Raw genomic sequence first — 142,148 nt, 5'->3', positions numbered from 1 at the left:
ACCTGGATGAGGCCAGAAAGCACTCTCTTTTGGTAGTGGGGGTCCTGCAAGGGAGTGATGTGGTGTGAATGAGGTACGTTTGCATTCTGTGGGCCTGCAAGGGTTGGAAGTGGCCTACGCCAGCTGAACATTTCTCTACCAGGGGAGAGGATCTGAGGGTCTCGACTTATCTCGCTCAGCCCAAACCTGCCCATTTCCCAATCTCACTCCAGAGTCACCCCTTGCAGCATCCCTTTTCCCCTCCTCTTACCCACCAGTCGGTGCCAACCAGGATTTAGGTGCCAACCAGGCTGGGTGTGGTGGTTCACACCTGTAATCCCAGCACTTTGGAGGCTGAGGCGGGTGGATCACTTGAGGCCAGGAGTTCGAGACCAGCCTGGGCAACAGAGTGAAACCAAGTCTCCTCAAATAATACAAAAATCAGCCAGGTGTGGTGGTGCGTGCCTGTAGTCCTAGTCCGCTATTCAGGGAGAAGTTCTGGCTGGAGCTGTGTGATAAAAGTTGGGGCATTAAGAAACTAAAGGGGTCGAGGGGGCTGGTGGCCGACTCCTCTGCCTTCCTGAGCCTCCAGGCCCACCCTCTGATGGCCCCCAGTTTCTCACCATGGTTCCAACCCTGACCTCAGGGAGTCTCCCGACCCCCACTCAGAACCTGACTCATTGATCTCCTTACCCCATGTCAAGCCAGTCCAGCCTCTCTCTAACACTTTATTCATTCACTCATTCACTTAATCATGTTTTTCAGAAATGCTTTATTAAGCCTCTCTTGTGGTTCTCTCCCAGGGGTGGGCTGCCCCCTTTGGGGGTGTCCGGATATGTGAAAGGGCATTTGGTTGTCACATGACTGGGCAGGGAGCAGAGGTGTTCAGGTTCCTCACAAAACAAACTGCCTCCCAGGATGCCAGGAGCACCTCATAGAGAACCTTGTTCCACAGCCACCTACAGCTGGTTTAGGAGGGTGCACGGTGAGCCAACACAGTACTGTCTGAACATTGAGAGTAAAAAGATGAGGGAAGGGCGTTTCTACCTGGGAAAGCAGAGAGGTTTCCTGGAGGAGGTGACTTTGAGCTATGCCTTGAAGGATGAGTAGGGTTTACAGATACAGGATGAGGCAGGAATTCCAGGCAGAGGGAAGCAGGTGTGGGAAGGCAGAGAAGTGTGGGCAGGCTCAGAGTTTTGGGGGCTCTCTAAAGGGGACACCCCTGGACTGTGCAGGAAAGGGGTGCTGAAGCCCCCAGAATGAGCTGGACAGGTGGGGAAGGGGAGGTCTGTGGCAGGCCTCCCCTCCCTTTTCCAGCCCTAGAAATGACTTAGGATGTTGGTAATGGTGTCTACTTGACTTTCTCATATAGGTCCCTGACCACAGGCGGTAGCTTGGTGTTCTCAGCTCGTGAGGAGGGCATGGCTGCCTCAGAGGACCCGCAACTCACTGGAGGCACCTGCAGAAGCCACGCTGAATAGTCACCACCATCGCCGTCACTGACCGACCCGTCCCTCAAGGCCTGGGTGAGGGGGATGAGGCACGGCAGGCAGGGCTCAAGGATGGGACTAGAGGCAGCCCCTGGCTGAATCCCCTTCCCCAGAGCCCAGAGGACCCAGACTCTGAGACTTGTTTCCGTCCTCGCAGTTCTTCTCAATTGCCAGGAGGCTCCACTTCTGCCTCCAGTTTTCCCAAATGTGAGATTAGGGGGAGGGTGGGTTTCCAAGGAATCTCTCGGGGCCAGAGCCCAGGGTCCAGAGCACAGCCAGGGCCCTGAGAGCACCGGGCGCCCTCAGCGAGCCCAGACCCCGGGCCCCTCCTCCTCGTCTCCTGCCAAGGACTAGCAATCACCCTCGCATTCCCTACACACTACAGGCCTCTCCCTTCCCAACAGCTTGCGTTGAGAAGTGCTGGATCTGCCCCACTTTCCAGATGAGGAAACTGAGGCACCACGCTCTAAATTGCTGGCCCAGGCGGCGGCACCCCAGTGGTCAGGAGGTAACCAAGCTAAAGCCGCCGGAAGGGGTTCGCGGCAGAGTTTCAGGAAGGCGCGTCTGCGGGTGAGAGGAGGGACCCAGGGGGACCGCACCAGGGTGGGCTCACATCTGGCTTGCGCTGGGATCTTTGTTGCAACCGAGGGTCAGGAACCCCCACGTGCAGATTGGCTTCTTCTGCAGGGGACAGGGCAGGGGGTGGAAGGTCCGGGCCAACCAACCCGAGAGTAGCGGGACTGCCCAAACCCAGGACCCCAGCCGTCCAGGGAGGCCGGAGCTTGGCGGGCCGTGTAGACCCATGGGAATCCCATGCCCCACCGTGGGATTTTCCCCTAAGTCGTCCTCAAACCATAGATGCAAGCCAGAGCCAGGAGCGAAAGACAATCGCTGGGAAGAACCCCAGGGAACTACATGTGCATCCATTAAAATAAAGGATGGCCGTGTGTGTGTGTGTGTGTGTGTGTGTGTGTGGGGTGTGTGTATGTATGTATTTAGATACAGGGGGTCACTCTGTTGCCCAGGCTGGAGTGCAGTGGTGAGATCTCAGCTCACTGCAGCCTCGACTTCCTGGGCTGCAGTGATCCTCCCACCTCAGCCTCCCCAGTAGCTGCTACCACAGCCCCGCACCGCTATACTCGACTAGTTTTTGTATTTTTGGTAGAGAAAGGGTTTCCCCATGTTGCCCAGGCTGGACTCAAACTCCTGAGTTCAAGCAATCCAGCCGCATCAGCCTCCCAAAGTGCTGAGATACAGGCTTGAGCCACCCTGCCAGGTGTGTTCTTTTTATGTTTAGTAATTTTTAAAGTATGTATTACTTTTATAAATAAGGATTTGCAATAATTTATAGCAAGAAAAAACAATTAGAAAAAACAATTAGAAAAAATCTGATTTTTTCCACATTCGAACCTCAGGTGAAGTGGTCAAGTGAGGTGGATGGAGGCAGACACACATCTTCTTTCAAGCAAGAGAGGAGGTGACCTTTTGCTTACAGGGGCTGGGAGCTGGAGGGATGAGAGACTCAGTTGCCCTCCCTGAAGGCACATTTTTGGAGCTATCTCCCAGCTGGAAATGCATACTATCTCTTTAATCCTAAAAATCATAAAGCTGAGTTCTAAAGAAGCAACAGAAAAGTCATGAACATCTCCCTTTTACAGGTGCGGGAACAAAGGCACAGAGAGGTTAAGTTTACACATCTGGAAGGGTCTTACCCCAGGTCCGCACTTTTCGCCAAAGCCAGGGGGCTTGTTAAGTGGTCTCAGCAGAGGTTTAAGGTGCTTCAGCTTTTGGAAAGTGGCCAAAGGATACCACTTGTACAACTGTACAACCCTAAGGGGTCATGATATAGTTTGAGTGTATCTCGCTGCCAAATCTCATGTTGAATTGTAATCCCCAATGTTGGAGGTAGGATCTGGTGGGAGGTGTTTGGATCATGGGGACAAATCCCTCATAAATGGCTTGGGCCATGCTCGGTGATAAGTGAACTCTCACTCTGAGTTCACACAAGATCTGGTCATTTAAAACTGTGTGGCACGTCCCCCTCCATTCCCTCTCTTGTTCCTGCTTTCACCATGTGCCTGTTCCCACTTCACCTTCCACCATGACTGCAAGCTTCCTGAGGCCTCCCTGGAAGCCAAGCAGATGCCAGCAGCATGCTTCCTATAAAGCCTGCAGAACTGTGAGCCAGTTCAACTTCTTCTCTTTATAAATTACCTAGTCTCAGGTATTTTTTTTTTTTTAATATAACAATGCAAGAACAGCCTAATACAGAAAATTGATAGTGAGGATTGGGGCATTGCTATAAAGGTACCTGAAAGTGTAGAAGTGACTTTGGAACTGGGTAACAGATAGAGTTTGGAAGAGTTTGGAGGGCTCAGGCTGGACATGGTGGCTCACACCTGTAATCCCAGCACTTTCAGAGGCTGAGGTGAGCAGATCACCTGAGGTTGGGAGTTCAAGACCAGCTTGGCCAACATGGTGAAACCCTGTCTCTACTAAAAATACAAAAATTAGCCAGTCATGGTGGTGCGCACCTCTAATCCCAGCTAATCGGGAGGCTGAAGCAGGAGAATCACTTGAACATGGAAGGTGGAGGTTGTAGTGAGCTGACATCATGCCACTGCACTTCAGCCTGGCAACAGAGTGGTACTCCATTTCAAAAAAAAAGAGTTTGAAGAACTGGGAAGAAGATAGAAAAATGAGGGAAAGTTTGGAACTTCTTAGAGACTGGTTAAATGGCTGCGACCAAAATGCTGATAGTGATATGGACAATGAAGTCCATGCTGCCAAGGTTTCAGATGGAAATGAGGAACTTATTGGTAACTGCAGCAAAAGTAACGCATGTTATGCCTTAGCAAAGAGCTTGGCTGCATTGTGTTCATGCCACAGGGATCCGGGGAAGTTTGATGTAGGGTATCGCAGAAGAAATTACTAAGCAGCAAAGCATTGAAAATATGGCCTTGCTGCTGCTTTTTTTTTTTTTTTTTTTTTTTGAGACGGAGTCTCGCTCTGTCGCCCAGGCTGGAGTGCAGTGGCCAGATCTCAGCTCACTGCAAGCTCTGCCTCCCGGGTTTACGCCATTCTCCTGCCTCAGCCTCCCAAGTAGCTGGGACTATAGGCGCCCGCCACCTCGCCCAGCTAATTTTTTTTTTATTTGTATTTTTTAGTAGATACAGGGTTTCACCGTGTTAGCCAGGATGGTCTCGATCTCCTGACCTCGTGATCCGCCCATCTCGGCCTCCCAAAGTGCTGGGATTACAGGCTTGAGCCACCGCGCCTGGCCGGCCTTGCTGCTTCTAACAACCTACACTCAGATGTGGGAGCAAAGAAATGACTTAAAGTTGGTGTGTGTGTGTGTGTGTATATATGTGTGTGTGTGTGTATATGTATGTATATATACATATATATATATAGTTTGTTTGTTTTTCAGATGCAGTTTCACTCTTGTTGCCCAGGTTGGAGTGCAAGGTTGCAGTCTTGCTCACTGCAATGTCCGCCTCCCAGGTTCAAGCAGTTCTGCCTCAGCCTCCCAAGTAGTTGGGATTGCAGGCATGCACCACTACACCCGGCTAATTTTTTTGTATTTTTAGTAGAGTCAGAGTTTAACCATGTTGGTCTGGCTGGTCTCGAACTCCTGACCTCAGACAATTCACCTGTCTTGGCTTCCCAAAGTGCTGGGATTACAGGCATGAGCCACCATGCCTGGCCAGAACTTATATTTAAAAGGGAAGCAGAATGTATAAGTTTGGAAATTTTACAACCTGGCCATGTGGTAGAAAAGCAAAGCCCATTTTCAGTGAGAGAATTCAATCAGGCTGTGGCACAACCACTTGCTAGAGATATTTGCATAGCTGAAAGGGAGCCAAGTGCTAATAACTAAGACAATGGGGAAAAGGTCTTGAAGGCATTTCAGAGACCTTTGTGGCAGCCCCTCCCATCACAGGCCCTGAGGCCTAATGGGGAGAATGATTTCATGGGCGAGGCCTAGGGCCCTGCTCCCCTGCACAGTCTCAGGACACGGCTTCCCACATCCCCGACCACTCTAGCTCCAGCCAGGGCTCAAAGGGGCCCAAGTATAGCTCAAGCTGCTGCCACTTTGCAGTCTCACTTTGGAGAATGCAAGCAGTAAGCCTTGGCAGCTTCCCTATGGTGTTAATCCTGTGGGTGCAGAGTCCAAAAGCGAAGGCGTGGCAGCCTCCACCTAAATTTCAGAGGATGTATGAGGAAAGCCTGGATGTCTAGGCAGAAGCCTGCTGCAGGGGCAGTGCCCTCACAGAGAATCTCTACTAGGGCAGTGCCAAGGGGAAATGTGGAGTTAGACCCCACACACAGAGTCCCCAGTGGGGCACTACCTGGTGGAGCTGTTAGAAGGAGACTGCCATCCTCCAGACCCAGGAATGTTAGAGCCACCAATGGCTTGCAACTTCAGTGTGGAAAAGTCACAGGGGCAGAGTTGCCCAAGGCCTTGGGAACCCACCCCTCCCACCAGTGTGCCTTGAATGCAGGATATGGAGTCAAAGATTATTTTGGAGCATTAAGATTTAATGAATGGGCCAGGCACAGTGGCTCATGCCTGTAATCCCAGTGTTATAAATAAATTTTTGGTGCAGCAAAAGCAATAGCACTTGAATAAAAAATTTTCTTTTTTTCATCTCAGCAAGGCAATTTAATTCCATAGAAGGGTGTGCCCTCACAGATGGAGCAATGGTGAGCACACACCTGGGCAAGGGAGGGGAAGAATTTCTTATTCCTGATGCACATGGCCCTTGTTGCTGTGTCATCCCCCTATTGGCTAGGGTTAGACCACACAGGCTAAACTAATTCTAATTGGTTAATTTAAAGAGAGTGATGGGGTGAGTGGTTTGGCAGGAAAAATGGTTATGGAATGAGTCAGGGTGGAGAATGAGTCAGGGTGGAGCAGGTAATCGAAAAAGGTTGCTTTATGAGGAAGTTAAGTTTAAAAGTAGAAGGCAAAGAATTGAACATACTGACATATTGATTCTTTGAAGATAAATTTAGGACTTATATCTAACACCAGGACTTTGGGAGGCCGAGGCGGGCAGATCACCTGAGGTCAGGAGTTCAAGACCAGCCTGGCCAACATGGTGAAACCCCCTCTCTACTAAAAACACAAAAATTAGGCAAGGTGCAGTGGCTTATGCCTGTAATCCCAGCACTTTGGGAGGCTGAGGTGGGTGGATCACCTGAGGTCAGGAGTTTGAGACCAGCCTAACCAACATGGTGAAACACTGTCTCTACTAAAAACGCACAAAAAATTAGCCGGGCATGGTGGTGGGCACCTGTAATCCCAGTTACTCAGGAGGGTGAGGCAGGAGAATTGCTTGAACCCAGGAGGAGGAGGTTGCAGTGACCCGAGATCCCACCATTGCACTCCAGCCTGGTGACAAAAGCGAAACGCCATCTCAAAAAAAAAAAATGTAGCCAGGCATGGTGTCACATGCCTGTAGTCCCAGCTACCTGGGAGGCTGAGGCAGAAGAATGGTTTGAACCTGGGAGGTACAGGTTACAGTGAGCCAAGATCTCGCCACTGCACTCCAGCCTGGGTGACAGAGTGAGACTCCATCTCAAAAAAAAAAAAAAAAAAAAAAAAATTTAATGAATGGCTGCTGGATTTTGGACTTGGATGAGGCCTGTAGCCCCTTTCTTTTGACCAAATTCTCCCTTTTGGAATGATAATGTTTACTCACTGCCTATACCCACCCCTCCACTATATCTTGGGAGTAAATAACTTCTTTTTTATTTTACAGGCTCATAGGTGGAAGGGACTCATCTTTTTTTTTTTTTTTTTTTTTGAGACGGAGTCTGGCTCTGTCACCCAGGCTGGAGTGCAGTGGCCGGATCTCAGCTCACTGCAAGCTCCGCCTCCCGGGTTTACGCCATTCTCCTGCCTCAGCCTCCGGAGTAGCTGGGACTACAGGCGCCCGCCACCTCGCCCGGCTAGTTTTTTGTATTTTTAGTAGAGACGGGGTTTCACCGTGTTCGCCAGGATGGTCTCGATCTCCTGACCTCGTGATCCACCCGTCTCGGCCTCCCAAAGTGCTGGGATTACAGGCTTGAGCCACCGCGCCCGGCCGGGACTCATCTTTAGATGAGACTTTGGACTTAAGACTTTTTTTTTTTTTTGAGTGAGAGTCTTTCTCTGTCACCCAGGCTGGAGTGCAGTGGTTCGATCTTGGCTCACCGCAACCTCCAGCTCCCGGGTTCAAGCGATTCTCCTGCCTCAGCCTCCTAAGTAGCTGGAATTACAGGTGGGCACCACCACGCCTGGCTAGTTTTTGTATTTTTAGTAGAGACGTGTTTTTACCATGTTAGGCTGGGAGACTTCTGAATTAATGCTGGAATGAGTTAAGACTTTGGAGTCTAAGCGCTTGGGAGTTGATAAAACAATTTTTTAAATAAATAAATAAGTAGGCCAGGAGCAGCAGCTCATACCTGTAATCCCAGCACTTTGGGAGGCTAAGGTGGGAGGATCACTTGAGTCCAGGAGTTCAAGACCAGCGTGGGCAACATGGTGAAACCCCATCTCTACAAAAAAAAAAAAAAAATTAGCCAGGCGGCCGGGCGCGGTGACTCAAGCCTGTAATTCCAGCACTTTGGGAGGCCGAGACGGGCGGATCACGAGGTCAGGAGATCGAGACCATCCTCGCTAACACAGTGAAATCCCGTCTCTACTGAAAAATACAAAAAACTAGCCGGACGAGGTGGCGGGCGCCTGTAGCCCCAGCTACTCGGGAGGCTGAGGCAGGAGAATGGCGTGAACCCGGGAGGCAGAGCTTGCAGTGAGCTGAGATCCGGCCACTGCACTCCAGCCTGGGCGACAGAGCGAGACTCCGTCTCAAAAAAAAAAAAAAAAAATTAGGCAGGTATGATGGCATGTGCCTGTGGTCCCAGCTACACGGGAGGCTAAGATGGCAGGAGTGCTTGAGCCTAGGAGTTAGAGGCTCAAGTGTGATAACAGACACTCATAGCTCATGGCATGAGCTATGATCATGCAACTGTATGTATTTTTTAAAAGATTAAATGTTAAGGGGGTGGAAAATGGGATGGGGTAGGAAATGGGGTGGGAAAAATAAAAATAAAAGCAGAGAGGGGGATTGCACAGACCAAGGAAGATAGCATGTCAACCCAACCCCCGATTTAGTCATAACTCCTTGTATATAAAATTGAGCACCAATTAACATCCTAACAAAGTCATTAGTAGGACATCTGAAAGGAGGTTCACTAAAGTTAACAATGATTATCTCTATGTTTCTTCTTTAGCTTTTTATTATTTGAAAACTTTTAAAATAATAAACAGCTTTCAGTTTTACAAAAATAACAAAAGTATTTTTAAAATGCCCATGCGGAGTCTGCATTTTATTCCACAACACGTCTGCAACTTTTTTTTTCTTTTTTTGAGATGGGTCCTGCTCTGTTGCTCTGTAGCTGGGTGCTCTGCAGCTGTAGCTACAGGCATGTGCCACCACACCTGACTAATTTTTTGAGGAGACAAGGGTCTGACTATGTTGCCCAGTCTGGTCTCAAACTCCTGGGCTCAAGCGATCTTCCGCCTTGGCCTCCCAAAGTGCTGGGATTGCAGGCATGAGCCACCACGCCTAGCCAGCTTTTTATTTATTTATTTTTATTTATTTATTTTTTTGAGACAGAGTCTTGCTCTATCGCCCAGGCTGGAGTGCAGTGGTGCCATCTCAGCTCACTGCAACCTCCACCTCCTGGGTTCACGTGATTCTCGTACCTCAGCCTCCCAAGTAGCTGGGACTACAGGTGCCTGCCACCACACTTGGCTAATTTTTGTATTTTTAGTAGAGACACAGGGTTTCACCATGTTGGCCAGGCTGGTCTCAAACCCCTGACCTCAAGTGATCCACCCACCTTGGCCTCCCAAAGTGCTGGGATTATAGGAGTGAACCACTGTGCCTGGCCAAATTATTATATTTTTTATGTTGAGTTGTCCATAAATGTTTTGACATTGAAATATTTTGGCCGGGCGCGGTGGCTCAAGCCTGTAATCCCAGCACTTTGGGAGGCCGAGACGGGCGGATCACGAGGTCAGGAGATCGAGACCATTCTGGCTAACCCGGTGAAACCCCGTCTCTACTAAAAAATACAAAAAACTAGCCAGGCGAGGTGGCGGGCGCCTGTAGTCCCAGCTACTCGGGAGGCTGAGGCAGGAGAATGGCGTAAACCCGGGAGGCGGAGCTTGCAGTGAGCCGAGTTCGTGCCACTGCACTCCAGCCTGGGCGACAGAGCAAAGACTCTGTCTCAAAAAAAAAAAAAAAAAAAATTGAAATATTTTGTATTAATATTTCCATGGTGGAGCAGAAACTCCAGTAAAATCAAGCCTTTAGATGCTGTGGTGTGTTTGCTCAGGGACACTGTACTCCGAATACGTGACTCCCCATCAGTTTGAGAAGCTTAGATTGCCCCCAGCATTGACAGATGAGGAAAATGAGGCCCTTAACCAGCTTTTTAAAAAGTTCAATGGAACTCTTTTTATTGAGACAAGGTTTATGTACCATAAAATTCTCCCTTTTAAAGTGTACAGTTCAGAACATTGTCATCAGCCCCAAAAAGAAACTTTGTACCATTAGCAGTCATTCTCCTATGTTCCTCTCTTCTCAATCCCCAGCAACCAATTCACTGTGCCTTTATGGACTTGCCTATTTAAGACATTTCATGTAAATGGAATCATGTTAATCTGTGGCATTTGGTGTCTGGCTTCTTTCACTTAGTGTGGTATTTTCAAGGCTCGTCTATGTTCTGGCGTGTGTTAGCACATCATTCCTTTTTATGGCTGAACTGTATTCTGTGGTATGAATAGTCCACATTTTATTTATTCATTCATCAGTTGATAGCCATGTGGGTTGTTTCCATGTTTTGGCTATTATGAATAATGCTGCTATGAATATTCACATATGAGATTTGTATTGGGATATGTTTTCAATTATCTAGAAATGTATAGCTAGGAGTAGAATTTCTGGGTTATATGGTAACTCTATGTTTAACTTTTTGAGGAACTGCCAAACTGTTTCCCACAGAGGCTGTGCCATTTTACATTTCCGCCAGCAATCCGTGAGGGTTCCAGTATTCCCACACCCTTGCCAATATTTGTCTCTCTCGATCTTTTTTTTTCTGAGACAGACTCTTACTCTGTTGCCCAGGCTGGAGTGCAGTGGCACGATCATGACTCATTGCAGCCTTGAACTCCCAGGTTCAGGCGATCCTCCATCTTAGCCTCTCAAGTAGATGGGACTACAGATGCATGTCATGACACCTAATAAATTTTTTTCTAATTAAAATTTTTTGTAGAGATGTTATCTCACTATGTTGCCCAGGCTGGTCTTGAACTCCTGGGCTCACACGATCCTCCCGTCTTGGCCCCCAAACTGCTAGGATTATAGCCGTGAGCCACCATGCCCAGTCTATTTCTCTCTTTTTTTTTTTTTTTTTTTTTTTTTGAGACGGAGTCTCGCTCTGTCGCCCAGGCTGGAGTGCAGTGGCCAGATCTCAGCTCACTGCAAGTTCCGCCTCCTGGGTTTACGCCATTCTCCTGCCTCAGCCTCCTGAGTAGCTGGGACTATAGGCGCCCACCACCTCGCCCGGCTAGTTTTTTGTAGTTTTTAGTAGAGACGGGGTTTCACTGTGTTAGCCAGGATGGTCTCGATCTCCTGACCTCGTGATCCGCCCATCTTGGCCTCCCAAAGTGCTGGGATTACAGGCTTGAGCCATTGCGCCCGGCCTCTTTCTCTTTTTTTATTACAGCCATCTAGTGTGTATGAAATGATATTTCACTGTGGTTTTGATTTGCATTTTCCTAACAGCTAATGATGTCAAATATCTTTTCTTATTGTCCAATCTTTGCTTATTGTCCATTTACATATCTTCTTTGAGAAATGCCTAGTCTCAAAGGACTTGTTTGAGAAATTCAAGTCCTTTGCAAATTTTAAAATTATTATTATTACTATTATTATTTAGAGACTGGATTTCACCATGTTAGTCAGGCTAGTCTCAAACTCCTGACCTCAAGTGATCCGCCTGTCTCAGCCTCCCAAAGTGCTGGGATTATAGGTGTAAGCCATTGCGCTCGGCCAAAATATTATATTTTTTATTGTTGAGTTGTCCATAACTGTTTTAACTTTGAAATATTTTGTATTAATATTTCCACGGTGGAGCAGAAACTCCAGTAAAATCAAGCCTTCAGATGCTGTAGTGTGTTTGTTCAGGGACTCTTCTCTCCCAATATGTGACTCTGCATCAGTTTGAGAAGCTTAGATTGCCCCCAGCATTGACAGATGAGGAAAATGAGGCCTGTACAAGTTAGGAAACTGGATGGGTGTGGTGGCTTATGCCTGCAATCCCAACACTTTGGGAAGCTGAGGTGGATTGCTTGAGCCCAGGAGTTCAAGACCAGCGTGAGCAACATAGCAAGACCCCATCTCTATAAAAAATAAAAAATTAGCCAGGTATGGTGGCATGCCCACCCAGTTACTGAGTAATCCAGTTACTCAGGATGCTGAGGTGGGAGGATTCTTTGAGCCCAGGAGTTCAAGGCTCCAGTGAACTATGATTGCACCACTGTACTCTAGCCTGGGTGACAGAGGAAGATCTTGTCTCTTAAAAAAAAAAAAAAGTTGGGCAGGCATGGTGGCTCATGCCTCTAATCCTAGCACTTTGGGAGTCCAAGGCGGGCAGGTCACCTAAGATCAGGAGTTCGAGACTAGCCTGGTCAACATGGTGAAACCCCATCTCTACTACGAATACAAAAATTAGCTGGGCATGGTGGTGTGTGCCTGTAATCCCAGCTGCTTAGCAGGCTGAGGCATGAGAATCGCTTGAAGCTGGGAGGCGGAGGTTGTAGTGAGCTGAGATCACGCCACTGCACTCCAACCTGGATGACAGAGTGAGACTCTGTCTCAACAACAACAACAAAAGTTAGGAAACTTGTCCAAATGACACAGCCAAGTCTTATGTAGAATAATGGGAAACTGGGAAGATTTATCTGGAGGAGAGGAGCAACAAGGAGATTTCAGTTCCCTGCTCTGCCTTTGAAAGGCTGTGACAAACAAGACAACCAGAATGTTTTTGTGGCCTCAGAGCCAGAATCAGAGTTTGGATTCTCAGAGGGAGACATGTCAATGGGAAAGGCCTCCTTACAACAGCTGGAGCCTAGCATGACAGAGGTGGCTTGGGAGACACTGACCTATGTCTGGATAATTCATTGGCAGGAAAACCGTAGGAAACTGCAGGGGCCATCTGATGCTTGGCCTCTTCAGCATCTATTTCCCCTACCTTTTTTCCCGTCGAATCAGGCCCCAGTTTCCTTTTGAGGCTCTGCATGGTTCTAGGAGTGGAACTTAGACTAACTAGACTTAGTCGAAGTCTACCAGTGCCTCCCATCGCTCCATTAATGTGGTTCGGGGTATGCGTGTGATTAGCTGGTCCAATTAGAATACATCTCAAAACCTTTGGTGAGGACACCGAACACTTTCTCTTTCTTTCTTCCCTCCCTCCCTCCCTCCCTCTCTTCTTCTTCTTTTTTTTTTCCAAGATGGAGGAGTTGGCCGGGCGCGGTGGCTCAAGCCTGTAATCCCAGCACTTTGGGAGGCCGAGACGGGCGGATCACGAGGTCAGGAGATCGAGACCATCCTGGCTAACACGGTGAAACCCCGTCTCTACTAAAAATACAAAAGAAAAAAACTAGCCGGGCGAGGTGGCGGGCGCCTGTAGTCCCAGCTACTCCGGAGGCTGAGGCAGGAGAATGGCATAAACCTGGGAGGCGGAGCTTGCAGTGAGCTGAGATCCAGCCACTGCAGTCCAGCCCGGGCTACAGAGCAAGACTCCGTCTCAAAAAAAAAAAAAAAAAAAAAAAAAAGATGGAGGAGTTTTGCTCTGGTTGCCCAGGCTGGAGTGCAGTGGTGCGATCTCGGCTCACTGCAACCTCCGCCTCCTGGGTTCAAGTGATTCTCCTGCCTCAGCCTCCCGAGTAGCTGGGATTACAGGTGCCCGTCACGACGCCTGGCTAGTTTTTTGTATTTTTAGTAGAGACAGGGTTTTGCTATGTTGGGCAGCCTGGTCTTGAACTCGTGACCTCTGGTGATCTGCCCACCTCGGCCTCCCAAAGTGCTGGGATTACAGGCATGAGGCACCACGTCTGGCCAACCTACCTTCTTCCTTCCTTCCTTCCTTCCTTCCTTCCTTCCTTCCTCTTTCTTTCCTCCTCCTCCTCCTTCTTCTTCTTTGTCCTATTCTTCCTCTTCTTCACTCTCTTTATTTCCTTTCTTCTCTCTCTTTCTTTCTTTTGAGACAGACACTCTGTTACCAAGGCTGGAGTACAGTAGCACAATACTAGCTCACTGTAGCCTCAACCTCCCAGGCTCAAGCAATCCTTCTGCTCAGCTTCCTGAGTGGCTGGGACTACAGGCATGCACCACCACACCCAGCTAATCTTTTTAATTTTTTGGTAGAAACAAGGTCTCACTATGTTGCTCAGGCTGATCTCAAACTCCTGGGCTCCAGCGATCGTCCCACCTTGGCCTCACAGACTGCTGGAGTTACCAGTGTGTGCCACTGCACTATACCAAGATATTTCCTTCTCCTTGGAAATAACGAGGGAGCCTGACTAGATGTGACAAAGAAGACATCTTGGTTATGAGGTGGGCTGCCCTTAAAATGAGATCAGCAGCACAGAAGGCACAGAGGAGAGCGAGAAAGAAACAAATCCTTTCTGATGTCACTGAGCTGCTGGGTCACACTTTGCCTGAAGGTGGAGGGGGCCTCTGGAGTTTACTGTTAAAGCTAGTTTGAGTGGGCTTTTCTGTTATTGGCAAAATGAATGCAATAAATATAGGACTCAGGCATCCTTTATGATCCTGTCAAACCCTAAGCCTCTATAACATGTCCAAAGATTTGAGGTTGGAAGGCAGTAGAGTCAGTCTTGGGAACTCAGGTGGGAGACTTTCAACTGGAAGAAAGGTGTTTTTGATAGGTAGATAGGATATGAGTTCAAATGATCAAACTCCGTTATAGCTACATGAAAACCCTTCAGTAACTTGTGCTTGATAATCAACTCAGAGCAGTGTCAGGGCACAGCTTTATAAGCCCCTCCTCTGCTCCAGGGTCCCATAGATCTGAGTTCAAATCCCACCTCTGCCACTTCCCCACTGCTTCTTAGTCAATCTCTCTGGGATTCAGTTTCTTCATCTATAAAGCAGACAGAAAGCTAATATGGGCAACCTGGGCCAGTGTGGGAGATAGGAGAAGCTTCAGGTATGGTGGCTTTTGCTGCAGTGATGGCGCAGAGATGCACTGGAGACCCTTATCAAGCACGGAGCTCCTACCCCTGCCAGGCATAGACAAGGGGACTACCATTAACTCGCTTTTGCAGATGAGGAAACAAAGACACTGGGAGGTTAAGAACGGGACCCAGTCTGGGCACAGTGGCTCACGCCTGTAATCTCAGCACTTTGGGGGGCCAAGGCAGGTAGATCACCTGGAGGTCAGGAGTTCGAGACCAGCCTAGCCAACATGATGAAACCCTGTCTCTACTAACAACAACAAAAACATTAGCCGGGCATGGTGGCAAGCACCTGTAATCCCAGCTACTCAAGAGGCTGAGGCAGGAGAATCACTTGAACCCAGGAGGTGGAGGTTGCAGTGATCCGAGATCACACCACTGCACTCCAGCCTGGGTAACAAGAGTGAAACCCCATCTCAAAAAAAAAAAAAAAAGGGCCGGGCGCGGTGGCTCAAGCCTGTAATCCCAGCACTTTGGGAGGCCGAGACGGGCGGATCACGAGGTCAAGAGATCGAGACCATCCTGGTTAATACGGTGAAACCCCGTCTCTACTAAAAAATACAAAAAAAAAACTAGCCGGGCGAGGTGGCGGGCACCTGTAGTCCCAGCTACTTGGGAGGCTGAGGCCGGAGAATGGCGTGAACCCGGGAGGTGGAGCTTGCAGTGAGCTGAGATCCGGCCACTGCACTCCAGCCTGGGCGACAGAACTACACTCCGCCTCAAAAAAAAAAAAAAAAAAAAAAAGAACAGGACCTGGGCACAGAGCTGGTAAGTGGAGGTGCTGCGGATCCACCCCAGGGTAGTGTCACCCCCCAGGCTGCTCAGCCCTCAGAGGAGGAGTGGCAGTCTGGTGTTGGTTTGGCTGTTGGGACCTGAACTGCAGAAGGTGAGGGCAGGATTCCAGACCCCCAGCAAGAGCTTTCTCCAAGACCCACCCCACATGTGACTTGACCCTGGGGCCTGAGGTTGGGTGGCAGCTGGAAGGTGCAGAGAGCCAGAAGTGGACTCCCCCACTTCACCCTGGGAAAAGTCTTCACCTGCAGGAAATGAAAGTTTCCATTCAAGTGAGCAGTTCCACTCCCCAGTTATTATTCCCATCTTCTCTGCGTAGAGCCAGCACTACAGGCAGCCGAGACCTGTGACTCCTTCTGGATGTCCCCAAAGCCTCTACACCTCCCTTGAGAAGATGGCTGGAGCAAAAAGCTTTCACAAGGACTGAAGAACTGTGATGAAAGAACCCCGGTGGGCCTGTGTAAGCCCGGGACCTCAGTGGCAGCTTCTTTTTGCTGTAATGAAGTAGCCAGGAGGTGGGCACAGATTCTAGGATCCCTTGCCTAAGTGGCCTGCACAAGTCGAATGGGGTGAAGAAAGCTGCTGTGGCCACAGTGGGGCCACATGGGGCACCACCTGATGTTCCAAAACCCAAATGGTGGATACAAGTCACTCTACTACCCATGGACACAGAGACCTTGGCTAGGAAGGCTTTGCATCTGAGAGTCCCACAGGTGATCCCAGTCCTGACCCAGTGGTTTTGGCACCCTCAAGGGGTTGCTGCCCAGCTAGTCTGCAGGGTCTCACTGCAAAGGCGAGGATGTCTCAAAGTTCCACCACGTTCCGCTGTGCTGCAGCTCACTGCCTGGCACTAGACAACCTTGGAGGGTGTACTTGGGCAATCCCAAAGACCCCATCTGCCCCAGAGGCCCTTCCTTCCTATCAATGAATGGCCTGAACTTGGGAGTTTGTACCAGCCAGGAGAGGAATAAATTCTCCATTTCTACCTTTCCTTTCACAGACACTGGTACCAAAGGGCCCCTTGCATAAGAATTAAATCTGGTTCTGAGCAAAAAAACCACTGATTTTAAATATTTTGGAGTGTTTTTGTGCAGCCAAAGGCCTCCCAGGATTGTGGCTGTGTTGTGGCAACACTGTGGCCTTGGCGCCATCTGCTGGTTGAGTGACGCCCTCCCCGCCCCCATCCCCACCCCTAGGCTGGGAGCTGGGGAGGGGTTGCGATTTTGTAAATGAATTCAGAGGCTTCCAGCCTTCCTGAATATTTGCAAATCCAAGATATTGGATCCTTTCCTAGGTAGAAAGTGCCCAGTGCTCCGAGAGTTCTTGGAGGGTCTGGGACCCTCTCGGGGGAAGAGGAATACTGCACCACTGAGCAACCTCTTTTCTGCTCTGGTGGGAAGGTCCCCACTGCTCTCTAGGCCAGCAGAAGAGGGCTGCCTCAGAGGCCCCTCCCTGAGCTCTAGGAACCTGGCTGGTGGCTGGGAGGGAAGGAATAAGATGGGGATGCTTCCTACTCTGGCCTCCACTCTGCCAAGTGTGAGACCAAGAGAGCTCCCCGCTTTCCCCCTTTCTCCCTGTCCCTTTCAAAGTCTTATCCTCCTCCCCACTTCTCCTGCCACAGCAGACCTCTCCTGTGGCCCTCCCTCAGAGCCCACGTGGTGTTTTGGACAGTCCCTTTCCCATGGCACACCTCAGCTTCCCCACCTGTAATGCAGTAGTTCTGGATTCTCATCCATGGGAGATGGCAGCAGGGGAGGACTCCATGTTTCCTGTTTGGGTGGCTATGACTATTCTTTCCTGACACAGCTCCTGGTGCTGTGCGCAGGAGTCTTTCAAGGGTATACAGGCACCCAGCAGGTCACAGCGGCTGATAGTGTCAACTTGACTAGATAAGGCCAGTTTTCCAAAATGGTGGCACCAATTCACAGCCCTATCTACAGCCCCATCTCACCAACACTTATTATTGACAGATGTATACTCATCAGAATGATGAGTGGCATTTCAGTGTATGTCAAGTGGCATTTCAGTGTAGTTGGGGTTTGCATTTTCCTGGTTACTGATGAGGTTGGACATCTTTCCATGTGGTTTTTGCTGTTCTGTTCCTGTTAAGTTCCCATCCAAGTCGTGTGCCCATTTTTCCATTGGATTGTTTGTGTCTCTTGAGAACTCATGAGACTTTTTTACATATCCTTAATGGTAATCCTTTTTTGATTATGTCTCACAAATATCTTCTCCCAATTTGGTCTTGTCTGTTCGTTTTCTTTATGATGTCCTGTTTTTCTTTTTAACTTTCTATTTTGACATAATCTCAGATTTACATCAAAAAGTTGCATGAATAGTGCAAAGAATGTCTTCATACCCTTTACCCCAGTTCCCCAAATGTTAACATTTGACATTTGTGTCCCTCTCTCTCTCTTTCAGTGCCCCCATATTTACACACATATCTCCCCTCCCCTTCCCTGAGCTCCAAGTCACTTGGGAGTAAAGGGCAGAATGCTGCCTTTTTACTCCTAAATACTTCAGTGTATATTTCTTTTCTTTTTTTTTAAGACGGAGTTTCACTCTTGTTGCTCAGGCTGGAATGCAGTGGTGCAATATCTACTCACTGCAATCTCCCAGGTTCGAGTGATTCTCCTGCCTCAGCCTCCTGAGTAGCTGGGATTACAGGTGCACGCCTGGCTAACTTTTGTATTTTTATTAGAGACAGGGTTTCACCATGTCGGCCAGGCTGATCTCGAACTCCTGACCTCAGGTGATCCGCCCACCTTGGCCTCCCAAAGTGCTGGGATTACAGGTGTGAGACACCACTCCCAGCCCGGTGTATATTTCTTAAAAACAAGAACATTCTCGGCCGGGCGTGGTGGCCCACGCCTGTAATCCCAGCACTTTGGGAGGCCGAGATGGGCAGATCACGAGGTCAGGAGATCGAGACCATCCTGGCTAACACGGTGAAACACCGTGTCTACTAAAAATACAAAAAATTAGTTGGGTGTGGTGGCGGGCACCTGTAGTCCCAGCTACTTGGGAGGGTGAGGCAGGAGAATGGCATGAACCCAGGAGGCAGAGCTTGCAGCTAGCTGAGATCAAGCCACTGTACTCCAGCCGGGGTGACAGAGTGAGACTCAGTTAAAAAAAAAAAAAAAAAAAAAAAAGAACATTCTCCTACATGTAAACATTACTACTGAACAACTGTCAAAATCAGGAAATTAACACTGAAACACTACCAGTATCTAATCTATAGACTTTATTCAGATTTCATCAATCATACTAGTAATGTCCCTTGGAGCGGAGGTCCCCAACCCCTGGTATCAGTCCATGGCCTGTTAGGAACCTCACAGCAGGAGGTGAGCCGTGGGTGGCGAGCATTATCACCTGAGCTCCACCTCCTGTCAGATCAGCTGCATTAGATTCTCACAGGAGCGCGAATCCTATTGTGAACTGCGCAGGTGAGGGATCTAGGTTGTGTGCTTCTTATGAGAATCTAATGCCTGATGATCTGAGGTGGAATAGTTTCATCCTGAAACCATCCCCCACCCGTCATCCATGGAAAAATCATCTTCCATGAAACCAGTCCCTGGTCCCAAAAAGGTTGGGGACCACTTCCTTAGAGCAAAAAGAACATCCCATATCATGTGTTCTACTTCTTTAGCATACTAAAGAGGTTATGTCTATGTCTTTCTATACTTTAATCTAGAACAGTATTTCTTTGTGTTTCATGAGACTGACTTTTTGGAGATGATAGACCAGTTATTTTATAGAATGTCCTTCAGTTTGGGATTGTCTAATGTTTCTTCATGACTAGATTAAGGCAATGCATTTTGGACACTCTGTCCTCAGAGCATCATAGCAGAAGGCACATGATCTAGATTTCTCTCATTCCTGGTGATATTAAACTGCATCACCTGGTTAAGGTGAGGTCTACTAAGTTTCTCCATATAAAGTTACTGTTTTTCCCTTTCTGATTACTAAGTATCTAGGAGAGATACCATGGACTGTGTAATTGCCCTATTACTTTATTTCTCAAGTCTACTAGTTTTTATGTCCATTGATGATTTTCATCGAATTATTAATATGGCTGCCAAATAGTGATTTTCTAATATCCTTCCTCATACTTCATACATCTATTAGTTGGCTTTTGGTTTTTTGTTTGTTTGTTTGTTTTGAGACAGAGTCTCACTGTAGCCTAGGCTGGCGTGCAGTAGCACAATCTCAGCTCAATACAACCTCTGCCTCCCGGGTTCAAGCGATTCTCCTGCCTCAGCCTCCTGAGTAGCTGGGATTACAGGTGCCTGCCACCATGCCCACTAGTTTTGTATTTTTAGTAGAGACAGGGTTTCACCATCTTGGCCAGGCTGGTCTTGAACTCCTGACCTTGTGATCCACCGACCTTGGCCTCCCAAAGTGCTGGGATTACAGGCATGAGCCCCACCATGCTTGGCCTGATTAGAACCTATCTTAATCCAGTATGACCTCACCTTAATTTGGTTATGTCTACAAAGACCTTATTTCCAAATAAGGTCATATTCAGATACTGGTGGGGGGTGCTAAGGCTTCAATATATCTTTTGAGGGGAAAAATTCAACTTGTCACAGACTCCAATTTGTTTTGTTTTGTTTTGTTTTTCATATGGATGACCAGTTAGCCTGCGTCATTTATTCAGTAGCCATCCTTCCTCACTGGCCTGCAATACTACCTCTGAGTCCATTAAGTAGATGTGGATGCCTTGGGTCTATTTCTGGGTTTTCTATTCAGTTCTGAGGGTCTAATGTTGCATTCCTGAACAAACACCCACACTGTCCCAATTACTCAGCAGGCCTAGACATCTGGTAAAACAGGTCTGCTCATTTTGTTTCTCTTCAAGACTGTCTAGTGGCTGGGCACAGTGGCTCACGTCTATAATCCCAGTACTTTGGGAAGCTGAGGCAGGAGGATTACTGGAGGCCAGAGTTTGAGACCAGCCTGGGCAACATAGCAATACCTCTCTCCACAAAAAATTAAAAACTTAGCCAGGCATGGTGGCACACACCTGTAGTCCTAGCTACTTAGAAGGCTGAGACCGGTAGAGTACTCGAGCCTAGGAGTTTCAGGCTGCAGTGAGCTAGGATGATGCCACTACACTCCAGCCTGGGCAATAGACCAAGACCTTGTCTCTTTTTTAAAAAAAAGAGAGAGTGAGAGAGAGAGAGACTGTCTAGGCTCTTCTATGGTCTTTGCTTTTCCATATAAATTTGACAAACAGTATGCCAACTTTCTCACAAAAAACTTGGGAGTTTGGCAGGAATTGCACTGAGCCTATGGATCACATCTCTTCTTCCAGGAAACCTTCCCTCTTCACTAGCCCCATTAGGCTCTCTGTCCCCTCTGGGTTCACACTATCCCGGCCCCATTCTGTAGGGGTGATCTGGCCCACTTGACTGGCCTGAATACCGCAAACCACAAGGTTATGTTCCTTTCAAAAGTCTCCTTCATGTCTCTTGCGTGTGTCCATACCAAGATCTGACTATGAAGACCCTGAAAGCTAGATCTGAGTGACACAGTTATCCTGTCTCCATGCTCCCCTATACAGAGCCCAGAGCATTGTCTTAGGAATCCTTGGTAGGGCTTGTCTCACACGTCCTTGTGAAGAGACCACCAAACAGGCTTCGTGTGAGCAACATGGCTGTTTATTTCACCTGGGTGCAGGCAGGCTGAGTCCAAAAAATGAGTCAGCAAAGGGTGGTGGGATTATCATTAGTTCTTATAGGTTTTGGGATAGGTGGTGGAGTTAAGAGCAATGTTTTGGGGGCAGGGGGTGGATCTCACAAAGTACATTCTCAAGGGTGGGGGGAATTACAAAGAACCTTCTTAAAGGTGGGGAGAATTATAAAGAACTTTCTAAAGGGTGGGGGAGATTACAAAGTACATCTATCAGTTAGGGTGGGGCAGAAACAAATCACAATGGTGGAATGTCATCAGTTAAGGCTATTTTCACTTTCGTGGATCTTCAGTTGCTTCAGGCCATCTGGATGTGTATGTGCAGGTCACAGGAAATATGATGGCTTAGCTTGGGCTCAGAGGCCTGACATTCCTGTCTTCTTGTATTAATAAGAAAAGCAAAACAAAATAGTGGTAAAGTGTTGGGGTGGTGAAAATTTTGGGGGTGGTATGGAGAGATGATGGGCGATGTTTCTCAGGGCTGCTTCAAGCGGGATTAGGGGCAGCGTGGGAACCTAGAGTGGGAGAGATTCACCTGAAGAAAGATTTTGGGGTGAGGGGTGATGTTGTGGGGCTGTTAGAAGGAGCGTTTGTCGTATAGAATGATTGGTGACGGCCTGGATGTGGTTTTGTATGAATTTGAGAAACTAAATGAAAGACACAAGGTCTGAATAAGAGAAGGAGAAAAACAGGTATTAAAGGACTAAGAATTGGGAGGACCCAGAACATCCAATTAGAGAGTGTCCAAGGGGGTTCAGTGTAATTATTTGCTTGGTTGGCAAGTTTTTGGGCTCTATCCTTGAGTTTTTTTATGTTGTCATATACCAGGCCAGATTGATTTAGGTAAAAACAACATTCTTTGTTTAAAGATATAGAGTCCCCCCCGCTCTTTTTTTTTAAGTGGTGAGTAAATTGGGCCTCGTAATTTGAGGAAAGAGAAATGCAAAGCCAGCAATTGTTTGTTAAAGGAGGATTAGAAACAGCTAGGAGAGAGTGACTGAGATTGATAGTGTGGTGGAGAAAGCTGGGGAGAGGTAGAGGGTGGCATAAGAACAGAACGACAATAAGAGTAAAGTAAAGAATAGGACTTCATCAGGGTGAAAGTATTGGAGTGTACTTTGTCACTGAAGATCTTCTATCCACTTCAAGAGAGACTTAAGGGTGGCAGTTTGAGGTAAAACCAGGAGCCACTAAATACCAAGAGCCTGAGAAACTGCTTGGGTGATTTTGTTTCACGCGTCCGTGTGAAGAGACCACCAATCAGGCTTTGTGTGAGCAACATAGCTGTTTATTTCACCTGGGTGCAGGCGGGCTGAGTACGAAAAAGGAGTCAGCAAAGGGCGGTGGATTATCATTAGTTCTTATAGGTTTTGGGATAGGTGGTGGAGTTAAGAGCAATGTTTTGGGGGCAGGGGGTGGATCTCACAAAGTATATTCTCAAGGATGGGGAGAATTATAAAGAACTTTCTTAAGGGTGGGAGAGATTACAAAGTACATTGATCAGTTAGGGTGGGGCAGAAACAAATCACAATGGTGGAATGTCATCAGTTAAGCCTATTTTCACTTCTGTGGATCTTCAGTTGCTTCTGGCCATCTGGATGTATATGTGCAGGTCACTGGGGATATGATGGCTTAGCTTGGACTCAGAGGCCTGACAGATTTGACTAATAAAGGCCAGTCCATTATTGGACTGTATAGAGGTGGGAAGGCCAAACCGAGGAATTATGTCTGACAGAAGGGAAGAAATGACCATTGTGGCCTTCTCAGACCCTGTGGGAAAGGCCTCTACCCATCCAGTGAAAGTGTCTACAGAGACCAAGAGGTATTTTAGTTTCCTGACTCGGGGCATGTAAGTAAAGTCATTTTGCCAGTCCTGGGTGGGGGCAAATCCCCGAGCTTGATGTGTAAGGAAGGGAGGGGGCCTGAACAATCCCTGAGGAGTAGTAGAATAGCAGATGGAACACTGAGAAGTGATTTCCTTAAGGATAGATTTCCACGATGGAAAGGAAATGAGAGGTTTTAAGAGGCGGGCTAGCGGCTTGTAACCTACATGGAAGAGATTATGAAATGACGACAGAATAGAATGGTCCTGTGAGGCTGGAAGGATATATTTTCCTTGGTACAAGAACCATTTGCCTTGTGTGGGAAGAGACTGATAGGTGGAAGTTTCAGTGGGGGAGTAGGTGGGAGTGACCAGATGAGAAGGAGAAAAACTGCCAAGGGATAGAAGTTGGAACGCTAGCTGGTTTTTTAGCAACCTTATCAGCATAAGCGTTGTCCTGAGCGATGGGATCTGATGCCTTTCGATGGCCCTTGCAGTGAATGACTCCAGCTTCCTTTGGAAGTGAAGTGGCCTTGAGAAGAGTTTTTATTAAAGAGGCGTTAATGATGGAGGACCCTTGCATAGTGAGGAAACGTTTCAGCTCATAAAACAGCACAGTGGTGCAGGATATGGGGTCAGTATAACTATTGACAAGTAGTCCCTTTACAAGAGTGAGTGCCCGAATTAAGGCAATGAGTTCGGCTTGCTGAGAGGTTGTGGAGGGGGGCAGAGCAGTAGCCTCGATGATCGATGTGGAAGATACTATAGCATAGCCTGCCTTTGCTGGTGTGTGGCAATTAGGCCTGGTAGAACTGCCGTCAATAAACCAAATGTGACAAGGGTGAGGAACAGGAAAGAAGGAAATATGGGGAAGTGGAGTGAATGTCAGGTAGATCAGAGAGATACAGTCCTGGGGATCAGGTGTGGTATCAGGAATAATGTGGGAGGCCGGATTGAAGTCCGGGCCAGGAACAATGGTAATTGTAGGAGACTCAACAAAGAGTGAGTACAGCTAGCTGAAGGAGCTGGGGAGCAGAAAGTATGTGTCAGGTGTGAGTAAGAAAACAGATTTTGGAAGTTATGAGAGCTGTAGAGAGTGAGTTGAGCATAGTTTGTGATTTTGAGGGCCTCTAAAAGTAATAGCTGCTGCACTGAGACATGATGGCCAGCCTAAAACAGTAAGGTCAAGTTGATTGAACAAAAAGGCTACAGGGCATGGTCCCAGCTGTTGTGTAAGAATTTTGACCACACAGCCCTGTACTTTGGCTGTGTGTAATGAAAAGGGTTGGGATGAGTTAGGGAGAGCCAGTATCTAGGGCTGTTTTTAAGGAATGGAAAGAGGAGTGGCAAAAGGATTTAGGATCTATGGGGTCAGCTAGGTTTGCTTTTGTGAGTTTACATAATGGTTTAGTCAGGATGGTAAAACTAGGTATCCAAAGGCAAAAGTACCTAATCATACCTAGGAAGGAAAGGAGTTGTTTTGTAGAAGGGGTTTGGGTTTGGGAGATTAGCCAGACACGATCAGCAGGGAGAGCACGTGCGTTTTCATGAAGAATTATGCCGAGATAGGTAACAGATGAGGAAGAAATTTGGGCGTGACTGAAATAACGGCGGCAGTACAGCCCAGCTAATTTGCTGAGCCTGATGGGTGTCTGGGTCAGTCCAAGTGAAAGCGAAGAGAGGCTGGGATGAAGGGTGCAAGGAATAGTAAAGAAAGCATGTTTGAGATCCAGAACAGAATAATGGGTTATGGAGGGGTTGTGGAGAGAGGTATTGAGGATAGGAGAGTATATGGCTTTGGCACCACAGGATGGACAGGCTAGACAATTTGGTTGATAAGGCACAGATCCTGAACTAACCTGTAAGGCTTGGCTGGTTTTTGGACAGGTAAAATGGGGGAATTGTAGGAGAGTTTTAGGCTTTAAAAGGCCATGCTGTAACAGGTGAGTGATAACAGGCTTTAATCCTTTTAAAGGGTGCTACAGGATGGGATACTGGCGTTGAGCAGGGTAAGGGTGATTAGGTTTTAATGGGATGGAAAAGGGTGCATGATCGGTCACCAAGGAGGGAGTAGAGGCGTCCTATACTTGTGCTTTAAGGTGGGGAGATACAAGGGGAGGATGCGAAGGGGGCTTTGAACTGGGGGAAAAGGCGGCAATGAGGTTTGGCTGTAGCCCAGGAATAGTCAGGGAAGCAGATAATTTAGTTAAAATGTCTCTACCTAATAAGGGAGTTAGGCAGGTGGAGATAACTAAAAAGGAGTGCATAAAAGAATGTTGTCCAAGTTGGCACCAGAGTTAGGGAGTTTTAAGAGGTTTAGCAGCCTGGCCGTCAATGCCCACAAGTTATGGAGGCAAGGGAAACAGGCCCTTGAAAAGAAGATAATATGGAGTGAGTAGCCTCCGTATTGATTAAGAAGGGGACAGACTTATCCCTCCACTGTAAGAGTTACCCAAAGTGTGATGGTCCAGGAGGCTTCCGAGGTGATCGGGCAGTGTCAGTCTTCAGCTGCTAAGCTGAGAAGATCTGGGAAGGAGCCAGAGAGCCTTGGGCCAGAGTTCCAGGGTCTCTGGGAGTGGCTGCCGGGCAAGTTGGACAGTCCAATTTCCAGTGGGGTCCCACACAGATGGGACATGGCTTAGGAGGAATCCCGGGCTGTGGACATTCCTTGGCCCAGTGGCCAGATTTCGGGCACTTGTAGCAAGCTCCTGGGGGAGGTTCTGGAGGAATCCCTGGCAGCTGCGGCTCAGGCGTTTGGAGTTCTTGTGTGCTGGAGATGTGGCTGGGGTTTGTCTCACAGTGGAGGCAAGTAATTGCAACTCAGAAATACGTTGCCTGTACTCTATTATTGTACACCTTGAAGGCAAGGTTAATTGAGTCCTGTTGTGGGGTTTGAGGGCCAGAATCTAATTTTTGGAGGTTTTTCTAATGCCAGGAGGGGATTGGGTAATAAAATGCATATTGAGAATAAGACGGCCGGCCGGGCGCGGTGGCTCAAGCCTGTAATCCCAGCACATTGGTAGGCCGAGACGGGTGGATCACGAGGTCAGGAGATCGAGACCATCCTGGCTAAAACGGCAAAACCCCGTCTCTACTAAAAATACAAAAAACTAGCCGGGCGAGGTGGCGGGCGCCTGTAGTCCCAGCTACTCGGGAGGCTGAGGCAGGAGAATGGCGTAAACCCGGGAGGCGGAGCTTGCAGTGAGCTGAGATCCGGCCACTGCACTCCAGCCTGGGCGACAGAGCGAGACTCCGTCTCAAAAAAAAAAAAAAAAAAAAAAAAAAAATAGAATAAGACGGCCTTGTGGCCCCTCTGGGTCTAGGGCCACAGGCGTCTTTGAGTTGCTGCTAAGTGGGCCATGAACTGGGCTGGGTTTTCGTCTTTACCTTGGGTAGTTTATTTAAGTTTGTCATAATTAACAGCTTTGTAAGCTGCCTTTTTAAGCCTTTCAACTAGGCAAGAAACCATGTAATCTCACCTAGCTATACCTGGGGAATTGGCCTGATAGTTCCATTGGGGATCTTCTCGGGGAACTGCTCTAATACCTTCCTGGAGAGTTCTGGCTCATGAAGCCAGTGGTTATCAGTGTGAGATTGGGCTAGAGAAAAAACTTTCCCGTTCATCTGGAGAGAGGGTAGAAGTTAGGATGACATTTAAATTACTCCAGGTTAAATTGTAGGACAGAGTTAGAATATCAGAATTCCTGTATATATTGAGTGGGGTCTGATGAGAAAGAGCCTAAACGCTGGCTGATTTGGGAAAGGTCAGATAAAGAAAAAGGCACATGTACCCTGACTATGCCTTCAGGTCCAGTCACCTCTCTAAGAGGAAATTGTTGGGCAGGTGGGGGAGGGCTAGTTGGCTAGTTGTGGAACAAAACTGTAAGCCAGACCGGGTGTGAGGAGAGGAGGTGATAGAAGGATTATAGGGTGGGGGAGCAGAGACTGAGGAAGAACTGGGACCTGGCTTGGCCTTGCGAGGAGCAACCTGGGGAGGAGGGGAGAGGTCAGATGAGTCCGTAGAAAAGAAGGATTCAAAGGACTCAGAGCTTGGGGTGGAGACTGAAGGAACAGACAGGAGACAGAGAAGAAAGATTTGGGATGAGTCGCATTGGGAGCAGTGACTAGGGAGGGACCGATGTGTAAAAGAATGCCTGGACATCAGGCACTTCAGACCATTTGCCCATATTTCGACAAAAATTATCTAGATCTTGTAGGATAGACAAATCAAAAGTCCCATTCTCTGGCGACTTGGAACTACTGTCGAGTTTGTATAGGGGCCAAGCGCTATTGTAGAAGAAAATAAGACGCTTAGATTTTAGGCCAGGTGAGAGTTGAAGAGGTTTTAAGTTCCTGAGAACACAGGCTAAGGGAGAAGAAGGAGGAATGGAGGGTGAAGCGTTGCCCATAGTGAAGGAGGCAATTTTAAAGAGAAGGGTAAAGACATGGAGAAGTGGGATGGGGAGCAGCCCTGGGCTGCAACGTGGGTGAGCAGCCAAAGCAGGCATCCCCGCAACTGACTTGCCACCAAGGGAACGTGGGTTAATGATCAAGGCAGGTGTCCCCGTGGAGATCAGCCACCAATGGAACGTGAGTGAATAATCAGAGGGGCATCCCCGCAATGATTAAATACCAAGAGACGGCTGCCTCTGTAACCGGTGCCGGAGTTTTGGGTCCACGGATAAAATGTGTCTCCTTTGTCTCCATCAGAAAATGAAAGGAATTGAAATGAAGAGAAGTGAAAGATTGAAGAGTGGCGCCAAGATTGAAAGGAGAAAGTGGTTGAGGGATAGTGAGAGAGGTTGGAGAAGAGAGTAAAAAGAAGCCGCTTACCCGATTTAAAATCGGTGAGATGTTCCTTGGGCTGGTTGGTCTGAGGACCCGAGGTTGTAGGTGGATCTCTTCAAGGAGTGAGGATGAGGAGAGCAGACTGGTCTCCCGAAGGAGTCCCGGATTTCGGCACCAAATGTCTCATGCGTCCATGTGAAGAGACCAGCAATCAGGCTCTGTGTGAGCAACATGGCTGTTTATTTCACCTGGGTGCAGACAGGCTGAATCTGAAAAAGGAGTCAGCAAAGGGTGGTGGGATTATCATTAGTTCTTACAGGTTTTGGGATAGGCGGTGGAGTTAAGAGCAATGTTTTGGGGGCAAGGGGTGGATCTCACAAAGTACATTCTCAAGGGTGGGGGGAATTAGAACCTTCTTAAGGGTGGGGAGAATTACAAAGAAACTTCTTAAGGGTGGGAGAGATTACAAAGTACATTGATCAGCTAGAGTGGGGCAGAAACAGATCACAATGGTGGAATGTCATCAGTTAAGGCTATTTTCACTTCTGTGGATCTTCAGTTGCTTCAGGCCATCTGGATGTATATGTGCAGGTCACTGGGGATATGATGACTTAGCTTGGGCTCAGAGGCCTGACAGGGCCCTTTCTCTAATCCCCTACTCAGTCTATGTAACCCTTAAAGAAACTTAGGCCAGATCATATCCCTGGGTCTATTCAAACCCTCCCCATGGATCCCCAGCTTGTCCAAAGAAAACCCACATCCTCATCATGGTCTTCGAGACCTGACTCCATCTGCAACACCTGACTCCATCTGTAACCCCTCACCTCACCCCTCCTTGTTGCCTCTGTGACCCCATCTCCTCTATTCTACACACTCACTCAACCTCAGACACTCTGGCCTCCCTGCTGTTCTTCAGGCATGCCAGATACAGTCCTAGTTCAAGACCTTTGCATTTGCTGTTCCCCCTTTCTGAAACACTCTTCCCCTAGTTATGCCCTGTCTTGCTCCCTCACTTCATTCAGATCTCGGCTCAAATAGTATCTTCTCCGTGAATCCTCCCCTGACCACCCAATATAAAATTGCATTGTCCTCTACCTATACTCCCACCTTCCTCTCCCTGTTTGATTTTCTTCCTACCACAGCAGTTGTTGCCATCTAACATACTGTCTACTCTTTATTGTGTTAATGTCTATGTCCCTCCCTAAAATGGGACCTCATGCAGGCAGAGCTCTTTACCTGTTTTGTTCAACAGCACCTAGAACAATGTCTAGGACACTGTGGGTGTTGAATAAATATCTGTTGAATAAAAGAACTGAGAGAGATGAGACTCATGTCCAGCCCAGACTTTTTTTTTTTGAGACAGAGTCTCGCTTTGTCCCCAGTCTGGAGTGCAGTGACATGATCTCGGCTCACTGCAACCTCTGCCTCCCAGGTACAAGCGATTCCCCTGCCTCAGCCTCACAAGTAGCTGGGATTACAGGTGCCTGCCACCATGCCCAGCTAATTTTTGTATTTTTTAGTAGAGAAGGAGTTTCACCATGTTGGCAAAGCTGATCTTGAGCTCCTGACCTCAGGTTATCTGTCCGCCTCTGCCTCCCAAAGTGCAGCCCAGACTCATTTATATTCACTTGTTGAGAGACTTTGTGTGGTTTCCTCCTGAGTCCAGGCCTGGGTTTCTACATTGGTAAAATGGGGAAGGGTGTGTGTGTTTTTAAGGGCCCATCTGACTCTGTTGGGTGGGATGGAGAGGCTATCATGAGAAAACAGTGTGCTGCCCCCTCGTGACAAGGCGGACTCTTCCCCAGTACCATCAAGTCTTAGACTTCTAACTTCCAACTCTGCTGGGAAATACATGTTAGGAGGGCATCCCCTGCCCCGGAGTCATTCTTTCTGCTGTCTCACCTCCACCAACCCATCCCCACCCTCAGCATTCGAGGCCTGTGAAGGTCCTCTTGGTCTTTGATGCCTTTCACACCAATCGCCTTTCATGTCACTGTGACCCTGTGTTATGGGCTAAATGTGCCCCCTCCATTACTCCCCATTTCATGTTTGAAGTCCTAACCTCCAGTACCTCAGAATGTGACTGAATTTAAAGGCAGGGTCACCAGGCTCAGGGATAAGATGGCCATTAACAAGCCAAGGAGAGAGGCCTCAGAAGAAACCAACTCTGCTAATACCTTATCTCAGACCTCTAGCCTCTAGAACTGTGAGAAAACACATTTCTGCTTAACCCACTCAGTATGTGGTACTTTCCTATGGCCATTCTAGCAAATGAATACACCCTTGAACTCACAGAATAATTTATTTTTTTAAAATTTATTTATTTTTTTTGTTGAGACGGAGTCTCGCTCTGTCGCCCAGGCTGGAGTGCAGTGGCCAGATCTCAGCTCACTGCAAGCTCCGCCTTCCGGGTTTACGCCATTCTCCTGCCTCAGTCTCGAGAGTAGCTGGGAGTACAGGCGCCCACCACTTCGCCCGGCTAGTTTTTTGTATTTTTTAGTAGAGACGGGGTTTCACCGGGTTAGCCAGGATGGTCTCGATCTCCTGACCTTGTGATCCGCCCGTCTTGGCCTCCCAAAGTGCTGGGATTACAGGCTTGAGCCACCACGCCCGGCCAGAATAATTTATTTCATTTGTTGTAGTTCAACTCCAGAAGCACCATGTGGGGACAAGTTGTTCCCATTCCACCTTGGGAGTGGAGGCCAGGCGAAGGAAAGACAGTAGGGCCAAAGCTATCACTCTAGGAAGCTCATGAGGAAGGAACCCATCTGCCCAGCTCTCCTGAATCCTGGAGCCTAGCCAGAGCTCCCTCTTGCCTCTGCAATTCCACCTACCTGGAATGCCCATCTCTATAGGTCTTCTCCATCTTGCAAGGCCCAATTTAGGGCTTCCTACTTCTCCCCTTCCTCTCTCACTTCCTGTTCCAGCCCATAATGAACTGCAACAGCTTAATCCTGACCCCTTGCTGGCCTCAAGTTTGGGTCCCGGGCTGCCTGTGTCCTGTGGCCAAGCGGCCGCCTCCTTCTTTGCTCAGTAATGCTATGATGTAGTCTCCCAATTCCCAGCCTGCTCTGGACTCAGCTGTTGTGCCTAGGTCTTGCAGCTCCCTTATGGCTGACCAGTGCCTCACCATCAGAAAGCCCCAAGGTAGGCTGCTTCATATTTTTGTATTTCACTTACTACAAATTGTGTTTGGGCAGTTTTGCAGGGTGTGGGCCTTCCCGTAATTTCTTTCTTGTGTTTGTTTTGAGACAGTCTTGCTCTGTCGCCCAGGCTGGAGTGCAGTGGTGCAATCTTGGCTCACTGCAACCTCCACCTCCCAAGTTCAAGTGATTGTCTTGCCTCAGCCTCCCTAGTAGCTGGGACTACAGCCACACGCCACCATACTGAGCTAATTTTTGTATTTTTAGTAGAGATGGGGTTTCACTATATTAACCAGGTTGGTCTTGAACTCCTGACCTCAAGTGATCTGCCCACCTTGGCCTCCAAAAGTGCTGGGATTACAGGTGTGAGCCACCATGCCCGGCTTTGCCCGAAATTTCTCTACCTCTGACCAGGTGACCTCAAGATGGTCTTCCAGGCTGGGCGCAGTGGCTCATGTCTGTAATCCCAGGACTTTGGGAGGTTGAGGCAGGCAGATTGCTTGAGCCTAGGAGTTCAAGACTAGCCTGGGCAACATGGCAAAAACCCATCTCTACAAAAAATACAAGAAAAAATTAGCCAGGCCTGGTGGCACACACCTGTACTCCAGCTACTAGGGAGGCTGAGGTTGGAGAACTGAGTGAGCTCAGGAGGCCAAGGCTGCAGTGAGCTGACATCACACCATTAGCACTCTGGTCTGGGCAAACAGAGCGAGACTCTATGTCTCAAAAAAAAATATATATATATATCTTCCAGAAACAAACCCTTCTAGGATGCTAGAAGAACTGGAAAATTTTTCTTTCTCTTTAAATAAATTATTTGCAAGGTCATATATATATATATATATATATATATATATATATATATATATTTAAATTGTGGTAAAATACACCTAACAAAGTTTACAATTTTTTTTTTTTTTTTTGAGATGGAGTTTCACTCTTGTTGCCCAGGCTGGAGTGCAATGGCGCAAATCTTGGCTCACCATAACCTCTGCTTCCCAGGTTCAAGCGATTCTCCTGACTCAGCCTGCCGAGTAGCTGGCATTATAGGCATGGGCCACCATGCCCGGCTAATTTTGCATTTTTAGTAGAGACAGGGTTTCTCCATGTTGGTCAGGCTGGTCTTGAACTCCCAAATCAGGCGATCCACTCACCTCGGCTTCCCAAATTGCTGGAATTACAGGTGTGAGCTACTGTGCCTGGCCACAAAGTTTACAATTTCAAGCGTACAGTTCAGTGGCATTAATATGTTCAGATTGTTGTACAGCCATTAAAGAGTAACTCTCCATTCTCCCCTCCCCCAGCCCGACAAACACCATTCTACTTTCTTTCTCCATAAATCTGACTAACTAGGTATCTCAAATAAGCCTAATACAGTATTTGTCCTTTTGCAACTGGCTTATTTCACTTAGCATAATGTCTTCAGGGTTCATTCATGCTGCAGCATGTAACAGAATTTCTTTTTTTTTTTTTTTATGTTCATGTTTTTGTCTTTTTTTTCATTCTTTCTTTAAGGCTGAATAATATTCCATTGTATGTACATACAACATCTTTATTCATGCATCCATCCATCAATGCATGGGTTGCTTCTCCCTTTTGGCTACTGTGAAATGATACTGCTATGAACATTCATGTAATTTCATTTTCTTCTGCTCTAACTCCAACTGGAATAAAGCTAGGCCCTTGACTAAGTCCTGAAAGGGTTTAAGGTCTCATAACAAAGGGACCTGGGCTCTACCTTGTGGGTGAGGCCTGTCTTAGAATCCCAGATCCCACATCCCACGGTCTCCACAATTTTTTTTTTTTTACACATGGTTTCACTTTTGTCGCCCAGGCTGGAGTGCAATGGCACAATCATGGCTCACTGCAACCTCTGCCTCCCGGGCTCAAGTGATCCTCCCGCCTCGGCCTCCTGAGTAGCTGGGACTACAGGTGTACATGAGCCACCACGTCCTGCTAATTTTTGTATTTTTTGTAGAGACGGGGTTTGGCCATGTGGGCCAGGCTGGTCTTGAACTCCTGGGCTTAAGCGATCCGCCCACCTCGGCCTCCCAAAGTGATGGGATTACAAGTGTGAGCCACCGCGCCAAACATGGTGGTCTCCACATTTCATCCAGAACCAGTCAAAGGCCTTGACCTCGAGCTTAACACAGACCTGAACCTTTGCTCTTCCCGTTTTCCCTTATCAGTAAACAGTCCCACAGCCACCCAGCAGCACAAGTCAGAAGCTTGGAAATAATATTCGACGTCCTCATTCCCTTACATCCATCCATTCCAAGTTCTGATACTTCTGTCTCCAAAATATTCCTCAAATATTTCTCAAAGTGGGCAAAATATTTCTTTGCCCACTTTTTATTTCCCTCTGCTTTGCTACAATCACCTGTCTCCTGGAAAAAAAAAGACTCACTGGTCTCCCAGCTCCCACTTTTGCACTCACTATCTCCAGGCCATTCTCTGTTACTTATTTCTATTGTTACTATTATTTTGAGACGGAGTCTCGCTCTGTCGCCGAGACTGGAGAGCAGTGGCGCGATCTAGGATCACCGCAACCTCCGCCTCCCGGGTTCAAGCGATTGAACCTCCAGCCTCAGCCTCCCGAGTAGCCTATTATTTATTTCTAAAAGTAGGTGATACAGCCATACGATTTAACAATTCCTGCTCTACAGGTCCTCTCTACAGAGGCAACAGGTGCTCTCCATTCCGTGGTCTTCTTCCAGATATTGTGGGCCTCCCTGGGAGCTCACCTGGCCGGATACCTTCCCCCACCCACTTTCCTACAGGGCCAGGGGCCTCCTCGCTCCGCTTGAGACGCTCCATCCAGGCGCTCCCTCCCTATCGTCCGTCTCCCTTGGGCACTGCCCGGCCTCCCAGGCTGGGCTAAGTAGGCCAGTCTCTGGTCAGTCTTCTGTTCCAAAGCTCGAAAGCCTTCGCAGCCCTGCGAATGAAACCCCCTGCTCTCAGCACCGACTCCTTCAGGCCAGGTGCCCCCTCCGCACCCTCTCTTAAGCCAGTTTTCGCGTCATCTCTTCCCAGCGGCCCGCCCGCCACGTCATCTCTACCACAGCACCAGTCCTCCACGGCCCTTGACAATACTTGGGAGGGCAAGTTCATAGGTGAGTTCTCACGCTCTTCCTAGGAGGGAGGAGCGCGGCGGGAGGGGCCGGCATGCGGGCTTGGCCCGGGAGCGGGTAATAAGGTCGCTCCGCGCCTCTCAGTTTAGCAGAGGAAGACTATTAACCCAGAAACCCTTTCGCCTCGGGGTGGTGCGCTCCTCCCCGCCCTACTCCCTCCGCGCGAAGAAGACTGAGCATGCGCAACAGGGACTGCGCCTGCGCAAAAGACCACGCGGGCGGGGATGGAAACTGCAACTCCCGGCAGGCAGGTGGTATTTTTCATTCCCTCCCGTGACCAGTGACTTCCGGCGCGAAGGGGCGGGGCTGGGCTCGCGGCTGAGCCAGCAGCTGCAGCAGCTACGGGAGTGGCCGGGTGGCCGTCGGGCGCCAGCCGCCATGGAGGCCGTGCCCCGCATGCCTATGATCTGGCTGGATCTGAAGGAGGCTGGTGACTTCCACTTCCAGCCAGCTGTTAAGAAGGTGAGCTTGCCTTCCGTCTTCCCCCCCATCCGCCGCGTATCTCCGTCGTCTGCCAGCGCGTGACGCCCCCTGCGCGCCCATCACCTCAGGCCCCGTCGCAGGGTCCGGTGAGGCCAGGAGGGGCTTCCGCCGGTGTTCCTCAACCTGTCCCACACCCAGGGGCTCGCAGGCCATTCTTCTCCCCGATAGCCCGGTGCTAGCACCTGCATCCTTATCTGAACCCGCTTCCCGACTTCTGCCCCGAGTCATCCGCAGTTCCCACTGAGGTACCACACTTCCTCCTTCTGACGTTCGGGACCCAGTTCTGCCCCGCCCCTCCTCCATGGCTGGACCGCCCCGCGCGGGAGCGGTGGGCGGCCCTGACCGTGCGGATTCTTCTGCTGCGCCCGGCCCTCCTAGGACAGACGCTGGGGATGGCTCAGGGCGTGTGTTTAAGACGTGAGCCCCGCTGACCCAGAGAGATGCCCGACCCCTGCGGTGAGGGTTTGTCTTAAAATTGCTGCGATGCTGTATGGTCTCTCATTCGGGAGTCTCTTTGGACCAAACGATACAGTCCCATGACATTTTTAGGAGGGTTACTGCTTTTCGTAACCGACTGGAGGGCATAAACAGTGTTGTAGAGCTTAGAGAAATCTTACTGTGTTGGAAGAACAGACGGGCAGGTTTGGCGTTGACTAAGGCAAGGAACTTCTGTGGAGAGGTCCAGGTATGGTGATTGAACACGGGTGCCCTCCGAGACATCCGCGGTGTTGGTAGCACTGAGGGCTAGATAGAGCAGAAGTGAAAAGGAACAACCAGGAGGCTGTCGCAGGTGGGGGGGCCTTGTGGGCATAGCACAGCAGATGCCAGAGTAAGCCCCAGTCTAGATGGTGCACCACTTAGCGAGATGCTTGGGAAAACAAATAGGAAAAAGAAAATGGGTTTTGAAGTAGTTTCCCAAGAAGCTATCTCCCCTCTTCTCTTCATACACCATTGCCTTAGTTCAGACAGTGTTTGAGTCCATCATTTAGCCTCTTGGGCCCAGGAAATGAGGCTAATTGATCCAAACTTCTAGAATTTTGTTAACTGTTATCCATACGTTACTCTCTTCATCTGCTGCTGCCGTTTTTTTTTTTTTGTTTTTGTTTTTTTGTTTTTTTTTGAGACGGAGTTTCGCTCTTGTTGCCCAGGCTGGAGTGCAGTGGTGCGATCTTGGCTCACCGCAACCCCGGCCTCCCGGGTTCAAGCGATTCTCCTGCCTCATCCTCCCGAGTAGCTGGGATTACAGGCATGCGCCACCATGCCTGACTAATTTTGTATTTTTAGTAGAGGCGGGGTTTCGCCATGTTGGTCAGACTGGTCTTGAACTCCCGACCTCAGGTGATCCGCCTGCCTCGGCCTCCCAAAGTGCTGGGATTATAGGCCTTCTTCTGCTGTTTCATAAAAATACAATTGGATGAATTTTTCTAAGACACAACAAAACTCCTGTTTTCTTTCTTTCTTTTTTTTTTTTTTTGAGACAGAGTCTCACTCTGTCACCCAGGCTGGAGTGCAGTGGCGCCATCTCGGCTCACTGCAAGCTCCACCTCCTGGGTTCACACCATTCTCCTGCCTCAGCCTCCCAAGTAGCTGGGACTGCAGGCACCCGCCAGCACGCCCGGCTAATTTTTTGTATTTTTAGTAGAGACGGAGTTTCATCGTGTTAGCCAGGATGGTCTCCTGACCTCGTGATCTACCGGCTTCGGCCTCCTAAAGTGCTGGGATTATAGGCGTGAGCCACTGCGCCAGGCCAAAACTCCTGTTTTCTATTTTAAAGAATGGAGCCAGTATCCTTTTTTTTTTTTTTTTGAGATGGAGTCTTGGAATAGAGCCAGTATCTTTATTTTTCCATTAGAGTTCTTCCAGAGTTATCCCAGTTCTTTCAGCATTTATTGAGTCCCCACTGTGTGCTTCATGTACTGTATGCATCTGATAGAGGTACCCTAGATTCTGTTCTCAGTCACTTGTTTCCTTACCATACTGTTTCCTCTTCTGTGCCTTTGGCCGTGGAATTCCTCCTGTCTAGAAGTGGTCTCATTTTGCCCTGTGGGGTGGTAAGGTGCCCTTCTTCAATCTCTGAATTCATTTTCTTGTCTCCCATCCAACTTTCAAGGTCCAGCTTAAGCTCTCCTTTCTGCAGAGCCTTTCTTAATCTTCCTACCTGGATTAATCTTTCTTTTCTCTTAATTCCTTAACTCTTTTCATCCTTTCCTTGGTGACAGTTATGTATGCCGTGTTTTAACCCCGCTGTTCAAGTGTGCATTACCTGAGAAGTATCCCTGTGTTCCCCAGAGCCTAACAGTGTACCCTCTACATAGTTGGCAGTGAGAAAAATCTTTCTCAAATGATTGAATGACAGCTGAGAGGAAATTTAGAGACGGTGACCATAAATATATGGGAATGCAGTGGATAAGATCTTGGTCCACAAACTCCTAGGACGTATTTTTGTTTGAGTTTAGCCTTTGCTACTCTGACCACTCACACGGAGCGGAAAGGGTACTGTGTGACCAGTGACTTCCCTCGAAGCACCTGGGCCTCCAGGAGAGGAGTTGCTCATTAGCCCTTTAGCCCGAGATGGTATCAGATATGAAACAATTCCTTCCATAGACATTGGAGGAGACTGTGCAGACACCACTGCAGCCTGGGGACTCTTCCCAACCTGCACCCCCTTCCCCAACTGCAGAGCCCCTTCTCTGCCTTCTGCCACTGGTACCTTTGTCCTTCTTTATCCTTGCTCTGAGCTGTGGGAACCTCTGCCAGTGAATTGGAGCCGAGGGTTAGAATTTAATGTAGGATAGAAGGGTGAAAATTGGTTCTGTTTACATCAACTGGTTAAGTACTATGCTGAACCCTGATAAGCAGACAAATAAGAGACAGGCTTTTTTTTCCCAAGGAATTCATAAAGGAAATTTAAAAATTAGAGTGATGACAGTAATGTAAGAGTAGAAGTATTTGTAGACCAGGCGCGGTGGCTCATGCCTGTAATCCCAGCACTTTGGGAGGCTGAGGTGAGCGGATCACGAGGTCAGGAGATCAAGACCATCCTGGCTAACACATGAAACCCCATCTCTACTAAAACTACAAAATATTAGCTGGGCGTAGTGGCAGGTGCCTGTAGTCCCAGCTACTTGGGAGGCTGAGGCAGGAGAACCCGGGAGGCGGAGCTTGCAGTGAGCCAAGATGGCACCACTGCACTCCAGCCTGGGCGACAGAGCAAGACTATGTCTCAAAAAAAAAAAAAAAAAAAAAAAAAAGAGAGAAGTATTTGCAGTGTATAGAAATACCAGCCTAAGGAGGGGCCATCAGAGAAGGCTTGCCAGAGATGGGTTTTAAAGGATGAATAGGAGTTTTCCAAACAGGTAAAGGGGTTCGTTGTTTGAGAGGACTGGGCTTTTGACACATCTTTCATGGTGGCCAGGGGACATGCCTTCCATTAAGGCATAATGTGAAATAGAAGCTAAAAAAGCAGGATGGTTTTGAACTGCAGTGGCTAACTTTAGGTTAGGATATTGGACCCACGTAACTTGTTTTTTTGTTTTTTTTTTGAGACAGAGTTTTGCTTTCGTTGCCCAGGCTGGAGTGCAATGGCACCATCTCGGCTCACCACAACCTTTGCCTCCCAGGTTCAAGTGATTCTCCTGCCTCAGCCTCTCAAGTAGCTGTGATTACAGACATGCACCACCATGCCCGGCTAATTGTGTATTTTTAGTAGAGATGGGGTTTCTCCATGTTGGTCAGGCTGGTCTTGAACTCCTGACTTCAGGTGATTTGCCTGCCTCAGCCTCCCAAAGTGCTGGGATTACAGGCATAAGCCACCACACCCAGCCAGACCTACGTAATTTTTTTAGTGGGGAAATGCTGCTGGCCCTTCATCTTCTTAACTTGTACTTTGGAGGAAACTGATGATGGATGACTCTTGTCCTCTTTATCAGTGAGTGATCTGGCCTCAGGTATTACTGTTTAAAGTTCTTTCTTCTTTGTGACCCAAACACTTGCCCTTAACCAGCTCTACTTGAGCTCAAGTCCAGCTCACTTGGACTGAGCTGTTAGACATTCATCCCTGATTCATTCATTGAACAAATAATTATTGAGTGCCTGTCATGTGCCAGCCCTGGGTACAGTGGTGACAAAAACCTGTGTCTTGGCTGGGAGCAGTGGTTCTCACCTGTAATCCCAAACCTTTGGGAGGCTGAGGCAGGTGGATCGCTTGAGTCTAGGAGTTTGAGACCAGCCTGGCCAACATGGTGAAACCCCATCTCTACTGAAAATACAAAAATTAGCTGGGCATGGTGGTGAGCGCCTTGTAGTCCTAGCTACTTAGGAGACTGAGGTGGGAGGATTACTTGAGCCCAGGAGGTGGATGTTACATTGAGCCAAGCTCACACCACTGTACTCTAGTCAGGGCAACAGAGTGAGACCCTGTCTCCAAAAAAACCCCACAAAACCCTGTCTTCATGAAACTTACCTTCTAGAAATCTACACAGTAACCCTCATCCTCAAGTGCAGGTGTACGTCTGGCTGGTAGCCACCCTGCCTGTCACTTGGCTTCTCTTCATCTCCCTTCCTCCCACTCTGGCTAAGTTGATCTTTCAATCTCTGCTTTCCCATCAGGCTGCTCATGGCCTGTCCCCAGCTCACTTCAGCCTGCCTCTCTAACTTCATTCCCCAATCCTCTCCTATGAGAACTTTCAGCTTCTCTTCTTCCACATCTGGTCACTGCCCTTGCTCAGGCCCTTACTCGAATTCCCTTCCTCCTGTTTATCACATGGGTTGAACCGTACTTCATTAGGGTCCTCTTAGCCGCCAACAAGTGTTTGGGCCAGAAATAAGAAAGAACTTTACCCTCCTCTGAATTCAGACTGTCTTGCTCGCACCACTGGGCTAGACTGCACCCCACACAGTGCACACTGTTTTTTTTTCTTTTTTTCTTTTTTTTTTTGAGACAGTCTCGCTCTGTCACCTAGGCTGGGGTATAATGGTGTAGTCTCACTGCAACCTTTGCCTCTGGGTTCAAGCAGTTTTTGTGCCTCAGCCTCCCGAGTAGCTGGGATTACAGGCATGTACCACCACGCCCAACTAATGTTTGTATTTTTAATAGAGATGGGGTTTCGCCATGTTGGCTAGGCTAGTCTCAAACTCCTGGCCTCAGGTGATCCGCCTGCCTTGGCCTCCCAAAGTGTTGGGATTACAGGCATGAGCCACTGTGCCTGGCCCACAGTGCACACTCTTGTTGCCTTTTTTTACTGTTCATTTTATTCACATCCAGGTAGAAGCCTGGTTTTTCAGGTTTATGGAATTTTTTCCCCTTCCAGATTTTCCATGGGATGGCTGGCTCTTGAAAAACTAACTTGCCCGTGTATGTACATACACAGACACACACATAGAAAGGTAAATAAGAGGACTAGAGGCCTTAAAGGCCCCTGGCTATTCAGCAGTGAGGGGCATGGGACATTGCCAGTTACCTGTGCCAGTTACATGGGACATTGCCAGTTACAAGAGATATCTTGTCACAGATTTGGAGTCACCCAGTTGGTCTGCCTAAGCCTGTCTGTTCACTTGTATTTGTAGCAGAACAGCTCCAGGCACAGATGACCTGGATTGCCCATTCTTCTCTGACTTGAATCTCATACACCAGAGGCCTATATCCATTTCACTTAAGAGTTTAGACCAGGTTCTTTCCTTTACTCAGTACATAATAAAATACCTGTGTATAGGGAGTGCTTAACAAGCATTGGTTTAATGACCTAGTTTAGTTCTAGGACCTTCTGGGAGAGGTAACCTGAGTCTTCCTCAGGTTACCTGTGTTGTTCAGACAGGCAAGGGGCTATTCAGAAAAGATGTGGGAACGAGGCCTTGAGGAGTATTGTAGGGATTAGACAAGGGGAGGATGAAGGTATGTTCTTGTCCCCAGTACTCTTGGCCTGTGGCGGTTTTCTTTCAGGCTTGCTGACATGGACCAAGGAGCTGAAGATTTCACTTGGCAATACGCCATTCTCTGAATATAATTAGTCTCATTTGAAATTTAGTAACTGAACATATACTGTATTAATTAACAATACTGGTCAGGCACGTTGGCTTATGCCTGTAATCCCAGCATTTTGGGAGGCCAAGGCAGGAGGATCACTCAAAACCAGGAGTTTGAGACTAACCTGGGCAACAAAGCAAGACCCTGTCTCTAAAAAAAAAAAAAAAAAGGTCAGGCATGGGCATGGTGTCACGGCACACACCTGTAGTCCCTGCTACTCGGGAGGCTGAGGTAGGGGGTATGGCTTGAGCCCGGGAGGTCGAGGCTGTGGTGAACCAAGATCTCGCCACTCCAGCCTGGGTGTCAGAGACCCTGTCTCAAAAAAAAAAAACCAAAAAAAACAAAAAAAACTTGTTTCTTGGAGTAGCCCAAGGAATGCCCTACATTTGAGTCAACTCTGGAAGTGGAGAAAAAAGAAACATAATGTAATTGGTGAACAAAGGTAAAACTAACACATGTGATGCCTTTTAATTGCCTTTTCTTCTTGGATTATTGCTTTAATTAGCATGATGAAATTCCAAATGTTATATCAAATTAAGAGCAAAAGAGCAAAGCATACATAGAAGAATGAGAACATACTAGTACAAGAGAAGGTGATGCAGAGGGATTAATACTAGGTCCGGAGTCAGGAAATCCATCTTGGGGTCCTAGCACTATCATTGCTCATCTGTGGTTTCCCATTTTTCTAATCTGCAAAATCATGGCAGGACCAGGATGGATGTTTCCAGTGATCTCATCTAGTTACAAAAATCTCTACTGTTTGGTGCTCAGTAAAATAGCAGAGTAGCATCGTGTAAACAGCATAGCTATTGGAATCAGACCTTGGTTTAGGCCTCTCATTCGTTTAATGGCTGAATGACCTTCAGCTGCCACAAAGATTACATAACTAATCTGGTCCTCACTTTTCTTACCTGAAACATGGAACTAATAATATACCTCATAAGCTTCTGAGAATCAAAAGTTAATGCTTCTAAGTTCTTTTTTATTTTAAGTTTTTTAGAGATTGGGTCTTGCTGTAACACCCAGGCTGGAGTGCAGTGGCGCGATCTCAGCTCACTGCAGCCTCTACCGCCAGGTCTCAAGTGGGTCCTCCCACCTCATCCTCCCGAATAGCTGGGACCACAGGCACACACCACCATGTGCTGCTAATTTTGCTTATTTTTTGTAGAGATAAGGTCTCACTGTGTTGCCCAGGCTGGTCTCGAACACCTGGGCTTAAGTAGGTATATAAGTATATACACCTACTATGTACCCACAAAAATTAATGGGGTACATGAGATTTTGATATGGCCATACATGTATAGTAATCACATCAGGGTAAATGGGGTATTCATTACCACAAGCATTTATCGTTTCTTTGTGTTACAGACAATCCAATTATACTTTTATTTTTAAATGTAATAAATTATTGCTGACTATAGTCACCCTGTTTTGCTGTCAAATACTAGATCTTTTTTTTTTTTTTTTTTTTTTGAGACAGTTTCACTCTTGTCACCCAGGCTGGAGTGCAGTGGCACAATCTCGGCTCACCACAACCTCTGCCTCCCAGGTCCAAGCGATTCTACTGCCTCAGCCTCTCAAGTAGCTGGGATTACAGGCACCAGCCACCACGCCCAGCTAATTTTTGTCTTTTTAGTAGAGACTGGGTTTTGCCATGTTGGACAGGGTGGTCTCGAATTCCTGACCTCAGATGATCCACCTGCCTTGGTCTCCCAAAGTGCTGGGATTACAGGTGTGAGCCACCACGCCCAGCCTCAAATACTAGATTGTATTCATTCTAACTGTATTTCTGTACTCATTAACCGTTCCCACTCCGCTCCCCCCACTGCCACTACCCTTCCCAGCCTCTGGTACATTCATCATTCTACTGTTGGTTTCCATGAATTCAGTGGAGTTAATTTTTAGCTCCCACAAATAAGTGAGAACCTGTTCAGAGTTTGTCTTTCTAATGCTTGTAAGTTCTTAGTACAGGTCTTGGCCTATTGCAAACAATATTTTCACCTGAGCATCTTCCTTCCCTGTTTAGGAAATAACTTGAATCCTTATAACAACTCTGAGCTAGACGTAGCAAGTGCTATTAACCCCATTTTACACATGAAAGAAGCCAAGCCTAGACTGGGCACCGTGACTCACACCTGTAATCCCAGCGCTTTGGGATGCCAAGGTGGGAGGATAGCTCGAGGCCAGAAGTTTGAGACCAGCCTAGGCACCATAGCAAGACTCCTGTCTCTACAAAATAAAAATGAAAATTAGCTGAGGCTGGGCACAGTGGCTCACGCCTGTAAGAGTCAAGAGTTCAAGACCAGGGCCGGGCGCAGTGACTCACACCTGTAATCCCAGCACTTTGGGAGGCCGAGGCAGGTGGATCATGAGGTCAGGAGATCGAGACCATCCTGGCTAGCATGGTGAAACCCTGTCTCCACTAAAAATACAAAAAATTAGCTGGGCGTGGTGGCGGGCGCCTGTAGTTGCAGCTGCTCAGGAGGCTGAGGCAGGAGAATGGCATGAACTCAGGAGGTGGAGCTTGCAGTGAGCCGAGATGGCGCCACTGCACTCCAGCCTGGGCGACAGAATGAGACTCCATCTCAAAAAAAAAAAAAGTTTGAGACCAGCCTAGTCAACATGGCAAAACCCCATCTCTACTAAAAATACAAAAATTAGCCGGGTATGGTGGCATGTGCCTGTAGTCCCAGCTATTTGGGAGGCTTAGGCAGGAGAATTGCTTGAACCCGGGAGGTGGAGGTTGCAGTGAGCTGAGATCGCGCCCCTGTACTCCGGCCTGGGCGACAGAGCGAGACTCCATCTCAGAAAAAAATTAGTTGGGCATGGTGGCACACACCTGTAGTCCTAGCTACATGAGAGGCTGAGGTGGGAGGATCACTTGGAGTTTGAGGCTGCAATGAGCTATGATAGTACCACTGTACTCCAGCCTGCCTGACAGAGCAAGACCATTTCTAAAAAATAAAAATAAAAAACAAAAAACCAAGCCCAGATTTCACAGCATCTCAGGGGTACTGTTTCGTACTTGTAATCTGGTAACTCCTTTCTTTTCTTTTTCCCCTCAGTGGCTCTGATCCCTGGACGTGCCCTCTCTGAGAGCTCTCCACGGGTCTTCTCTTACTCCTTCAGAAAAGAATCCCCAGCTACTCCAAAGCCTGGCTGTTTTTGGAGGTTCTCTGGTCTTCCTGCCATTAGTGTGTAGGTACTGGGGTCCTGTCGGGGCCTCTGGTTCTTTCTCCTGGTCTGCTGCTGGGCCCGCCTTCTCAGGCTCCTTTGGAGCTTCATACTCCTTACTAGACTGTTTCGAGTTCTGCAGAGTCCCAGACCATAGCGAAATCGGGACAAGGTCTCTGTCCCTTACTCCAAGAACTTCACCCAGCCTCTTTCTTCTTTTTTAGTGGAGGAGTGATCAGCAGTCACAGAGGATTTTGTTAGGGTTTTAAAAATATCCTTTTTGCTTCTAACAGGCTCCAAATAATAATAATAACATAAATATCCTGGCTGCTCCACTGACTCATTGTGTGGGCAGGGATTCATTTTCTGTGCCTGTTTTTCAGAGTTGTTTGTAAGAACCATATTTTTAAAAAACAGAAATGCTTTGGGAGGCTGATGTGGGACGATTGCTTGAGCCCAGGAGTTTGAGACCAGACTGGGCAACATAGTGAGACCCCCGTCTCTACAAAATTTAAGAAAAGTCTGGGTGTGATGGCTCATGTCTGTAATCCCAACACTTTGGGAGGCTGAGGCAGAAGGATTGCTTGAGGCTAGAAGTTCCAGACCAGCCTGGGCAACATAGCAAGACACTACCTCTACAGAAAATTAGCTGAGTATGGTAGCATGTGCCTGTAGTTCCGGCTGCTTTGGAAGGCTGAGGCAGGAGGATTACTTGGACCCAGGAGTTTGAGACTACAGTGAGCTATGGTTGCAGTACCACCATAACTCCAGCCTAGGCAACAGAACGAGACCTTGTCTAAAATAAAATAAAATAAAATAAAATAAGATAAGATAAGATAAAATATATAAAATATATAAAATACAATAAAATAAAATAAAATAAATTTAAATAGAAATGGATTGGTCTAATATGGAGAGAACATGGGCTCTGGAGCCCAAATGCCTGGGTTTCAATCATATCCCTATCAGTTATTAGCGCAGTGACCTTGGTGAATACCCTAACTCTTTGCCTCAGTTTCCTCATTTCCTCATCTATAAAGTGGTGATGATAATAGTGTCTACCTCTTAGGGTTGTTGTAAGGACAGAGTGATTACTAGGCACTTAGCACAGTGCCTGACTTGTGGTAGGTTCTCAGTAAGCATCTGCTGCTGATCTTACAGGAGGACCAAGATGAGACTCAGATAGAATGTGACCTCTAGGCATGATTTGCTAGGAGTGGGAGCAGCATCTTTCTGTCACCATTGTGTGAACAGCAGGGTCAGATGTTTCTAGTGATATCACGGGAAGCCTTGTTTCTAGGACATAGGAGTCTCATGTCCATCTGATTCCTTTGGCCTCTATCCCACGAGACCTCTGAGCTACACTTTTACTCATTTTCTCTAACCTAAAAGGGTAGGCAAACCCTGTTACTGCAAGGGGGTTAACCACAGAACATTCTCTCATATAGTCAAGTTTTACCTCAGAGCTTAGGCCACATTTAAAAAATTAATTAATTATTTTTGAGACAGTGTCACACTCTGTCACCCAGGCTGGAGTGCAGTGGCACAATCATGGTTCACTGCAACCTTGAACTCCTGGTGCCAAGCAGTCCTCTCACCTCAGCCTCCCAGCTGACCAAGAGTATAGGCACACACCACCACACCTGGCTAATTTTTGTGCTTTTTGTAGAAATGGGGTTTCACCATGTTGGCCAGGCTGGTCTTGAACTCCTGGGCTCAAATGATCTGCCCACCTCGGCCTCCCAGAGTTCTGGGATTACAGGTATGAGCCACTGTGCCTGGCCTTTTTTTTTTTTTTTTTTTTGAGACGGAGTCTCACTGTGTGGCCCAGGCTGGAGTGCAGTGGCCTGATCTCGGCTCACTGCAAGCTCCACCTCCCGGGTTCACGCCATTCTCCTGCCTCAGCCTCCGAGTAGCTGGGACTACAGGCGCCCGCCACCATGCCCGGCTAGTTTTTTGTATTTTTTAGTAGAGACGGGGTTTCACTGTGTTAGTCAGGATGGTCTCAATCTCCTGACCTTGTGATCCACCCGCCTCGGCCTCCCAAAGTGCTGGGATTACAGGCTTGAGCCACCGCGCCCGGCCGCCTGGCCTATTTTTATTTTTTAATACAGACAGGGTCTCACTCTGACACCCCAACTAAAGTGAGGTGGTGCCATCATAGCTCACTGTAGCTTCAAACTCCTGAGCTTAAGCAGTCCTGCCTCAGCTTCCCAACTAGCTGAGACCACAGGCATGCACCACCACTCCTGGCTAATTTTTAAATTTTTTTCATAGAGACGGGGGTCTCGCCATATCGCTCAGGCTGGTCTGGAACTCCTAGCCTCAAGTGATCCACCCCAGCCTATCAAAGTGCTGGGGTTACAGACATGAACCATCATGCCCAACCCAAGGCCACTTTTTATAGTTGTGGTTTTGTTGTTGTTGTTGTCATTGTTTTTGAGGGAGTGAGTGGAGTGGGGGTTGAGTTGGATAGAGCAGAGTGAGGATTGTTAAATGCCTGTCAGCTCCCTAAAGTTCTTGGTAATTCCTTATGTTTGTGCATAGTTGAAAATTTCTAGGGGGATTTATTTCATGGCTTTTATCATATTCTCGAAGGACCCACAAAAGGTAAAACCCGCTGACAGGGGAAAGTGGTGTTCAGATACCATTTAGCTCTTTAGCAACTCTTAAGACATTTGCTTTTCAAATTTCAAACATATAGAAAAGTTGGAAGAATAATGCAGTGCTTGCCCAAATTCTCACTATCTAGTTTTTTGGTTTTGTTTTGTTTTGTTTTTAGAGACAGGATTTACTCCATGTTGACCAGGCTGGACTTGAACTGCTAGGCTCAAGTGATCCTCCTGCCTCAGCCTCTGGAGTAGCTGAGACTACAGGTGTGCGCTGCACCTGGCTGATTCATTTTTTAATTTTTGTAGAGATGGGATTTATTGTTATATTGCCCAGTCTGGCCTTGAACTCCTGGGGTCAAGTGATTCTCTGACCTCGGCCTCCCAAAGTGCTGGAATTACAGGTGTGAAACTGCTGCACCTAGCAGATCACCTAGTTTTTTGTTTTTTGTTTTTTGTTTTTTTTTTGAAACAGTCTTGCTCTATTGTCCAGGCTGGAGTGCAGGGGTGTGATCTCGGCTCACTGCAAGCTCCAATTCCCGGGTTCACGCCATCTTCCTGCCTCAGCCTCCCGAGTAGCTGGGTCTACAGGCGCATGTTGCCATGCCCGGCTAATTTTTTGTATTTTTAGTAGAGACAGAGTTTCACCATGTTAGCCAGGATGGTCTTGATCTCGTGACCTTGTGATCCACCTGCCTTGGCCTCCCAAAGTGCTGGGATTACAGGCCTGAGCCACTGCACCCGGCTTTTTTTTTTTTTTTTTTTAAGATGGAGTCTTGCTCTGTGGCCAAGACTGGAGTGCAGTGGTACAATCTCAGCTCACTGCAACCTCCCCTTCCTGAGTTCAAGCTATTCTCCTGTCTCAGCCTCCCGAGTACTGGGATTACAGGTACCCACCACCACACCTGACTAATTTTTGTATTTTTAGTAGAGATGGGTTTCACCATGTTGGTCAGGCTGGTCTCGAACTCCTGACCTCAAGTGATCCACCCGCCTTGGCCTCCCAAAGTGTTGGGATTACAGGCATAAGCCACTGTCCCCAGCTACCTAGTTTTGATGGATGTATTTCACCACGTTTGTGTTCTCTCCAGATAGATAGATAGATAGAGATCCCACAAGCCCTTTGAAAGTAAGTTTGGGACATCACTTTTCCTGGACACATCTCAGCACGTTTTTCCTAAGAGTGAGGACATTCTCCTGCACAATCACAATATTATTATCATACCTAAGAAAATCTACCATAATTTTCCCCTATCTTTTATGACTTTTCTTTTTTTGCAGACTCAGATCCAGTTGGGGTTCTCATATTGCATTAGTTGTGTTCTGTCCCTTTGATCACTTATTTATTTATTTATTTGGAAATAGGCTGGAATGTGCATACAGCTCACCACAGCCTCAACCTCCCAGTCTGATTCTCCCACCTCACCCTCTGGAGTAGCTGGTACTACAGGCTGGGCCACCATACCTAGCTAATTTTTTTTTGTTGTTTTAATTTGTAGAGATGGGGTCTCATTATGTTGTCCAGGCTGCTCTTGAACTCCTGGGCTCAACAATCCTCCCATCTTAGCCACCCAAAGTGCTGGGGTTACAGGCTTGAGCCACCATGTCCAACCTATTTAATCATTTTTAATCTAGAATAGCCCACTGCTCAACCCCCTCCTTTTAAATGACATTAATTTTTTGAAGCGTGGGTTCATTGTTGCCCCATTTTCTTCATTTTTCTGAGTGTTTCCTTTTCATGTTCATCTGTCCTCTGCATTTCCTGTAAAAGCAATAATTTGCTGAGTATACAACACATCTGATAAGGCCCCTACCATTCCTTAATGCTTATTGTTTGAGGTTGGGGTCACTGGCATGACCCTGCTGTCAGCACACAGTATAATGGAGGCATGTTTGAAATGTGAGCGGAACAGCAGCTAATATTCAAGGAAGTGACATTTCAGCTGAATCTTAGTAGAGAAGGTAGGGACAATGTAGATAAGCATTGATACCTGAGAGCAGTAATTCCCAAGTACTGTGGGCTGGTTGTCCCTGGCAGGTGCCAGAGGACAATCCTTGAAGGTTGTGAGGAGCAGGTTGTTTATTTTTGTTTATGTTTGTAGAGACAGGTCTTGCTCTTTTGCCCAGGCTGATCTCCAATTCCTGGCCTCAAGTGATTCTCCCACCTTGGCCACCCAAAGTGTTGGGATTACACGCTTGAGCCACCTCGCCCGGCCAGGAACAGGTTGTGCAGGGTCATAAACTCTGTGCCAAGATTAGATTTGGTCCTAGAGGCTTTGGGAAGCTACTGCACACATTCTTTTTAGATTATATGTCATTTCCTGTCATATCACTGTCCTGAGATAAGCATGTTTTGGTCTATCTTCTCCCTAGGGGTATATGTGTGTTTCCGAAGGATTTAAAGCTAGAAGTGACCTCAGAGTTGTGTTAGAAATAACAATTCTGGCCACTTGGTAAGGGACGGATTTTAAGGGGTGGATTGTCCAGGACAGAGGTGGAGAGAGAAAATAACTTATGGACACAGGGACTTTCAGGAGCTGAAACCAACGGGAGAACCAGGGTTACACTCAGAGGTTTGGGAAAGGGTTGCGTGGTGCTGTAATGAGCTCAGCTGTCACCTCCCTGCCATCTGTTCCTCTTCTCCCTTTGCTCACCAGGCAGATAGAAGCTGTCACACAGGCTTCCTGGTTCCCATGTGGCTGATTCCTTAGCCATGGTTCCTGGATCCTGGGAAGGGACCCCAGGAAAGATGGGTGGCCACACACATGGTGTGAGTGAGTGTGCTCCCAGACAGAGCAGGCTGCCTCATCTCAGCCTTTCCCAGCCATCTCTCTCTCCACCTTGCAAACCTTGGTCATGGCCTTAAGGAGCCCTGTGAGGTGGGTATCAGTGCTCTTAGTGTTTGTGGCGTGAGTGGATCTGGCCCCCCCAGATTGCTAGCCAAGACACCAGCAGCAAGTACTGCAACAGGGGCAGTTGCAGTTGCCTTAGTCTGGTGATCTGAGTTGAACAGGGGGCCCTTTGGGCTGAGCCTGTGCCTCCAGGCGGGTGTGTATGTTCATTGTCCAAGACAGTCTGCTCTGGAGGTGGTGAGTGCCACTGTGGACAGGCACTCTAGTGCTCTCTCTGATGTGGGTAGTGACCTCTCCTTCCTCACCTTCTCCCACCTGGGCCATTCTCCTCACAGCCGCAGGTCTTTCCTCACAGATGAGGACACTGCAGATCACGTATTTCTATGCTATCCTTTCCCAGGCCAGGAGGATGGGTTGGTGAGAGAGGCTTTCTGTTCCCACTCTTGTTTGGTGCCTCTTGCCTGCACTTGCTATGAGCTTAAGGTTATAGTTGTGACCCCAAAACAGCAGGGCCCAATCTTCTAGGGAGGCTTGAGTTTGTGACCCTTTCTGGAATCCTTACTAGGACCCCATTTCAGTCAGCTGAGTTCCTTGGCTTCCTGAGCTGGCAGACTCCTGGACTTTGTAGAGAGGCTGCAGCATTAGGAGGACTTGCCAGAGTGCTGGTGCAGGGTCAAGGCTCTCATGGTCAGCATTTTGGTGCTGCCTATTCATAAAGTCGAGTTCCTGGTGGTCCAGGAGACACGCTTATGGTTGTAGATCTGCAGTTAATCCTGAGCCCTGGTTGGTGCTTGCCCAGGACTCAGAGGGCGAGGCACGGGTTTTCTCTGCCACTGGCTTATGTTCTTCTCTTTCTCTAGTTTGTCCTGAAGAATTATGGAGAGAACCCAGAAGCCTACAATGAAGAACTGAAGAAGCTGGAGTTGCTCAGACAGGTAGGAGGAGAATATTGTTTTTTTATGCATGGGTAGACAGGATTGGTTTGATAGGGAGATAAAGAAACCACCTAGGCCGGGTGCGGTGGCTCAACGCCTGTAATCCCAGCACTTTGGGAGGCTGAGGTGGGCAGATCATTTGAGGTCAGGAGTTTGAGACCAGCCTGACCAACATGGTGAAACCCCATCTCTACTAAAAATACAAAAATTAGGCGGATGTGGTGTCATGTGCCTGTAGTTCCAGCTACTTGGGAGGCTGAAGCAGGATAATTGCTTGAACCCAGGAGGTGGAGGTTGTAGTGAGCCGAGATCGTGCCACTGCCCTCCAGCCTGGGTGACAGAGCGAGACTCCATCTCAAAAACAACAAGAAAAGAAACTGCCCAGCCCATTTCTAGCTTTTGATGTAAAGTGAAAGACAGCTGGATGTGGTGACTCACGCCTATGATGCCAGCACTTTGGGAGGCCAAGGCAGCAGGATCGGTTCCTCCTGGAGTTCAGGCCCAGGAGTTTGAGACCAAATTCAACATAGTGAGATCCTGTCTCTACAGGAAAAAAAAAAAAAAAAAAATTAGCCAGGCATGATGGTGCACACCTGTGTCCCCAGCTACGCAGGAGGCTGAGGAGGGAAGAGGGAAGATCACTTGAGCCCAGGAGGTTGGTACTGCAGTGAGCCAACCATGTTCATACCACTGTACTCCAGCCTGACTGACAGAGTGAGATCCTGACTGTTTAGAAAACAAAACAAAACAAAAAAAGTGAAAGATGAGTGACTCTTCCTTTCACTTAAACACTTAAGAGACCATTGTAAGGTTATTAATTGGCCTAATTTCCATATTATTGTATCTCAAGGAATAGGGAGGCCTGAGGAGAGGGAGAGAGACAGGAAAAGGCCAGCCCGTGAAGCAGCAATAACACACGGGACATTTATAAGTCTGCCGTCTTCTATGGGTGCAGTTCACGGCACCAAAAACAATTACAATAGTAACATCAAAGATCACCCATCACAGATCACCGTAACAGATATACAGTAAAAAACAGTTTGAAATATTGTGAGAATTACTAAAATATGACACAGAGTCATGAAATGAGTGCATGCTGCTGGAAAAATGGTGCCGACAGGCCTGTGTGATGCAGAGTTGTCACAAACCTTCAGTCTGTAAAAAACACAGCACCTGCTAAGTGCAATAAAATGACGTATGCTGTATTTTTCCCTGATTATTTTATGTATTATTGGATAACAACATGTTTTCCCTTATGTTTTTGTTAGAAGTCTGAGAGTCTGCACTGGCATGGCTGAGCTTGAGTACCAGTGATGTAGATACATGCCATAGAAATCAGTAGCTGTTAGTGTTTTCTTATCTGTCATGGACCACATACCAATCCTTGCAATAACCCAGCAGTATTAGCAACTATTTTCAGTATACTACCCATCAGTAAATTTTTGGATATATTTTCATTTAGTCTAGTGGGTGAAGATATTTTCTTTTTTTCTTTTTTTGAGACCTAATCTCACTCTGCCACCCAGGCTGGAGTGCAGTGGCACGATCTCAGCTCACTGCAACCTCCACCTCCCAGGTTCAAACGATTCTTCTGCCTCAGCCTCCTGAGTAGCTGGGACTATAGGTGCCCGCCACCGTGCCCAGCTAATTTTTTGTATTTTTAATAGAGACAGGGTTTCAACTTGTTGGCCAGACTGGTCTCGACCTGTTGACCTCAGGTAGTCCACCCACCTCGGCTTCCCAAAGTGCTGGGATTACAAAGGCATGAGCCACCGCGCCCGGCCTGGGTGAAGATATTTTCTCTGTCAGTTATTCAAAGTTAGTACAAGGCCAGGTGCAGTGGCTCAGGCTTGAGCCACTGCACCTGAGGCAGGTGGATCACTTGAAGTTAGGAGTTTGAGATTAACCTGGCCAACATGGCGAAACCCCTCTCTACGAAAAATACAAAAATTAGTTGGGCATGGTAGCAGCACATGCCTGTAATCCCAGCTACTAGGGAGGCTGAGGCAGGAGAATTGCTTGAACCCGGGAGGCAGAGGTTGCTGTGAGCCAAGATTGCACCACTGCACTCCAGCCTGGGCGACAGAGCAAGATTCTGTCTCAAAAAAGAAAAGCTAGAAATTATTACACTTAGTGAGGAAGGCATGTGAAAAAGCTGAGATAGGCCAAAAGCTAGGCCTCTTGCACCAGATCACCAAGTTAGGAATGCAAAGAAAAAATTCTTGAAGGAAATTAAAAAAGAATCGAATGATGTCATATCTTTGGATATCAGATTCTCCCCCTTCCCCGGAATTTGCTAGTTTTTTGTGTTTTTGATTGTTGTAGGCTACCCCTGTGCCAAGAATCAGCCTGAAATGTAAACTGAAAGTTGTTTTTTTTTTTTTTCCTGAGACACGGTTTCGTTTTGTCGTCCAGGCTGGAGTGCAGTGGCACAATCATGGCTCACTGCAGCTTCCATCTCCCCAGTTCAAGCCACCCTCCCACCTCAGCCCCCAGGTAGCTGGGACTACAGGTGCACACCACCGCATCCAGCTACTTTTTAAATTTTTTGTAGAGGTGGGGTTCCCCTCTGTTGCCCAGGCTGGTCTCAAACTCCTGGGCTAAAGTGATCTTCTGGCCCCAGCCTCCCAAAGTGTTGGGATTAAAGGCGTGAGCCGCGGCACCCGGCCTTGTAAACTTAAGGTCTTCACAGGTCTTTTCTGAGCCTGTACCATTCCCTGCACATGCGCAGTGACTTTCTCATTTCCCCTATATATGTGGTTGCTTTTGAACATCTTACTCTTCAATGTCTGCCTCCCAAAGGAGGAAAAAGACAAAAATGAAGAAGGGAAAAGATGCCAGGCCTTTAGATCCCTTGGACTTCAGCTAGGGGTGGAGAAGCTTACAGCCATGGAGGGAGGTGCAATAGTGGAGGAGCTGCCTCTCTCTCTGTACCTCTGTGATCAGAAGCAGCAATCAGCAAGATCTCCTGTATTTGGAGTACAGAGCCCTTTTTGTCCATGCTGGCTCCCACAAGCTGCTCCTGGAACTGGTGCACAGCTACCTCCCAGGTGCTGGGGGTGGGGGATGGGTGACTGCTACTATGGTAGGGGCTGAAATTGACCAAAATTAATGGCAATGAACTGCACTGTCAAAGCCTTCCCCTAGAAGTTGCAAGCCTTCAATAGACTCCAGAGTTAAGTCAGATTCTGCCAGTGCAGCTTGTCTTGGTGGGGAGACAGATTTCTGATGCTTCTTATGCTGTCTTCTCAGAACCCTCCTCATAAATTGAATCTTTTAAAAGGGTTTATTTGAACAAAGTTTGAAAACCAGTGAGATAATCTTAGCCCCTAGGACAACCATCATTTTGCACACACAGGCATACACTATACACAAGGACGCAACACCCCCTAGAAGGAGCATTACCACCGATCTCCAAAGCGTCCTCTGAGACATATCCTCCAAAGCATAAGGCAGGCAACCTGCACAGAGCAACGGGCTGGGTAGAGCAGCCCCTGAGAGAGCTGTGAGCCAGCAGCTTTCAGACCTGTGCTTTTCCAGCACAAAAAAAGCTCACACAAGGCCATCTGGGGTAGCCGCTTCCCCTTCCTGGGACTTGGTTTAATTTATCCCAGCAATGTGCGAGTTGGACTAGATCACTGTTTTTGTTTTTGTTTTTAAAGACAGAGTCTCACTCTGTCGCTCAGGCTGGAATGCAGTCTATCTCAGCTCATTGCAACCTCTGCCGCCTGGATTCAAGCGATCCTCCTACCTCAGCCTCCTGAGTACCTGGGACTACAAGTATGCACCACCAGGCATGGCTAATTGTTGTAATCAAGCAATCCTCTGCCTCAGCCTCAGAAAATGCTGGGATTACAGGCGTGAGCCACCATGCCTAGTCTTGATGACTGTTCCTTAAACTTGTGAAACCCCAGAACAAATTTTCTTACATAGGACACTGATAATAATCTTTCAGTGAAAAAGTTATTGGGAGCTTTAGGCAATGCTCTTTCCCTCATCTGTAAAACCAGGGTTTGAATAGTTGTTTCTAAGAAGACTTCCCTTTTGAAACTCTGGAGTACATTCTTGGCTCTGTGATTACAGGGAATAAAACTGACAGGTGCAGGGGATGCTGTGGGGGTGTCACAGCATCAAGCTGTCTCTCAGACTCCTCTGTGCCTGAGAGTCTGACAGACCAGGCTACAACCACAGGGGGCTGCATTCTTGGGTGGATTAAAGGGTACAGGTGATCTCTTGGATCTGGAGGGGAGACTGCTTCCATTATTTCCCAAAGATGGTTTTAGGAAGTACAAGACAAATTTTATTTTATTATTTATTTATTTTTGAGACCAAGTTTTGCTCCTGTTGCCCAGAGTGGAGTGCAATGGCAAAACCTCAGCTCACCACAACCTCTGCCTCCAGGGTTCAAGTGATTCTTCTGCCTCAGCCTCCCGAGTAGCCACCACCATGCCCAGCTAATTTTGTATTTTTAATAGAGACTGGGTTTCTCCATATTGACCAGACTGGTCTCAAACTCCCGACCTCAGGTTATCTGCCCACCTTGGCCTCCCAAAGTGCTGGGATTACAGGTGTGAGCCAATGTGCCCGTCTTATTTTTTTTTTTATTTTGTTATTATTTTTTGAGATGGAGTCTCACTCTGTCATCCAGGCTGGAGTGCAGTGGCGCGATCTTGGCTCACTGCAAGCTCTGCCTCCCGGGTTCACGCCATTCTCCTGCCTCAGCCTCCCGAGTAGCTGGGACTACAGGTGCCCGCCACCATACCTGCCTTATTTTTATAATTTTAGTAGAGACAGGGTTTCACCTTGTTTGTCAGGATGGTCTCAGATCGAGACCACCTGACCTTGTGATCTGCCCACCTCGGCCTCCTAAAGTGCTGGGATTACAGGTGTGAGCCACCATGCCCACCTTTTATTTTATTTTTTGAGATAGGGTCTCACTCTGTTGCCCAGGCTGAAGTGCAGTGGCATGATCATGGCTCACTGTAGCCTCCACCTCCCAGGCTCAATCACTTCTCCCCCTTTCCAAGCCTGTAGTCCTAAGTAGCTGGGACTACAGGTGTGCATCACTGCACCTTGCCAATTTTTGTATTTTTTGTAGAGGTGGAGTCTCGCCATGTTCCCCAGGCTGGTCTCAAAATCCTGGGCTCAAGCGATCCTCCCACCTTGGCCTCCCAAAGTGCCGGGATTACAGGCATGAGCCACCATGCCCAGCCAAGATTTTTAAATATTTTTATATGTGCTACTTTAGTGAGTATTGAAAAAAACTGTGTGGCTAGTGCATCACACCTGTTATTTTAGAGCTGTTATTGCTTAGGATGTGGCTCTTGATTTTAAAAATGGGTTGTTTAAAGAAAAATGTTAAGTACAAGTGGTATTTGGATATGGCAGAGGTCATGATGGAGGGGTATGATAAGAATGACTAGATTTGAGAAGCACTGCCCTAATGCTGTAAGCTGTGGCTGTGACATGCCTTATCCTTGCACTGGGCATTCTAGAGGCCTCACCACCAGGGAGATTATCATCCCTGTTTAAAGAAGAGACTGAGTTTCAGAGTCTCCCAGGATCCTGCTGGGAAGTGGTGTAGAGTACAACTGATGCTTGACTCTTCTGTTCTGCTGTCCCCAGGGTGTATGTACCCCTTCTGAGAGCATCCCTGCTGGCAGCTCAGAGCTGAGCTCCCAGAGTGGAGTGTCCTGGAGGATTTCTTCTGGCTAAGTCCTAGTGAGGGGCTCTGGTCCTCTGCAGGGGGCTGAGGGCAGACAGGTGTCAAGCCATCCCCCTGACTGTGCACCTGCTCCTTGGAGGGTGTACTGTTTGCTTTTCTGTTTGTTTAAGCAGAGGGTTCATTTGTTTTTTTGTTGTTTTCCCCCCAAAATAAGAATAGGTCTGTTGTTTATCATAAATATTGAAAATGTTTAATATAAAGAATACATAAACAATATGAAGAATTAAATACATGTCTCTGTCAGATGTATATCCATTTATTTATTTATAATTATTATTTTTTGAGACCGAGTCTCACTCTGTCACCCAGGCTGGAGTGCAGTGTTGCGATCTCAGCTCACTGCAACCTCTGCCCACCAGATTCCAGTGATTCTCCTGCCTAAGCCTCCTGAGTAGCTGAAATTACAGGTGTGCACCACCATGCCTGGCTAATTTTTGTGTTTTTAGTAGATACAGGGTTTCACCACGTTGCCCAGGCTGGTCTCGAACTCCTGGGCTCAAGAGATCCACCCGCCTAGGCCTCCCAAAGTGTTGGGATTATAGGCATGAGCCACCTCGCTCAGCCATATGTATCTATTTATATAGAATAAGATAAATTACTTAAATCCTGTCATCCCGAGATAATCACGGTTAACATTATGGTATATAATCTTCTGAATCTTCTTTTTGTTTATGTACCTATTTGTGGTTTTTTGTTTGTTTTTTCTTTTGAGACAGAGTTTTGCTCTTGTTGCCCAGCCTGGAGTGCAATGGCATGATCTCAGCTCACTGCAACCTCCGCCTCCCGGATTCAAGCAATTCTCCTGCCTCAGCCTCCCGAGTAGCTGGGATTACAGGCATGCACCACCATGCCCGGCTAATTTTTGTATTTTTAGTAGAGATGGGATTTCACCATGTTGGCCAGGCTGGTGTTGAACTCCTGACCTCAGGTGATCCGTCTGTCTTGGCCTCCCAAAGTGCTAGGATTACAGGCGCGAGCCACCTTGCCTGGCCTATGTACCTATTTGGATATGGATATCAGTATTTGTATGATTCCATTTGTTACAATCTTTTTTTTTTTTTTTTTTTGCCCAATAGCATGCCATAGGCCTCTTAACATATGAATAACTAGAGACTCTTGTCTTTAGTTTTCATGGCTGCAGAATATTCTCTTGTGAGGCACCTTGACATAATTAATTTAAAACAGTCCTCTTTAATGGGAATTTTGGCGGGTATCCAGTTTTGCCTTTTTGTTTTTTTTGAGAGACAGAGTCTTGCTTCATCACCCAGGCTGGAAAACGGTGGCACAACTGTAGCTCACTGCAGCCTTAACCTCCCGCTCAACCGATCTTTTCCTGTCAGCCTCCCAAGGAGCTGGGACTGAAGGCATCATCACACCTAGATAATTTTTAAAATTCTTTTTTGTTGAGACAGGGTCTTGCTACATTGCCCAGACTGGTATCTAACTCCTGGCCTCAAGCGATCCTCCCACCTTGGCCTCCCAAAATGCTGGGACCACATGTGTGAGCCACTGCACCTGATCTGGAGTCCAGTTTTTGACCCTGGTAATAATGCTGTGATAAATATCCTTGCATTCATATCCAAGCATTTACTTTCCTGGATGTCTGTTACTGTAAACTGTGAGATACAGAACTGTGGATCACGCTGAGTGGCAGCTCACGCCTTTAATCCCAGTACTTTGGGAGGTGGAGGTGGGAGGATCACTTGAGCCCAAGAGTTTGAGAACAGCCTGGGCAACATGGCAAAACCCCGTCTCTATTAAAAACAAAAAACTGTGGGCCAAAAGTTAAGTACAGTAAAAAACTTAAAACATGTTGCAAATTGCTTTTCAGATATTTGAGATGGGCTGGGCACAGTGGCTCACACCTGTAATCCTGGCACTTTGGGAGGTTGAGGTGGGTGGATCACAAGGTTCGAGACCAGCCTGGCCAAAATGGGGAAACCCTGTCTCTACTAAATACACAAAAATTAGCCAGGCATGGTGGCGTATGCCTGTAGTCTCAGCTAATAGGGAGGCTGAGACAGGAGTATTGCTTGAACCCAGGGGAGCATTGTATTCTAGGCTGGGTGACAGAGTGAGACTCCGTTTTTTTTTTCCTTAAAAAAAAAAAAAAAAACTACGTGGGATGGATTCAGTCGGCCAGCTGCCAGCCCTGGCTTGTGGAATGGTTTGTTGAACGACTATAGGTGTAGCCATGGACTTTTTGGGATCCCTTGGCATGTGCAGTCGGCCAGCTCTGATGCGTTTTCCTGGCATTTGTGGGTTAGCTGGCCTGCCTGTCCACTGCCCCATATGACAACAGGCCTGCTTCTCCCATCCTGCCCCCCCAGAATGCTGTCCGTGTCCCACGAGACTTTGAGGGCTGTAGTGTCCTCCGCAAGTACCTCGGCCAGCTTCATTACCTGCAGAGTCGGGTCCCCATGGGCTCGGGCCAGGAGGCCGCTGTCCCTGTCACCTGGTGAGAGCCCCAGGAAGGGCTGGAGGATCCCGGGGGGGAGTCTGGGTGGTGGGGGTGCTCCTCCCCTCCCTTCCCCCTTCTCCTTGCTGCATAGGATGGGGAATGGCCTCGTATGGTCCCCTAGGCCTCCCCACAACCCCACACAGGAGTAGTTAGTCCCCTTACCTAATCTCAGGGCTCTGGCCAGTTCCTGCCCTCGAGATAACTGGGGTGCCATGTCTGCAGGACAGAGATCTTCTCAGGCAAGTCTGTGGCCCATGAGGACATCAAGTACGAGCAGGCCTGTATTCTCTACAACCTTGGTGAGCTGCCTGATCCCTTCCCCATGGCCCTACTCCCCAGTCCTGCCAGCCTAGGTTTCAGCTCTTCAGATGGCCACGAAGGCAGTGGGCTGATAAAGGGAGAACTCCAGGATTCCCACCCCTCCACTGACTTCCCTACAGCCCTGCCAGCTCCTCTGCTGTTTTCTGGGCTGGGCCCATGGGGAGCCTCTGCTGGGGCGAGGTTCTACTGGTCTGGTTGCCACACAGAGTTGCCACTGTGTGCTCTGGCTGGGAGAGATGGCCTTTCTTCTTTGACTGGACAGCCCCTCCCCACTGTGGTTTTGGGCTGCTTCAGGAAGGAGAAGAGCAAGGCTGGCCTCAGCTTGCCCTGCTAGTCAGCCTTAGCCTGGCTCAATGGAGAAGCTTGGGGAGCCCCAGAGTTCTGTGCAAACATCCCTGAAGCTTCAAGATTGGACCCCTTGGACAGGAGCCCTTCCATCCTCTGCCAAATGCAGAGCAGGAGACTGCAGACTGGGCAGGATTTCTGAGTTTCGATGTTCCCTCCAGCTTGGGTGTCCTTGGACTCATTGCCCTGGTTCTCAGAGCCCTGTTTTCCTGACTGTGGATGACAACGGTGCCCCTTCTGCCTCACCTTTACATGGGTGTGAGCAGCCCCAGGCCCCCTAACACTGTGTCCCCTCCCTCCCCAGGAGCACTGCACTCCATGCTGGGGGCCATGGACAAGCGGGTTTCTGAGGAGGTGAGGAGAGGGGCAGTAGTGGAACATGTGGACATACCAGGGAGGGGCAGCCTGCCAGTTATGGATGAATCCTGACCCATGGAGTGGACACAGGCCATCCTCCCACTCCCTCCCAGGGCATGAAGGTCTCCTGTACCCACTTCCAGTGCGCAGCCGGCGCCTTCGCCTACCTGCGGGAGCACTTCCCTCAAGCCTACAGCGTCGACATGAGCCGCCAGATCCTTACTCTCAACGTCAACCTCATGCTGGTGAGGAGGTGCCCTGGTTGGAGTGGAGTTGAATCCAGGGAAGGGGATGGCTGGGGAGGGGGCAGTTGGGCCTGGATCCTGGACCAGGCCATGTGCTGATGGCAGTGAGGGACAAGCAGGGGGCCTTGGCGTTGTTGAATCTAGGAGCACAGTGGTGCTGCTTGGCGTGGGGTCAGCTGGGGGAGAGGGCAGTGAAGAGGGATCCCTCAGTCTGCCCCTGGGGAAGGGGAAGGGGAAGGTTGAGGCCTTGGGTGAGTGAGGGACACCTCATGTGTCTCCCCAGGGCCAGGCTCAGGAGTGCCTCCTGGAGAAGTCGATGTTGGACAACAGGAAGAGCTTTCTGGTGGCCCGCATCAGTGCACAGGTAGGGACGGGGCTGATGGGAGGCCTTCGTTTTACTGTTGACCCCCCCACTCACTGAGCCCCACCCTGTACCCAGGTGGTAGATTACTACAAGGAAGCATGCCGGGCCTTGGAGAACCCCGACACTGCCTCACTGCTGGGCCGGATCCAGAAGGACTGGAAGAAGCTTGTGCAGATGAAGATCTACTACTTCGCAGCCGTGGCTCATGTGAGGGCCTGGGGCCCCAGGGTGGGGCGGGGCTGAGTGGCCACAGCTCAGGAAGCAAGTCATGGCGCCTCTTCTTCTTTCCCAGCTGCACATGGGAAAGCAGGCCGAGGAGCAGCAGAAGTTCGGGGAGCGGGTGAGTGAGCTGCAGCAAGGAGGGGACTGGGGACCGATAGCAGCCTTCAGTGAGATGCTGGTGTGCTCCCACTCCTTACACACCAGGGGGTGGCCTTCTCTGTCTCACCCTGGCCACTACCTGCTGCAGGCCTGGTGTCTTAAGTGTTGTCCCATCTGTGCAGCCCTCGTCCCTTGGAGTCTGAGGAGGTGGGACAGGCTCCCCACAGAGCGGGTGGCTGGGGCAGGGCGTGGCGCTGCTCCTGGCTGCCTCCTGAGCTGCTTGTCATCTGATGGGTCACCTGATGGAAAGGCAGGGCCGGGTGGGAGGCAGGAGGAGTAGGGGTCCAAGCAGAGGAGGACAGAGCAGGCTTTCCTGCCACTCTCCACAGGTTGCGTACTTCCAGAGCGCCCTGGACAAGCTCAATGAAGCCATCAAGTTGGCCAAGGTAAAGCTGAGGAAGGCCTGGCTGCCCCTCAGACCCTTGGTTGGTGCCAGCCTTGGTTGGTGCTAAGACCCCACCCCTGTCCCTAACCCCACAGGGCCAGCCTGACACAGTGCAAGACGCGCTTCGTTTCACTATGGATGTCATTGGGGGAAAGTGAGTCTGTGGGGGTGGCCCTGGTTCCCTCTTTTTGTGAAGGATGCTGTACCTCTGCTGGCATCTTTGGGAGGAAGCCTTCAGTGCCAAAGAGCAATGTCCCACATGGGAAGTAGGTTCTGGATCTCCACTGACACTCCGTCACTGCCCACTCCCCCTGCTCCTGACCCCCAGGTTCAATTCTGCCAAGAAGGACAACGACTTCATCTACCATGAGGCTGTCCCAGCATTAGACACCCTTCAGCCTGTAAAAGGTCGGGGAGCTGAGAGGTGGGGGCAGAGGTGACGGTGGGGTGGAGACAGGACACAGGAGGCTGCCTCAAGGACTCTGCATGGGCCTGATCTCCCCAATTCCCACCTCGCCAGGAGCCCCCTTGGTGAAGCCCTTGCCAGTGAACCCCACAGACCCAGCTGTTACAGGCCCTGACATCTTCGCCAAACTGGTACCCATGGCTGCCCATGAGGCCTCGTCACTCTACAGGTGGGTGGAGGGTGGAACAGAGTGAGGCTGGGTGTCTTGAGATGTGGGTCTCCAGCAAATGCTGTGTTGCTTCTGCAGTGAGGAGAAGGCCAAGCTGCTCCGGGAGATGATGGCCAAGATTGAGGACAAGAATGAGGTCCTGGAGTGAGTGTGGGACTTGGGCCGGGAGGCGGAGGCGGAGGCAGAGGCAGGCGGCACTTCCCGGGGCTCTGGGAACCCCAGGGCTGCCTATGCTGGGAAAGGAATGAAATGTCCGTTCCAAACAGGTTTCCCAACGCTGCCTTCCCGCCCAGGGTGGTGGGGCTGGTGTGTAAGGCAGGAGTCATGTCTTGGGAGGAGGAGGTGCCTTCTGTCCCACTGTTTCCAGCAGTGCCCTGGGCATGTTCTGTGAGACCAGGCCAGACCTGGTAGTAGGGGTCCGAGGTCACAATTTGCTCTCTGCTGAGACCTCAGATTCAGTGGTGGGGCTTGCCTTTGTGGCTCCTTTGACATGGTCAGAGTTGGATCAGCACCCAGCACCCACCTGGCCCTGTTACCCCCCTACAGCCAATTCATGGATTCAATGCAGTTGGATCCCGAGACCGTGGACAACCTTGATGCCTACAGCCACATCCCACCCCAGCTCATGGAGAAGTGTGCGGCCCTCAGCGTCCGGCCCGACACTGTCAGGAACCTTGTCCAGTCCATGCAAGGTGAGTAAGGGGCAGAGCAAGCAGGTGGAGGGGAGTGTGGAGGTCATCTGCTGTGGCCTCCTCCATGTCTCTGGTCACCGAGGATGGAGGCTGCACCCCTCTAGGCCCTGGCTTGGGTATCCATGCCCACTCCTCTGGATCAGCATACCTCTTGCACCCTGCTCAGTGTACGCATACCTCATGCACCCTGCTCAGCACACCTCAAGCCCCGACCTGAGGGGGCGGTTCTGTCTCTTTGGGGAGGGGCCCATGGGTGCCCAGTCAGCCTGCTTCAGGGGCTGCCTCTACAATCCACACCCCCAGTGCTGTCAGGTGTGTTCACGGATGTGGAGGCTTCCCTGAAGGACATCAGAGACCTGCTGGAGGAGGATGAGCTGCTAGAGCAGAAGTTTCAGGAGGCGGTGGGCCAGACGGGGGCCACCTCCGTCCCCTCCAAGGCTGAGCTGGCAGAGGTGAGGCGAGAATGGGCCAAGTACATGGAAGTCCACGAGAAGGCCTCCTTTACCAACAGTGAGCTGCACCGTGCCATGAACCTGCACGTCGGCAACCTGCGCCTGCTCAGTGGGCCACTTGACCAGGTCCGGGCTGCCCTGCCCACACCGGCCCTCACCCCAGGTGAGCCCCACCCGACCCCATTGGGAGACTTGAGCTGGGGGTTTCTCTGGCCTCACTGACCACTGTTGCCCACAGAGGACAAGGCCGTGCTGCAGAACCTAAAGCGCATCCTGGCCAAGGTGCAGGAGATGCGGGACCAGCGTGTGTCCCTGGAGCAGCAGCTGCGTGAGCTTATCCAGAAAGATGACATCACTGCCTCACTGGTCACCACAGACCACTCAGAGATGAAGGTAGGCTGAGTGAGCAGGGTGGAGGGACTCTGGGCCCCACCCTTAGGAGTCGAGGCCCTGAGTGTCCATCCCCGGCCCCCACCCCTCCCTCAGAAGCTGTTCGAGGAGCAGCTGAAAAAGTACGACCAGCTGAAGGTATACCTGGAGCAGAACCTGGCCGCCCAGGACCGTGTCCTCCGCGCACTGACAGAGGCCAACGTGCAGTATGCAGCCGTGCGGCGGGTACTCAGCGACCTGGACCAAAAGTCAGTGCCCAGTCCTCTGCTTTTGTCTGGAGCCACCTGGAGCCCACCCCCGTGGTTCACCTGGAGCTGGCCCTTCTGCCCACCAGGTGGAACTCCACGCTGCAGACCCTGGTGGCCTCGTATGAAGCCTATGAGGACCTGATGAAGAAGTCACAGGAGGGCAGGGACTTCTACGCAGACCTGGAGAGCAAGGTGGCTGCTCTGCTGGAGCGCACGCAGTCCACCTGCCAGGCCCGCGAGGCTGCCCGCCAGCAGCTCTTGGACAGGTTCGTGTGGCCCTGGGGCTGTGGTGCGGCTTGGGTCCAGACAGCCTGGGGTGATGGGAACCTGGCCCCACTTTTTCCCTGCCTGTCCCACAGGGAGCTGAAGAAGAAGCCGCCGCCACGGCCCACAGCCCCAAAGCCACTGCTACCCCGCAGGGAGGAGAGTGAGGCGATGGAAGCAGGAGACCCCCCCGAGGAGCTGCGCAGCCTTCCCCCTGACATGGTGGCTGGCCCACGACTGCCCGACACCTTCCTGGGAACTGCCACCCCGCTCCACTTTCCTCCCAGCCCCTTCCCCAGCTCCACAGGCCCAGGACCCCACTATCTCTCAGGCCCCTTGCCCCCTGGTACCTACTCAGGCCCCACCCAGCTGATACAGCCCAGGGCCCCAGGGCCCGCTGCAATGCCTGTAGCACCTGGGCCTGCCCTCTACCCAGCCCCTGCCTACACACCGGAGCTGGGCCTTGTGCCCCGATCCTCCCCCCAGCATGGTGTGGTGAGCAGTCCTTATGTGGGGGTAGGGCCGGCCCCACCAGTTGCAGGTGTGCCCTCCGCCCCACCTCCTCAATTCTCAGGCCCCGAGCTGACCATGGTGGTTCGGCCAGCCACCACCACAGTAGATAGCATCCAGGCGCCCATCCCCAGCCACACAGCCCCACGGCCAAACCCCACGACTGCTCCTCCCCAGCCCCGCTTCCCGGTGCCCCCACCACAGTCACTGCCCACACCTTACACCTACCCCGTAGGGACCAAGCAACCCGTCCCAGCCCAGCACCACTTCTCTCCTGGGATCCCTGCAGGTTTTCCAGCCCCGAGGATTGGGCCCCAGCCCCAGCCCCATCCTTCACGAGCATTTGGGCCTCAACCCCCACAGCAGCCCCTTCCACTCCAGCATCCACACCTCTTCCCACCCCAGGCCCCAGGACTCCTACCCCCACAGTCCCCCTACCCCTATGCCCCTCAGCCTGGGGTTCTGGGGCAGCCGCCAACCCCCCTGCACACCCAGCTCTACCCAGGTCCTGCTCAAGACCCTCTGCCAGCCCACTCAGGGGCTCTGCCTTTCCCCAGCCCTGGGCCCCCTCAGCCTCCCCATCCCTCCCTGGCATATGGTCCTGCCCCTTCTACCAGACCCGTGGGCCCCCAGGCAGCCCCTCTTACCATCCGAGGGCCCTTGCCTGCTGGCCAGCCCACCCCCAGTCCCCACCTGGTGCCTTCACCTGCTCCATCTCCAGGGCCCGGTTCTGTGCCCCCTCGGCCCCCAGCAGCAGAACCACCCCCTTGCCTGCGCCGAGGCGCTGCAGCTGCAGACCTGCTCTCCTCCAGCCCGGAGAGCCAGCATGGCAGCACTCAGCCTCCTGGGGGTGGGCAGCCCCTGCTGCAGCCCACCAAGGTGGACGCAGCTGAGGGCCGTCGGCCACAGGCCCTGCGGCTGATTGAGCGGGACCCGTATGAGCATCCTGAGAGGCTGCGGCAGTTGCAGCAGGAGCTGGAGGCCTTTCGGGGCCAGCTGGGGGATGTGGGGGCTCTGGACACTGTCTGGCGGGAACTGCAAGATGCGCAGGAACATGATGCCCGAGGCCGTTCCATCGCCATCGCCCGCTGCTACTCACTGAAGAACCGGCACCAGGATGTCATGCCGTACGACAGTAACCGTGTGGTACTGCGCTCAGGCAAGGATGACTACATCAATGCCAGCTGTGTGGAGGGGCTCTCCCCATACTGCCCGCCGCTAGTGGCCACCCAGGCCCCACTGCCCGGCACAGCTGCTGACTTCTGGCTCATGGTCCATGAGCAGAAAGTGTCAGTCATTGTCATGCTGGTTTCTGAGGCTGAGATGGAGAAGGTGAGAGAGCGGCTGGGTGCCCACGAGGGCAGTGTGGGGTGGCAGGGCAGGGGATCCTGGAAAACCAGCCCTGTCTTGGTTTGTCTGTCCCTCAGCAAAAAGTGGCACGCTACTTCCCCACCGAGAGGGGCCAGCCCATGGTGCACGGTGCCCTGAGCCTGGCATTGAGCAGCGTCCGCAGTACTGAAACGCATGTGGAACGTGTGCTGAGCCTGCAGTTCCGAGACCAGAGCCTCAAGCGCTCTCTCGTGCACCTCCACTTCCCCACTTGGCCTGAGTTGTGCGTCCACTGCTCTGGGGTGGCTGGGGGTCTGGGGTGCTGTTCATTCCTTGGTGCTGGGAGGGATGAGAGCTTCAGATCAGGTCTGGCTCATAGGCTCTTCCCCACCCCATCCTGTCCCACAGAGGCCTGCCCGACAGCCCCAGCAACTTGCTGCACTTCATCCAGGAGGTGCACGCACATTACCTGCATCAGCGGCCACTGCACACGCCCATCGTTGTGCACTGCAGGTAGAGGGCGGGCCTGACAGTCTCTATGCGGGCTCTTGGCCTGGCCTCATTCCCCAGCCTCATACCCCCTTCTTGGCACAGCTCTGGTGTGGGCCGCACGGGAGCCTTTGCGCTGCTCTATGCAGCTGTGCAGGAGGTGGAGGCTGGGAATGGAATCCCTGAGCTGCCTCAACTGGTGCGACGCATGCGGCAGCAGAGGAAGCACATGCTGCAGGAGAAGGTGAGGATCTGGGCAGGTGGGGCTGGGATGGGCTTTCTGTCTCCGGGTGACGGGCCCCTGCCTGGCTGACCTGGCCAAATGCACCTGTGCAGCTGCACCTCAGGTTCTGCTATGAGGCAGTGGTGAGACACGTGGAGCAGGTCCTGCAGCGCCATGGTGTGCCCCCTCCGTGCAAACCCTTGGCCAGTGCAAGCATCACCCAGAAGGTGAGGAAGGTTCCCTGGAAGCTGCTGGGACAGCCACAACCTTGGGACTCCCTCTCCTCACCCACTCTGTCTTCTCAGAACCACCTTCCTCAGGACTCCCAGGACCTGGTCCTCGGTGGGGATGTGCCCATCAGCTCCATCCAGGCCACCATTGCCAAGCTCAGCATCCGGCCTCCTGGGGGATTGGAGTCCCCAGTTGCCAGCTTGCCAGGCCCTGCAGAGCCCCCAGGCCTCCCGCCAGCCAGCCTCCCAGAGTCTACCCCAATCCCATCTTCCTCCCCGCCCCCACTTTCCTCCCCGCTGCCTGAGGCTCCCCAGCCTAAGGAGGAGCCGCCAGTGCCTGAAGCCCCCAGCTCGGGGCCCCCCTCCTCCTCCCTGGAGCTGCTGGCCTCCTTGACCCCAGAGGCCTTCTCCCTGGACAGCTCCCTGCGGGGCAAGCAGCGGATGAGCAAGCAGAACTTTCTGCAGGCCCATAACGGGCAAGGGCTACGGGCTACCCAGCCCTCTGACGACCCCCTCAGCCTTCTGGATCCACTCTGGACACTCAACAAGACCTGAACAGGTTTCGCCTACCTGGTCCTTACACTACATCATCTCTCATGCCCACCTGCCCACACCCAGCAGAGCTTCTCAGTGGGCACAGTCTCTTACTCCCATTTCTGCTGCCTTTGGCCTGCCTGGCCCAGTCCGCACCCCTGTGGGGTGGAGATGTACTGCAGGCTCTGGGTCAGGTTCTGCTCCTTTATGAGACCTGACATTTTTCAGCTCTTTGCTATTGAAATAATAAACCACCCTGTTCTGTGGCCCATGTCTGAGTCTGCCCATTGCTGCCTCAGCTCCAATAGCACTGGCAGGAACTTAGCACCTTTCGTGGATAACAGGATGGTACCAAACTTATACTACCAGGACAGTTCTTTAAGGGTCCTGCAGTTCTGGCTTGCTCATCCTCCCCGCTTTGCTACCCATGCCATGCTGTATGTTTCCTCAGCAGCTCTGAGGAGGGTCCAGGCAGTGTGTGTGCACAAACAATTCCAAGAGAGACAAGTAGCTCCTAAAGTGCCTGACAGATGTGGTTTTTTTAAAAAGTTTAATATTACAGTCAGGAAGCAGCGGCTGGAAGATACTCTGCTCTTTCCCCCAAGTCCAGGTTCAGTGCATTGGCCCCCACACAGCACCCCAGACCCCTGCCTGGGCAGGGAGGCCCCATGCTCAGTCCAGCTTCTCCAGCACGGAGGGCACATACACCAGGCTGAGCTCACTGCCAAAGTTGCAGACAATGGCAGCGTTGTCCAGCACCAGGATCTGGCGGGCAGGCTGGGCCTCACTGTTCTTCCCCAGGTAGACTGTCTGTAACAGGTCCCCGTAGTTTAGGTCCCAAAAGGAGACACAGCCTTGGCCGCCAGTCACCAGCAGGTTGTCTGAGATGACACCCAAGCTTGCACCACAGCCCAGATCCTGGAGGCAAGGACATGACAAGCTCAGTCCTGAGTCCTTCCCTAAAGTCCCAAGAATCCTATGATCCCCACCCCCTCTACCTGCTGAATGGAGTAGAACTTGATGCCTGTGCTGCGGTCCCAGATGCTGATGAGGTCATCCAGGCCACTGCTGATGACACAGGAGGTGGTACAGGTGAGGGAGGTGACATCCCCACGGTGAGCAAACACGTGGCTGACCCGGCTGCCAGTCAGTACATCCCACAGGCAGATGGCCCCATCTTGCCCTCCACTGGCCAGCACCATGGTCTGGGGAAACAGGCCAGGGGAGCGGGGTCACTGTGGTGGAGTACCTCTGTCAAAAATGGTGTTCCTGTGCCCTGGTGGGTGGGGCCCTGACTCTGCTTCCTGGAAGGGGCCCAGCTCCCAGCAGTCAGCAAACATGGGCCACAGGCTCTGTACCCCCGTACCCCCCTGCAGGCCCCTCACCTGGTCAATGTACACAGTCGTGATGGCCCCTGAGTGGCCCTGAAGGGTGAAGAGGCAGCACGAGTCCTCCAGACGGAATACCTGTGACAGGGATGGACCTCAGGTTCTGGTCTCTGGGATTTTCCAAGTTATACTTTGGCCGGGAAATGCCCTCTGTCCTTCACCAGGACTCCTCCAGCCTCTCCCTGACGAATGCATCAGGCTCCCACCCTGCGCCAGGCCACTCCAGCACCCAAGAGATGAGACAATACTCACTCTCAGCGTGTGGTCTTGACTCCCAGTCACCAAGCGCCCGGCAGCGGCTTTCAGGGCTGTGATGGGTTTTTGGTGTGCACAGGGCACTGTGTGGGTCAGGCGACAGGCCACTGTGTCGCTGCTGCTGTACACTGGAGAGGCAGGGGAACTGCCCCGCCCTGGGGTCCCTGAGGACAAAAGGCCAAGTGAAGGATCTCTGAGAAGGCAATGGGCAGACGGCCCCTGCACATCCCACCAAGTGTGAACACCTGCCCGCCCCAGGCCCTCTGACCTCTAAACTGCAGGGGGCTGAGGGAAGTGTGGGTCTCCAAGGAGAAGAAATCAAGGGAACCGTTGAGCCGCGCAGCCACAATCCTGGAAGAGAAGAACAGCTGCCAGGGGCCTCTCCCTTAGAGCCCCAGGAGAGCCCCAATCCTGGGGCTGAGCATGTGGGCACAAGAGAGATAAAGGGCCAGTTCAAGAAGGGACAGGAGGGACATGGCCAAGAGGAAAGCGCATGGTGCCAGAACAGATGCTGGAGCCAGAGGGCAGTTCCAAATATTAACCTCCTTGTGCCTCAGTTTGTCTGCAAAATAGGGATAAGAGTACCCACCTCACCGGATGGTCATGAGAATCAAGTGAGCTAACGTGTAAGGTGGTACCTGGTGAATGTCACGTAAGTTTGTAAATTAAAAACAAGCGGAGGGCTCCATGTAGCCTGGAGCTGAAGGGAAGGCTGCTGAGGGGAAACAGGATGCAGAGTGGGCTATGTTGGGCATTGCGGAAGCCTGCATTCTCCATCACATAAAAGCAGCTTCAACCCAATCACAGCCCACACCAATTCCTTTTTCCACAAAGAAACAAGGATTTTTTTTTTCTCTCCAAAATTCCTAGGTACAGTCTGACAGGCAGGGATGGGTATATTTGCCCAATAACCCCAAAGCCTCGAAGCAGGTGGGGTTCAAAATCTTACTATAGCGAAAGGCAATGCATGCCTACAACCTCTGCCCATGAATTTGAAGGGCCACACCAGACCTGGGGAAGCCACAGTTGTAATGATTGGAAGTGGGTGGACAAAGAGAGACCACAGTCACCAGGAACCCTGAGGGTCAGGGCTGAGACCTCAGGGCTTTCCTTAAAGCTAAAACAAGCAGCAAAGCAGAATTTCCAAGAAGCACAGAGGGACCTGGTGAAATTGGCCAGGCTGGAGAGGATGTCAGCCAAGGCCCATGCAGAACCTGTACTGACAGGAATGACGGCAGCAGCCACTGGCAGAAATCCACAGCACTAAGGGCAACGGACGCCCCCCTCCCCAAGGAAAAAGAAAGACTCTAGCTCTAGGTCAGATGGTGCTGCCACCAAGAGTCAAGGAGCCTTGGAGGAGGAGCCAGTGTGAGACAGGCAGGCGAAGGCGTTCGGCAGAAGGCACCTGGCCATTGGGTGGAGACCCAGGTTCACCAGCTCGGAGGTGGGGCCAGAACCCAGGTGACTGAGACTCCCCAAGGAGTGTGCATGCAGACTGAGCCCTGGGGACGCCCACAGCCAGCAAGCTTGCTGAGGAGGGCAAGCACGACAGGACCAGGGAGAGCAGAGAACAGCTGCCAGCAGCCAAGGAGAAGAGGGTTCTGCAAGCACACTTTGTTTCTGTAACTAAAAATGCAACCAAGATACCCCAAAGGTTCAATACTGACAAGCTAATCAGAGAAACTGGCTTCATTGAGAAGGGTGAGAAAGGACAGGAGTGTATCACTCCCCACTGTCACTGCTTAAGGCCCTGGGAGGTCACCGTGTGCCAGGCCCAATTCCAAGCACGTCACACCCTTAACGCTTTTAATTGTTACCTTCCCATCCAAGTGGACTGCCCTCTGCTCACACGTGTGGGGCTGGTCATCAAGAAGGTCAGTCGAAACATACAGTGCAGCAGTCGATGGGAACCAGAACTCAAGACTCAAGAGAGTATGGCCTAGCCAACAAAGGCTGGGGACATCTGGGGCTGAGGCAGGCCACACTCACCTTTTGTCCAAGAAGACCAGAGCGGTAATGCCTGAGGAGACCTCCTCGCTGCTGCAGCACAGCACCCCTTCAATGGCATCCCACACCTGTAAGTCCAGAGGCTGTGAGCACCTGCCCACCAGAAAGGCCCACAATCCCCGGGGTGGACAGCCGCTCTGCCCACCTTTAGCCCCTCTGCCCACCTCCAGCCGGCCGCTGCTCCGCCCCACCACGATGAGGTGGCCCTGCAGCTCCAAGCTCCAGATGGAACCCTCCGCACTGGGGGCCCAGGCAAGGGAAGGGGAACCTTTCTCAGGGGAGCCACCCTCGTCCTCAGGGGCCTGGGGCAGCACTGGCCCAGGCGAGGGTGGGCGCAGGGCTGGTGTGCAGACGGCCGCCAGCCCCTCCTCCTGGTACACGCGCTGCACCAGGCGGCTGAAGTCATAGCCTAGGGAGTCCCGAGCACGGCCACAGACTGCCCGGTGCCGGGGCTCGGGCTGAGTGGGCTGTGAGGGCTGTGGCTGCGCCGAAAAGTTGGTGTCAATTAAGCAGGTGAGGTCAGGCTGGTCCCCGAAGAGGGAAGGCGGTGGAGGGTCCCGGGGGCGGTGTCTCAGGGGAGGGCTGTCCCCAGGCTCCTCTGGGCCAGCCTTCCCACCATCTGAAAGTCGTTCCCAGCTCTCCTGAGCCTCAAGCCCGCTGCCCACGCCACTGTCCCGGCGCTGCCTGCTGGGGGCCAGGATGGTGGAGTGAGAGGGGATGTAGGAGAGGGGGTGTGGGGGAGGGGGAAAGGGTGAGGGGGAAGTGAGGGGCCGTTAGAGGGGACAAGCGGAGCGGGTGCGGTGTGGGGGTGGGAGGGAGCCTGGAGGGGTTGGGGGATACATCAGAGGGAGAAAGGAGGAGAGATACATGGCTGCACGGGGTAGGTCGTGGGGTGAGGGGGGTGGGGGGGCACAGAGGAGAGGGCAGCCGCACCTACCCTGGGCGCGGGATACGCGTGAGGCAATCCCCGGTCTGTGCGTCCCACACACAGACGTGTCCTGCCAGGCAACAGCTCACCAGCAGCATGCCGTCGCTGGCCAGGCACTCGATGTCCTGCGGGAGCCCGGTGTTGGTGTGGGCCAGGCCCCAGCCCTCCCCTGCCTGGCCGCTGTGCCCCTGCTCACCATGAGGTGGCCGCGCAGGACCAGCGGCACAATCTCCGTCTCAGGTGGGGCATAGCCGTAGTCATCGCAGGGCAGCTCTCCACGCCTCCGCCGCCCGGGCCCGCTGCCCGGCTGCCCGTAGTTGCGCGGGCACAGCACACGGTACAGGCAGAGCAGCAGCAGCACCAACACAATGCCCGCGGCTAGACCCAGTGCCGCCACCCTGCACGGGAAGGCGGACTGCTGTGAGACACACCTCATAGCCTGTCCCCTCCCCTCCTCCCTCTCCACTACTCTTGCCCACCCGTCCCCCTCCCCGCACTCTATCCCACCCCACCCCACCCAGCAACCTTACTTGTACAGTGTGACGTCTCCATGGGCCTGCACCCCACCTGGGCCCTTGGGTCCCGCTTCCCAGTGCCCAGCAGGTATGGGCCCCGGTGGGGGCCAGGCACTGCGGCCATCCTGAGGGTGCCGGCCCTCCAGGGCCTCCCTCGGGTTCAGGCGGAGTGTGACTGGGATGACGGGCAGCAGGCTGATGTACCTGGATCCGGACAGTGGGCAGCCTCAGCGGGGGGCCTCCCAAGGCTTCCTCCTACTGTGCCTGCCAGCCAGTCCGCTCCCTCCTCCCCAGGCAGGCCTCAGCTCCACCGGCCAGACTCTCCCAGCATGGGGGTTGGGGACAGAGGTAGGTCCCTCCCCAGCCCAGCTTAGCAGCCAACCTTGCTGTCCTAGATACCAGCAACCAAGCAGCCCTTCTGACCGTGTGGGGTATCTCCCTCCCCACTCCTGGCACAGGTGGGTGGGTCTCATTCTAGCGAGGGCTGGCAGCCACCTGTGACTCCTCAGAGGAACCTGGGGTTGCTCTTGGGTTATGGCTGCCTACACCACCAGTTCCCACCTCACAACCTTATGAATTGTTTTAATTATTTGCAGAATTCAAACTGTGGGCCTCCTACATTGGGGAAAGGGGATGGTGAGTTGACACCATCAAGTGAGGAGGTGGCACCTGGCATGGCCCAGCTCACCTCTTGGCCAGTGTGATGTTGTAATAGCTGAAGAGCGTTGGCCAGTGGCGGAAGGACAATTTCCTCCAAAGTTCCTCATCCTCAGGCCCCCAGGTTACCTCTGGGACTGGGCTGTCATGGACAACCTCTGCTGGACCTCCATGCTCAGGTGGCTCGCCTGGCGATGTCTGGTTCTCAGGTAGCTTAGGGGCATCAGGTGGGAAGATGGAGAAGGCAGGGTCCGGGTGGCTGGCAGGCAGCATGCCACTAGGCACGGGCATGGGAGCCAGGGCTCCCTCACCAAGTGGGCTCTGTTCTGTCACCTGGGCAGCGAGGTAGGTGCGCAGCCCTGCTGGGTCTGTGTATACCAGGATGCCAATCCAGACAACGGTGCCAGCCTGCAGTGGAGCACGGTACTCAGTGGGAGGAATGGGCCTCAACCCCAGCAGCTTCAGCCCTCATGCTGAGAGGAAGCAGCACGGGGACCTGAGGCCTAGGGATGGAGAGAGGACACAGGCCCCACTGTGTGCTTTCCTCCTGCCTCTCCAAGTCCTCCTGCTAACACCTGCCAGCACTTGCTGCTGGAGGGCCTGCTTCCCTTTCCACAGTTAGGGGCTGAGTTTCTTGGCCTGGAAATACACTGAACCACCCTGAGGTTTGACACAGAATGTCCCCGTCCCTAATCTCCGCTTCAGCTGGGGTCAGAAAGCTGCTACCATTCATATGGTCAGCATGGCCAGAGGGCCAGCTGCCTGACCTATTCCAGAGTCCCCCAGAGGGCCTAGTCTCAGGGGGCCTCAGCCTTCCTCCCGTCTCAGTTCAGCTCCCTGGGAGAGGCACTGGTGCCCCACAGCCAGCGCAGCCCAGCTGGTGACTGATTTTGCCCAGCACTTTCCACTGTCTGCACACCACGCAGCGGCTGATGAAATGTGGCCCAGGGAAATGTGGTGGCCACAGGTGGGTCCATCCCAGAGCACTCGACTAACAGGCTCCTGTCCTGGGCCACTCTCAGGAGAGGATGGCTCCTGTACCTGAGAGCCCTGGAGCTGCTTCTCCCACAGGCTTGTCTCCTCAGAAGCCACCAGGGTCTGGGCAAGGAGGACACAACAGGCAGCTCCCCAGAGCCAGGTTTCCAGGGGCCACCAGAGCCTGAGGAGCATCCCTCGCCACTCTAAGGCCAAGTGCAGCACCACAAGGGGCCTGGAGCGCTGGCCCTCCAGAAGAGGGCAGGGCAGGGGTGGCAGGTACCATGATGAGACGCTGTGCCAGGCGGGTGCGGGCCAGGAAGTAGACAACACGCAGCCTCTTGGGGAGCCGCAGGTTTCGGAAGGAAGACGGCTGCAACGTGATGGTGTGGGGTGTGGACGGCCGCACAGCCAGCTGCCGCTCGTAGCGCGTTGGCTGCCCCACTGGCTTGGCTGAGGGTAGGCAGGCCTCAGGGGGCAGCCGCTTGTTCAGGTCCGCTAGCTGTTGGGGGCACAGTGGTCAGGGCCCGAGTCCACCATCCAGAGGGCGCCCGCACAGGACCACTGCCCTGCCCAAGGTCCACACCCTTCTCACCCAGGACTCCCTCAGTACAGCCAGGGCTGAGGAGGTGGGCGGGGCAAGGCTCAGCCCACTCCTACCTCCATCCGGCGAATGTCAATGGACAGGACAGTGGTGAAAAACAGCATCTGAAGGAAGAAGTCAGACACCAGCCCCACGACGGCAAAGAGACAGAACTCCTGGAATCAGAGCACACGGGGTGGGGTGGAGGGGAGGCGGTGCCATGACCTGACTGCCCCAGCCCTAGAGGAGCAGTGCCCGGACTGCAGCCACCTCAGAACCGGCAGGGCAGCAACAGAGATGAAGAGAGATGCTGGTTGGTCCTCAGCTCACATACCACTAGCAGCTCACCCTGTCTCCACCAGGGGGCAGCAGAAACCCTCACACTTTCTTCAGAAAGGGCTGAAAGGGGAGCGGGGAGGGGGGAGTACCTTCCTTGAATCTTCCGGTCCCCCTAGAGAGGACTGAAGGCCTGATCCAACCTGGAAACCTCTAAGCCCCACCAGCCTGCTCCCCAAAAAGTCCTTCCCCACTGAGCCCCCGCCCTGCTCATGCATCACCAACCCAGCCAGAGCCCAGGCCTGATTCAGGGGCTCTCAAAGGTTCCTAGCCAGCAACTGCCCTGGAACAATGGAGAGAGAGAGGGATTAACTCTCCTCTAAAATTGAAAAAGGGTGAGCTCTCTGCTCCCCAAGCTCTGTCAGCAGACAGAATTTTCTGAGATGTTGGTGTTGAGACCTCTAGCGCATCACCACAGTGCTACTCAGATCTGGGCTAAGACCATGGGGGTACAGATAGTGGCACAGTGGTTGTCTCAGCTCTAATGTCCCAAGACTACCCTATCCTGCAGATACTACTGTGTTCCAGGAGAAGCAGCCCACAGCTCATCTGTTCTCTGTTCACCCCCATCTCTCAGCTGGCCTGCCAGCCCTGGGGGAAAGATGGGGGAGAAAAGATGGCATCCTCCCCTTCCTGCAACTCCTTTTGGAATGGCCGGCATCAGTCTGAGGTTCCAGCTCAGTGCAGGGCCACCTCCACCTCTGCTTACAGCCCACAGCTGAGCAAGGGCACTTTGCCAAGAGCAGGATCACTCTGGGCAATGGGTGGTGGCCCTCCACAGGTCAGGCCAGGCAAGGCCTCTTGTCTGGAGATTGCAGCATGGGTCAGGGCCAAAGGAGGAGACCGGAGGAAGGGTCTAGGAACCCCACGGTGCTTCTCCCTCAGAAATGGGAAACAGGTGTGACTGAAATGGCACAGCCAGTCCCCAGTTTCTGCCATGCCCTTGCAGCCTCCTCCTGCCACCTGGCTGAAGGGGAAGCAGGCAGGGAGGGGTAGGAAGAGAGGGTCAAGCGCAGAGCCTGCCTGGCTAGGCACTCAATCTCGGAACCCAGCCAGAGTTTGCTGAGCACTTCTGAGTCAGGCGTGCCAGGGGCCATCTGTGTGCTATAGTGATCCGCTTGCCAGGCAAAGAGGTCCCACCTCAGAGGCAAGGATGCCTGTGCTGAAGAGGGGAGCACCCTGCCCATGGCTGCACAGCTGGGGAGCACAGCAGTTGCTTCCATGCTCATCCAGGTGGCAGGCCTTGGGGCCTTACCTGGATGGCAGGCACTAGGGTGAAGTAGCCAATGAGGATGATGCCCAGCTCCGTGGCCATGTTCTTCATGATGGACCAGCTCTCGCTGCTTAGGCCTGCAGAGGGTGGCAACAGGGCACAGGGCAGCAAGTGGTCACTCAGCAACATGACTCACACAACCTCAAGAGCCTCGGAGTGGCAGAGGCATGGGGAGGGCCCCCAGCCCTCTGAAGCAGCCATTCCACCAAAGCACCCCAACCCTCAGGGCCCTGCTAATGCCCAGACTCTAAGGGGCTGTCACCACCACACAGCTGCTACAGGGAACAGGTGTTCACAGCCTGGAGGGTGCAGGGGAGAGCTATAACCATCAGAAGGGGGAAGCGGCAGAGTGGAGATGAGAAAATCCACGAGGAAAGCCAAGTGCCACCCACTCCAGCCACATCCAACCTCCGCATGTGGTTCTTGTCTGGTCTGTATGGGCCAGCATGACAGTGTGCCCACCAGCCACATGGCAGAAGCACTCAGGGGGTGGAGGAGCTGGCTGCGTTTTTCCTCAAGCCCCTTCCTGTGGTGAGCCCTGATCCCATGCTATCACACTGTCACATGTCTAAAGCTCTGTGCTCCTACTGGGCAAGGACTATTTCGCCCCATGTCTTCCTAACTCCATATCCAACACGGGGCCTGGCTTATCACAGAGGCTCACAGAGGTTTGCTGGATGAATGGACAGCTGCCTACAGTCCTGTTCCTCACAGACACAGGGTGACAGGAGGTGACGAGGAGGAAGACGCTCAAGTGACCAGACCTTCAAGGCCGCTTCTCCCTTTTCTCATTTTCCCCAAAACCCCAGATCCCTAGCTTCTACCAGCAGGGCCAAAGGGAGCTTTTCTGGCAGCCATGAAGGCAGCATCTCTGAAATGGCCAGACCCTGGGGCTTGGGCTAGTGTGCTGGAGTGAGGCAGTAAGAGAAAATACTAGGCACTAAAATCCCCAAACAGAAAGTCACCACCAAATACAAGCCCCACCCACACTGAAGTGCAGTGGCGTGATTACAGCTCACTGCAGCTTTGACCTCCCAGGCTCAAGCAATCCTCCCACCTCAGCCTCTTGAGTAGGTGCGACCACAGGTGCATGCCACTATGCCCTGCTAATTTTTGTATCTTTTGTAGAGATGGGGTTTCACCATGTTACCCAGGCTGGTCTCGAACTCCTGGGCTCAAGTGATCCACCTGCCTCAGCCTCCCAAAGTGCTGAGATTACAGGTGTGAAGGTGTGAGCCATGGCACGTCCTTTATTGACACATGAACCAGGACGAAGTACGCTCCAGTGGCCCCATGGCTCCCCAGGGCACACACTCAAGAGCTGCCAGGGCCCAGTGGCCCACTGCATATTATGCTGGAGGCAAGAGCAAGGGACATTTCAGGGGCTGTTTGCTCACAGAGCGTCAGCAGCAAGAGGAACAGGCCCCTCTCCAGCCCCTCCTGCAGCCCCCTGCCCAACTCTCCCACTGTGTTACCTTGGGCGATCCGCAGCTTCACCTCCAGGTCTACCGGGGTTGAGACCACGGACTTGGTGAGCACCAACACATTCTCTAACCCAATAACCACCACAAGGTAGGGGAAAATCTCGCTGGGGACAGAGAAGGAGAAGGTGAGGACAGTGCTGTGGTGGTTCCCAACAGACTTGGGCCCTCAGGAAGGCTATGGGGTTTCCAGCCTGTTACAGGGGCTGCTGAGTGACTCCCACAACCACTGGGCAGAAACCCTCCCCTGTCCACCTCACCCAACAAGGCCTGCATCTACACAGTGCTCAGCTTTCAGGCAGGCTCCAGAGCCTTGTGGAGGGGCCAGCAGCTGTCCTGTCTCTAGCCATCTGGCTCAGGGGGGCTGGGAGAGGCCCCTCAGGGAGAGCTGTGCAGCGCCACTGCTAGACCACACTTCTCCCCGCCCTTCCCAGGAGGACTGCTGGCTAAAGACAATGACTGCTGCCAAAACCCACGCCAGTAACTCTGGGTGGACCCATCACAGCTAAATATGCAAGGAGATGAAACCACCCTGAAGGCCCACTCACCTTTGTTGAGAAGCTGTGTGCGGAGAACAACTGTTCCTACAGAAAGCTCTCCCAGCTATCTGAGCCCACCGTCCCACACTCCCCGCAGCAGAACCTAAGAAAGTCTATGTGCGAGGAACGCCAGCTGAGTTATAACTTGCGGGACCTCTGCTTTGGAGCCGAAGGAAGGGAGGGCCCCTGTAGAGGGTACGGCAGACGGTATGGGAGGGCGGTGTTTAACACTATCAGGCTCAGGAAAGGCAGCAGGTATCTAAGAGCAAGGAAACTACCAGAAACAAAACACGACATCGCTTTTCATACGACCAGCCTGATGGTCCAAGGTGGGGGACAGGCCAATCCATAATCCATTAATAACCATTAACAGACAGGCAGGTGGGCCTATCCAGAGCCAAGATCAAAGCCTAACGACAAGCCAAGGGAAGGGCTTCCAGACTAAGGTTCAGAGAGGAGCGGCAAGGGGAAAGTAAACATCGGTGGAAAAGGCAACAAATTACAGTGTGCTCATATCTTCCAAAGAGCTTCCTCTAAAATGAGGCATTTAAATGTTCTAATTATGAAAAAAAAGAAATGTTCTCTTCTCTATCTCACACCTCCAGTGGCTTAAGCCATCAAGCTGCAGTGTGTGTGTGGTGTGTGTATATAGAATATATAAACACAGATGCACAAATCCGACTACACACATGCAATACATACTCATGTATACACAAACACACATACCAACACACACCCCATATATACACACCCAGGCCACAAATACACACTTCTGTACATATGGACACTCACTATAGCTAGATATGCTATGTACAAACACTAGTATGAATACAAGCCAGACAAAGAAGAGGAAGAAATGTACCTCTTAAATGTCAAAAACGACAACATGAAGACGTGAGGTCACAGCAAACACCCAGTCCAGGGAAGGCCAAGTACCCAGAAGTGCAAGGCTCTCTGGCCTGAGCCCACCCTGTGGCCCAGTGGAGCCTGCTGGGGACCTACCCGCCATTGAGGGTGGGCGTCAGGCCGAAGAGTGTGCAGAGTCCCACAGACATGAGCAGCGAGCTGAGCACTGTGACCACGGCAGCCAGGGCCAGCCCCCACTTGGACTTGACCATGTCGATCTTCCCTGGAGGGCAGAGAGGGCACATCAGGGCAGCCCCTCCCACAGCCCCCGGCCCACAGGGGCTCTCGGGAGTAGGTTGCCCTGACAGTTGAGGAAGGGAAAGCTCCTGGTTTCACCAAAGGAAAGGGACAGGCACAAGTACTTCCCAGTGTCATGGACATAGTACACCTTTTAGGAACTCTAACCCAGGAAGGGGCTGAAAGTGAGAAGAGCCCCGGCCCCCACCCAAGCTCCTAAGACCCTGCTGGGAGATAAAGCCCGAGCTCTGATGACCACCAGGTGTGTTCTATCTCTCTAGCCCAAGCCACCTCCAGAGGCAGGGAAGCAGGTGACATGGAAATGCCCATTTAGCTTGGAGAAAGCTCCCGGTCTCCCTGCCATGAACCTACGCGTGGAGAAGTAGATGTAGGCAAACAAGATGATGTAGGTGGTCACAAGGGGGATGAGCTCAGCGACACCAATCTCCTCCTTGAAGTGCACGTGGACCAGGCTCTCTGCCCGAAGGCTGCAGTTGGGACTGGGGTGCAGAAGCATCAGGCGGGCACGCAGGCTGCCCAGGAACCTGGTGAAGGAGCAGGGTGGGGGTAGACGGAAGTGTTGCTCTTGGTTCCGGGGACAAAGACAATCCCTGGACAGAGGGTCCATTAGGACCTCCCTCCTGCCCCTGTGTTGGAAGGGAACTTCTCTCTGGTGCCTGAGCTTCTCTGTAGTCTCCAGGGGCGCTGGGAAAATCACAGAGGGGCAAAGTTTTCTCAGGAGCCCCTCCTGCTCCTTTCTCAGCCTCCCTTTCCAGACCTACTCTACACTCGCTTTTTATTTATTTTCCTATTTTATTTTTTGAGACAGAGTCTCGCTCTGTCGCCCAGGCTGGAGTGCAGTGGTGAGATCAGGGCTCACTGCAAGCTCCGCCTCCCAGGTTCACGCCATTCTCCTGCCTCAGCCTCCTGAGTAGCTGGGACTACAGGCGCCTGCCACCTCGCCCGGCTAATTTTTTGTATTTTTAGTAGAGACGGGGTTTCACTGTGTTAGCCAGGATGGTCTCGATCTCCTGACCTCGTGATCTGCCCGTCTCAGCCTCCCAGCATCTGGGATTACAGGCATGAGCCCCCACGCCTGGCCTCCAACACTCTTGATTGCCAAAGGCCCAGGAGAGGTGATCAGAAGCACCTCGAGTGCCGTTGCCAGTTAGGGAGGTGCCTGCAGTGCCCCACTGGGAAGGACTCAGGGCATACAGGGCTCACTAGCAACCAGCTGGGGATGCCTGCCCTAGGCTCAAGAGAGACCAAAGGAGGCACCAGGACACTGAGACTGCCAGCCCTGCGTTAGTCCCCTATGCTTAACCAGCTGTCAGGTCATCCCCATTAAAATGTGGTAGACAGTATCATCTAGTCTAAGGGATGTAAACATTTCAACAGGAGGCCTGGAAACTCTCCAAGTTTCCAGGGGGGCATTCAGAACACTCTAACCAGAAGAGGGACTACTCAAAGCCTCATGTCACCCAGCAGACCAGTCAAGAGCCCAGGGTGCTGTCAATCTTACTTGGCATGGTAGCGCTGGAAGACCAGGGTGATGGTGTAGGAGACCATCCTCTTCCTGGTGTAGAGGCTCACCCCGCTGTACTTCCCGGGAACACCAAACAACAAGTCTGCAAGTAGAAACCAGCAGGTACTGACAAAGAAATGACAGCTACTGCAGAGCCACCAAGGACCCCTTTTTCACCCTCACCCTGGGAACAAAGGGTAAACCCTTATCTGCCTAAGTACACATCAAAAAAACAGCGACCAATGGGCACCCTTGCAGGTCTGAAGGGAACTTGTACTGCAGCTACCTTTGAGCGTGGCTGAAGTCTGCAGGGTTTTAGGCTCGTGCTGGTGGATGGTCCCAATGATGTCAGGATCAGCATGGAAGCGTTCCCGGTCATTCTGCCAGAAATTCCCAGGGGACAGCAGCAGGCATCCATGCTCAGGGAGTAGGTTCCTGAGCTTCCTGAGGCCTGGCAGCAGGTCGGTCACTTGCAGACACAACTCCTCCAAGCTCCTGGTCCCAGAGCTGCACAGGAGACAGGACAAGGAACCTGCTGTGTCTGCCACCACAGGGCAGATCTGCGGTACTTAGGGGATGTCCTCTGTCTGTTCTTCAATACCCCACATTTGCTCTCTGGTAACGCCAAAGAGCCTGACCACTAGGGCAGCAGGGGAAAGTACTTCCAGGTGGCCAATAACCTAACCATGTGGCTGTCTGACTTTAAGCGCATCTGAAGCCCAAAAGCCCGTCAGCATTGAGGACAGGCAAGTGTACTATGAGAGCATGCACAATCCCGCCCACTAAAACACCCTGGCCAGTTCAGTGGGTGAGGAGGGACTGGGGTAAATCTGGGGCTTCATTTAGTTCACCAAAATATCTGTCAACGCCACTAGCTAACTAAAACCTGGCAGTGATGCAGCTTGCCAATTACACACATTGTATGCCGAGCCAGCATAACCCAGGGACCCACTGACAGGCAGGGGAGCACAACCTGGGCTGGGGCTTCAGAAGGTACCCCCCGGTAGAGCTTGCTTCTCGTCGGCAGAGACACCACCATTACATTCACACCATAACCCACAGGCAGGAAGCCACGTGGGTCATGAGTCAGCTCAGTGGACACTGACTCCATCTGAGATGTAAGGATGAGACTCAGGGCTATGTGTGTGCCATCTGCATAGGTCTAAGGGGAATGCAGCCACTGTGGACCCACAAGGATGCTGAGAAATTCAAGGCTGGCTCACCCTCCATCCTTCTTGCTTGTTCTATCTCTGCAGAGCTGACTGGCTCACTGGAGTTACACTGAGGACTGTAACTCTCCCTTCAGTACAGAAGGGGATTTAGGGAGGCAAGGGTCCCTGAGGGGGTACCTGTCTCTCAGCACGTGGTTCCGGATCTCCTCCACCAGTTGGAATGCCCGGGACAAAGGTGAACGAAATACATCTACTGCCAGGAGGTTCTTGTGCCAGGGAAACACTGAGGACTTCACAAATATCTGCTGGACGTAAGCCACCGGGGCACCCACATACTGCAGAAGAAATGAGGGAGGGCAGAAAGGGCAGCTGAGCACAGGAGGAAGGAACACGGTCCAATTCAAGGGATTTAATGGGCATCAGAAACCATGCCCCACAGAGTTAAAGAAACCAATGACTAACACAAGTTCTTGAGTTTGCAGGATGGCAGATAAGAAAAGAAACAATTTGCTGAAACCCAGAAACTCCCTCCGCTTATGAGATAAAAGAACTGGCTGAAATAAGCTGGAACCAAGATGGCCGACTGGAGTTGTGCAGAATGACCCTGCCGCCGTCACAGCCTGAATTTCCACTGCATGTTTCATACTAACTCCCCTGGAATTTGCACATGAGATGCATGAGGTGGCATCAAGAGATAACCGGGCATGCTCAAGGACTTTCCAGAAATCCCCCTTCCTTCCACCAATCATCTGCTAATCCTAGTATCCACCCTCTAAACCTTTTCTAATAAAATTACTGCCTTAAAGCCAGCACAGGGAGACAGATGTGAGCTGGACTCCTGTCTCCTAGGGAGTCAACCTTCAATATAAAGCTTTCTTTTCCCCAAATCTCAGTGTTGTAAGTATTGGCTTCTAGCACATTGGGCAGCGAGCCTCTTTTGCTCAATAACACATCTACTATGGGCAAAGCGTATGTGGGACCAGGTGTAGGCAAACTATGGCCTGTAGGCCAAATTAGGGCCCACGCCTGTTTTTCTTTTTGAGACAGGGTCTTGCTCTGTTGCCCAATCATGGCTCACTGCAACCTCAATCTCCCAGGGTCAAGAGATCCTCCCACCTCAGCACCCCCACCCACCAAGTAGCTGAGACTAGAGGTGTGCACCACGCCTAATTTTCAAAAATGTTTTGTAGGGACAGGGTATCACTATGTTGCCAGGCTGGTCTTGAACTCCTGGGCTCAAGCGATCCTCCCATCTTGGCCTCCCAAAGTGCCACACCTGGCTAACTTCTTTATTTTCTGTAGAGATGGGGTCTCACTATGTTGCCCAGGCTGGTTAGTGCCTATTTTTCCACCTCCAATTTTTACTGAAGCACAGCCACACCCCTACCATTACTATTGTCTATGACTGCAACAGAGGCCGTCTGGCCCGCAAAGCCTAAATGCTTACTATCTAGCCCTTTATGGAACATGTCTGCTGACCGCACTATAGACTCCACACTCCCCAAAGCATGTAGCCTGTCTTACTGATCCAGGTTTTGTCACTTGCAGCCGAGTAGCGGGTTTTGAAGATCAAAGGACCCAATTTTAAATCACAGCTTTCCAAACATATGACCTTGGAAACACTTTTGACATCTCTGGATTTCAATTTCCTCACTGTGAAAGTGGAACAACGACATTCACCCTGCAGCATCAAGATGCATGCACACACCACACACGCATACAAACAGTGTCTGAGAGATTAGCAGAAATATCAGCAATGAACAATCAGGCACTTCACTTCATCTGACCCTCACAACAGCCTGATGAGAAGCAAGGAAGGCTCAGGCATCGTGCCCGCCTAGAGCTTCACACTCCAGGCAGAGTGGTGCAAGGACTCAAACCAAGGTCCCCTCACTAAATATCACACACTTTTCTCACTAGAATCTGCCATCTACCCTTCAAGAGCTTAACAGGGATGTAAATGACAAGCATGTTCACACATGCAACCCTCAGTGACAGGCATGTCACGGAGCACCTCAAAACATGCTGGGTCAGCCATGGCAAGAGTACGGCCCAGGAGAAGCTAAGTGGAGCCATAAAGTTAGAAAAGAATAGGTAGGAGAGGGGCAGGAGGGAATGTGAGTTGCAAGGGATGCTGAGAGCACAGAAGGCACCAAGGAAACCTGTCAGGGGATAACAGAAATTACAAGGAAGATGATAAGCAGGCTTAGACTGAAGCCTGACTAAGCTGTCAGAATTTTAATCAATTGACAAAGCGAAGCCCAGTGTCTCTGAGGTGAAGGGGCAACCTGATGAAAGTAGTGCTCTGGAAAGACTCCCCTGGAGGTGGCGACAACTGGAGACAAGGAAAGACGGTCCTAGACAGTGGTGTACTGCGAGCTATGGACTGAAGGGGGCAGGGCCCAGCCCAGCTGAGGGATGAGGGGCTGTCCCCACGCCTGGGCTGCAGTCAGGAACTCCAAGGGACATGTGTGTGGATGAAGGGGAGGTCATAGGGCCACTCACCGACGCAGTACTCCAGGTTACAGCATAGGGAAGGGCCAAGATGCTGAGCAAGCACAGCAAGTTAATGCCTCCTGGGACCCTGGGCACAAGGGAACCAGAGGCAACCATCTGAGCCTTGTGAACTTGATGTGGCTGTGCCTTAGTGAGGGCTCTGGGAACAAAAGGCCTCATCCACTTTGTCTTCTGTACCACACTCAGCCACTAAAAGCTGCTGGGAGGTACAGAGGCACCTGGATGGAGCTGGCTGCCACAGGCTGTGACCAGAAGCTCACACAGGCCTGAGCAGGGAAGGAGCACTAACCTGGTAAGGAAGAGGTGGGCAGGGCCCACACTCACTGTGCTGAGCTCCCACAGTCCCTACTTAATATTCAAGAGAGAAATGGACATAGAAACACTGGTATCTTGAGTGGGTGATGGAGGAAGTAAGGGCCAGTGGGGTCCAGATGCCCCTAGGCAAAAGACTCTTAACAGTGAGAGGCGGCCGGGCGCGGTGGCTCAATCCTGTAATCCCAGCACTTTGGGAGGCCGAGACGGGCGGATCACGAGGTCAGGAGATCGAGACCATCCTGGCTAACACGGTGAAACCCCGTCTCTACTAAAAAAAATACAAAAAACGGCCGGGCGCGGTGGCTCAAGCCTGTAATCCCAGCACTTTGGGAGGCCGAGACGGGCGGATCACGAGGTCAGGAGATTGAGACCATCCTGGCTAACACGGTGAAACCCCGTCTCTACTAAAAATACAAAAAACTAGCCGGGCGAGGTGGCGGGTGCCTGTAGTCCCAGCTACTCGGGAGGCTGAGGCAGGAGAATGGTGTAAACCCGGGAGGCGGAGCTTGCAGTGAGCTGAGATCCGGCCACTGCACTCCAGCCCAGGCGACAGAGCGAGACTCCGTCTCCAAAAAAAAAAAAAAAAAAAATACAACAAACTAGCCGGGCGAGGTGGCGGGCGCCTGTGGTCCTAGCTACTTGGGAGGCTGAGGCAGAAGAATGGCGTAAACCCGGGAGGCAGAGCTTGCAGTGAGCTGAGATCCGGCCACTGCACTCCAGCCTGGGCGACAGAGCGAGACTCCGTCTCAAAAAAAAAAAAAAAAAAAAAAAAAAAAAAAAAAAAAAAAAAAAAAAAAAAAAAACAGTGAGAGGCTGTGGCAGGCAGCCTTCTAACACAGTCCCCAGCAGTCCACACCTCCTGGTGCTCATGCCCTTGTGTAATCCCATCCCCTTAAGAGTGGGCTGGACCTAATGATCTGCCTCTGACAAACAAATACAGCCAAAACAATAAGAAATCACTCTTCCAATTAGGTTACAAAAGACTATGACTCCTTCTCCCACCCTGGCCCCGTTCTTTTGGGAGCCACCATTCTGATGAAACCAGCCACCACACTGCGAGTTGCTCAGGGAAGGCCTATGTGGCAAGGAATTGAGAGAGGCCTTCAGCCAACGCACAGTGAGGAACTGAGATCCTCAGCCCAACAGCCTGTAAGGAACCTACCTTTAAGTGAGCTTGGACGGGGATCCTCCCCAAGTTGACCTTTGAGATGGCAGTAGCCTTGGCTGACGGTTCTATTGTAGTCTTGTGAGAGACCCTGAGCTAAAGGACCCAGATAAGAAAACCATGGCTCAGAGAGATAAAATGAAGTGTCCGAGGTCACACAGTTGATAGGCAACAGAGCCAGGACTGAAACTCAGAGCTGGGTAGCTCTGAAGAATGTGAGTCTCATGGAGAACAACATACAGAAGGAAAGGCCTAGCACAAGCAGCGTGGGAGAGGAGCTGAGGTTCTGGGGGCCCTGGAGTCTACAGCCACCACAGTTCAGAGCATGAGGCTCCCATCCAGAGCTTCCTGGAAACCCTGTGTCCACGCTCACACAGCCACCACAAACACTGCAATGTTGGCCGTAGAAGTCTGGCATGCAACAAGCCCAGCCACCGCTGTGGACCTGCCAGCTGGTCTTGGTGTGAGGCTCAGGTTTTCACAATGAGCCAGTCCTGGGGACCCAGGCAATGCTGGAGACCTCAGGTTTTTGAAAAACAGAATCCTTCCTTTCTATTTAGATAGAGCAACCTAGAGCTCCAGGTATTTTACCTTCACACTGGTGCACCCGTGGGCTCCCTCAGAACAGGATGTGGAGGACTCCTGCCACTCAGCTCTTCCTACAGAAAAGACCTCCTGATCCTTGCCCTCCAACCCTGGTGGGCAAGGGCTGTGGTGGGAAGAGCAGGCTCAGGAGACCTGCCTGAGTTCAAATCCCAGTGCCACCACTCCCTGGCTGTGTCCCTTGGATGATGGTCTCTATACTCTCCAAGCCTTGTCCCTTACTGAGGGAAATGAGAATAAAACCTCAGACCTCACTAGAGCACCGTGAGGACCAAAAAAAACAACTCCTGGGAACCATCTAGATCTAGCAAAGTATCTGAAAATGTATTAGTTATATCATTTCTATTATCCCCTAAAACTATGAAAACTGGAGTTGGTGTCCCATGCACAATCATCTCAGTCTACAAGTTTCTCCAAATTCAATACGATGGGTCTCCTTATCACCACTGTCATCGAGTCATTGCCTCTAAGGGAATGGCTTCCCAATGCCTACGGAATTAAAAGTTTAAACTTCACAGGCCAGGAGATTCAAGCTGGTTCCACCTACCACGCTCCAAGAAAAACTGCAGACTCACTGTCTCCTAAATAAGCCACACTGTTTCTTTATTCAACAAGAAACCTTTCTTGAGCATCTACTCTGTGTAAAACATTGGAGTATATAAACTTGAAGGAAACATGACTCCAATGGGGTCTTCATGTAGAACACAGAGAAGAAGCAGAGGACACACTGCAAGAGAGCTGGGGAAGGCTTCCTGGAGCTTCACGGAGCTGAGGGATAAAGCCTAAGGAGGGTACTTCTGGTGCACACCACAGGGCAGTCCAAGCACACGAATCTTCATTCTCCCCTCTGTTTGACCAGCCAGACTTGATCAATGACAATGATGGCAATGGCGACAGCCACAAACACTGCTGAATGCAAGCGACGAGCCAGGCACTATGCTAAACCCTTGCATTCTTTCGCTTAATCATATGAATTACAGTGTATAATGTAGGTATAATTATCCCATTTTATGGATGTGGAAACTAAGGTACAAGGTGATAGTAACTTGCCCAAGGTCACAAAGCTGGAAAACATAGTCTCTACTGTTTCTGCTTTGTTCTTCTCTTCCTCTGGTAAAAACATCCCTCTGCCCAGAGAGAACCGCCCTTCCCCAAGAGTGGCCACAGAGGCCAATGGTCACAGTGACGACACAGGGTAACCCTCACTCTGAGCACAAAGACATGGCAGAACTGACTGGAGTCCTTTCTGGAGGACACATAAAGGTTTAACTGTAGGGTGCAGCCATCAATCTCATTGTGGAGAAGCACCTAGCAAAAGGGGAGGAGGAGGGCTACATAAAAAGAGAGCCATCTCCAACAGAGAGAAAAATCCACAATTCAACAAAAAGAAGTCAAACAACTCAAAATGGGGACATCTGAACACACACATCACAAAGGAAGACAGGCAAATACAATAAGCACTTGAAAAAGGGACTAAGGTCATTAGTCATCTGGGAAATGAAAATTCACATCACAATCACAATGAGATTTCTCTATATTAGAATATGGCTTTTAAAAAAATCCAAACAACTGAATACACCAAGAACTTTACAGCACAAAGACTGAACCTTAATGTATGGGAATTTTTCAATAATTTAGGAGGCCAAAGTATATAAAAAGAAGGACATTTCATCTCTGTAGTCCTCATTCTGAAAACCAAAGTCCACAGTGAAATTCTTAAGTCCAAAGTATATTCAGATTTTCTCAAGTTTTTGCCTAATGTCCTTTTTCTTTTCCAGGATCCCATCCAGGAAACCACGTTACATTTAGCTGTAGTGTCTCCCGAGGCTTCTTGTAGCTTGTGACAGTTTCTCAGACTTCTCTTGCTTTTGATGATACTGACAGCTCGAGGCATTTTGCAGGGTGTCCCTCAACTAGGATTTGTCTGATGTTTTACTCATGATTGGACTGGGGCTATGGATTTGGGGGAGGAAGATCAGCAGTAAAATGTCCTCCTCCTCACATACCAAGAGCACAATCAATCATTGTGATTTATCACTGCTGCTTTAACCCCAATCACTTACTGTAGGAGGTGTCTATCAGGCTTCTCCACTGTAAAGTTACTTTTTCTCACAATCACACTGTCCTCTTTGGAAGAAAGTCATCAGGCATAGTCCACACTTTAGGATACATTACTTAGAATTATTCTGCCCAGGAAATTTGTCTATTGTCATCCATTCATTTATTTATATTTATTCAAGCATATGGACTCAGGATGGACTCACAAAGAATTATTTTATATTTTGGGTTATAATTCAATACTGGTTTATTTTGTTGCAAAAACTGCTTTAGGCCAGGCACGGTGGCTCACGCATGTAATCCCAGCACTTTGGGAGGCTGAGGCGGACGGATCACAGGGTCAGGTGATGGAGACCATCCTGGCCAACATGGTGAAACCCTGTCTCTACTAAAACACAAAAAATTAGCCGGGCGTGGTGGCGTGCGCCTGTAGTTCCAGCTACTCGGGAGGCTGAGGCAGGGGAATCACTTGAACCCGGGAGGCGGAGGTTCCAGTGAGCTGACATCGCGCCACTGCACTCCAGCCTGGGTGACAGAGCAAGACTCTGTCTCAAAAAAAAAAAAAGGAAAACAAAAAGAAAAAAAATTGCTCTAGCACTGACCACTGGGAGCTCTTTCAATTTGCCCCCCTATGTCTCTTTGACATACACTATATTCATTTCAAACTTTGAAAAATATTTGTCTTCTCTTCCCAAACAGTATAGGATCTCCTCAAGGGCAGTGAGCCTCTATCTGTCCCTCACATCATTCCACACCACGCACATGCAACAAACGAGTGCTGAACTGAGCAACGAGCAGAGCAGGGAGGGAAGTTTTGGCTCCCTGGTATAGGCAGCAGATGCCTGCAATGTGCTGTCTACTGCCCGAGTCTCCTATTTTCCCTTTTATTTTTTATTTTTAAAAATTTTTTTAGAGACAAGGTCTCACTTTGTTGCCCCAGCTAGACTGCAATGGTATGATCATGGCTCACTGCAGCCTTGAAATGCTGGGCTCAAGTGATCCTCCTACCTCAGCACTGGGATTACAGGTATGCAACACTGCACCCAGCCCTGTTGTCCCTTTGGAAACCATCCTCTCTCACTCCCAGCGAGGTGCTGACGACAACAATGAAATACCTGCCTTTAGCCATAGGGCTTGGGAAGGGGACAGGCAGGTAACCCTATTCATAGCCAACAGGGCTCCCTTTCATCTTCCATTGGATTGAATGATGCAAAAACATAGGGCTGAATCTGCTAGGGCCACTGTTGGGAAGACCAAGAGTGAAGCTGATCCAGAGAGGACAAAGTCAAGAAATGGATTCCTTTTGAGGCTCAAACTATATTGTACTTAAGTCAGCCCTGCACCTGGCTGAGTTATATGAACCAAAAACTCCCTTTCACTTACTCTGATTTGGGTTGAATTTTCTGTTCTTCATAACTAAAACAGTCCTTACCACCCACTTCAGTATCGCTGGCCTGTATCTTTATCAAGAACAGTCAATGGAGGTGAGATAACTGACCACTGAGCTGTGTGACACCAAGTGACTGCGCTGGGCCCAAGTCTCCTTCTCAATCCTGCAGGGGATGAGGGCTCCAATCAGAGAGAGAGAAAATGGACAATCCTCCTGATTCCAGAGCCCTCCTGTTACTCTGCACCAACACTTTCTGTCATCATCTCATCATTCAAAGAGCTCACAAACACTACACACCCCTTACAGCCTCATCATTAAACATCTACTCCACACCAATGGGCCAAATGAAATCTTCTAGTCAGGAAACACAAATACTCCCTTATCTGCCAAAATTGAATTAAAAGGTTAATGAAGGCTGGACACAATGGCTCATGCCTGTAATACCAGCACTTTGGGAGGCTGAGGCAGGCGGATCACCTGAGGTCATGAGTTAGAGACCAGCCTGGCCAACATGGTGAAACCCCGTCCCTATTAAAAACACAAAAATTAGCCAGGTGTGGTGGCAACATGCCTGTAGTCCCAGGTACTCGGGAGGCTGAGGCGGGAGAATCGCTTTCAACCCAGGAGACAGAGGTTCCAGTGAGCTGAGATCACGCCACTGCACTCCACCCTGGGCAACAGAGTGAGACTCCATCTCAAAACAATAAAAATAAAATGGTTAACGAAGGTAAAAGGTTTAACCAAGAAGGTCCCATAATGAGCCAGTGAGCCAATGGCCAACCAGGGCCATAAAGCCACAAAACTGGTTTCACCACAAAACTGGTTTCAGCCAGCATCAGACCATGCACCCTTTGACCTTCATAGGCAGAGCCCCATGAAGCCAGGGTTGTGCACTCCACACTGACACCATGTATAGTTGTGCCACAGACCAATCTTACTAGATATGCCTCTATTTCAGCCACAGAGTCAAGTTCATAACAAGTTACCTGACTACTACGTTAACCAAAAAGGAAATGGGAATATGCTATGACTGTCAGAGAGAAGCGGGAGGGGAGCTCTGTTCACTGAGCTTTGGTTTTCCTCAACAACAGATTCAGCAAGTCCAGCACCAATCCGGGGACCACAGAACAACACAGGAAGAAAGGGCACTTTGTCCATACCTGACAGGCAAAAGGTACAGAGATGAGCTAGTCAAGCTTCAATGAGCTCCAAATAATGAGTGCGGTATGATGGTGAGTTAGGTCCCTTGACTGAGTCCCTCAACTGAAGACCTTTTTTCTCCTTTATATATCAGTGCTCGGCCCAGAGTCAGTCAACTGAAAACAGTACAGTCCAGAAGGAACAGAGGGCTAGGGTCAGGAGACCTAGAGTTCCAAACTAAATAACTGGCCGGGCGCAGTGGCTCATGCCTGTAATCTCAGCACTTTGGGAGGCTGAGGCGGGTAGACCACCTGAGGGCAGGAATTCGAGACCAGCCTGGCCAACATGGTGAAACCCCATCTCTAATAAAAATACAAAATTAGTTGGGCGTGGTGGCGCACACCTATAGTCCCAGCTATTCGGGAGGCTAAGGCAGGAGAATCACTTGAACCCAGGAGGCAGAGGTTGCAGGGAGCCGAGATCACACTACTGCACTCCAGCCTGGGCAACAGAGCAAGACTAAACTAAAAAAATTTAAAAATTAAAAAAATAAATAAGTAACGGAGGCACTTAATCATTCTGGGCCCCAGCTTCCTGACCTGGAAAAGAGATTTAGAATCTGCACTTTTTGGACTGTGAGGATAAAACAGGACCTGACAGATCTGAAAAAATTAGGTGCACAATACAAATACTAGACAGCGCTGGAACTCTATGTCAGACCACTCTCAGGGATGTGCAATTGTTCTGACTGCCCAGGGACAAGAAAGAGGAAGCCTGTGTGTCTGCCAGGATACTGCCACACACCCACGCCCCATGTGTGAGCAACTCAGGGTATGAACCCAGACCCGGCTGGCCACAGCCAGAACAAACACAGATCTCAGTTTTACTACAATAGTTACGCGTTGGCATCATTTGGGGTTTCCTTTCAAAAAAAGTTACTCAATAAATGTATAAACTAGCCAGGCGCAGTGGCTCACACCTGTAATCGTAGTACTTTGGGAAGCCGAGATGGGTGTAATCACCTGAGGTCAGGAGTTCAAGACCAGCCTGGCCAACAAGATGAAACCCCGTCTCTACTAAAATTACAAAAATTAGCTGGGCATGGTGGCGGGTGCCTGTAATTCCAGCTACTCGGGCGGCTGAGGCAGTAGAATTACTTGAACCCGGGAGGTGGAGATTGCAGTGAGCCAAGATTGTGCCACTGCACTCCAGCCTGGAGCAAAACTCCATCTCAAAAAAAAAAAAATGTATAAACTAAGCATCTAAATGGTACACTGATAAAGCTGTTAAAGTACATGAATTCACAAATCAGAAGCTGACCAACCTCAATCTCACTGGCAGATCCCTGCCTCAGCCAATCTCCACCCAATGCTCTGTGCTGGCCTCAGGAACATGCCGAGTACCCACCCACTCAGGCTGCTCCGTAGGCTCTTCTTGTTTGTGGTCAGAGTCCACAGGCGGGGGCGAGTAATCCTTTACAGGGGTGGTGAATTCCACAGGTCCTGTTCCTGGCAAGGGGAGTTTCAGCAGTGGGTAGCTGGGATGAACAAAAAGGAGAAAGGAGTTAGACACTATGAGGGGCAGTCCTCTCTCAGCAGTGACACAGGAGCCACTGGAGTTAATAGCTAAATTCTGTGAGGACTGTACAAATGTGCAAAATATTAGAATCACAAAATTGCAAAGCCAAAACTCAGAAGTCATCTAGATTAGAATTTTTCTTTTTTCTTTTTTTTTTTTTTTTCTGAGACGGAGTCTTGCTCTGTTACCCAGGCTGGAGTGCAGTGGCCGGATCTCAGCTCACTGCAAGCTCCGCCTCCCGAGTTTACGCCATTCTCCTGCCTCAGCCTCCCGAGTAGCTGGGACTACAGGCGCCCGCCACCTCGCCCAGCTAGGTTTTTGTATTTTTTAGTAGAGACGGGGTTTCACCGTGTTAGCCAGGATGGTCTTGATCTCCTGACCTTGTGATCCGCCCGTCTCGGTCTCCCAAAGTGCTGGGATTACAGGCTTGAGCCACCGCGCCCGGCGAATTTTTCAAACTTATTTTAGTCACATAAACCTTACAAAGAAGCCCAACTGGTAAAACAGACTGTTCTGTTAAATGTTTTCAGGCTGTATAAGCTAAGTATGTATAAGTATGCTTAGTTATAACATTATATATAACATTAATATATATAAACATATACACACACACACACACACACACACACACACAGATAGATAGATAGGTGCCCGCCACTACACCCAGCTAATTTTTGTATTTTCAGTGGAGACGGGGTTTCATCATGTTGGCCAGGCTGGTCTTGAACTCCTGACCTCAGGTGATCCACCCACCTCGGCCTCCCAAAGTGCTGCGATTATAGGCGTGAGCAACCATGCCTGGCTAGCTTATACATTTAATGAGTAACTTTTACTGAAAGGAAACACCAACATTAATACCAACATGTTATAATATATAACACTATATATATCTTTTCAGGCTGGGCGCAATGGGTTATGCCTGTAACCGCAGCACTTTAGGAGGCCCAGGCTGGAGGGTTGCTTGAGCCCAGAAGTTTGAGACTAGCCTGGACAACATAGTGAGACCTCCTCTCTAAAGAAAATAAAAAAAATTAGCCAGGCATGGCAGTATGAGCCTGTGGTCCTAGCTACTCAGGAGGCTGAGGTGGGAGGACTGCTTAAGCCTAGCGGAAGAGGCTGCTGTGAGCCATGATTACACCACTGCACTCCAGCCTGGGCAACATAAGACCCCTGTCTCTGAAAGAAAAAAGTTTTCAGAGACTTAATAAAGGCAAGATGCTAAACACAAACAAAAAAATCACCTTGCCAAATCAGACATAAGGGAACAATAAAAAACAAAATTGGGGGTACCTTTAAAAATCCAGGATTCCAATTCAGATAGCTAAGCAACTGTTCCACTTGAAGGGACAGACCATGAAAATTATGTATAATTTACTAAGGATGTGGTTTATACTAGGATCATGAGGAAAGTAAGTTAATGGACCCAATATATGCAAAGGAAAAGCCCTGACCCTGCATCCAAAAGTTGGCAAATAAGCCGGGTGCAATGGCTCAAGCCTGTCATCCCAACACTCTAGGAGAGGCCAAGTAGGCAGATCATTGGAGCTCAGGAGTTTGAGATCAGACTGAGCAAAAGAGTGAAATCCCATCTCTACCAAAAACACAAAAAATTAGCGGGGCGTGGTGGTGTGCACCTGTGGTCCCAGCTACTGGCTGAGGCAGGAGGATCATTTGACCCTGGGAGGTGGAGGCTGCAGTGAGCTGAGGTCATGTCACTACACTCTAGCCTACGTAACACGGTGAGACCCCATCTCAAGTGAAAAAAAAGAAAAAAGAAAAAGTTGGCAAATAGATGTACATTTTGTTTCACATCTCACTTTCTTAAAATTTAGAAATAACTTCTATATAGTACAATGTACAGATCTTAAGTATAAAGTGCAGTAAGTTTTTACATGTGTGTATCTGTGTAACTACCATCTAGATCAAGCTACAGAACATTTCCAGAGTCTCAGAAGGCAGCCTTGTTCCCACTCCCAGTCAACAGCACACCACCCAACCACCAAAGGTAACTATTAGAATCTCTATCACCATAAATTAGTTTTGCCTATTTTTGAATGTCATATAAATGAAATCATCCATTCTACTTATATACTCTTTTGTGACGGTCTGCTTTCACTCAAATTCTATCTGCTAGATTCCTCCACACTGGTGCACACAGCAGATCATTCCTTTTTGGATACATACTGTTCCACTAATGAATAAAGTATAGTGGATTTGTCTGTTCCACTGGTTGAGGAACATTTGGTTGTTTCTGGTTTGAGCTATTAAGAGTAAAGTTGAGCCAGGCGCAGTGGCTCACGCCTGTAATCCCAGCACTTTGGGAGGCCGAGGCGGGTGGATCACCTGAGATCGGGAGTTTGCGACCAGCCTGACCAATAGGGAGAAACCCTGTCTCTACTAAAAATACAAAATTAGCTGGGTGTGGTGGCGCATGCCCGTAATCCTAGCTACTCAGGAGGCTGAGGCAGGAGAATCACTTGAACCCGGGAGGCGGAGGTTGCGGTGAGCTGAGATGGCACCATTGCACTCTAGCCTGGGCAACAAGAGCGAAACTCCATCTCAAAAAAAAAAAAAAAAAAAAAAAAAAGAATAAAGTTGGCCAGGCCGGGTGGCTCACGCCTGTAATCCCAGCACTTCGGGAGGCCAAGGCAGAAGGATTTCTTGAGCCCAGGAGTTTGAGACCAGCCTGGGCAACATGGTGAAACCCCATCCCTACAAAAAATATATATATATATATGGCCGGGTGCAGTGGCTCACGCCTGTAATCCCAGCACTTTGGGAGGCCGAGGTAGGCGATCACGAGGTCAGGAGATCAAGACCATCCTGGCCAACATGGTGAAACCCTGTCTCTACTAAAAATACAAAAAATTAGCCAGGCGTGGTGGCAGGCGCCTGTAGTCCCAGCCACTCGGGAGGCTGAGGCAGGAGAATGGCGTGAACCTGGGAAGTGGAGTTTGCAGTGAGCCAAGATCGCACCACTGCACTCCAGCCTGGGCGACAGAGCAAAATTCTGTCTCAGAAAAAAACAAAAACAAAACAAAAAAAAAGTTAGCCAGGCATAGTGGTGCACACCTGTAGTCCCAGCTACTCGGGAGGCTTAAGTGGGAGGATCACTTGAGCCGGGAGGCTGAGGCTGCAGTGAGCCATGATCATGCCACTGCATTCCAGCCTAGGTGACAGAGTGAGACCCTGTCTCAAAAAATATATATATATTTCGGGCTGGATAATTTTTTTAATTAAAAAAAAAAGAATAAAACTATTATCCTTTATTGGGTTTTGGTGATCCCATAAGCACTTATTTCTGTTGGGTATATTCCTAGGATGAAATGGCTGGGTATGGAGTTATATGCATGTTTAGCTTAGTAGATGACACCAAACAGTTTTCCATAGCAGTTGTACAAATTTATGTTCCCACTATCACCAGTGTAATAGGAGTTCCAGTTTCTTCAAATCCTTGTCACCTCTTGATATTGTCAGTCCAATTAATGTTAACCATTTAGAGGAAGAGACAGTGGTATCTTAGCATGGTTTTAATGTACATTTTCCTGGTAAGAAACAATTTAAAAAATTATTTCATATACTTACTACTGGCCACTTGGATATAGCCTCTTTTGTGAAACACCTCTTCAAGTCTTTTGACAATACCATGTTTTAAATAATTTAAATACATTTATTATGTTAATTACAGAAAACAATTGCACAATCTCCTTACCTTCATGAAAATCAATTTTTACTTTTCTCTGGCTTTTCCATCTTTACCTACACTCAGAAACCATGTATTAAGTATGTATTATATGCTGGGCACTGGGGATATAAAAGATAACACTACGGTCTGCCTCCAAGATGCTCTAAGTAGGAAGAGAGAAACAACTGCAGGAGAATGTGATCAGAATTCATTAGGGCTGTTCTGCCTATGAAGTAGCCACTCTTTATTCCTTTACTTTTCTAATAAACTTGCTTTCACTTAAAAAAAATTAATTTAGGCCGGGCGCGGTGGCTCAAGCCTGTAATCCCAGCACTTTGGGAGGCCGAGACGGGTGGATCACGAGGTCAGGAGATCGAGACCATCCTGGCTAACACAGTGAAACCCCGTCTCTACTAAAAAATACAAAAAATTAGCCGGGTGAGGTGGCGGGCGCCTGTAGTCCCAGCTACTCGGGAGGCTGAGGCAGGAGAATGGCGTGAACCCGGGAGGCGGAGCTTGCAGTGAGCTGAGATCCGGCCACTGCACTCTAGCCTGGGTGACAGAGTGAGACTCTGTCTCAAAAAAAAAAAAAAAAAAAAAAAAAAAAATTAATTTAGGCCAGGCACAGTGGCTCACGCCTGTAATCCCAGCACTTTGGGAGGCCGAGGTGGGTGGATCACAAGAGGTCAGGAGTTCAAGACCAGCCTGGTCAACATGGTGAAACCCTGTCTTTACTAAAAATACAAAAATTGGCCAGATGCAGTGGCACACACCTGTAATCCTAGCTACTCGGGCGGCTGAGGCAGGAGAATCACTTGAACCCGGAAGGTGAAGGCTGCATTGAGCCAAGATCGTGCCATGCCAGTGCACTCTAGCCTGGGCAACAGAGAGAGACCCTGTCTCAAAAAAAATTTAGGCTGTGGCTACAGCATTTGCATAGCAATCACAGAGTATGGTCAGTTTTTGTTCTATATTTAGACTATACATGTTCTGGAGTCTGCTTGTGCTTTCTGGCTGTGAAGGTAGAAGACTAGGAAGATAGTGAATAATAACAATGAAATACTCTTACATGATATTTAATATGTGCCAGGCACTATTCTAAGCACTTGACATGTACAGATATGCCTTGACTTATGATGGGGTTATGTCCTGATAACACTGTTGTAAACTGAAAATATCCTAAGTCAAAAATGCATGACTAGGCTGAGCAAGATGGCTCATGCCTATAATCCCAGCACTTTGGGAGGCTGAAGCGGGCAGGTTACTTGAGGTCAGAAGTTTGATACCAGTCTGGTCAACATGGTGAAACCCCATCTCTACAAAAAGTACAAAAAATAGCCAGACGTGGTGGCTCACACCTGTAATCCCAGCTACTCGGGAGGCTGAGGCAAGAGAATCACTTGAACCTGGGAGGCAGAGGTTGCAGTGAGCCGAAATTACACCAGCCTGGGCAACAGAGTGAGACCCCGTCTCGAAACAAAAACAACACAATGTGATTCCAATTTCCTCTCCAAATTAAAATCCACCTTCTCTCACCATGAGCAGCAGCTTGTTGAATCAAATGACTCGATGACTCACATCACTCTCTGACCTGCACGTAGGGCAGTCCAACTAACAAGGCATATGGGTGCTCTTTTTTTTTTTTGAGACAGCGTCTCGCTCTGTCGCCCAGGCTGGAGTGCAGTGGCGCAATCTCGGCTCACTGCAAGCTCCGCCTCCTGGGTTCATGCCATTCTCCTGCCTCAGTCTCCTGAGTAACTGGGACTACAGGCGCCCGCCACCATGCCCAGCTAATTTTTGTATTTTTAGTAGAGACGGGGTTTCACCGTGTTAGCCAGGATGGTCTCGATCTCCTGACCTCATGATCCGCCCATCTCGGCCTCCCAGAGTGCTGGGATTACAGGCGTGAGCCACCGCGCCTGGCCCTGGGTGCTCTTCTTTACCCCATGGTGCACCCACCGCTTACCAGGGCAGGTCCAGAGTAACAGCACCCTCTGTCTTGCTGGGCTGCTGCTGGGACATATCTTGGGCCCAGTGGTCTAACCTCCAAGAGTTACAAACAGACACCTCTTGCCATAACGCCTATTTGCTACATATTTCATCAGATTTTCCCAGAGGAAAGAACAGTCACTGCACCCAGGGGCCAGGCAGGAAGAACAGCTAACTCTAGCTCACCTGCAAGGCTCAGCGCCAGGTTCATTTGAAGTAGTATCCTTGGCTCTCAGTCACTAAAACCTGCAGCCTCAACGGCAGCTCAGAGAAGAAAGTCACACATCCTCAGTGCTGTTTGGGGTGAGCCTGACTCCTCATATACAGATGCCCTCTCTCACTTTCGGATTCTTCTACCTGATGGAGACCGACACATTCCCAAGCTGTCATTGACCACCACCCCCTCTAGTGCTGCTCTGTACTTTCCCTGGGGTGACTCAGTGGTGGTGAGCAGTGGTGTGCAAAAAGTATTTCTGCAGCTCAGGTGGCTGTTAGATCTGAATAGGGAAATTAAGTGCAGCAGTCCTTTGGGTTTGGCTGTACAAGCCTTTCATCCCAGAAACAATAAAAGGTTAAGCAATTAAATGGAAACTGAATGTCGAGCAAAACTACTAGAAGCAGTCTATATCCATACTTTATTTTCTGTAGGCAATCCCAGGCTCTGGAAGAAGGGGCCACTGCTCTGCTGCTCTGGACACAAAAGCTTCTGAGGTTGAAGACAATAGTGAGGCTTGTGTCCCTGGGTCCATGATCTCTGGTTTTCTGGCCAAGTTCCAGAATCTATGGATTCTCTTATACAACCTTTTATTAGTCTTTGGAGGTTGAGAGACTTCACCCAGCCTTGGAAAAATGTTCTCAAGTCAATCAGGTTTTAAGAAAAAAAATTAAAAAAAACTTTAAGATCACATGACAAAGATACTGGTTTGGGAAAATAAGTACACAGCACTAAGAATGAGACAGTACAAGACCGGGTGTGGTGGCTAACGCCTGTAATCCCAACACTTTGGGAAGCCGAGGCGAGTGGATCACTGGAGCTCAGGAGTTTGAGACCAGCCTGGGCAACGTGGCAAAACCCCAGCTCCACTAAAAATACAAAAAATTAGTGGTGCACGCCTATAGTCCCAGCTACTCAGAGGGCTGAGGTAGGAGAATCACTTGAGCTCATGAAGTCGAGATTGCAATTGGCAGTGATTGCACCACTGCACTCCAGCCTGAGCAACGGAAGCGAGACCCTGTCTCAAAGAAGAAAAAAAAGAAAAAGAATGGGATAATACAGAAGGGTCTTTCCTCCTCCTTTTTTTTTTGGACATGGAGTCTCACTCTTTTGCCAGGCTAGACTGCAGTGGAGTGATCTCAGCTCACTGCAATCTCCGCCTCCTGGGTTCAAGCGATTCTCCTGCCTACGCCTCCCGAGTGGCGGGGATTACAGGTGTGTGCCACCACACCCAGCTAATTTTTGTATTTTTAGTAGAGACAGGGTTCACCATGTTGGCCAGGATGGTCTCGATCTCCTGACCTCGTGATCCACCCATTTTGGCCTCCCAAAGTGCTGGGATTACAGCCGTGAGCCACCGCGCCCAGCCAGGTCTTTCCTCTTAAAAGAAAAACAGGGTGACTACAAAAGAGGAAACCATAGCACCATCAGAGAGTGAAACCAAAGGACGGCAACATAATGAGACCCCATCTCTACAAAAAATGAAAAACAGCCAAGTGTGATGGCGCACGCCTGTGGTCGTGGCTTCTTAGGAGGCTGAGGTGGGAGAATCGCTTGAGCCTAGGAGGTTGGGGCTGAGGTGAGCTGTGATTGTGCTACTACATTCCAGGCTGGGTGACAGAGTGGGACCATGTCTCAAAAAAATGTTTTTAAAGAAGAAAAGAGAAAGAGGTCAATTAACTTAGAGAAAAAAAAAAAAACCCAAGAGCTGAGTTCTCAGAGCACTCCAAATTCATCACTTATGGGACACAGCTATAAGTATTTTATCTTGTACAACACAATTTAGCAGTTTAAACACCAATACAAACATACTGAGCCAGAGTGAGACCAGGTGACAGTAACACAGGTGCAAGCACCAGAGTCCCTATGGCTTGGATTTGAATTTGAACCCCAGTTTCCCTAATTATTAGTTATGTGGACCAGGCAAATTTCTAAGTCCCTATCCCCTTTTGTTAAATGGAAACATAACTGGACCACTTCCTAATGTTATACCTGAAGCATCAACACAGCACCCAGCAAGAAACTCTCTGGGATGTTCATCTTTCTTTCTTTTTTTTTTTTGTACAGACAGGGTGGGTCTTACTATATTGCCCAAGATGGTCCTGAACTCCTGGCCTCAAATGATTCTCTCGCCTCAGCCTCCCAGTGTTGGAATTACAGGCATGAGCACTGCACCTGGCCAATATTCATCTTTCTTACTGATAATCAGGGAAAAGCCTGAGATCATTAGCAACTGAACTGAACAGAGAGTTCCCTCCTGACTTCTCATCCTCCCTTCAGCATAGCACTGAAAACATCTATAAATGTTAGAGACAATGAATCTGAAAAACAGAATTCTTTCCAGAGAAAATAATAAGATGGGCTCTTTTCACGACTGTCAGCGTTTCAGAGCTAAAAGGGTCATCAGATATCATCTTATATCAAACTCCTCCTTTACAACGTCATTGTCAGCCATAGCCTTCAGGCTTCTATGAGGCCTTGAGAAAGACAGACAGGAACAAAGGCAGCTACAGCTCTCACATCCTGTCCTTGGCAAGTGCAGCTGGCCACAAGAATCAACAAGAGGTCTGAAGCAAGCTCCATGTGAACACAAAAAAATGACTAGAGAGCAAAGAAGCAAGTCTCTGAGGTTAGCCTGCCACAGGCTGTCCAAGGTACTGTTCTAATGGACTTTGCCTTGCAACACACAAAGAAGGCTCCTGCACTTAACCCGGTACTAAAGGGAAACCACTACTACTGAGAAAGAAAATTGAAATATCATATCTTTCAATCATCTGTGTCTTAGAAGTATCTAAACATTATTTTGAGATAGAGTACCAGTGATGTGAATAAATCTGGTGAATCAGTAGGTCAGGGCCAGCCAGAACTATTTTATTATATTAGCTAACCATGCCAGGACTAGAGTTCTCCACTCACAGTTAGAAGGAGCCCAAGCTTCCACTGTGTAAAAAGCATACAGAGGCCAAGAGCTCCATAGTGGTTAGGGTTAGAAAACCTACTGTCCTAAGACACTGGTCCACCATATCCAAGGCAACCCAAAAACATACCAGCAGGCTAAGATGCAGAACCCCGTGAAGAGGATGATGGGGATGGGATACGATGCACAGAGGAGCCCATGGTTGTAGAAGGCCCGAGATATCTTCTCACGCAGCCTTTCAGTCAGGGTCATCCTCAGCTGAAGTCACCTTGCTGCCATCCCGGAAAGTGACCATGGATCACCCTGGCACACACCTGACAGCACTGACAAAGAACAACATGTGCAGGTACCTGGTCAGAAGGGAGAAAAGCCAGTTAACAAAGAGTACTTGGCTCTGCACACTAGGGTTGCTGGAGGGAGGCAATAGTTATGTGGCTGGGGAATGGTTTCAGAATGCCTGTATGTAAGGTCTAGTGACATCAATCCCAAAATACACACACACACACACACACACACACTCACACACACACTCTCTCTCTCTCTCTCTCCCTCTCCCCCCCCACCGACCCAACTCTCCCTCCCTCCTATATTAGGCAATGCTAAAAGGCCACCCCGCAAAGGGCATTTTTCTCATGTGTGGCACAGGAAACCATGCCTGTGTAACAGACGTCACCTTCAGCTGCTCTCTGTCAAACAGGCATTCTTCCCCACCCTTCTCTATGCACAAACCCCACTGAGAGAAGTCCTTGGGAAAAACCTTTACATAGGGATGGACTCCCCAAAACACACTGTTGTACAAATAGTGATTCACTCATGAAGAATGTCCAGTGAGGTCAGCCCTCAATATAAAAACACCAAAAAGCTTAGGTCTCTGACATAATGGTCACCAAGCAAAATTCACTCTGGTAGAACTCTCTGCTCTTGGTCCTACAGTCGTTCCTGGGAGCATAAAGGTAGAGAGCACCTCCTGTTCCTGCCTGCCCAGTAGCTGTCCCCTTCTACAAGTAACAGCAGCCTGGTGTGGCTCAGGGGAACCACCTCACTCCACAGGATTTAGCCTGGATTAACTATGAGTCAAGGTGCCCCTTGCTGACCCAAGCTACACCAATTGGGCCTCGCTCCCTGGACTTTGACTTCTGAACACAAAGAAACAGGAACTTGGATATTCATGATGTTTATTCATCCCACAGAGGTTCCTGCTTCCAAGATCCCCAGGCTGTTCTGGCTCCCATCCTTTCTGAGGACTGGCTCATCAACTTTTCTTTCCATTTTGTAAGCTATTCTATATCCTTTCAATAAATTATCTTTTTGCTTGTGTTAGCCAAAGTTAATTTCTGGTGATTTCAAACAAATAACATTAAACCAATAAAATCAGAATAGAAAACTCCAGGAGGCCCAGGGATCTAGAATTATCTTCCCTACTGAGTCCTCCAATGGAATCCAAGTTTAAACCTACTTCTCTTGTTCCCTGTTGCTATTTTCTTGTGCTACAGGGAACTTGCCCAGACACGTGTCTTGGCTTGATTGTACTCACTGATGAAAACCCAGACTCAAAGATGACTCCTCATAACTGTCAAGATCAGAAACAAGAAGTAAAAGGAGTCACACCACAGCCAACTCAAAAGCCAAAAGGAATGCCTATTGCTCGTTCTACCTTTCCGAAAGCAGAAGCCTTAAGTGCACATGCAAGTTTCCAGTTCAAGAACCTTCTATTTTTTTGACATGGAGTCTCATTCTATCGACCAGGCTGGAGTGCAGTGGTACCATCTTGGCTCACTGCAACCTCTGCCTCCCAGGTTCAAGTGATTCTCCCACCTAGTCTTCCAAGTAGCTGGGATTATAGGTGTGCGTCATCACGCCCTGCAAATTTTTGTATTTTTTTGTAGAGACAGGTTCTCATTATGTTTTCCAGGCTGGTCTCAAACTCCTGGGCTCAAATGATCCAGCTGCCTCAGCCTCTCAAAGTGCTGGGATTATAGGCATGAACCACCATGCCCAGCCAGTACTTCCACTACTTTTTTTTTTTTGAGATGGGGTTGCCCAGGCTGGAGTGTAGTGGCACAATCTTGGCTCACTGAAATCTCTATCTCCTGGGTTTAAGCTATTCTCCTGACTCAGACTTCCAAGCAGCTGGGACTACAGGCACCCGCCACCACGCCTGGCTAATTTTTGTATTTTTGGTAGAGACCAGGCTCACCATGTTGGCCAGGCTGGTCTCAAACTCCTGACCTCAAGTGATCCACAGCCTCGGCCTCCCAAAGTGTCGGGATTATAGGCGTGAGGCACTGAGTCCAGCCACTTCATTACTTTTTATGGCTGAATATTTCATCAAATGAGCATGCCACGTTTTATTTATCCATTCATCAGTTGATAAACATTTGGGCAGTTTCTATGTTTTGCCTATTGTGAATAGTGCTGTCATGAACATTCTAACATTCTAACATTCCTGTATTTGTTTGAACACCTGTTTTCTTTTTCTTTTCTTTTTTTTTTTTTTTTTTTTTTGAGGTAAAGTTTCGCTCTTGTTGCCCAGGCTGGAGTGCAGTGGCGCGATCTCAGCTTAATGCAACCTCCACCTCCTGGGTTCAAGCGATTCTCTTGCCTCAGCTTCCTAAGTAGCTGGGATTACAGATGCCCGCTACTATGCCCGTCTAATTTTTTGTATTTTTAGTAGAAATGGGATTTCATCATGTCGGCCAGGCTGCTCTCGAACTCCTGACCAGGTGATCCACACGCCTCGGCCTCCCAAATTGCTGGGATTGCAGGCATGAGCCACCACACCGGGTCAAATTATTCTTGTTTACTTGGTCTCGAACTCGAACTTTTGTTTTTGAAACAGAATCTTGCTCTGTTGCCCAGGCTGGAGTGCAGTAGCGCGATCTCGGCTCACTGTAGCCTCCGCCTTCCAGTGGTTCAAACGATTCGTGCCTCAGCCTCCCTTGTAGCTGGGAGCACAGGTGCAAACCACTACGCTAGGCTAATTTTTGTATTTTTAGTAGAGATGGGGTTTCACCATGTTGGCCAGGCTGGTCTAGAACTCCTGACCTTAGATGATTTGCCAGCCTGGCCTCCCAAAGTGCTGGGATTACAGGCATGAGCCACCGGACCCTGTCTCAATTTTTTTTTTTTTTTCTTTTTTAGACAGAGTCTTGCTCTGCCACCAGGCTGAAGTGCAGTGGTGCGATCTCGGCTTACTGCAACCTCTGTTTCCTGGGTTCAAGAAATTCACCTGTCGGCCGGGCGCGGTGGCTCACCCCTGTAATCCCAGCACTTTGGGAGGCCGAGGCGGGCGGATCACAAGGTCAGGAGATCGAGACCATGGTGAAACCCCGTCTCTACTAAAAATAGAAAAAATTAGCCGGGCGCAGTGGCGGGCGCCTGTAGTCCCAGCTACTCGGGAGGCTGAGGCAGGAGAATGGCGTGAACCCGGGAGGCGGAGCTTGCAGTGAGCCGAGATTGCGCCACTGCACTCCAGCCTGGGCGACAAAGCGAGACTCCGTCTCAAAAAAAAAAAAAAAAAAAAGAAATTCACCTGTCTCAGCCTCCTGAGTAGCTGGGATTACAGATGTGTGCCACCACGCCCAGCTAATTTCTGCATTCTTAGTAGAGACGGGGTTTCACCATCTTGACCAGGATGATTTCAATCTCTTGACCTCGTGATCTGACCGCCTCAGGCTCCCAAAGTGCTGGGGTTACAGGCATGAACCACTGCACCCGGCCAATTTTTTTTTGTCTGAGATGGAGTCCCGCTCTGTCTGTTTTGCTTTGTCTGAGATGGAGTCCCGCTCTGTCTCCCAGGCTGAAGTGCAGTGGCACAGTCTCGGCTTACTGTAACCTCCACCTCCCGGGTTCAGGCGATTCTCCTGCCTTAGCCTCCCAAGTAGCTGGGACTACAGGCACCCACCACCACACCCGGCTAATTTTTTATTTTTAGTAGAGACGGGGTTTCACTATATTGAACTACTGACCTCATGATCTGCCCTCCTTGGCCTCCCAAAGTGTTGGGATTACAGGCGTGAGCCACCGTGCCCAGCCACCCTCGATTCTTATTTTTACTTTTTTGTTATTGTTCAGTTGGGGGTTTTTTTGTATTTTTTTTCTTTTTGTTTTATTTTGAGTATATTCATTCTTAGGAGTGGAAATGCTTGGTCATAAGGTAATTTTCCTCAATATCTTCTTCTAAAAATTTGTAGTTTCACATTTGTTTAAGTCTGTAATCCAGCTGGATGCAGTGACTCATGCCTGTAATCCCAACACTTTGGGAGGCTGAGGTGGGAAATCACTTGAAACCAGGAGTTTGAGACCAGCCTGGACACTGTGAGACCTTGTCTTTACAAAAAAAAAAAAAAAAAAAATTAATAATTAGCAGGGCAGGGTGGCACACGCCTGTAGTCCTAGCTACTTGGGAGGCTGAAGTAGGAAGTTCACTTTAGACCAAGAGTTTGAGGCTGCAATGAGCTATGGCCACACCACTGCACTCTAGCCTGGGCTACAGAGCAAGACTGTCTCAAAAAATAAAAATAAAAATCTGTGATCCATTTGAGTTAATTTTTAGATGAGGTGTGAGATATTAATTCCTTTTGTTCCCCTTTGGTCTAAAGATAGCCAATTGTTCCAGCACCGTTTGGTGAAAAGACTATCCTTCCTCCATTGAATTGCTTGGCATCTTTGTCAAAAAGCAGTTGTCTGGGCCAGGAACAGTGGCTCACGCCTGTAATCCCAGCACTTTGGGAGACTGAGGTGGGTGGATCGCTTGAGGCCAGGAGTTTGAGACCTGGCTAACATAGTGAAACCCCTCTCTACTAAAAACAGAAAAAAATTAGCTGGGTGTGATGGCACACACTTGTAATCCCAGCTACTCGGTAGGCTGAAAACCGCTTGAATCCAGAAAGCAGAGGTTGAGCAAGCCAAGATCACGCCACTGCACTCCAGCCTAGGTGACAGACTGACTCCATCTCAAAAAAAGAGAAAAAGGCCTGGCGCAGTGGCTCACGCCCATATTCCCAGAACTTTGTGAGGCAGAGGCTGGCGGATCACAAGGTCAGAAGTTCAAGACCAGGCCGGGTGCGGTGGCCCAAGCCTGTAATCCCAGCACTTTGGGAGGCTGAGGCGGGCGGATCACGAGGTCAGGAGATCGAGACCATCCTGGCTAACAAGGTGAAACCCCGTCTCTAGTAAAAATACAAAAAAAGTAGCCGGGTGAGGTGGCGGGCGCCTGTAGTCCCAGCTACTCGGGAGGCTGAGGCAGGAGAATGGCATAAACCCAGGAGGCGGAGCTTGCAGTGAGCCGAGATCACGCCACTGCACTCCAGCCTGGGTGACAGAGCAAGACTCTGTCTCAAAAAATAAAAAAAAAATAAAATAAAATAAAAAGAAGTTCAAGACCAGCCTAGCCAACATGGTGAAACCTCTTCTCTACTAAAAATACAAAAATTAGCCGGGTGTGATAGTGAGTGCTTGTAATCCCAGCTACTTGGGAGGCTGAGGCAGGACAATTGCTTGAACCTGGGAGGCGGAGGCCACAGTGAGCCAAAGATTGCACCATTGCACTCCAGCCTGGGCAATGGAGCGTGACTCTGACTCAAAAAAAAAAAAAAGAGAAAAAGAAAAAAGAAAAAAGGCCAGGTGCAGCAGCTCATGCCTGTAATCCCACACTTTGGGAGGCCAGGGCGGGCAGATCTCTTGAGGTCAGGAGTTCGAGACCAGCCTGGCCAACATAGTGAAACCCTGTCTCTACGAAAAATATAAAATAGCCGGGCATGGTGGCGTACGCCTATAATCCCAGCTACTCCAGAGGCTGATGCAGGAGAATTGCTTGAACCCACGAGGCGGAGGTTGCTGTGAGCTGAGATCGCGCCACTGCACTCCAGCCTGGGCGACAGAGGAAGATTCCATCTCAAAAAAAAAAAAAACTTGATAGAATTTTGATAGAAACTGCATTAAACCTGTTCATCAAATTTGCAAAGAACTGGCATGTTGAGTCTTCCAATCCATGAACATGGTATATTTCTCCATTTATTTAGATCTTTGACTTCTTTCATCAGCATTGTGTAGTTTTCAGCATACATGACTGTACATGTTTTGTTAGACTTATACCTATTATTTCACTTTTTTTAGCAACTGTGTTTTCAATTTTGGTTTTCACATGTTCATTGCTAGTACACTGATTTTTTTATGTTAATCTTTTATCCTAAGTGTCCTGAAATCACTTATTAAGTGCCAGAGTCTGTGTGTGTAGATTCTTTGGGAATTTCTACGAAGACTTATCATGTTATCTGTGAACAGAAACATTTATTTCTTCCTTTCCATAATTTCTTCAAATATTTTTTCTGCACCACTCTTTCCCCTCTCTTTTTGAGACTTCAAAAACATAAAAGATAAACCTTCTGTTATTGTCCCATGGGTCCCTGAAGCTCTGTTTTTTTGTTTTTTTCATTTTATTTCTTTTTTTTTTTTTTCTTTTTTTTTTTTTTTGAGGCAGAGTCTGGCTCTCTTGCCCAGGCTGGAGTGCAGTGGCTGGATCTCAGCTCACTGCAAGCTCTGCCTCCCGGGTTCATGCCATTCTCCTGCCTCAGCCTCCCGAGTAGCTGGGACTACAGGCGCCCGCCACCTCGCCCGGCTAATTTTTTGTATTTTTTAGTAGAGACGGGGTTTCACTGTGTTAGCCAGGATGGTCTCGATCTCCTGACCTCGTGATCTGCCCGTCTCAGCCTCCCAAAGTGCTGGGATTACAGGCTTGAGCCACCGCGCCCGGCCTTCATTTTTTTTTTTTTTTTTTGAGACGGAGTCTGGCTCTGTCGCCCAGGCTGGAGTGCAGTGGCCGGATCTCAGCTCACTGCAAGCTCCGCCTCCCGGGTTTACGCCATTCTCCTGCCTCAGCCTCCCGAGTAGCTGGGACTACAGGCGCCGCCACCACGCCCGGCTAGTTTTTTGTATTTTTTAGTAGAGACAGGGTTTCACCGTGTTAGCCAGGATGGTCTCGATCTCCTGACCTCGTGATCCGCCCGTCTCGGCCTCCCAAAGTGCTGGGATTACAGGCTTGAGCCACCGTGCCCGGCTCGGCCTTCATTTTATTTCAATCTCTGTTAGACTGGATAATTTCTATTACTCTACCTTCATGTTCACTGACTCTTCTGTCTTCTCCATTCTGCTATTGAGCCCACCCAATTAATTTTTCATTTAGATTGTCATATTTTGCAGTAAATAAATTTCTAATTTTCTGTTCATTTCAAGAGTATTCACCCTTACTTGCTATAGCAAAGTTTTAATTAACATTTTAATTATACTTTGGCTTTTAATTTTTTGGATCTGTGTTATGTTGCGGTTGCCATCGGTTGGCTGTCTTTTCCCCTCATGATTTTCCTGATTCTTCATAGTTGAAATAATTCTGAATTACTGGACATTTTGAATATCATGCTATGTGACTCTAGCTCTTGTTTAAGTCCCACGAAAAATTCTGAATTTGCCTTTGCAGCAATCAACCTAATTAGGACCAGTCCACAAGTTCCCACCCACCTTCTGTGGGCTGTGGTACCAATATGAGATCGGTTTTTTTTTTTTTTTTTTTTGAGACAGAGTCTCGCTCTGTCACCCAGGCTGGAGTGCAGTGGCACGATCTCGGCTCATTGCAAGCTCCACCTCCCGGATTCATGCCATTCTCTTGCCTCAGCCTCCCGAGCAGCTGGGACTACAGGCGTCCGCCACCAAGCCCGGCTAATTTTTTGTATTTTTAGTAGAGACGGGGTTTCCCCATGTTTGCCAGGATGGTCTCGATCTCCTGACCTCGTGATTCGCCCGCCTTGGCCTCTCAAAGTGCTGAGATTACAGGCGTAAGCCACCGGGCCCGGCCGAGATCAGTTTTCAAAGCCTCTGAAGTATTATTTTGGTTTTTCCCAAGCATACTGCCCAGGGGCCAGTGTGGAACTACTTGAGCAGTAATCTACTCCACAGTTTGGTCCTCAAAGCCTTTGGTATGCTATTTAGGGTCAGATGCACATATGTTAATTCTGAAGAACAGCCCAGGAGTTCATATGCAACTTTATGAGTTTAATTTGTTGAGCTCCTTCCTCTACACAATCTTTCTAATACTTTCCAGATCTCAAGGGCCCCTCTCCTGGTCTTCTAGCTAAAAGTCAGGGGTTTAATTTCCCTGACCTGCTGAGTACCTCCCACAACTGTGACTACCTCCAAGGAAAAGCAATGAGAGAAAGGAAACAACAAAATCAAGCATTCCCTCCATGCTCCTGGGACCACAGGCCCTATAAATAGAAGACTTCCTCTCCTATCCATCTGCCAATGTCACTGCTGTCTCCACCACTACAGAATTACATGGAGGGCCAGAGCAAGAGAAAAGGAGAAAAGACAAAGCAAACAACACACGAGACTTCTTCCTCCATCCCCGTTCCTGACCCACGATGATCCCCTTTCCTGCTCCTCAAACTAGAAAGACAGCTTCTGTTAGACCTCTTTTTGTGCACATCCAGCACATATTTCCAGGTTTGGGGCTGACTTTAAATCCAGGCTGGAAAATATTATATGGAGGAAAAAAAATACGGGAAACTCACTACCAGTTCACTGGTATTTGGAATTCTGCTTTCCTTCTCCAATTTGTGTGCTAACATTTACCTTTCTGGGGTTACTCCACTGACCCATGCATTCTGTCCAGGGATTTCAGTTGCTCTCTGTCAGACATAAAGGGTGGAGTTACGTTTACTCCATCTTTATCACAATCAGAACTCTTAAACTTTTTTGTAATGTGAAAACCTTCATACATTTCAGGATTCTTTGCCTTTGAAGAAACTTTTTTTTTTTTTGAGATGGAGTCTTGCTCTGTCACCCAAGCTGGAGTGCAGTGGTGTGATCTTGGCTTACCACAACCTCCACCTCCTGGGTTCAAGCAATTCTTGTGCCTCAGCCTCCCAAGTAGCTGGAGTTACAGGCGTGTGCCACCCCACCCAGCTAATTTTTATATTTTTGGTAGAAAGGGGGTTTCACTATGTTGGCCAGGCTGGTCTCAAACTCTTGACCTCAATCGATCTGCCTGCCTCAGCCTCCCAAAGTGCTGGGATTACAGGTGTGAGCCACTGCTCCTGGCCCCAAGGAAACTTTTCACACTATGCCTACTGGCGTTTTTCTGTCAATCACATCATTTCATTGTGAGAAGCATGTAATACAAGTTTTCTACAAAAAGCATACATTACTTTTACAATTTGAAAAAATAAAAATTATACACAAAAAGTGCACAAAAGGAGAATAGAGGGAAACATTAGTAGTGGTTGCTTGTCTTTGTGTAATGTGATTACATGCAGGATTTTTTTTTTTTCTTGAGACACAGTCTCACTCTGTCACCCAGGCTGGAGTGCAGTGGCAGGATTACAGCTCACTGCAGCCTCAATCTCCCAGGCTCAGGTGATCCTCCCACCTCAGCCTGCTTACTAGCTGAAACTATAGGCGCATACCACCATGAGAGATAATTTTTTGTATTTTTAGTAGAGACAGGGTTTTGCCATGTTGCCCAGGCTGGTCTCAAACCCCTGGGCTCAAGCAATCCTCCCGCCTCATCTCCCAAACTGATTATAAGTGTGAACCACCACATCGAGCCGAGGAATTTTTTTAACTCAAATCTCAATACCTTTACATTGTTCACTATAAGCATTCATTTATTTATTTTTCTTTTTTTTGAGATGGGGTCTCACTCTGTCAACCAGGCTGGGGTACATGGGTAGCATCGTGTCTTACTGCAGCCTTTAATTCCTGGACGCAGTCCTCCCAGCTCAGCCTCCTGTGTAGCTAGGATTACAGGTATGTGCCACCATGGCCAGCTAATTTTAAAAAAAAAAAATTGTTGGGGGGAGACAGGGTCTCAATATGTTGCCCAGGCTGGTCTTGAACTCCTGGTTTCAAGCAATCCTCCTGCCTCAGCCTCCAAAAGTGTTGGGATTACAGACGTGAGCCAACGTGCAAGCCTATTTAAAATAAACTTTTAAAGTTTAGTATAACATATCACAGAAAAGCATACAAATTATAAGCACACAGCTCCATGAATTACCACCAAGTAAACAAAGCCATGTAACCTAAACATCACTCCATCAAGAAACAGAACATTAACCCAAAGGGTCCCCCTTATGAGCCCCAGTGCTGACTATTTTTCAATTATAAAAGTAAAAATATACATGTTTATATTCAAATATTCAAATAGTACTGGAATGACTTTTTTTTTTTTTTTTTTTTTTTTTTTTTTGAGACAGGGTCTCACTCTGTCACCCAGGCTGGAGTACAGTGGCACGATCATGGCTCACTGCAGCCTCCACCTCCCAGGCTCAATCAATTCTCCCACTTCAGCCTCCCAAGTAGCTAGGACTATAGGCGTACACCACCACATCCAGCAAAATGTTTGTTATTTTTTGTAGAGATGGGGTTTCACCATGTTGCCCAGGCTGATCTTAAACTCCTAGACTCCAGCCATCCTCCTGCCTCGGCCTCCCAAAGGGCAGGGATTACAGGCTGAGCCACCCACCATGCCTGGCCCTCACAGACCCCTTCTTATCCCTTTCCAATTCACCTTATCTCAGAGGTCAGAGTGGACACAGATTCTACCAAGGCCATGAGCTGGATCCCCTTCTGCACTTAGAACAAAGTCCAAATGCCTCTCCCTAGCTCCCAGGGCTCTGCACAACCCACCCCGGTCCTCCCCAACTTCACCTCATGTCACCTCTCCGTTCTGCTCTCTTCCAATGCCTTATGTGTGCCAACCTCATTCCCATCTCAGGGGCCTGGCACATACTGTTCCGTCCTCTATTCCCTCTTCTCTTTATAGGCTGGTTCTTTTTCCTTCTTCAAGTCTCAGCTGAAATATGACTTCTACAAAAAGACCTCCCTTGACCATATGTCTTCCAGTAGTTCTCTTTATTGTTCCTTACAGAGCCTATTTCTTCTTTTTCAGTGCATTTAAAACTCTGTAACTGTACAAATGACTCATTCCCTAGTTTACTATCTGTCCTCTGTCGAGACTACAAATAAACTCCCTGTCTGTTCTTCAGGGTCTTTAATAGTACTTGGTATGTTAAATTTTTATTAAATGCACCTATACTCCCAGCTACTCAGGAGACTGAGGTGGGACGATCCCTTGAGCCCAGGAGTTCTATGCCAGCCTGGGCAACACAGACCCTGTCTTTGAAAACAAACCACTTGTTGAATAAGTGATGAGCAAACCAACCAACCCAACCAGGATCAGATATTATCAGGACAGTGTTCAGTACATATCTTCTCAATTTCTAACTGTGATACAAAGCACCTCAGGCATTCTGGAAGAAAGAGAGACAGCTAACAATCCCATCTCTCTGAATGAAATAATAAACGTTTAAGGAACACTTCATCCATCCTGTTCTTCACAAATGTCCCAATCTAAATCCTTGTTAGAAATGCAAATTATTGGGCCTATCCCAGACCTAGTGAATCAGAAAATCTGGGGGTGAGGCCCAGAAATCTGTATTTAACACACCCTCCAGTTGACACTGACATGCTCAAGTTTGAGAAACACTGCCCTACCAAACCCTGGAGCCCAAGAGTTGCCTCAGTCAACTCTATGGTGCCCATATCTGGAACATATGTCTAAACTGGACTAGCAGGGCAGGCACTGTAGCTAACTAAAGTCTGTAATCCCAGCAGTTTGGGAGGCTGAGGCAGGAAGATTGCTTGAGGTCAGGAAAGTTCAAGACCAGCCTGGGCAACATACAGAGAACCTGTCTCTACAAAAAAAAGTTTTAAAATTAGCCAAGTGTGGTGGCTCATGACTGTAGTCCTGGCTACTTGGGCGGCTGAGTGGGAAGGACTGCTTGAGCCCAGGAGGTCAAGGCTACAGTAAGCTGTGATTCCACCACTGCACTCTAGCCTGGGCAAAAGAGCAAGGCCTATCTTAAAAAATAAAAAATAAAAAAATGAACTGAACTAGTGGCAGATATCCAAAACCACCAGCCTGAAAAATTCTAATAATCTTCTACCTGATTTTGCTACCTACATTTGCACTTCACTTCTGGTTTCTCTTCCCACACGGTCAGTGTGGACAGCTTCCTAAAATAAAGACCTGCTTATGGCCAGGCGCGGTAGCTCGCAATGTTATGTTCAACATGTTAACAGAGATCACCTCTGTCAATGCTGAAGACATCTGACAAAATTCAGCCCTCATCCTTTTAAAATAAAAATAGACAAATGCTTAGTAGATATGTGTATGTTGATTTACATACATACATAAATACATACATATAGGCCAGGCACAGTGGCTCACACCTGTAATCCCAGCACTTTGGGAGGCCGAGGCAAGTGAATCGTTTGAGGTCAGGAGTTCAAGACCAGCCTGGCGAACATGGTGAAACCCCATCTCCACTAAAAAACACAAAAATTAGTCAGGCATGGTGGCGGGCACCTGTAATCCCAACTATTTGGGTGGCTGAGGCAGGAGAATCGCTTGAACCCAGGAGGCAGAGGTTACAGTGAGCCAAGACTGTGCCACTGCACTCCAGCCCGGATGACAGAGTGAGACTCTGTCTCGAAAAATAATAATAAAAACATATGCATACACATATATATAAAATACAGACTTCAACTAAATATTTACATCTTTCTCAATCTCAAAGCTAAAATCAAGCCCAATGGGAATACACTAGAAGTGTTCTCACTAACATCAGGGGCCATACAGGCTATGCATTTAACCACCATTATTTATTACTATTGTGGAGCTACTAGTTATCACAATTAGGCAAGAGAAAGAAAACACAGGTACACAACTGGAAAGGAAAAAGTTAAATTATCATTTTTGCAAATGATATTATATACAAAATCCAAGATAATCAACTGAAAACCTTTTACAGTTGTTAAAAGAATCACCATAAGATAGTGAAAACTAATATATATCAATGCCTTCACATACATCACCAACAAGCAGGCAGAAAATAAAATAATGATAATATTGATTATAACGATTCAGTAACACTAAAATAACAAAACCAAAAACTTGAAAATAAAAAGAAATATAAGAAATCTCTGAAACTCCCAGCAGGACGCGGTGGCTCACTCCTGTAATCCCAGCAATTTGGGAGGCCGAGGTGCGCGGATCACCTGAGGTCAGGAGTTACAGACCACCCTAGCCAACATGGCAAAACCCCGTCTCTACTAAAAAGACAAAAATTAGCCAGGCGTTGTGGCACGTTCCTGTAATTCCAGCTACTCAGGAAACTGAGGCAGAAGAATCACTTGAACCCGGGAGATGGAGGTTCCAGTGAGCCGGGATTGCACCACTGCACTCCAGGCTGGGTGACGGAGCAAGACTCCATCTCAAAAAAAAAAAAAAAAGAAAAAAAGAAAGAAACCAAAACAAATCTCTGAAACTCTGAAAGACAGAAAAGATGACTTCAACAAAAAGAAAAGCATGCCACATTCTTAATGAGGAAGAGTCAATATAACATAACCAAAATGTCACTCTTCCTACATTCATCTAGAAATGTAACACAGTCCCAATAAAAATAGGACTTCTTTAACTAAACAAACTTAAAGTTTATATAGAAAAACAAATATAGCCAAGAAAGTTCTGAAAAATAAAGATGATGAAAGGGAACTAACTTCACCAAATAACAAAACATGCTAGAGTAATTAAAACAGTGTGGTCCTACCACATAAATACACAGATTAATGTAACAGAACAGAATGTCCAGGAATAGACCAAAATGTACACATATGACAAAGTATATTATATACAGTAAATGATAAACAAGTGGGAGAAAGATTAATTGTGCAATAAAAGGTGTTGCAACAAATGGGTAGCCACAGAAAAAAATTAAGTTGGATCTAACACTTCACATCAAAATTCCAAATAGGACCAAGCACAGTGGCTCAGGCCTATAATCCCAGCACTTTGGGAAGTCAGGGCAGACAGATCACCTGAGCCCAGGAGTTCAAGACCAGCGTGGGCAACATGGCAAAACCCCTCTTCTACCAAAAGTACAAAAATTAGCTGGGCATGGTGATGCACACCTGTAGTCCCAGCTACTCAGGAGGCTGAAGTGGGTGGATTACCCGAGCCTAGCAGGGTCCAGGCTGTAGTGAGCCATGATCACACTACTGTGTTCCAGTCTGGACAACAGGGCAAGACCCTGCCTCAAAATAAAAATGAATTCCAAATAGAGAAAAGATTTAAAGGTAAAATATGAAATATAAAAATTACTGGCCGGGCGCAGTGGCTCACGCCTGTAATCCCAGCACTTTGGGAGGCCTAGGCGGGAGGATCACGAGGTCAGGAGATCGAGACCATCCTGGCTAACATGGTGAAACCCCGTCTCTATTAAAAAAAATACAAAAAACTAGCTGGGCGTGTGGTGGGCGCCTGTAATCCCAGCTGCTCGGGAGGCTGAGGCGGGAGAATGGTGTGAACCCGGGAGGCAGAGCTTGCAGTGAGCCGAGATCGTACCACTGCACTCCAGCCTGGGCGAGAGAGCGAGACTCCATCTCAAAAAAAAAAAAAAATTACTTTAGGCCAGGTAAAGTGGCTCACGCCTATAATCCCAGCACTTTGGGAGCCCAAGACAGGTGGATCACCTGAGGTTAGGAGTTCAAGACCAGCCTGACCGATATGGCGAAACCCTATCTCTACTAAAAATACAAAAATCAGCCAGGCATGATAACATGCGCCTGTAGTCTCAGCTACTCAGGAGGCTGAGACAGGAGAATCACTTTAACCTGGGAGGCGGAAGTTGCAGTGAGCCGAGATCATGCCACTGCACTGCAGTCTGGGCGACAGAGCGAGACTGTCTCAATTAAAAAAAAAAAAAAAAAGTACTTTAAAAAACCACAGGAGGCTGGGCGCGGTGGCTCAAGCCTGTAATTCCAGCACTTTGGGAGGCCGAGACAGGTGGATCACGAGGTCAGGAGATCGAGACCATCCTGGCTAACACGGTGAAACCCCATCTCTACTAAAAAATACAAAAAACTAGCCGGGCGAGGTGGCGGGCGCCTATAGTCCCAGGTACTCGGGAGGCTAAGGCAGGAGAATGGCGTAAACCCGGGAGGCAGAGCTTGCAGTGAGCTGAGATCCGGCCAGTGCACCCCAGCCTGGGCGACAGAGTGAGACTCCGTCTCAAAAAAAAAAAAAAAAAAAAAAAAAACCACAGGATAGGCCAGGTGAGGTGCCTCACACCTATAATCCCAGCACTTTGGGAGACCAAGGCAGGTGGATCACCTGAGGTTAGGAATTCGAGATCAGCCTGGCCAATATGGTGAAACCCCATCTCTACAAAATACACAAAAATAAATTAGCCGGACGTGGTGGTGGGCGCCTGTAATCCCAGCTACCCGGGAGGCTGAAGCAGAAGAATCGCCTGAACCCAGGAGGTGGAGGTTGCAATGAGCCAAGATCATGCCACTGCACTCCAGCCTGGGCAACAAGAATGAAAATGTCTCAAAAAAAACAAAACAAACAAACAAACAAAAACACAAAAAACCCCACAGGATAATTTTTCTCAATCTTCTACTAGGGAAGATCTTTCTAGGTATGACATAGAACTCAAAAGCCTTAAAAGTAAAAACCAATCTATATAATTAGTTAATAAACAAATATTTCACAACAAAACTATTTTAAGTAAAAAGATAAAGAAGGCCGGGCGCAGTGGCTCAGACCTGTAATCCCAGCACTTTAGGAGGCTGAGGAGGGCGGATCACGAGGTCAGGAGTTCAAGACCAGCCTGGCCAACATGGTAAAACCCCATCTCTACTAAAAAATAGAAAACTTAGCCAGGTGTGGTGGCAGTAGCCTGTAATCTCAGCTACTCAGGAGGCTGAGGCAGGAGAATCACTTGAACCCGGGAGGCAGAGGTTGCAGTGAGCCGGGATCGTCCAAGATCATGCCATTATACTCTAGCCTGGGCGACAAAGCGAGACTCCATCTCAAAAAAAAAAAAAAGATCAATAAGATCTGGAAAAACACAACTGCAATTCATATCGCTGACAAGGTGTTAGTCCCACATATATAAGCAATTTTGACAAAATCAATTTAAAAACACCAAAGCCCAGCTAGGCACAGTGGCTTACACCTATAATCCCAGTGCTTTGGGAGGCTGAGGTGGGTGGATCCAGGAGTTCGAGACCAGCCTGGCCAACATGGTGAAACCCTGTCTCTACTAAAAATACAAAAATTAGCCAGGCATGGTGGTGCACGCCTATAATCCCAGCTACTTGAGAGGCTGAGACAGGAGAATCGCTTGAACACGGGAGGTGGAAGTTGCAGTGAGCTGAGATTGAGCCACTACACTCCAGCCTGGGTGACAGAGATGAGACTCCACCTCAAACAAACAAACAGAAAAAGCCCAACAGAAAAGTGGCCAAGGATACGAATAGAGTTTTTGTGGGGTTTTTTTGAGACAAGGTCTCACCCTGGCTAGAGTGCAGTGGCATGATCTCAGGTCACTGCAGCCTTGAACTCCCAGGCTCAAGCAATCCTCCCACCTCAGCCTCCTGAGCAGCTGGGACTACAAGCACACACAACCATGCCCAGTTAATTTTTGTATTTTTTCTACAGATGGGGTTTTGCCAGGTTGCCCCGGCTGGTCTCAAACTCTTGAACTCAAGCAATCCGCCCACCTTGGCCTCCCAAATTGCTGGGATTACAGGCCTGAGCCACCATGCCCAGCTTGAATAGTTTTTTTCACAAAAAATAAAACGCACATGGTCCTTCAACCTCACTGCAACCAAACAGAGACAAATTAAAACTCCTCCTGAGATAATAGGAGTGTTCATTCTACTACTCTTTCAACTTTTCAGTAGGTTACACTAAAAAGTTTGGGGGGGGGTGGTGGAATCTAAACAGAGAAACTAATTTTTCACCCATCACAATGGCAAAGATCAAACCGTGTGGTACCACAGTGTTGGAGGGTGTGAATAAACAAGCACTGCCACACACTGCTTAGGAGGACATGTGGATAAAACTGCTATGGAGGTTTATCTGGTAAGAGTTATCAAAATTACAAAAGCAAATCCTCATCAACTCAGCACTTCTGCCTCTGGTAAGTAACTGGACAGATACACTTGGCCATGTGTGGACTGATTGATGCACACAGAAAGTTACTCATCCCAGTGTTGTCTGTACTAACAAAACTTAAAATTCCTCTACAATTCCATCAATAGAGCTCTGACTAAATAAATTAAAGGACATCCTGAAAATGGAATATTATCTAGTTATAAAAGATGAGGGGCTGGGTGCAGTAGCTCAATGCCTGTAATCCCAGCACTTTGGGAGGCTGAGGTGGGCGGATCACTTGAGGTCAGGTGTTTGAGACTAACCTGGACAACATGATAAAACCCCATCTCTACCAAAAATATAAAAAATTAGCCGGGTACGGTGGTGTTCAGGCCTGTAGTCCCAGCTACTCAGGAGATTGAGGCAAGAGAATCACCTGAACTTGGGAGGCGGGGGTTGCAGTGAGCCAAGATCACACCATTGCACTCCTGCCTGGGCGACTCCGTCAAAAAAAAAAAAAAAGACAATGAGGAAATGTATTAATGATAAACTATCATAAATAAACATTCAGAGAAAAAAGCAAGAGAACAGCGTGCTACTTTCATGTAAGAGAACAGAAGTCTCTGCTTATTTGTCTATAAATGCACAACACACCTGGGAATGGACACATGAGAAGTAGCAGCACCAGCAGCCTCTAGGGAGAGGATCTGGTAGCCAGGTGCAGGATGGAAGGGAAACTTTCCCATGTATACTGGTTTACCTTTCCAATTTTGTGTCACGTAAATGTATTTCTACATTGAAAAGCTGAAATTAAAAAATAGTGAACAAAGTCTCCTGTGGAAGCAGCAGTCCTCTTCTCTGAGCTTCTCTAACTATGAATTTCCACCTTGCTCATTCCGACTCTCAGCCTCCCGGACTGACTGTGTTCCCCTTCGGGAGAAGGGCATAACTGAATCACCTTGAGTTCCCTAGAGCACCCAGCACCTCACCTGGTGGCGAGCAGAAAGTCACTACAGGACTGCTCACTGTGCTAAACTAGTTCACTGGTGCAAACAATTCATTCCTTTGGGGGAATGTTTTCCTGAAAGTTGTCAAGTGGACCAATGCTCAGGGCAGAAAACTGCTTCTCTTAAGCTTCAAAATTAGCCAGTAACCTGGGAGAATTTTCAGCAGATCAAGTTAATAGTATTGAAAAAAGGTCAGGTACAGTGGCTCACGCCTGTAATCCCAGCACTTTGGGAGGCCGAGGCAGGCAGGTCACCTGAGGTCTGGAGTTCAAGACCAGCCTGGCCAACATGGTGAAACCCCATCTCTACTAAAAATACAAAAATTAGCAGGGCGTGGCCGGGCACAGCGGCTCATGCTTGTAATCCCAGCACATTAGGAGACCGAGGCGGGTGGATCATGAGGTCAGGAGTTCAAGACTAGCCTGGCCAACACGGTGAAACCCCGTCTCTACTCAAAATACAAAAATTTGCTGGGCGTGGTGGCACGTGCCTGTAATCCCAGCTACACGGGAGGCTAAGGCAGGAAAATCGCTTGAATCCAGGAGGCAGAGGTTGCAGTGAGCCGAGATCACACCACTGCACTCTAGCCTGGGCAACAGGAGTGAAACTCTGTCTCAAAAAAATAATAATAATTAAATAGTATGGAAAAAATAAAAGAATTTCAGTTAATGAACAAAAACTGATTTCAGAGAATTTAAAGCCTATAAACACACATATTCAAGAGGATGAGTATTGGCACATTTTAGAGTAACTGTTGGTATGGCACAACAACACCCAAACTGAAGGAAGACCAAATCATATTAATTGGTTGTAATGGTTGTCACAAATAACCACGTGCATAATGTCAACCCTCTTCACAGCAGAACACCAACAAACATATTAAAGATTTTATTCCACAATGCCAGCTACCTACATTCTTACTCCCTCTTGACCTGGTCAGGAATGACTAACAAAGGGACTGAACCTCTGCTGCTAAGAATCAGTTTTATTTGTTTTTATTTATTTGTTTATTTATTTTGAGACAGAGTTTCACTCTTGTTGCCTAGGCGGAAGTGCAATAGCGTGATCTCGGCTCACTGCAACCTCAGCCTCCCAGGCTCAAGCGATTCTCTTGCCTCAGACTCCCAAGTAACTGGGATTACAGGCATGCGCCACGATGCCCGGCTAATTTTTTATTTTTAGTAGAGACAGGGTTTCACATCAGGCTGGTCTCGAACTCCTGAACTCAAGTGATCTGCCCTCCTTGGCCTCCCAAAGTACTGGGATTACAGGTGTGAGCCACTGTACCCAGCCAAGAACCCATTTTAAAGCTAGAAACAACTTGAGAGCCCATGGGGACAGCCTTGTCATTTCACACAATGAGACTCTTGGCCCATGGACAGAGGGCCCTCAGCCTCAGCCCCAGCAGGTACTCGTAGGAGCACAGCCAGGAACAGCCTCCTGCCACCAGCTACACATGAGCATATCAAGCTACACAGGCTGAAGACCTTTTGCCTGATTTCCCACAAGAAGTGTGCTTTGCTGGAGGGCATCAAAGCTCTTCACATTTTATACAATCAAATCCCAAAATGGGAGATGTGATGAGTCTTGTATTACTACTTCAACATTGGGGGAACCCACCCCCAGTATTTCAGCATAAGTTCTTTCAATTTTCCGTAAGTGTTGGCCGGCTGAGAAATAAAGAGAAAGAGTACAAAGAGAGGAATTTTACAGCTTGGCCTCTGGGGGTGACATCACATATCGGTAGGAGTGTGATGCCCACCAGAGCCACAAAACCAGCAAGTTTTAATAAGGATTTCAAAAGGGGAGGGGGTGCAAGAACAGGGAGTAGGTCACAAGATCACATGCTTCAAAGGGCGAAAAGGAGAACAAGATCATATGCTTCTGAGGAAATAGGACAAAGGCAAATTCAGAACTATTGATAAGGGTCTATGTTCAGTTGTGCATGTACCGTCTTGATAAACATCTTTTTTTTTTTTTTTTGAGACGGAGTCTCGCTCTGTCTCCCAGGCTGGAGTGCTGTGGCCGGATCTCAGCTCACTGCAAGCTCCGTCTCCCGGGTTCCCGCCATTCTCCTGCCTCAGCCTCCCGAGTAGCTGGGACTACAGGCGCCGCCACCTCGCCCGGCTAGTTTTTTTGCATTTTTTAGTAGAGACGGGGTTTCACCGGGTTAGCCAGGATGGTCTCGATCTCCTGACCTTGTGATCCACCCGTCTCGGCCTCCCAAAGTGCTGGGATTACAGGCTTGAGCCACCGCGCCCGGCCTTGATAAACATCTTAACAGAAAACAGGGTTCGAGAGCAGAGAACCAGTCTGACCTCAAATTTACCAGGGCAGGGTTTCCCAATACTAGTAAACCTAAGAGTACTGCAGGAGACCAGGGTATAGCTCAGTCCTTATCTCAACCGCATAAGACAGACACTCTCAGAGCGGCCGTTTATAGACCTCCCCCAGGAATGCATTCCTTTCCCAGGGTATTAATTATTAATATTCCTTGCTAGGGAAAGAATTTAACGATATCGTCCCTCTGCAAGAAGAAAAATAATGGCTTTATTCTGCCAGACCCCACAGGCAGTCAGACCTTATGGCTGTTTTCCCTTGTTCCCTAAAATCGCTGTTAATCTGTTTTTTTTCAAGGTGCACTGATTTCATATTGTTCAAACACACGTTTTACAATCAATTTGTACAGCTAACACAATAGTGATCCTGAGGTGACGTACATCCTCAGCTTACGAAGATAACAGGATTAAGAGATTAAAGACGGGCATAAGAAATTATAAAAGTATTCATTTTGGGAACTGAAATATGTTCATATTAAAATGAAATCTTCACAATTTATGTTCCTCTGCCACCACGCCAGCCAGTCCCTCTGTTCGGGTCCCTGACTTCCTGCAACACTTCAAGAACTCTGTTTTTTGTTTTGTTTTTTTTTGTTTGTTTTTTTTTTGTTTTTTTTTTGAGACGGAGTCTCCCTCTCTCGCCCAGGCTGGAGTGCAGTGGCCGGATCTCGGCTCACTGCAAGCTCTGCCTCCCGGGTTTACGCCATTCTCCTGCCTCAGCCTCCCGAGTAGCTGGGACGACAGACGCTCGCCACCTCGCCCGGCTATTTTTTTGTATTTTTTACTAGAGACGGGGTTTCACCAGGTTAGCCAGGATGGTCTTGATCTCCTGACCCCGTGATCCGCCCGTCTCGGCCTCCCAAAGTGCTGGGATTACAGGCTTGAGCCACCGCGCCCGGCCTGTTTTTTGTTTTGAGACGGACTCTCACTCTGTCCCCCAGGCTGAAGTGCAGTGGCACAAGCTCAGTTCACTGCAACCCCCACCCCCGCCCTCAGGTTCAAGCGATTCTCCTGCCTCAGCCTCCCGAGTAGCTGAGATTATAGGCGCCTGCCACTGTGCCCAGCTAATTTTCATATTTTTAGTAGATACGGGGTTTCACCATCTTGGCCAGGCTGGTCTTGAACTCCTGACCACGTGATCCACCCGCCACGACTTCCCAAAGTGCTGGGATTACAGGCATGAGTCACTGCACCTGGCAAGAACTCAATATAAACATTGCATGGAAGATGGTTCCAAACACAGAGAGTGCAAAGAGAGGAGGAGTGTGTGAGGGGAAAAGTAGCAAAGAAGACAGCCAAGAGATGAGGCTCACCTGGGCCCCTTTTCCTTGGGGTCAGGGTCCAGGAGCCCCTAGAGCTCTCTCCAGCACACCAGACTTCACCAGCCCCTTTCACCACCTTATCTCCCAGGAGAGCCTCCCCTCTGTACCCGCTTCATGCCCACCAGCTTCTAAGAGCCTTTCATCCTGCTCACCACTGGCCCTAAGACTCCCTCCACACTCTTGAAGGCAAAGGGTGGTACTCTGGGCTCACAAACCTAAGTGCTGTGGGTGCCTGTCAAGTCACAATGTGTGAAGCCTCACAGATAAACAAATCACATCTACATGGTGCTCATTCCCAAATATTTGGTCAAAGTCTAAAAAATAAAGATTTTGTTTCTGTTTCAAATTCTAAGTCCTACTGCAAGTTTTAGTTGCTTCTTTTTCATATCTATAATCTGGTACTAAGTAAAACTTTCCAGCTAACAGGACAGCTGTGGACTGTGATATGCACTGGGACCACACAATTCTTCCAAATGTTCACAGTCACTTCTAAGACTGGAACATGCTTGCTTTCCAGACATTTATAGAGGCAAAGGAACAGAAAGTTACCAGATTTCAGAGCTAGGAGAGATGGGATCCTCCAGCACAATATCCTATTGGTAAGGAAGAAACTGAGGCTTAGGGAGGGTCATGCCAGATGACCCAGGTCAGGTAGCAAATGACAACAGTCAACACTCTGGTTCCAACTCCCAGCCTGGGGAATATTTCCATGACAGAGTTGATTCCCCAGCACCTCCCAACAAAATAATTTGTTTTAACCCACTTAAGAGCAGTCTAGGCCGGGCCCGGTGGCTCACTCCTATAATCCTAGGACTCTGGGAGGCCGAGGCAGACAGATCACTTGAGGTCAGGAATTCGAGACCAGCCTGAGCAACATGGTGAAACTCCATCTCTACTAAAACTATAAAAATTAGCCAGGCTTGGTGGTAGGCACCTATAATCTCAGCTACTTGGGAGGCTGAGACAGGAGACCCAGGAGGCAGAGGTTGCAGTGAGCTGAGATCATGTCACTGTACTCCAACCTGGGCAACAGAGTGAGACTCCGTCTCAAACAACAACAACAACAACAACAAAAAGGCAATCTAGCACTCAGATTTAGATGTTTACTATAACCAGTGACAATATTGTTGTGCAGCCATCACCACCATCCATCTTTTTTATCTTCCTAAACTGTAACCCTTCGTCTTAGCTAGAAGATCAGCTTATTCTTTTAACTAGTTTACCATACAACTTGTCAAAGGTTTTTCTGTAAAGCAGTCATCTGACAGCCTCTGTCCCATCAGCTATGTGTGTAGCAAAGGCACAAGCAGTGAAGCCTCCATTCTTTCAATCTAAGGACCTGACTGCTTGAAGACAGACTGTAAAACACCTTCATGGATGAGTTATGACTTATGACCAAACACTATCAGAGGCAGCCACTGAAAGGGCTGACCATGAAGACACTATGCTGAAATAAGAAACGCCTACAACCACCCTGGCTAACACGGTGAAACCCCGTCTCTACTAAAAATACAAAAAATTAGCCAGGCGTGGTGGCACATGCCAGTAATCCCAGCTACTTAGGAGACAGAGGCAGGAGAATCACTTGAACATGGGAGGCGGAGGTTGCGGTGAGCCAAGATCGCGCCATTGCACTCCAGCCTGGGCAACAAGAGTGAAACTCCATCTCAAAAAAAAAAAAAAGAAAGAAAAAGAAAAACGCCTACTTATTTCCTAGTTGTGAGTGACATCATGTCCCTACTAGTGTCCTAGAAGGTTGTGCTTCTCAGCCTCCCTTACTGCTTCCCTATAGGCTTTGTTCCTGGCCAGCTTTCCTCATCTACCCTTTCTCCCCAGGGCTTCTCAGCCTGACTCCTGAGTCCAAGTGTCATCTGTTTGCTGAAGTCTCTCACATATACACCTCTCAAGCCTCTCCCCTAAGCTCCTTATTTACACTATTTCCACTTGGTATCTCCACTCAAATGCCTAATAAGTACTTCAAATCTAACAAGACCAAACACAGAACTCTTCATTTCTCCTAAGTATCTGTTCTTCCCCAGCCATCTCAGTTAATTATACCACTAGCTACCCTGTTTACTGCTTGGGCCCAAAGTTTAGGAAACATCCTACAACAAGCCCACATCTGAAACAGCTGGTTGCAACAGTTTTACCTCCAAATCAGATCCCCAACCTGACGAACCATCGTCATCGCCCTGGCTACTCTCCCCTCACTGACCATGGGGACAGCAGGAATGCCTCTATTCATTCCTGCCTCACTCCATCCTCGATACATCTTTCTAAAGCACAGATCACTAATGTCACTACCCTGTTCAAAACACTCCAGAGGGCCGGGGCCCAGTGGCTCATGCCTGTAATCTCAGCACTTTGGGAGGCCGAGGCAGGCAGATAACTTGAGGTCAGGAGTTTGAGACCAGCCTGGCCAACATGGTGAAACCCCCATCTCTACTAAAACTACAAAAATTAGCTGGGTGCAGTAGTGCCTGTAATCCCAGCTACACGGGAAACTGAGGCACGAGAATCACCTGAACCCAGGAGGCGAAGGTTGCAGTGAGCTGAGAATGCATCACTGCACTCAAGCCTGGCTGCCTAAGTGACAAAGTGAGACTCTGTCTCTAAAAAAAAAAATTAAAATCAAAAATTAAAAAATGAAAGAAAGCAGGGGCTTAGCCTTGTTCACTGCTGATTCCCCAGAACTTGAACAGTGTCTGATACCTAGGAAGAATTCAATAAGCATCTGTTGACTTGTAAGTTTTTTTGTTTTTTATTTTTGATAGGGTCTCGCTCTGTCACCCAGGCTGGATACAGTGGTACAATCGTGGCTCACTGTAGTCTCGACCTCCCAAGTGATCCTCCCATCTCAGCCTCTCACACTGCTGGGACTACAGGCATGAGCCACCACATCTGGCTAATTTATTTTATTTTTAAATTTTTATTTATTTATTTATTTATTTGAGACAGAGTCTCGCTCTGTCACCCAGGCTGGAGGACAGTGGCGTGATCACCATCAAGTGTGATGTAAGCTGTGAGATTTTCATATATACCCCTTTATTATGTTGAGAATATTGCCTTCTATTCCTATTTCATTGAGTGTTTTTTAATGAAAAAGTCATCTTGAATTTTGTTAAATGCTTTTTCTGCATCAGTTGGGATGATCATTGTATTTTTCTCCTTCATTCTGGTAATGTGGCATATTACCTTAATTGATTTTTGTGAAACCATCCTTGCACTTTGGGAATAAATTCCACTTGGTCATCTGAGATGTATTTTTAATATCTGCTTTAAAAAAAAAACAAAACCTGAATCAGTCCCAGCCTGGGCAACATAGTGAGACTCTCATCTCTACAAAAATTATAAAAAGCCTGGCACGGTGGCTCACGCCTGTAATCCCAGCACTTTGAGAGGCCAAGGCAGGCAGATCACCTGAGGTCAGGAGTTTGAGACTAGGCTGACTAACACGATGAAACCCTATCTCTACTAAAAATACAAAAATTAGCCGGGCGTGGTGGCGGGTGCCTGTAGTCCCAGCTACTCGGGAGGCTGAGGCAGGAGAATGGTGTGAACCTGGGAGGCGGAGCTTGCAGTGAGCTGAGATCGCACCACTGCACTCCAGCCTGGGTGACAGAGCGAGACTCTGTCTCAAAAAAAAAAAAAAAAAAAAAAGGAAGAAATTCTTCCCATTACTTTGTCCAAAGAAAAAAGGGGGAGCCCTGAATAGCCAAAACAATCTCGAAAAATAAGAACTAAGTTGGAGGACTCACACTTCCTGATTTCAAAACTTACTACAAAGCTATAGTAAGCAAAACAATGTGGTACTGGCATAAGGTCAGACATATAAAACAATAGACAGCCCAGATCTTCTGTAGTTCATCAGTACGATAATTGGGTGTTTCACACACATGTGAGATGTATCATTCTCAAACCTTGTTATGATGTCAGCACTACCCATCTAACCTGAAAAAAAGAAAAAGAAAAAGAAGAAGAAAAAAAAAGAACCCAAAAATAAATTCTCACAAATAGGATCAACCGATTTTTGACAAAGGTGCCACGACCAGTCACTGGGGAAAGGACAGTCTCTTCAACAAATGCTACTGGGAAAACTGACAGTTACATGCAAAAGTGAAGTTGGACTCTTATACACAAAAATTAACTCAAAATAGATCAAAGAAATGAAGGAAAAAGAGCTAAAACTGTAAAGCCCTTAGAAGAAAACATAAGAAAAAGATCTTTGGCTGGGTGCGGTGGCTCACGCTTGTAATCCCAGCACTTTGGGAGGCCAAGGTGGGCGGATCACGAGGTCAGGAGATAGACACCACCCTGGCTAACATGGTGAAACTCCATCTCTACTAAAAATACAAAACATTAGCCGGACGAGGTGGTGGGCGCCTGTAGTCCCAGTTACTTGGGAGGCTGAGGCAGGAGAATGGCGTGATCCAGGAGGCGGAGCTTGCAGTGAGCTGAGATGCGCCACGGCACTCCAGCCTGGGTGACAGAGCAAGACTCCATCTCAAAATAAAAAAAAAAAAAAAAAAAGAAGAAGAAAAAGAAAAAGATCTTCATGATGTTGAATTTAGCAAGGATGGAAAAGTATAGGCAACAAAAGAAAAAAAACTGATAGACTGGAATTCATAAAAATTTAAAACTTGGCCGGGCGCGGTGGCTCAAACCTGTAATCCCAGCACTTTGGGAGGCCGAGACGGGCGGATCACGAGGTCAGGAGATCGAGACCATCCCAACATGGGCTAACATGGTGAAACTCCGTCTCCACTAAAAAATACAAAAAACTAGCCGGGCGAGGTGGCGGGCGCCCGTAGTCCCAGTGACTCGGGAGGCTGAGGCAGGAGAATGGCATAAACCCGGGAGGCGGAGCTTGCAGTGAGCTGAGATCCGGCCACTGCACTCCAGCCTGGGCGACAGAGTGAGACTCCGTCTCAAAAAAAAAAAAAAAAATTAAAAACTTATGGCCGGGCGTGGTGGCTCACACCTTAATCTCAGCACTTCGGGAAGCCAAGGCAAGCAGACTGCTTGAGCTTAGAAGTTTTAGACCAGCCTGGGCAACATGGCAAGACCCCATCTCTTCGAAAAAAATAAATACAAAAAAAATAGCCGGGCATGGTAGTATGCACCTGTAGTCTCAGCTACTTGAGAGGCTGAGGTGGGAGGATTGCTTGAGTTCAGGAGGTAGAGGCTGCAGTGAGCCAACACTGCAGCACTGCACTTCACCCTGGGTGACTGAGGGAGACTCTGCCTTAAAAAAGAAAAAAAAAAGTTAAAAATTGTGCAAATCACACAATAAAGAGAGTGAAACGATAACCAACAGAATGGGAGAAACTATTCTCAAATCATATATCTAACAAGGGATTAACATCCAGAATATGTAAAGAATTCCTACAACTCAACAATGACAACAAAATAACAATAAACAATTCAAAATGAGAAAAGGACTTGAATAAACATTTCTCTAAAGAAGATATACAGGCTTGGTGGGGTGGCTCATGCCTGTAATCCCACCACTTTGGAAGGCTGAGGTGGATGGATCACTTGAGCTCAGGAGTTCAGGGCCAGCCTAGGCAATATGGTGAAACCCCATCTCTACAAAAAATACGAATATTAGCCAGGCGTGGGGGTACACGCCTGCAGTCCCAGTTACTCGGAAGGCTGAGGTGGGAGAATGACTTGGGACCAGAGGCTTCAGGCTGCAGTCAACTGTGATTGTGCCACAGAACTCCAGTCTGGGCAACAGAGCAAGAAGACCCTGTCTCAAAAAAAAAAAAAAAAAAAAATCCAAACAGCAAAAAAGAAGATATACAGATGGCCATTCAACACATGAAAAATCGCTCAACATCAATATTCCTTAGCAAAGGCAAATCAAAATCACAATGAGATACCAATTCCCACCCACTGGCCCTGGATAGACAGTTTCTATGTAGAATAATGAAAACATTCTGGAAATGGATAGTGATGATGGTTGCATAACAACGTGAATACATTTAATGTAACCAAATACTACACTTAAAAATGGTTAAAATGGTCCAGGCACGTTGGCTCATGCCTGCAATCCCAGCACTTTGGGAGGCCAAGGCGGGCAGATCGCTTGAGGTCAGGAGTTCAAGACCAGCCTGGCCAACATGGTGAAACCCCATCTCTACAAAAAATACAAAAATTAGCCGGGTGTGGTGGCGCATGCCTGTAATCCCAGCTACTTGGGAAGCTGAGGCAGAAGAATCTCTTGAACCTGGGAAGCAAAGGTTGCAGTGAGCAGAGACTACACCATTGCACTCCAGCCTGAGTGACAAGGAGACTCTGCCTCAAAAAAAAAAAATCACCAAATAACTTTTGTTTGTTTGTTTTAAGACAGAGTCTTGCTCTGTCACCCAGGCTGGAGTGCTGTGACGCAATCCTGGCTCACTGCAACCTCCACCTCCCAGGTTCAAACAATTCCTCCTCAGCTTCCCGAGTAGCTGGGATTACAGGTGCGTGCCACCATGCCCTGCTAATTTTTGTATTTTTAGTACAGGCAAGGTTTCACCATGTTGGCCAGGGTGGTCTTGAACTTCTGACCTTAAGTGATCCGCCCACCTTGGCCTCCCAAAGTGCTGGGATTACAGGCATGAACCACCGCACCTGGCCAAATAATCTTAAAAGTGTAATGAGAAGAGGCTTGCCTGCCACCATGTAAGACATGCCTTTGCTCCTCTTTCACCTTCTGCCTTGATTGTGAGGCCTCTTCAGTCATGTGGAACTTATATTCATTGCTCAACAAGGAAGAGACCTGCAAGGCTATTACCCTGGGCAGCTGGCAAAACTCCATTTTGATCATAGTGCAAAGAGAGCTCCCAGATTGGAACCAGAAATTAGCCACAGTTTTACTGAATCTTTGACCTCTTAATTCGCTGCCAGAGTTCTACTGTTGTAAAGAGAGAAGCAGCTTTGAAAGAAATGCTTTTAAATTAAAATAACCATGGCATTCGAACAAAATAACGTTTGGCATTCTTAGATGACTCTTTTAGACTAAGGTAACGGTAGCAAAACTACTTTTAAGTGTGTATACAGATGGCTGTAATCCTAAAATATTTACATGCTGCAAACTATTTTCAGATTAAGTTGGTCAGCTTAGAACAGGGGATCAAGATCTAGCCTTAAGAGAACTTAAGGGATTGGGTAAAAAAGTCTTACTGCTGATGCTGGCAAACCATCATACATTTAGGCCAATGGTTATATGTAGGATCGATCAGGTAAGAAGATTACTGCATCTGCTCAGTAAGTGCATTACCACTGGGAAAAATAAAAAAGAACTCTGGGGGACACAGCCAATGAGGAAGAAGTCTGGCACTAGACACCCTAAAGGGGCTTGGGATGGAGAAACCCAGGTATAGCATAGGGCTGGAGTGAGATGTGGGACTGGTAAAAAGGATTAAGTGAATGTCTGTACACAGGAGTTAACACTGCTATCTTGGCAAGAAGAAAGCCTGACAACTAGGCATCAGCTCCTCACTAAAAGGTCTTCTCTAAGGACAGGAAAGGATCCCAAGGAAAAGAACCTTGGCAGGGCGCAGTGGCTCACAACTGTAATCCCAACACTTTGGGAGGCCGAGGCGGGCGGATCACCGGAGGTCAGGAGTTCAAGACCAGCCTGGCCAACATGGTGAAATCCCATCTACTAAAAATACAAAAATTAGCCAGGCATGGTGGCAGGCACCTATAATCCCAGCTACTTGGGAGGCTGAGGCAGGAGAATTGCTTGAACCCGGGGGGCGGAGGTTGCAGTGAGCCGAGATCACACCACTGCACTCCAGCCTGGGCGACAAGAGCAAAACTCTGTCTCAAAAAAAAAAGAACCTTACAGTTTCCCAGCATACTAGTTGGCTCCCTCCTCATTTACCCCAAAGTAACACCTATCAATTAATAAACTTCTCCCCCCCCCCAAAAAAGCATAATGACGATTAAAGGATACAGATGAAACAAGAGTGTCCCCAAGTTAATGACTAAATGACAGATGTAACTGAGTGATAGGTACACAAGGGCTTATTGCTCTCTATTTGGATGTATATTTGAATTTTACTATAATAAATATTAAAAAACAAGTCCTCAAAATGTGCAAAGCTTTTCAAGAATTTATCCACTTACAAATTTTGGCAAAAATGAGTACAGAGGAGGAAGCAGGGAAAGGCAAGGCTCAGAGGGATTCAACAGTATAAAAAATAATAGAAAATAAAAGTGAGAACAAAGATTTGGCTATAAGAATATGATCACAGTAATATTTAGAACAGGAAGGAAATGTGTTATGTATTTTATAGTAAAAACCTGAGACAAAGAGCAGAAACCATTAAAAACAATCTAGAAGATTAATACACTAAGCACAAGCTGGAAGACCCTGGATACAAACCTGACTCTGAGCTTCCTAGTGGCCAAGGCAGATAGACAAAAACATCAATGACATAGTTCCAGTATACTTAGAGGTATAGCGATCCCAGTCACTCAACCTGAAGAAAATTTCTCAGCAGCCTCAGAGGTTTCCTTGGGAACTTCTGATAAAGACTGCAATATAAACTGATGGGGCCATGCAAAGTGAGATGAGTGAAAACAACTGGAAGAAGGGCCAGAATTGTGCTTTCTCATGATCTAGCTTCACCCAAAGACAAAACACTGCAGATCTGAAACAGGTACACTGAAGTACCTTCAAGCACAACTCAGTGGATATTCTTTCCACAGTTGAGCTCAGCTGTGGCTTTTGGGAGTTGAATTCAAGATTATCCTTCCTGGCAAGAACATGAGACGCAACATCTCAACTGTCTCCTAAATATGTCTCTAATAGTCACTGTCTCTGGAGGTCACAAATGCACATCACTGTCAAACTCTACCAGGGCTCAGGCCTGAAAGAAGAGACCTAATCAAAACATGGAGATGAGGCATGAACATGACCTTTCAGAGGGAGGAAGGGTTAACTAGGTAGGCCAGCTTGGGGCAGATCATGAGAGTGGGAAACTACTGACTATGACTGGAGACCTGGTGAGTGACAGTGCAGTCTTCCAAAAGGTGCAATCCAAGCCCACAGCCAAATGCAGCAAACTGGGCTGAACAAGGCTGCTCAATGGATAAAATTATTGAAAAACATAAAAATAAATGAGATTTTATGTTCAAAAAACCAAAAATGTCATGTAGTTTTTCCCACGAAAAAACCTCACAATATAATGTAGACAATGAATACAAAACATTCCGATCCCACTATAAGACAGAGAACGAGTAAGCAAGAAAGCATGATAAAAAGCCTAAGAAGCCCAACAGTGGTTACCAATGGGGTTACAATTTAACTTTGGGTTTTTTTTTTTTTGCGCTTACCTGTTAATTTTGCAACAAGGATGACTTGAATTAAAAACAAACTCAGCCAGGCGCGGTGGCTCATGCCTGTAACCCCAGCACTTTGGGAGGCCAAGATGGACGGATCACCTAAGGTCAGGAGTTCAAGACCAGCAAGGCCAACATGGAGAAACACTGTCTCTACTAAAAAGACAAAAAAATTTAGCTGGGCATGGTGGCGGGCACCTGTAATCCCAGCTACTAGGGAGGTTGAGGCAGGAGAATGAACCCAGGAAGCAGAGGTTGCAAGGAGCCATCGCGCCATTGCCCTCCAGCCTGGACAACAAGAGCAAAACTCTGTCTTGGAAAAAAAAAAACACAAACTCTAACAGCCTGGGCAACATAGTTGAAACCCTGTCTCTACAAAAAATTTTTAAGGCCAGGTGCGATGGCTCACACCTATAATCCCAGCACTTTTGGGAGGCCGAGGCAGGTCAGGAGATCGAGACCATCCTGGCTAACACAGTGAAACCCTGTCTCTACTAAAAAATACAAAAAATTAGCCAGGCATGGTGGTGGGCGCCTAAAGTCCCAGCTAGTAGGGAGGCTGAGGCAGGAGAATGGCGTGAACCCAGGAGGCGGAGCTTGCAGTGAGCCGAGATTGCACCACTGCACTCCAGCCTGGGCAACAGAGCGAGACTTCATCTCAAAAAATATATATATTTTTTAAATTAGCCAGGCGTGGTGACATGCGCCTGTGGTCCCAGCTACTTGGGAAGCTTGAGGTGGGAGGATCTCTTGAGCCCAGGAGACTGAAGCTGCAAGTGAGCTATGATCGCGCCACTGCACTCCAGCCTTGGGTGACAGAGCAAGACCCTGTCTCAAAACAAACAAACAAAAACTAATCTATTCAACTGTAAAATAAACTGGGAAATAAGATATTTTAAAAATCAGGAATGCAGAGGAATGAAATGAAGAAAACCAAGTCTCACTTGTAAAATTATAAAAAATCAACATATTTGAAATTTCAATACTCAGATGATTTGAAAATACTCTGAAGTTGGGGAATGGCACAGATACAACCACTATAATTGTCATATTTGTGTGAACTGATTATTTGAGTCCCTCTGGCCTCCAACCAAAATTAAGATGTTTAAAATAGAAGAAGTTCAACAAAATTTTAACATCTAGATTTGTCTAAGGGACCATTACTGGTCACCATAGCTTCAAATTTAAGACAGGTGCTATGTGTGACACACAAAGACTTCTTTCACATTAGTGACTGCAACTTTTTTTTTCTTTTTAAGATGGAGTCTTGCTCTTGTTGCCCAGACTGGAGTGCAGTGGCGGGATCTCAGCTCACTGCAACCTCCACTTCCCAGGTTCAAGCAATTCTCCTGCCTCAGTCTCCCGAGTAGCTGGGACTACAGGCGCCCGCCACCACACCTGGCTAACTCTTGTATTTATAGTAGAGATGGGGTTTCACACATGTTGGTCAAGCTGGTCTTGAACTCCTGACCTCAGGTGATCCGCCCACCTCAGCCTCCCAAAGTGCTGAGATTACAGGCATGAGCCACTGCACCTGACCAACACCTTGTATATTTCACGCTTTCTGAAAATGCTAAATATCAAATAAACCAGTGGTTACCAAATGTTTTGATCATGAATGCCCAAACAACAAAAATTCAAGTATATGCTCCCAATACATGCACACTTACATATAAATTATATATATGTACTACAGCGATAATACAGTGTACATTATAAAGTATATACTAAAATTATTATGGTGGCTCATGCCTGTAATGACGGTGGCTCGTGCCTGTAATCCCAGCACTTTGGAAGGTTAAGGCGAGTGGATCACTTGAGGCCAGGAGTTTGAGACCAGCCTAACTAATATGGTGAAACCCCATCTCTACTAAATATACAAAAATTAGCCAGATGTGGTGGCGCACACCTGTAATCCCAGCTACTTGGGAGGCTGAGGCAGGAGACCAAGATAGCATCACTGCACTCCAGCCTGGGCAACAGAGTGAGTGAAACTCCATCTCAAAAAAAAAAAAAAAAAAAAAAAAAAAAAAAAAATTAAATGAGGCTGAAACAAACAGGAAAATTAGTTTTATTTTTTTCCTGAGATCCACATGCATCTTTATGCTTACACACCAACTTTGGACCCCACTGCAAAGCTTCCTTATGACTTAGCACCCCTGCAACCATTCTAAGTTAGTGCCCTTGACTGCTTAACCAGAAACTGTCAAATGGCAGTGGTCAAATTGCTGTCACCTTGCTGAGTTCCACCATCCCGACACTCGAGTCAGTGACGCAGGCTTCCTCCCATCACCCCTACCACCTTCTTCCACTACGCTTACCTGCCAGTGAGCAACAGAAAAGACTGTGGGCTGGCTGCAGTGGCTCACGCCTGTAATCCCAGCACTGTGGGAGGCCGAGGCAGCTGGATCACCTGAGGTCGGGAGTTTGAGAACAGCCTGACCAACATGGTGAAACCCCGCCTCTACTAAAAATACAAAATCAGCCAGGCATGGTAGTGCATGCCTGTAATCCCAGCTACTCGAGAGGCTGAGGCAGGAGAATCGCTTGAACCTGGGAGGCGGAGGTTGCAGTGAGCTGAGCTCACGCCACTGCACTCCAGCCTGGGCAAGAAGAGCGAAACTCCATCCCAAAAAAAAAAAAAAAAAAACAGACTGTGGAAGCCAGCAGGTACAAGAACAGCAGCATAAAAGCATGGACTCTTTTGTCAGCCAAATCTCAGTTTGCACACACACTCTGTCTCAAATTCACTAGGTGACCCAGGGCCAGTCAAATCACTTGCCTAAAACTCTCCATAAAGGGGGTGATAACAGAGTTATCTCATCTGGTTATTATGAAAACTAAGTGAGATAAACTAGTATTACAGTACCTGGGACAGTGCCTAAACAGCACAAGCGCTCAATATCACCCAGAATTATTACTTTGGGTGGCAAAAGACGACACCTGAACCTTGTTTCTTTAGCCAACTCATTAAGGTAGCAAGTTCTAACGGAAGGAGCTCAGGTGGCAGAGGTGTGGCAGACCTGGTTTGAAGGATGACCCACCCTTGACATGCTGGGTGACCTTGTAAGAACCCAGCTTCTCCATTAGAAGTCCTTTCATCTGTTCAACGAGGGGTGATAACACAAACTGTATATGAAGTACCTGTCAGAGCCAGTAAAACACGGGCAACCACCAATGGTGAGAGTAAGCAAACAGCACATGAACCTGTCATTCCAGGATCCCTGAGGCACATTCACATGCATGGCTAGATTCTGACAGAGAAAATATCCCTAAAGTCTACCACCAAATGTTAATAAACACATATGCTGTGAAGTCCACAGGCACGGTTCCTTTCCCAACTGGTTAGTTGTTTATACACGACCTCGGGCAAATCACAATCTTTATACCTCCATTTTCTTTCCTTTTTTAGTTTATTTAATTCCTGAATAGCATATGTCTCCATTTTTCTAGTAATAAACTTGGAGTAAACTTTTTTCCCACCTCACGACAGTGACTGGGGGAACAGGGGAAGGGCCCCAAACCAGTGATTATAAAGTACATGGAGATCTCTAGAGAGGGGCTGTTTTTGCCGCAATAGCAAAAGAAAAGAGAGAGCACTCAAGCCGGGTGCAGTGGCTCACGACTGTAATCCCAGCCCTTTGGGAGGCTGAGGCGGGCAATCATGGGGTCAGGAGATCGAGACCATCCTGGCTGACACGGTGAAACCCCGTCTCTACTAAAAATACAAAAAAGTAGCCGGGCATGGTGGCAGGCACCCGTAGTCCCAGCTACTCGGGAGGCTGAAGCAGGAGAATCGCTTGAACCCAGGAGGCAGAGGGTGCAGCGAGCCGAGATGGCGCCACCGCACTCCAGCCTGGGCAACAGAGCGAGACTCCGTCTCAAAAAAAAAAAAAAAAAAAAGAAAAAGAAAAGAGAGAGCATTCAAACATCAGATCAGTTCATAATAAATTTAAAAAGCCTAATTATTTCCATTTCAATGTATGACCAAAAGAATAAATATGGAAATATATTTATACAGTGTGAAATATATGTATATAGTGTTGTTTACATCATGTGCTCAGTGGGAATACCGCATATGTGTAAAACACCTAAAATGTAAACTATATTAACACACATTTTAAAAGATACAGGTCTTGGCCGGGCACGGTGGCTCACGCCAGTAATCCCAACACTTTTGGGAGGCCAAGGTTTGTATAATGCTTGAGCCCAGGAGTTAAAGACCGGCCTGGGCAACACTGCAAAACCCCCATCTCTACAAAAAATACAAAAATTAGCCGGGCGTGGTGGCACACACCTGTTGTCCCAGCTACTGGGGAGGCTGAGGTGGGAGGATTACCTGTGCCCAGGAAATCAAGGCTGCAGTGAGCCGAGATCGCGCCACTGCACTCCAGCCTGGGAGACAGAGTGAGACCCCGTCTCCAAACAAAAAACAGGTCTTTAGGCATCATTGAGGAACACCTAAAATAGATACAGCACTAACTAGATACCCTCGACCCTGACTCCCTAATAAAAGCGTCAGTCTTTTGCACAATATCCTGACATGACAGCAAACCAATAAAGACACCGCATAACCAAACTCCACAAAACTTTTGGCCAAATAAAAGAAACACACAAAGCTAACAACATTAAACCTTTTCTATGGCCGCTTCACAATACGTATTACAAAATCGCTAGAGTTTATTCACCTAGCTCCGACTGTCGCCATACAAGGTGGAGCAGTGAGTGACCCGAACCAGGGGCTGACTGCTGCCAGAGCCCTCACTGGGACTCACTGCCCCCGCACCCGCTCTGCATTCCCATCTGGACAACTTTCTGGAATTCAAACAGTCCGGATCCAGGGCTCCCTGCAACTAACGCTATCGTGACATTATAAGCCGGTTTAGTACTGCAGTCATAAACCCACTCAGAAGTAAACAGAACCAACATTAGTGAAGCAAAGTTGAGATTTAAGCAATACGGAAAACTAGAAACCAAGCAAAACCAGCAAAGCAGCTAGCGTTCTCTCTCAAGATCTTCCAAAAGAGGCAGAAGTGGAAAGCATGCTCTCCCCCGCACTCCGGAAAACCCAGACAGCACCAAAGCACGTTCTGGAACAGCTGCCCGGAGCAACTAGGCCAGGGGATGCGACGGCGCGCATCTCCCCCCGGCACACCAGGGGCCCGCGGAGGTCTGGTGGGGACGCGGAGCCCCAGGGGCCGGCCCGTGCAGGGGCGCGGTCGGGTTGGGGGTGCGGACGCGGCGGCCCTGCCTCCTTGCCGGCCTGCGGTCTCCAGGGACGGTCCGCACGGCTGCTGGACAGCGCCATGCCCACGCACCCCCCTCCCCTAGCGGCCCCCATCCCGGAACTCCCGGCTCCGCGCGGCTGGAGTCGAGCTGGGGCCCGCGGGCAGGCGCCCTGGGTGCCTGATGGTACCTGTGGCGGCAGCAGCTCCCAAGCTGCGGCGGCGGCGGCGGCGGCGGCGGCGGCAGCGGGGGCGGAGCGCGGCGTGCGCGCTCCCGGCCCGCAGTCCGGTGCGTGGCGCCCGCCCTCTCCCTCCTGGCCGCCGGGCGCCCGCCCCTTCACCTCTCACCTCCTACCTTTACCCTCCCGCCCCACCGCCCTCGGCACGTGCTCCCAAGGCGTGCGCATGCGTAGTCGAACACCGTTCGCGGCTCCCGTTCGCCCCCTGGTGGACACCGGTGGGAAGTATGGGCGGCCGGACCGGGCGGGGTGGAAGCATGAAGCCGGGTTAGGGCCCGCCGGGTTAGGGCCCACAGGCCCCCATCGGTCATCAAGAACTTGCAGAAAGCCGGGCGCGGTGGCTCCCGGTTGTAATCCCAACACATTGGGAGTCCAAGGCGCGAAGATCGCTTGAGCCGAGGAGTTAGAGACCAACTTGTGCAACGTAGGAGACCTCCGTCTCCACAAGTAAAATTAAATAACCGGGTGTGGTGGTGCGCACCTGTGGTCCCAGCTACTCAGGAGGCTGAGGTGGGAGGATCACCTGAGCCCAGGAGGCTACAGCGAGCCAATAAACAAAAACAAAAACAAAAACAAAACACCCACCCTGCACAAGATGCTCATGTTCCCTGTTTTATAATGGCAAAAAATTAGAAGCAGCCGGGCTGAGACACACTACAAATGCAGATGAGAAGAATAAATAATGTCCATAAAACTAGTTTCCCTATAGACATTTAAAAGCATAAGTTGGCATTTAACCATTTTCCACAGGGAACAGGTATTTGTTATAATAGCAACAGCTACGTTAACTGTTTACTAGGTGTCTGGTGCGGAGCTGGTATTGTACACGTCCTCGCATTTGGCCTTCCTGAAAACCCGAGGTAGGCCTTGTTACAGGGCCTCACAGAAGGCGAAGGGGAGGCTGCTTCCCCGCGAGGGAAACGCAGGTCCCCAATCAGAGACGCTGCCTAGACCACTCTGGGGGGACTTGGATCATGCTACTGCATGCCCTTGCTGTACCCAGGTCTTGTGTCAGAGGTAAGCCTCCCCTCAGCACCTCCCTACTGCCCTGGACACCCGCACCCACTCCAGGGCTACCTGGTTAAGGCAGGACCTGTACCTGCCCTCAAAGGCACCAGCAAACCTCTCTGGGAGTTCCAGAAAGTGCAGATGTAGTCACCAATGCAAGGCAGAAATTAGAGGTGGCCCTTCTGACTGCACCAGCCCCCTGACCCACTACACATTCTTCAAATACCTCCTCCTAAAACCCTGTTCCTCTCTGCCCACCACACTATTGTCACAATGAAATTAACAATGGGAACAGTGGGCCTTGGCCCAAAGTGACCTTCAGGGTTATGCCATTTTCAGCATTCTCTTTTGGCTTAATATGGGAATTTTTATCCTATAAAGAAAGAATTTGCTGGGCGCGGTGGCTCACGCCTGTAATTCCAGCACTTTGGGAGGCCAACGCGGGCAGATCATGAGGTCAGGAGATCGAAACCATCTTGGCTAACATGGTGAAACCCCATCTCTACTAAAAAAAAAAAAATAGCCGGGCATGGTGGTGGGCACCTGTAGTCCCAGCTACTCGGGAGGCTGAGGCAGGAGAATGGTGTGAACCTGGGAGGCAGAGCTTGCAGTGAGCCGAGATCATGCCACTGCACTCCAGCCTGGGCGACAGAGCAAGACTCCATATCAAAAAAAAAAAAAAAAGAATTTTTAAGGTTATTTTTATTTTTACATTTGAGGTCTCACTCCTTTACCCAGGCTGGAGTGCAGTGGAGTGGTCATAGCTCACTGCAGCCTCAACTTCCTGGGCTCAAGTGATCCTCCCAAGTAGCTGGGACTACAGATGAGCGCCACCATGCCGTTTTTGTTTTTGTTATTTTTATCAAGATGGGGTCTTTTGCTGTGTTGCCCAGGCTGGTCTCAAACTCCTGGGCTCAAGCAGCCTTCCCATGTTGGCCTCCCAAACTGCTAGGATTACAGGTGTGAGCCACCATGCCCATCCTGTTTGTTGTATTCAATGAAAGAGAAGCAACAATAGAGAGCATTCAGGGGAACTTACCTACACCCCTTACCTATCCTGACACCACTCTCTCCAGGTCTGATCCCTTGAAATACCATCATTTGTCCCCTCAGAAACCTTGGGCATGAAGGAGTCCTCCTGAGCCGTAGGCCCACTGTACCAAAGTCTTCTCTCCAGAGAGGGTCAGGAGCCTGTCTTCTAACCACCTCCACGGCAGGACTTAGCCGGACAGCCTTGGGAACTGCTGTCACTCTCCTCACTCACCACCTCTTCCCACTCAACCACCCCATCAAAGCTGTGTTCGCAGACCGTCAGCGAAGTCTGGATACTCCCCCACAAAAAATAAGAGGCTCCAAAACTGACAAGCACCTAGCTAAGTACCTTTGTGCCTTGAAGCATGGCAAACAATCCTCCACTGCCCTGAGAGGACCCACTGAGAACCCTGTGGAGGCTCTGGGGAAGGGGAAACTGGGGCTTATGGGGCCCTGGTAAGTCTGCTACAGAATGCCCCCCACGGAGTAGAATGAAGTGGCCATGATTTTAGGGCTTCTCCCACAACATTTTTTTTTTTTTTGAGACAGAGTCTCACTCTGTTGTCCAGGCTGGAGTGCAGTGGTGAGGTGTTGGCTCACGGCAACCTCCCCCAGCAGGTTCAAGTGATTCTCCCCACTCAGCCTCCTGAGTAGCTGGGATTACAGGTGTTCACCACCATGCCCAGCTAATTTTTTTGCATTTTTATTAGAGACAGGGTTTTGCCATGTTGGCCAGGCTGTCTCAAAGTCCTGACCTCAGGTGGGATCCACCTGCCTTGGCCTTTCAAAGTGCTGGGAATTTAATAGGCATGAGCCACCTTGCCTGACCCTTTTTATTATTATTATTTTTGAGACCAAGTCTCGCTTTGTCACCCAGGCTGTAGCACAGTGGCATAATCTTGGCTCACTGCAACCTCCACCTCTCAGGTTCCAGCGATTCCCGTGCCTCAGCCTCTTGAGTAGCTGCGACTACAGGCTTTCGCCATTGCACCAGGTTTATTTTTGTATTTTTATTAGAGACAAGGTTTTGCCATGTTGCCCAGGCTGGTCTCGAACTCCTGGGCCCAACTGATCCACCCGCTGTAATCCTGGGATTACAGGCGTGACTCACCATGCCTAGCCTCCTACAACATTTAATATGAAACATAACAGAAAAGTTGAAAGAGGGCCGGGCGCGGTGGCTCAAGCCTGTAATCCCAGCACTTTGGGAGGCTGAGACGGGCGGATCACGAGGTCAGGAGATCGAGACCAGCCTGGCTAACACGGTGAAACCCCGTCTCTACCAAAAAAATACAAAAAAAAAACTAGCCGGGCCAGGTGGCGGGCGCCTGTAGTCCCAGCTACTCAGGAGGCTGAGGCAGGAGAATGGCGGGAACCCGGGAGGCGGAGCTTGCAGTGAGCCGAGAACGCGCCACTGCACTCCAGCCTGGGCGACAGAGCGAGACTCTGTCTCAAAAAAAAAAAAAAAAAAAGAAAAGAAAAGTTGAAAGAACCATACAGTGAACACTCATATACCCTGGATTCTACAACTATTAATGTTTTGCTTAGTATCTCATGTCTATCTAAAAAATCTATCGTTTCATCCATCTATCTGTAATTGCCCAAGGCTGCTTCTTGCCCACTGCACAGACAAAATCAATTCACTGAGGCCTTGGCATTGCAGTAAAGAGTTTCACTGACATGCCGGGCGCGGTGGCTCAAGCCTGTAATCCCAGCACTTTGGGAGGCCGAGACGGGCGGATCACGAGGTCAGGAGATCGAGACCATCCTGGCTAACACGGTGAAACCCCGTCTCTACTAAAAAAATACAAAAAAAAACTAGCCGGGCGAGGTGGCGGGCGCCTGTAGTCCCAGCTACTCGGGAGGCTGAGGCAGGAGAATGGCGTGAACCCGGGAGGCGGAGCTTGCAGTGAGCTGAGATCCGGCCACTGCACTCCAGCCCGGGCTACAGAGCAAGACTCCGTCTCAAAAAAAAAAAAAAAAAAAAAAAAGAGTTTCACTGACGCAAGGCTGGCCATGCACAAGGCCACACTTTGTGCATGGAGCTATTACTCAAATCAGTCTCCCCAAAGGCTTAGAGGTTAGGGTTTTTCAAGGATAGTTTGGTAGGCAGGGTGCTAGGGAATGGGAAATGTTGATTGGTTGGGGATGCAATCATAGGAGGGGTCCTCATGCGCTGAGTCAGCCTCTGGGTGGAGTCAGCAGAAAAGCAAGTCTGAAAAGAAACATCTCAAGGCCTGGCGTGGTGGCTCACACCTGTAATCCCAGCACTTCGGGAGGCTGAGGCAGGTGGATCACGAGGTTAGGAGATCCTGGATAACACGGTGAAACCCCATCTCTACTAAAAATACAAAAAATTAGCCAGGTGTGGTGGCAGGCGCCTGTAGTCCCAGCTACTCAAAGCTGAGGCAGGAGAATGGTGTGAACCCAGGAGGCGGAGCTTGCAGTGAGTCGAGATTGTGCCACTGCACTCCAGCC

General features: G+C 49.1%; 2 protein-coding genes and 1 non-coding gene across 8 annotated transcripts; 2 read left to right on the top strand and 1 right to left on the bottom strand.

Moving 5' to 3' along the window:
• The first annotated feature begins 34,443 nt into the window (after window positions 1-34,443).
• Window positions 34,444-67,075, top strand: PTPN23 (protein tyrosine phosphatase non-receptor type 23). 4 transcript variants are annotated; one of them, XM_007984047.3, is made up of 25 exons: window positions 34,444-34,616; window positions 50,155-50,229; window positions 58,285-58,412; window positions 58,638-58,714; window positions 59,386-59,435; window positions 59,552-59,683; window positions 59,967-60,047; window positions 60,123-60,254; window positions 60,340-60,387; window positions 60,758-60,814; window positions 60,909-60,967; window positions 61,142-61,221; window positions 61,334-61,448; window positions 61,527-61,592; window positions 61,995-62,140; window positions 62,444-62,755; window positions 62,831-62,985; window positions 63,079-63,230; window positions 63,317-63,496; window positions 63,590-65,336; window positions 65,432-65,616; window positions 65,742-65,846; window positions 65,928-66,066; window positions 66,159-66,272; window positions 66,351-67,075. In XM_007984047.3, the coding sequence occupies exons 1-25, from the start codon at window positions 34,533-34,535 to the stop codon at window positions 66,828-66,830; spliced, it is 4,899 nt and encodes a 1,632-aa protein (XP_007982238.1). In that variant the 5' UTR covers window positions 34,444-34,532; the 3' UTR covers window positions 66,831-67,075. The 4 variants fall into 4 exon arrangements, with proteins under 4 accessions (XP_007982238.1, XP_007982240.1, XP_037859937.1 ...); XM_038004009.2 differs by lacking the exon at window positions 34,444-34,616 and adding an exon at window positions 34,988-35,093; XM_007984049.3 differs by lacking the exon at window positions 58,285-58,412 and having other exon boundaries at window positions 34,451-34,616.
• Window positions 67,076-67,342: 267 nt separating this feature from the next.
• SCAP (SREBF chaperone) lies at window positions 67,343-137,723 on the bottom strand. 3 transcript variants are annotated; one of them, XM_007984051.3, is made up of 23 exons: window positions 137,583-137,723; window positions 101,288-101,507; window positions 92,182-92,311; window positions 81,764-81,921; window positions 80,701-80,921; window positions 80,412-80,517; window positions 79,262-79,434; window positions 78,749-78,875; window positions 77,202-77,314; window positions 75,709-75,803; window positions 74,195-74,293; window positions 73,818-74,036; window positions 72,591-72,967; window positions 71,918-72,106; window positions 71,584-71,785; window positions 71,397-71,512; window positions 70,624-71,146; window positions 70,442-70,527; window positions 68,721-68,803; window positions 68,450-68,616; window positions 68,195-68,275; window positions 67,808-68,014; window positions 67,343-67,727 (listed from the first exon to the last, which is right to left on the bottom strand). In XM_007984051.3, exons 2-23 carry the CDS (start codon window positions 101,407-101,409, stop codon window positions 67,482-67,484), a joined length of 3,840 nt encoding a protein of 1,279 aa, XP_007982242.2. In that variant the 5' UTR covers window positions 101,410-101,507; window positions 137,583-137,723; the 3' UTR covers window positions 67,343-67,481. The 3 variants fall into 3 exon arrangements, with proteins under 3 accessions (XP_007982242.2, XP_007982243.2, XP_072866361.1); XM_007984052.3 differs by having other exon boundaries at window positions 70,624-71,143; window positions 137,583-137,701; XM_073010260.1 differs by lacking the exon at window positions 137,583-137,723 and adding an exon at window positions 127,948-128,046.
• On the top strand, window positions 126,677-126,776 carry LOC119626101 (small nucleolar RNA U13). The gene has a single exon (XR_005242288.1). It is a non-coding gene; the product is annotated as a small nucleolar RNA U13 (small nucleolar RNA).
• Window positions 137,724-142,148: the final 4,425 nt, after the last annotated feature.

This window comes from Chlorocebus sabaeus, chromosome 22 (genome assembly GCF_047675955.1).
Source record: "Chlorocebus sabaeus isolate Y175 chromosome 22, mChlSab1.0.hap1, whole genome shotgun sequence".
NCBI classification, from domain to species: Eukaryota; Metazoa; Chordata; class Mammalia; order Primates; family Cercopithecidae; genus Chlorocebus; species Chlorocebus sabaeus.
Note: the sequence above shows the minus strand (reverse complement) of the source record. Positions and strands in the feature narration are given on the sequence as shown.

Coding starts and splice junctions, on each gene's coding strand:
- SCAP (XM_007984051.3), bottom strand. CDS start 101,409: ATGACCCTGACTGAAAGGCTGCGTGAGAAGATATCTCGGGCCTTCTAC. Junction 74,294..75,708: donor CCCTAGTGCCTGCCATCCAG/GTAAGGCCCCAA, acceptor CTCTGATTCCAG/GAGTTCTGTCTCTTTGCCGT. Junction 72,107..72,590: donor AACATCACACTGGCCAAGAG/GTGAGCTGGGCC, acceptor GTCCGGATCCAG/GTACATCAGCCTGCTGCCCG.
- PTPN23 (XM_007984047.3), top strand. CDS start 34,533: ATGGAGGCCGTGCCCCGCATGCCTATGATCTGGCTGGATCTGAAGGAG. Junction 50,230..58,284: donor AGCTGGAGTTGCTCAGACAG/GTAGGAGGAGAA, acceptor CTGCCCCCCCAG/AATGCTGTCCGTGTCCCACG. Junction 59,436..59,551: donor ACAAGCGGGTTTCTGAGGAG/GTGAGGAGAGGG, acceptor ACTCCCTCCCAG/GGCATGAAGGTCTCCTGTAC.